General features: G+C 41.4%; 7 protein-coding genes, 1 long non-coding RNA gene and 1 pseudogene across 8 annotated transcripts in view; 4 read left to right on the top strand and 5 right to left on the bottom strand.

Moving 5' to 3' along the window:
* LOC137048249 (golgin subfamily A member 6-like protein 25) overlaps nt 1-2,102 on the bottom strand; it is a 4,557-nt gene extending 2,455 nt beyond the window's left edge. The window contains exons 1-3 of the mRNA XM_067426330.1: nt 1,989-2,102; nt 924-1,613; nt 1-349 (exon numbers count right to left, since the gene is read on the bottom strand). The exon at nt 1-349 is cut by the window's left edge and continues 2,455 nt beyond it. Coding sequence (XP_067282431.1) covers nt 1-349; nt 924-1,596 — 1,022 coding nt within the window. The 5' untranslated portion in view covers nt 1,597-1,613; nt 1,989-2,102. The remainder of the gene's footprint in view (nt 350-923; nt 1,614-1,988) is intronic.
* Nucleotides 2,103-24,613: 22,511 nt separating this feature from the next.
* On the top strand, nt 24,614-39,656 carry LOC137048244 (GTPase IMAP family member 7-like). Its single transcript, XM_067426317.1, has 4 exons — nt 24,614-24,630; nt 24,956-25,021; nt 37,387-37,428; nt 39,058-39,656. The coding sequence occupies exons 2-4, from the start codon at nt 24,994-24,996 to the stop codon at nt 39,654-39,656; spliced, it is 669 nt and encodes a 222-aa protein (XP_067282418.1). The 5' UTR covers nt 24,614-24,630; nt 24,956-24,993.
* Nucleotides 39,657-40,282: 626 nt separating this feature from the next.
* On the top strand, nt 40,283-72,352 carry LOC137048235 (GTPase IMAP family member 8-like). Its single transcript, XM_067426306.1, has 4 exons — nt 40,283-40,319; nt 43,476-44,150; nt 59,989-60,660; nt 70,134-72,352. The coding sequence occupies exons 1-4, from the start codon at nt 40,283-40,285 to the stop codon at nt 72,350-72,352; spliced, it is 3,603 nt and encodes a 1,200-aa protein (XP_067282407.1).
* Nucleotides 72,353-79,199: 6,847 nt separating this feature from the next.
* LOC137048230 (uncharacterized) lies at nt 79,200-83,010 on the top strand. The gene is made up of 4 exons (XM_067426293.1): nt 79,200-79,320; nt 79,601-79,639; nt 79,759-80,007; nt 80,088-83,010. Exons 1-4 carry the CDS (start codon nt 79,200-79,202, stop codon nt 80,690-80,692), a joined length of 1,014 nt encoding a protein of 337 aa, XP_067282394.1. The 3' UTR covers nt 80,693-83,010.
* Nucleotides 83,011-87,496: 4,486 nt separating this feature from the next.
* Nucleotides 87,497-88,804, bottom strand: LOC137048219 (uncharacterized protein F54H12.2-like). Its single transcript, XM_067426282.1, has one exon. The coding sequence runs from the start codon at nt 88,802-88,804 to the stop codon at nt 87,497-87,499; it is 1,308 nt and encodes a 435-aa protein (XP_067282383.1).
* A 7,123-nt stretch (nt 88,805-95,927) lies between these two features.
* On the bottom strand, nt 95,928-100,303 carry LOC137048214 (E3 SUMO-protein ligase KIAA1586-like; annotated as a pseudogene).
* An 18,807-nt stretch (nt 100,304-119,110) lies between these two features.
* On the top strand, nt 119,111-121,475 carry LOC137049885 (uncharacterized). The gene is made up of 5 exons (XR_010899743.1): nt 119,111-119,253; nt 119,527-119,671; nt 119,948-120,001; nt 120,116-120,169; nt 120,946-121,475. It is a non-coding gene; the product is annotated as an uncharacterized lncRNA (long non-coding RNA).
* Nucleotides 121,476-129,200: 7,725 nt separating this feature from the next.
* LOC137048206 (GTPase IMAP family member 8-like) lies at nt 129,201-129,885 on the bottom strand. Its single transcript, XM_067426258.1, has 2 exons — nt 129,309-129,885; nt 129,201-129,211 (listed from the first exon to the last, which is right to left on the bottom strand). The coding sequence occupies exons 1-2, from the start codon at nt 129,883-129,885 to the stop codon at nt 129,201-129,203; spliced, it is 588 nt and encodes a 195-aa protein (XP_067282359.1).
* Nucleotides 129,886-136,828: 6,943 nt separating this feature from the next.
* On the bottom strand, nt 136,829-142,021 carry LOC137048199 (GTPase IMAP family member 2-like). Its single transcript, XM_067426247.1, has 3 exons — nt 142,000-142,021; nt 137,600-137,656; nt 136,829-137,418 (listed from the first exon to the last, which is right to left on the bottom strand). Exons 1-3 carry the CDS (start codon nt 142,019-142,021, stop codon nt 136,829-136,831), a joined length of 669 nt encoding a protein of 222 aa, XP_067282348.1.
* Nucleotides 142,022-144,179: the final 2,158 nt, after the last annotated feature.

Below are 144,179 nucleotides of genomic sequence, written 5' to 3'. Positions count from 1 at the left end.
AGATCTACAGTGTCTGTTTCTTCTCTGGTGAATCTTCCCAAACTCAACACAATAATGAACACATGAGGTCCAGGTGCTGACATTGAAACACATTTCACAATTTCTTCCACCACTTGATCATTTGACAGTGTCGTGTCAAAGAGTCCTGGAGTATCAACAACAGCTACTGATCGACCATCAGCTTCACCAACTGCCTTCTGACACACAGTCGTCACTGAATCTGTGTTTAATTGGCTATGAAACTCTTTTCTTCCCAGAATAGTGTTTCCTGTGGCACTCTTTCCATTTCCTGTCCTGCCGATCAGCACAATCCTCAGACCCTCCTGATCATCTGCTTCACCTTCAGCACCTGAAAATCATGTGAGAATCAGTGCATTAGTCAGTTTTTTTTCTTCAAAATGTTTTCGTAAAGTTCACTTTAACTTTTAACATCCCACAATTATGTTATCATGTGTAAATGGTTTGTCTACATCAGCAAAAGCACATAAATGTTTGGCTCTTTTTAGCAATTCTTGACCTTACACTGGTGTGGTTAAACAGCAGCAAAACAGCAATGTTTAATAAAATATCTTTGTCCGAAATATCCCCTATACCCTTGAATAGGTTACTATTTGAGGGGACAGCCATTTGTAGTGGTGTCTGAAACCATAGTGGACATTAGATCCTTCAATCCCAAAATGCACCAGACATTAAAATTAGCATGAGGTCCAATCCAAGTCCATCATGGCTACAGGAATAATGGAATTCATGTTCTTATTCATGTTCTCAACTGTATTTTAGTTGTTCAAACAAGTTGTTTAGTTCTACTTAATTTTTACTGGTTACACCATACGTTAAAGTTTTTTTTTATGATTTAGTGTAACTAAATTAGAGAAATGCATTTTCTGAAGATGCACAGAACAAAAAAAAAACAATCCACTCACCATCTGACAGAATCTTCTGCTCCAACTCTTTGATTTTGTTCTCCATTTCACTCAGTTGTTTCTTATGTTGTTCCTCAAGCTCCTGTGTCGCTCTGTTCTCTTGAGCTTTCACATACATCTGAGGTGAATATGGTTCAGTCTTCAACTTCTCTATATACTCCAGCAGTTCTGGGATCTGTGTTGAGTTTTCAGGTTCCTTTAACCCCATCACTCTGTACTGACCTCCACAGTGACTGATTAAACTCTGAGATTCTGGGCTGGATTTGACCAAATCTGTTGCAAATCCGCCAGCAGTGAGCTTGGAAGTGAACAGCAGTACGAAGTGCTCTTTGGAGTCAAATATCTTCTGGATCTTCTCAATTTCTGATCTTTCTCCAGCAGTCAGTGGACCAACAGGAACAATGATGAGGAAAGCATGAACTCCAGGATCACAGAGAGACACACAGCGGAGAGTCTGACGCTTCACTTCCTCTTCTGAGAGCTGACTGAGAGCTGGAAGAACCACCAGACTGACCAGACGACCATGAAGCTCCACGTCTCTCCTCCCACACACTGATGTGGACACTTCAGCTGATATAGGTGTGTGTTTCCCCAGTAAAAGCTTTGACATGGAGGCTTTCATTTCCTCATTACATCCACACACTGCCAAGATCAGCTTTTGTTTTTTAGACATGCTAAAAGCACCTGGTGCTGAAAAACAAAAATAGTCAGACATATAAATTAGCTTTTTGTGCTGGACATAATTTGTCATTATTATCATTATTATTATTATTATTTTTACCATCCATTTTTTGTTTTTTCTTTTAGCAAAAATGACAGAGGATACTTAAAACAAGAAATGCACCTGAGAAGCAAGACTCTATTGGCTATAAATATATAATAAATTTATTATTTTAACCCCAGTGAATAATTTTTACTTTTAAATATCAACCAAAACAATGCTAAGTGCTTCTCATTTTCAGGTGCTGCCAGGTCAGCAAATAAGGCAAAGATTTTTTTTAATGCTTCATTGTAAATTAAGTTGGTCTATGTAAACTCTACTGACAGCAACTATAAAATACTTACAGTACACTTGAGCCAATGCTGAGCTCTGTTGTGTCCCCTTAATACCACTATGAGTGATTATTTCATCCACTTTCTTCAGTATTTGAGAGCGTTGTGTGTTTTGAAGTTGAAGGCGTCCTCCTCCACATTCTCTAGATATTTGTTGAATATATTCATATCCAGGTTTCTTTTTATCTGTGGTCAGAATCATTGTGCGCTTCATTGCATGCTCACCAAAGCAGTTCAACACTGAAGGTATTAGCTCTCTTCTCTTCTGACTATAGTCACTATGCTGCAGCACCAGAATAATCACATGAGGTTCTGGAGAAGACACCGCTGACACTTTCTGTGTAATTTTTTGTAGTGAGAGCTGGGGGTTAAGCAGATGTGTTGTGCTGATGACTGTGATGTTTCTCTCCTTCACTTTTCTTTTGTGCTCCACTACCTCAGGTGTGTATGTTTTCTTGACAAACACTTGTTTATCTAAGATTAAATTTACCACTCTGTTGTTTTCTGATGTGTTCTTCCCCAGCAGAACAATCCTCAGATCCCTCACTGAAACACACAAATACACAATGTAGTCAAATGCAGAGGTGGACAGTAGTGAAGTATTTTACTTTGATAGAGTACAGACACTTGAAAGATGCACTTGAGTAGAGTGTTCTACTTTGGGAAAACCTTTAATTCACTACATTCCAAAGCATAATATTGTACTTATTTATTGTATTTTTTTACTTATTGTATGTTTCATATTGAATATAATTTAATACTTAATTATACTTTAAAAAGAGATGTGTTAAAAAACAGTGTTGATGGTATTTTGACACGTGTAGAATCAACGCACAATGTGTGTTCAAATGTAACTGTTAGTCCAGCACTGGGTGGAGGACAGTTTGTGTTTACGAAAAACAATTATAGGTAGGGCTGGGCGATATGGCCAAAATTTCATATCCCGATATAGCTCATTTGATATCCGGCTAACGATATACACAACGATATAGCAATTTTTCTGTTAATTCAGTTTATGAATAGTCTATACAAAATTGCAATGTGGAAATGCAGTTTGAAATGATATACAAAACAAATAAAGGTAGTATGGACTAAATTTTTATTTTATTTAGAACCTTTTTTAAGCAAGACTGTTGGTAAAGTTAACACCTGCCTAGGGATGTTAACAGATGATCGTTTGACCGATGGTTGACCGTATCAACGTTAACCGATCAAAGTTGTCGGTAAAAACTCTCTCTTTACTAGCACTTTAGACATAGTTGCTCCCCGGCGCTTAAAGAAGATTAAAGCAAATAATCCAACGCCGTGGTACAACGAGCACACTCGGGCCCTTAAAACAGCAGCCAGAAAAATGGAGCGCAGCTGGAAGAAAACAAAACTTGAGGTTTTTCGCAATTTGTGGAAAGAGAGCATGATTGCATACAGAAAGGCCATAAAAAATGCTAGATCTGCTTATTTCTCAACTCTTTAGAAGAAGAAGAAAACAAACACAACCCTAAGTATTTATTCGATACAGTGGCAAAATTATCAAAAAATAAAGCTTCAGCTTCTGATGTTTGTAAACAACACAGCAGTAATGACTTTAAGAAATTCTTTACTAGTAAGATTGATAATATTAGGAATAAAATTATAACCATGCAGCCGTCTATTACAGTATCACTTCAGACAGAGCGCTGTAGTGTCACTGAGGAAAAATTACACTCATTCACTACTATAGGAGGAGAAGAATTGGCTAAACTTGTAAAATCATCAAAATCAACAACATGTATGCTTGACCCTATACCGACTAGGCTATTAAAAGAGATACTTCCAGAGGTCATAGATCCTCTGCTTAATATCATTAATTCATCTTTGACATTAGGATATGTACCGAAAACTTTTAAGTAATTAAGTAAGTAATTAATTTTAAGTAATTTAAGTAATTGGCTATAATTAAACCACTTATTAAAAAACCGCAACTTTATCCTAAAGAATTAGTCAATTACAGGCCAATCTCGAATCTACCGTTTCTATCAAAAATACTAGAAAAGGCTGTGTCTTCACAATTATGTTCCTTTTTAGAAAGAAATGGTATATGTGAGGATTTCCAGTCAGGATTTAGACCGTATCATAGCACTGAGACTGCTCTAATTAGAGTTACAAATAATTTACTCTTATCATCTGATCGTGGTTGTATCTCTCTATTAGTGTTACTCGATCTTAGCACTGCATTTGATACTATCGATCACAATATTCTTCTGAATAGAATCGAAAATTATGTTGGCGTTAGTGGAACTGCTTTGGCATGGTTTAAATCGTACTTATCTGACCGTTATCAGTTTGTAGCAGTAAATGAAGAGATGTCACACCAATCACAAGTTCAGTATGGGGTACCGCAAGGCTCAGTGTTAGGACCGTTGCTTTTCACCCTGTATATGCTACCATTGGGAGATATCATTAGGAAACATGGCGTTAGTTTTCATTGTTATGCTGACGATACTCAGCTCTATATTTCCTCACGCCCTGACGAAACCTACCAATTCACAAGATTAACGGAATGCATAGCTGATATAAAAAATTGGATGAATAGTAATTTCCTGCAACTTAATTCAGATAAAACTGAATTTTTAATTATTGGACAGAAAAGTTCCACAAGTAGTAACCGAGAATACTGTCTAACACTTGATGACTGCTCTGTCAAGCCCTCGTCGTCAGTGAGGAACCTGGGTGTGCTCTTTGATACCAATCTTTCATTTGAAAGCCACGTTTCTGGCATCTGTAAAACCGCATTCTATCATCTTAAAAATATATCTAAATTACGGCACATGCTTTCAATGCAAAATGCTGAACAGTTAGTACATGCGTTCATGAGCTCAAGGCTAGATTATTGTAATGCTCTACTGGGTGGTTGCCCTGCTCGCTTAATAAACAAACTCCAGCTGGTCCAAAATGCAGCAGCTAGAGTTCTTACTAGAACCAGGAAGTATTATCATATTAGTCCAGTTCTGTCAACATTGCACTGGCTCCCTATTAAACATCGCATACATTTTAAAATCTTGCTTATTACTTACAAAGCACTAAATAGTTTAGCTCCCCGGTACTTAAGCGAGCTCTTAACACATTATACTCCATCACGTCTATTGCGGTCTCAAAACTCTGGCCAGTTGATAATACCTAGAATATCTAAAACAACTGCAGGCGGTCGATCCTTTTCCTATTTAGCTCCTAAACTGTGGAATAGTCTTCCTAGCATTGTTCGGGAAGCAGACACACTCTGTCAGTTTAAATCTAGACTAAAAACACATCTCTTTACTATGGCATACACATAGAACATTTTTAACTTTCATTATTCAGATCAATTGACTGATTGTTAGGCTGCATTAACTAGGTCAGCCGGAACCGGGAACACTTCCCATAACACCTGATGTACTAGTTACATCATAAAAAGAGTGGCATCTACGCTAATGTTAGTCTCTCTGTTTATCCCGAGGTTTATCCCGGATCTGGGCCCTGTCCGGATCGGATGGTGGACCTGCCTGGACATGACCAGCTCATCCTGGAGTGTCTGCTGAGCCGTGTCAAATGGTGTCTCCTCCGAATTTGCCTCACTGGCACGACATGCTCAAAACCCGTCTCCGGCGCAATAATTCCGATCTTTCATGTATTCATACTCTTGTGTAATTGACGCGCCATCCCATCATTTATTTCCAAATAAATCTGTTTCTTCCGTGATACCCTGAAATTTTGAATATTCCAATCTAATATGATTTCTGACCTGTAAGGTTGCCAGAATAATAATCTTACACGGTGTGTTAATAGGCCAGAGGAGAACTGGCACCCCGACTGAGTCTGGTTTCTCCCAAGGTTTATTTTTCTCCATCACGCCCTGTGGAGTTTTGGTTCCTTGCCACTGTCGCCTTTGGCTTGGCTTGCTCAGTTGGGGACACTAAAAATATGATTAAAGTTATTCAACTTATTATACAAATAAAATGTATGAATTAGGTCTTATTTAATTCTATAAACTTAAATACTGATCTGCCAACATTGTTGCTATATGATAAATTAAACTAAGCTGATAACATCACTGTTTTCTCCAGTACGACTGTACAGCCAAATCTAATTTTGTCGCAATATTATCCTGTTTGACACTGTGAAGCTGCTTTGACACAATCGTGATTGTAAAAACGCTATATAAATAAAGTTGATTGATTGATTGATTGAAAAAAAAGTGATCTCTAAATTAGGCTATTATACAGTGGACTAAATGCTACTACATTTGGCCGTCTCATTCCAAAATCTTTTTGTGTGATTGAAGATTCGGCTGTACTGCCTCCCTCTGGGAGAGTGGCAACGGTCGAGTCGGACCCCGAGTTGACGGCTATGCTTTCCCGGGCCACCGAAGAGGTCGGGCTTGAGTGGAACCCTCCACCACGTCCCGAACCTTCTAGGTTGGACGATTGGTTTCTGGGGGCGGGTCGCACTGGTTCTCAGCGTCCCGCCCCGGTGCCTTTCTTCCCAGATGTGCATGAGGCGCTTACTAGATCGTGGAAAACACCGCTTAGTGCCCGAGGGAGACCTGGTGGCTCCTCCCTCCTCACTACCCTTGATGGCGGGCAAGCCAGGGGGTATGAAGGTCTCCCGCCAGTGGAACGGGCCGTCGCGATGCAACTGTCTCTGGCAACCGCTTCCAACTGGCATGGGGACCCGAAGCTCCCGTCCAAGGCCTGTAGATTCTCTTCCGGTCTGACCGTGAAGGCCTACAGGTCTTGTGGCCAGGCTGCAGTCGCCTTCCATGCCATGCCGACCTTTTTACAATTGGTTCCTTCATTCATTTTCTCTGACCAGGTATTTATCTGATTGCGAAATGACCAGGAGTAGTCCCGAGACGTAGCCTATTTAATTCTGATCACTAAACAAACCAATTCAGAAGGATGAAAGCATTTCAGATGAAACCGGACAAATGTAAATGTAGCCTATCTGGTTGTTTAAACCACATGTATAAATTTTACTCCTGGCAAACGGTTAAAAAATAAATGTGTGAGAGCGTGTTATGGGCTATATGTTGTAGTCAGATAGATATGATGCACGCATCGCCGCAAATGAGTAAAGCAAGCCAAAGCAAATGGCTGTGAATGAAACTTAAAATAAGCTCAGAGATGCTCTTAGATGCTCAAAAACACAATCATCTTCAATAAAAATGAATGAGACTAAATGATCTTACCAGTGCGCTTAGGTCGCTCTCTCTTATATTGTGGTCTTTGAATTTGAAATGAGCTGCTGAATAAAATGCATCTTCAATCGTTTGCTTTCGTTGCTGTAAACTCTATAATTAAAGGGGTACTTCAGCGCTGGTAAGATGAATCTGTATTTAAACTGGGTCATCAATGCAGTAGAAATGTGAAATTATTTTTTAATTTGGTGCCTTCTAGACTGAGAAAAGACAGATAATGTATTTTTGTCCCATGGGGATAAAAGACTACAATTCCCAGAATGCTTCGCTGCCCTGTGAGGCCATTCCCAACACCACCAACTTGATTACTGTGACTGAGTTAGAGACAATTAAAAACTGAACGTGTCTGTTCAATATAATGAGTGAGTCACCGCGCGAGTCTCACAGCACTGAGCACTAACTGCAGGAGTGATGAGAGCTGAGGTAATCGCGACTACATTCGCGGCATACATTCACAACGCGAGTTCAGTCTGGCGCGTTTCAGTTTATGCCTTTGCAAGCTTAACTTTCATAGAAATAAATTTGAGAAGCACCATAGCTCTGTTTAAATGAGTGCCTGCAGCTGACAGCTGAGCTCTCTCTGTGAGCTGAGTGTAATCTCCCATCCCCCATGCGCGGATTCAAAACATGCGGAAATGGCTCCCTCTACTGGCTGTAGTCTTTAGCCTTTGGGCAAACATTCCTCCTATGATGCAAATATCGTCAATTTGCATCATAGGAGGAATTTTTCCAGAAATAAAATGCATAAATCTCTTGTCTCAGGGGGATATGAGGGGGGAAAGCACAATCATTTGAATATACTCTAGGGTTTCTACTGATACAAAGCCATATGCTAATCGCTGAAGTAACCCTTTAAATGAGCATATACCAATTAAATTAGTTAAATGAGCATATACCATAGGAATTGAAGATCAGATTTATATTTATTTTGAGTAAGTGTAAGGTATAAGACAACCTGCATGTTCTTTTTTATTTATTTATTTAGATTGTTTAGCTCCGTTTGCAAGAGCCGTGAGCAGAATCAGCCTGCCTCAGCTCGTCAAAAATGCCTTTTACTGTGGTGGTAGGATAGTAGTCGAAATTAACTAACATTGTGATGTTTGAAGTGTTTTATATCTGTGGATTTTATTATAGGCAAGACAACTTGATTTGAGAGGCTAAATCGATTAAACGTGGCTAACTCCCTGGTGGCTGCTGGCCGCTTGATTGTCACTTAAAAAAATTAAAACTTTAGAGGGCCGGGGGTTTTTCTTGTGTATAACATCTGTTCGGCCACTGGTACCCAAAACTTCACAAAAAGAGCAGTTTCCAAAATCTTTGGGTGCCAAGAGATTTTGCGCTACACTGCTTGGCGATGTAGGTGTTTTTCCTACATATGTCCGGTAAACCTCAAATTAAAAAAGAGTTTACCATGCCCGGATATTGCCGTATTCCAGTGTTTTCATGCAGTGCCAACTGTAGATGAAGCTATCAAGTTAATCAAAGAAGCAAGAGACCTTTGTAGCACAGGAAAGCTTCGTTTGCATAAATTTGGGAAGAAAGGAAGAAAGATCATTAATTGATCGACTTCACAAGTTTTCAGATTGGACGAGAGCGATAAAGGCTATTACAAGACTTCAGCAATGTACTAAGAAAGTCAACGGTCTAAGTCTAAGGTTCAATGAAGCCACCAGCATTGAAGAAAGAAAGGATGCAGAGCTTATCATTATCAAAATGGTTCAGCAATCAGCCTTTTGTGATGAAATCCAGAGAATCCAGCAACAGAAGGAGATTGAGTCCAACAACAGCAGCAACAAACTGTGTCTTTTTGATCGCCTGAATCCCATCTTAGACGAGCATGGTATATTTAGGGTGGGAGGTCTCTTAGTACATGCTGCATTACATCCACATGTGAAACACCCAGCAATTCTCCCACAACATAGTCATATATCAGCATTGCCCATCAAATATTATCATGAGCAAGTGTATCACCAAGGGAGAGGAATGACTGTAAATGAACTGCGATCAAACGGTTTCTGGATTTTGGGATGTAGCAAAGCAGTGTCTTCATATATCTAAAAAGGCACTAAGTGCAGGAAATTCAGAAGATGCATCGAAGAGCAAAGGATGGCGAATCTTCCTCAGGAACGAATGGAGGCAACCCCTCCGTTCACATACTGTGGAATGGACTGTTTCGGTCCTTTCTACGTCAAAGAAGGAAGAAAGTAGTTGAAGCATTATGTGCTGCTATTTACATGTTTGTGTTCAAGGGCTGTACATATAGAAATTCTGGTTGATTTATCCACTGACGCATTTATTAATGCTTTGCATGCTTTCATTGCCATACGTGGACCTGTGCATCAACTTAGATCTGACCAGGGTACCAACTTCGTTGGTGCTAGAAGAGAATTTGCCGAAGCACTAAAGGAAATTAATCAAGAGCGCCTAAAGGAGTTTGGATGGGAGTTCATCATGAACACCCCATCAGCCAGTCACATGGGTGGCATTTGGGAGAGGCAAATTCGGACAATAAGAAGTATCTTGACATCCATTCTGGATCAATCAACCCAAAGACTTGATGGTGCCTCTTTAAGAACATTTTTCTATGAAGTCATGGCTATTGTCAATAGCAGAACCTCAACTACTGAGTATCTGAATGATCCATCTGGTCCGCAGCCTCTTACACCTAACCATATCCTGACGATGAAGTCTTCAATTATTTTACCACCACCTGGAGAGTTTGTCAATGAAGACCTTTATCTACGTAAGAGATGATGTAAGGTGCAGTATTTAGCGAATGTGTTCTGGTAACGTTGATGAAAAGAATATCTTCTAAACCTGCAACACCGGCAGAAATGGCACAAACATCGTAGAAATGCAAAGGTCAATGACATTGTCATTCTGAAAGATGACACTGTTCGACGCAGTCGGTGGAAGTTAGCAAAGGTAACAGAAGTGCACAGTATTATAGAGGACTGTGTGAGAACAGTGAAGTTGTTGATCAGTGATTCAACACTGGATAAAAAGGGGCAAATGTGTAACTAAACCGACTTCCCTAGAAAGGCCTAACCAGAAAATAGTTACCCTGATTGAAGCTGATTCAGAGCTAACCTTTTGTCTGCCATTCATTGGGTTAGTCCATAATACTTTGATTAAAGGTTATATCACTAAGTTTAAAATCCAAAGATTGTGTTTTGGTGGGAGTGTAACTGACAGAAATATCAGTTCATATTTCATGCTTATTTAATTATTGTATTAAAGACTTTTAATTTGAAACTGTTAAAGAACTGTGGGAGACATTTATTATGAAAAGGAAGCACAGAGTAATCGAAGAAGAGAGAGATTTGCACCGCATGGAAAGTTGAATAGTATTCCACATTAACGTTATATTCTACTCATCTGAAGCTAAAAAGGGACATCAGATTCAAGATTTAGTTCACGTTTGGTAATAAGCACCCAATGAAGTAAGTTTTTAATTTGCATTGTATGTGATTAATGTGGATTGTGTTGCTATGTGTGGAAAGTGTATAAATATGTGTAAAATATGTGTACAAAAAATGTTAAAGTGAACTTCACTCTGTTGAAAGATTTACAAATACAACATTTATTTATTTTTGTGTCCATTTATATTCTTTATTTTTGTGTATTTAGTTCTCACGGCATCTTGAATTGGATGGTTATCTTCATGGTGAACCAGTCAATAAATTGCCAGTCATTAGAGAAATCCTTGTGCTCGTGAAATTACTGGGGGGAGCAACATCTTGTGTGAGTTTGTCCATTTAAGTGCAAGACTTTAAAGAGAACTCAATATTTGCGCGCTGTGAGACGTTTGCACACTTTCGGATGAGTGCACAGAGATAAATCTTCTCACAGCAAGCGCAAGTTCTCATTCGCGTCTTCTGGCTCTACACAGTGATGACGACGGAGAAAACGACTGCTCATATTCAAACATATTAGCAGCACTCGCATGCATTAAAAAAAAAGTTTACAAAGAGAGAGTTTTGCCCACGTTTTTCTTGTATTAGTGCTGTTGTTGTAATGTATCACTGAGGAGGCAGTATTTTTATCCATCGACAGAAACATAAACAAAGCATTATTTTTTTAAGTTAAAACCCATATTATAGCTGCGTAGACTGCAGACATGTTGCTACTTTTTTACGGTCTATGGTTTAAATAAGCAAGTGCAGGTCGCGGTTTCTGTTCGTGTCACCACAACATTTCGGCCGTATTGTTTCGGTGATAAAAGTCTTTCGGACTAAATTTTTTGGTGGACGAATATTCGGTACATCCCTACATTTACTCCAAACCTGTATGAGTTTATTTCTTCTGCTGAACACAAAAGAAGATATTTCCCTACTATGGTAGTCAATGGTTGCTCTATCTGCTTGCTGAAATTAGTCTTTATTTATTTTTTGCATTCATTATTTGTTTATTTATGTATTTCAGTTATTTCCAGAAGTCAACAGAAATGTTAGGCCTATGTTTTCAGGCACTGTTCACTTTGCAAGCCAGGTTCATCTCAGTGGTGGTCAGTTTTTGAAACAGACATCACAATGTCTTGAATAAATAAAAAAAATTGCCTTTGACACATAGTTCTACACCAGGGTATCGTAGATCAAATTGTGGCAATGAATAGAGATTTCAGAATCACTGTATCATGATACCATCGATATGATGGACAATATTGTATTGCAGTTACGAGTAGACTACACCATGTCCTATGCAATTATTATTGCCTTACTAAAGGCCACAAAGTGTTCTCCTTTTTGGTGTTATGGAAATGACCATGCTAGTTCTTTAGCATGAGATTAGCATTTAGCAATTAGCTTAAAATGCGTCATTAAAGACATAATGGCCCTCATTTATCAAAAGTGCGTACACCAAATTTCCAGTGTACACCTTGCGTACACCCAAACCCACAGTGACTTTGAGATTTATCAATATGGACGTTGGCGTACGGCACGCTCAAATCCTACGCCAGCTCAGGAGGTGGTGTACGCACGTATGAGTTAGTGTGAAAATGCGCAGAAAAGCAATTCCTAACACCACAAAACGCACTGACAAGATATGCTATATTATGATCCACTGTTAAAAACCACAACAACAACATTCAGTGTTTATTTTTGTGCAACATGAACGTCAATGTTTAATTTGTGTGACTTTACCAAAGCGTTTGATTTGTAGGCATATGTGTTCCTCCAGTCGCGAGCCTGTGCGCTTTATCTGACGTTTCAGGCCCGCCTGGCCCGGCAGCTGCGCACGGACTGGGACTAAAATAATTCAGACTGACAAAATAATAAAAATGACCTTCTTTTAAATAATAATAAAATCAATAAAAACGACATTCTTCTTCTAAATAACAAGCGTCATTAAGAATAATAATCATAATAATAATAATAAGAATCTTACAAATCGTCATGTAATTATTAATGTGAATGAATCTTACTCCACATCACATCATCATCACTGTCGTACACCCCAATACATGTACCGTGATACGAAATTAAATGCTAATTGTTTCAAAACGTGCTGTAAAATAATGCAGTGATGGTAATTTATCATCCAAACAGCTATTTAAACTGCTGGAGTGCGCTTCTCAACCTCCTAAGAGTACTCGTAATTTGGGTCCATATTTTGTTTTTGTAGGTGCCTTTAATTCCACTCTTTAAACTCCCAAATAAAACAATTTCGTTTTTTTTTTTCCACTTCCCTGGTGATGATCTCGATGCGCCATCTCAATCATCTCACTAGTCCACTAGTCAGGGCACTGATCAGGGAGTCAGCCCATTGACTTATGTCCTAATCAGTGCCCTGACTAGTGGACTAGTGAGATGATTGAGCGCGCCCGATCTCCACGTCGGAGAAGTTTCGCTTCTTTGCCGTCTTCTGTGTGTCCATGGCGTAAAATGAGGGCGTGGGAGAGGCGGAGACTTGAATATATAGGGGCGTGTTATTCTAATGACGATCGTTTTCAGCCGCCGCATTTATCAAGGGCAAGTATTGCGTACACCTGGATTGCAGAGGTGCGCACAGCTTCATAAATCAGGCGGTGAGAGGAGTGTAAGCATAATCTTACGCCAACATATACACCAGTTTCTACGCAAGATTGATAAATGAGGGCCAATGTGTTTAAATCCCTACATTAAAATTATATTTTAAAAAACACACAAAAAAAGGCTATAAGAAACGTCTTAATTTTATATTCAATTACACTGTCGTCCCTCTGCTCCCCCCCTCTAGAAGGCTATATTTATGTTTATTAATATATTAAAGGCCCGCTGAATTGCTTTGAAACGCGCCGCATTATTCAATGTGTTGACGTAATTTCCCCTGAAACGGCTCAAGCTGTTAGCAGCTCCTCCCCTTTTTTGAAACCGCCAATAGCGTTTCGTCAATATACCGTTTGACTAGAGCGCGATAGCGGACCTTTCTCTGTTTGGTAAAGCCAGGGCCGGCCCGTGGCATAGGCGGAATGGGCAAATGCTAGGGGCGCCACTCGTCCATAGGGGCGCCAAAATTATTTTTCCGGTTTTATTACTGCTACTTTTTAGCCTAGAAATCTAGACGCACCCTAGCGGCAGCAAATTTAATCTGCCCGCAAGTGCCGTCTAGGAACTCTCAATACACTTCTGAGCTGTAAACGCCAAACTCTTGCCGGGCCAATCACATATATAGAGCCAATCACACACATTTCTGCTCCACATCGTGTATAGAGTCGGTGGGCGGGGCCATAATGACGACGGCCGAGGTGCGTTTGCGTGCTTCTAGTAAACACAGAAACTGGCGAACGGCGGCGGTCTTTCGAATCAGCTTTGACCGCGACTCTGGAAGACTTGGAGTTAAGCTTTTCTCTGAGAAAAGAACAAAGAACGGCACTGAAGTCATTCTTAAAAAGGGAAGATGTGTTCTGAGTTTAGCCGACCGGATACGGCGAATGTTTAATCTGTCAGCGAGCTCTGCTTCACCTTCGTTGCTCTGGTTGGTTGTAGCGCTATCCTATCGCGTGCAGAGGGAGTTTGAAAGACAACCGTTTATCCACCCCTCGGATTGAGCCGTCAATGGAGAGTTTCCAGACCAAACATCTTGATGTGGGTCCGGCTTGTCAGGCTAGACTATACTATGCTTGCTACAAAAATAGAAATAAATAAATATCTCGCAAAAACAGTCATGCTAGCTACATTTTATATTAATTTGAATTATTACCAAAAAAAAACGAAAAAACCCTTAAACAAATCCCCAGACTCTTCCCAGACCACTGCATCAATCTCGTCCTGCCCACCGAGTGCTTTAGCGTGTCCGATATTGAACGCGCGATCAGTTTAACGTTGGGAATTTGTTGTTGTGTCGCCTCTCGCGCATCTAACACAGGATTGCTTTCGCTTTTAATCTGCTTGTTCGCTCACGCCAGACGGTGAAAGTTGCCTGATTATTTATGACGGATGGCCAATGTGTCAAAAAGACTGAAGCCCTCTGATACAGGAATATAAAGGAATAAGGGGATAAAGACAGAGGTAAAGTGATGAAATGAACAGTTTATCTAAATGCATTATCTAAATATGAATGTTTGCTAATTAATTCCAGTTATTTTTATCTTAAACTTTATGTAAGCAACTGTTCTAGGTGATCAGAATCTGTAAAAAATCATGTCAATTGTTTATAAACATATATTTTTAATAGCCTATAATGTTTTTACCCAGTTGTGCAACTGTAAGGGGATATATGGCGTTTGTAAAATGTATTTTCTGAAATTAGTAATGATATTTATATACAGGTTTATCTAAAATAGCTAAAAAAATAAAATAAACACTTAATATAAACATTTCTTAAAAAGTTTAATTCATGGTGAAAACATGAGCATGCATAGTTTTAGTGGAGGATATACGTACACACATTTTTGTATATATATATATATATATGTGTGTGTCTTTGTTTATATTACATTGTGGGGACCAAATGTCCCCATAAGGATAGTAATAGCTGATAGTAGTCACTTTTCAACAGGACAGGATACGTTTTTTTGAGAAAGTAAAAATGCAGAATGTTTCCTGTGATGGGTAGGTTTAGGGGCAGTTAGGGGGATAGAAAATACGGGCTGTACAGTATAAAAACCATTACGCCATTAAACCATTAAAGATAGTGAACCAGACGTGTTTGTGTGTGTGTGCGTGTGTGTGTGTGTGTGTTTATTTTAAAAAATTATAAAAACACAACCAACATATAAAAACCTTGATACAAGGGGCACCAAGTAAAATCTTGCCTAGGGCAGCAAATTGGTCAGGGCCGACCCTGGGTAAAGCTCCTCTAACACTGTTTACCATCATCATCTCCTCCATATCGCTAAAGAAATGCAGCATCCTGTGCAGAATTAAAATGGGTCCGATATGTTTTGTTGTCTGCGCCGACTCGCGCATAAGATCCGAGCTGTGCTCTCGTGTCTGTAGTCTAAATTTAGACCAGAGCCGTTGGGGTGTGTGAAACTAACATGAAACCAGACTTTATTCGCCTCAAATGAAAGCATACATTGAATCGTTTCCTATCACATATATAGTGTGCTATGTGCCTTATGTAGAAATTAGTAGATGTGTGTTAACAACTCATGACCGATCATATAGGCTAATTTAGATAGAGACACAACTTAGAGATATAGATTATAAAGATATACATTGGTGATATATAGATAGATATGAATGGAATAGATACAAATGGAGAATGGTGAAATGGTGAAAAATACCTCAAAGATGTGTTTTATGCCCAGAATGCATGATCCATTAATTTACTGTTAAGCGGGAGCTGTAATTTTCCCTCATTTGTATGTACTTGCTAAAAAATATTTGTTTCGAAGCTTCAGCACAATATGGCACATTTGTTTCAACTGTTTCAGTGCTTCACAAAACCTCAGTCTGCCCATCGCTACTATAAACAAGAGAGAAATACTACATTCAGAGATCAGTGAGTCAGGCCATGAGATGATGATGGAATTATTATCAATAAAGAACCAAATTCAGTTTTTGTTGTAACATAAGGGTATAATCCATTAGGGTGACTTCATTACTATTTTCAATAAAACATCAGCACCTTCTCATTAAGAAGTTTTGTATGAAGGAAATACAGTCAGACTGTTTTTAATAAGTACAGATGCTAACTCTGTTAGTGTTTATTGTTCTGTTTCTGTTTCTTTTGTCTGAGTTTTGTGTGTCACCGTTGAGTTAAAGAGAAGTTCAAGTGCTTCAGTCGAGCAGAAGATCAGAAGCACTGATGAGAGGCTGCATGTTGATTTATGATTTATTGAGTAATAAGAAAAGGAACATTAAGCGTATGTACAGTAGGCCTGCAGGATAAATCGTTATAAAATTGCGATCTCGATTCACCCTGATCACAATTTAATTTTTAAATGACTTTGATTAAAAAAGAATAATAAAATATTTATTAAATATTTATTAAAAAAAATTTTGTTTTCTGACCTAAAGCAGCAGCTATCAAACATGAATATTTAGTTTAGCTGCTTACATTTCTCTAACTTGACGTCGAGTTGCTGCTAAAATTTGCGCTCAGCCTCAGCGGTTTCTGTGTGAACAAAGGCCGCTTTCTCTGATTTAAATGGTTTTCTCAAATATTTTGGCATTGACGAGCGGTAACAGGCCAATGAGGCTCAGATTTACGCACGCACACACACACACACACACACACACACACACACACACACACACACACACACACACACACACACACACACCTCTGCTTCTGACGTGCACTCTGCTCGGCGCCGCTGATTGAAGAACACACACAGACACTAAAAGACGAGCCGAAGCTTCCCGCCACTTTCATATTTTTTAGGGGGGCTGAGGCATAAGTTGAAGCTGCAGCACCCCTAAAAAGGGCCTGGCGACGGCCCATGGTTCATATTGTGTTATTAATACTAATACTATATATTAGCCTACTTGTTTTTTTTTTGTGTGTTTTTTTGCCTCGGTTGGACTGGCGTTCTGGACTTTTCCAAAACGCACAGATTGCCAATCCGTCCCTGTACGAACATGATCCCCGATGTAAGCCATTAATGTCATACTGTACGATAGTGAAGGCGCGCTAAAAACGGACGCACAAGAAAACTCATCCGTAGAGAGTTTTATCAATGAATGAATGACGCATTCGGTGACAGTGAGAGCTGCATTACACGCGGGACTGAAATGGACAAAGAAAATACAAAAGAAGAAAGAAAGCAAAGAAATCTCTAGCTCTCGTTTTGGTCATAGTTTTTCTTAAAAAACCGAGATATTTGACTGTCGTCGAGGAGAAGTCACACTGCAGGATTCTGTGCAAAATCTTCTGACACTGCCAGAATTTTCTCTGAGGTAAAATTTGATCGCAGCGCTCATTATTCCGCTGCCGGTGAACATCAAACTAACGACCAAAGACAGATTTTAGCCTAGGATCTGAGGAATCTTTTAGGATGTGCTAAATTTGTCTCAGACGGTCAAATCGTTGCCAAATCGCACAGTGTGCACCCGGCTTAAACGAAGGCAATTTTTTATAGCACATGTCTTTGAATAAAACATTTCTAATTTGAATAAAACATTTCTAATTTGATACTTACCTCGTGTGTCACCACGTGTCGTTGCCATCTTTGCCTCCACCTCTCAAAATCAAAGAGAAAACTTGACTGAAGAAAAAAGCGAAGGAGAGAAAACCATGAGGTTGCAGGAAGCTAACGGGCATCTAAAATAAAACACGCTTAAACATCCTCAAATATCTGTGTTTGATTCAGCTCATAAAATCTCACTATAACCAATTCAACAAAGTTGACAATCCAAAAAAAAAATTAGGCTACTATTAAATTATTTCAAAATAATAATAAAAAATGAACTAATAAATAATTAACATTAAAACAATTACACTTTTTATCCTTACAAAACATTGGTTTGAGTTTGAATCGTACCCGAGATGTGCCCCATTTAATCACCAACTTACGCCTCGTTTTCTAATCGAAAGTGTGAGTGTGTGATGTTGAAACGAGTGTGCAGAAACCTGCCTAGTTCCACAAGCACGCGCAGCATGACCATATTTGGGTTTCCTTTATCTGCAGCTACAGTTCAGCACACAGAGTTCCACATGCTCAGACCCCTCGGTTTTTAGATCCAAATGCCATTTAAAACAATAAGATGCAGTATTACGGTCTCGTTAAATTTAAAGTTGAACAAATAAATGTACACAAAATAACGATTGCAAACAAAGCATGGCCAAAAAATCGAATTGTGTTCTCAGACTAACAAATTAGTTTTAGGTCAAATTAAAGATTGAACTATCTTCTGAAAAATATTGTGTGATATTATATTGCTACAATGTTTTTTGAATACCAATTCCAATTTTTCTTTCAGTTCGACACTGAATATTATATATATATATATATTTTTTTTTTTTTTTTTTTGCACAAATTAAAAATAAATAAATGAGTGAATGAATAAGTAAATAAATGAATAAACAAAAAAATATACACATATGTAAATTAATAAACGCATACATAGATAAATAAATGTGATAATAGGAAAATAAATAACAGAATAAACAACTTGATTAAATAAATATGATTCATTTTTAATCAAATAAAATCTTATATTATCTTTCCCTTAATTTATTATTTTCTGCTTTTATAAAAATATATATTTTTAACATCATCATTTCAAAGACTAAAACACTAATATCAACTCTGTTCTTCACATGAAGATATCGTATGACTTCAGAAGACTTGGAATGCAACTTGACTAAATACTTTTATACTGTTTTTGATCCGTTTTTGCAATAAATACATGTGACTGTACATTTATTTGCCTGTTACGTGTTTTATATTGTTGAGAGTGGGTAGGTTTAGGCTAGGAGTGGAGTTAGTTGCTCCAAAATATAGAATTAGGCTATAAATATTAATTCTGTGAGATCAGGTTGGCGGAATCACAAGGTGCAGGCATACACGCGGAGATGATGATTCGTTTAGGCGTAGACATACACGCTGAATCACACGGTGTAGACATACACGCAGATAGCTTAAAATGCGTACAGATAACACGCCACTTGCCTTTAGAAAGTGGCGTGTATGTTTACGCAAAGTCATGATGTCATGTTGGACCATGGTATTACTGTGCTCAATTGGCCTGCCAACTCTCCTGAGCTGAACCCCATAGAGAATCTGTGGGATATTGTGAAGAGAAAGTTGAGAGACGCAAGACCCAACACTCTGGATGAGCTTAAGGCCGCTCTCGAAGCATCCTGGGCCTCCAGAACACCTCAGCAGAGCCACAGGCTGATCGCCTCCATGCCACGACGCATTGAAGCAGTCATTTCTGCAAAAGGATTCCCCACCAAGTATTGAGTGCATAACTGAGCATAATTATTTGAAGGTTGACTTTTTTTTGTATTAAAAACACTTTTCATTTATTGCTCGGACGAAATATGCCATTTTTTTTGGGATAGGAATTTTGGGTTTTCATGAGCTGTATGCCAAAATCATCAGTATTAAAACAATAAAAGGGCCCGTATTCATCAAGCTTCTCATAGTGCTATTTTAGTCTTAAGTGCTGAAAACTAATGAAATTTACTCCTACTTTCTTAAAGCTAAGAATCCCTTTCCTCTCCCAGTTCTTTAAGACAGCTTGAGAGGTCTCTCGGTGGTTAGGAGTGTCCAGTAGGGGCTTGAGATGGCGCACAAATCTTTCAATAGAGGGAGAATGTGTTCGAAATGTTTGATGACAAATAGTTAATCAAACAGTATCTTTTCGACAGAGCAGACATCATCTTTTTCAGCGCTGGTTACTGTTTTTTTTTTTAAACACTGTTTGAGTAATTCAGCAAGCAGTAGCAATCGGTTCTTCCTCCTGCCATGTCGGTTTTCTTTTGGAATCCATGGTGGTTGATTATATATAAAAAATCTAGGCTATAAAGTCCCTGACAAAAGTCTTGTCGCTTATCTATTTTCTAGAAATACCTGATATTAACCTGACTTTTAATTAATTCATTGGTGTTAGAAATAACTCATATGAAAAGCTAAAACCCTCCCAAATTATGTTTAATGCACTGAAATAAATAATTTTCACAGAAAAAAATATTTATCATTTAATAAAGACAGAAAGGTCAAATTTTGGCAAGACAAAAGTTTTGTCGCCTATACAGAAATGGAACAAATTTACTGCAAATACAAAAATATGCCAGCAAATTAAGTTGTGGTGCTGTGAGATTCAAATGTAATATCTTGTATGACTTCCATGAGCTTGAAGGACTGCATCCATGCGGTTTGGCAAGGATTCATACAATTTATTGATGAAGTCATCAGGAATAGCTAAGAAAGCAGTCTTGCATGCCTCCCAGAGTTCATCAATATTCTTTGGTTTCGTCTTCCATGCGTCCTCTTTCATCCTACCCCACATATGCTCAATGATGTTCATGTCTGGTGACTGGGCTGGCCAATCCTGGAGCATCTTGATCTTCTTCACCTTGAGGAACTTTGATGTGGAGATGGAAGTATGCTATGGAGCACCGTCCTGCTGCAGAATTTGGCCTCTTTTATGGTTAAGAATATAAGAGGTAGCTAAGATTTCTTGGTATTTTAGACTATTGATGTTGATTCCACCCTGCAGATCTCTCGCACACCCCCATACTGGATGTAACCCCAGACCATGATTTTTGTCATCTGTTTTCTGGGTGAATCTCGGATCCATTCAGGCACCAGTAGGTCTCCTGCAATACTTGTGGCGACTGTGGTGTAATTCAACTGAAGATTCATCTGAAAATCCACCTTCTGCCACTTTTCCAGCGTCCATCCTTTTAGCAGGCTGTGGGCCTTGGCAAATGCCACAGGGTTTTTCAATTGTATTTTGTTTAGTGCTGGCTTCTGGGCACTGATTCGACCATGGAGGTCATTTCGAGACAGAATCCGACAAACTGTTCTGGTTGACACAGGGACTTCAGGTGACCAGGTCTTGTGGAGCTCTGTTGAAGTGGAAAATGGGCTGGCCTTGGATTTTCGAGCCAACAAACGGTCCTCTCGAGCAATTGTCTTGCGGGGTCTGTCTGACCTGGGCTTGTCAAAAACGTCTCCAGTCTCTTCAAATCTTTTTTTTATCCTCTGTACTTGACGCTGAGACACATTGAAGGTGTCTGCCACATCAGCAGTGGATCTGGTCTTCAGCCTCTTTATAATCAATACTTTAGTCTCTGGGTGAATCTTAGGCATGTTTGCAGAAGTCTAGTTGCAGTTGATGTGAAGGTCTAGTGTACTGGGGTTCTTTTTATACACACTTGAGACCTAATTGATGCAATATTAGTCACAGGGGAAGCTCATATGACAAGATGACAACACTTACGTCTTTGCAAAAATTGACATTGACAATGTAATATTGCGAGATATGTATCAGAGTCGCCAAGGAAGCGGAAAAGAGAATTAAGACGGCAAAGCAACAGGCAAATCAACAAGACAAAAGTAAATATTGGAGTGGCCTTTCCAAGATGGAAAGAGCTCATGAGGAGCAACGATTTTAAAAAGGATGCTGACGTTGCCCGCTTTCTTCTCGACAGGTAATATTAATTCAGCCTATTTGTGTATATTGGAAGTTTTATTGTTGCTTGGCTAATTATATCATGGTGTGTTGTGCATAACACTAGAACGACGTCTAGGATAGTTTTCCTCGCGTCAATGATGAAAAAGTATTGTTTACCTTATAACATAAATCCGTGTTCTATGACGGATAACATGAGATTAATATTTTAATTGCATTATAGTTTGTTTGCCTTACGCTAGTGATGTCGTACAATATACAGAATAACGATAGCACTGATAAAAGTTACTTTACTAAGATTAGCTTGCATTCGTCTGGGAACCTGATAGCTGATGTTAGCAATGAAATGGTAAAAAATTACGAAAACGTAAAACTATTATTCGTTTTACATAGATTAATTTGATCATAGATCATTTGGCAAATTAAATAACTGCAAATTATAATAGTTTTCAAAAATTACCTCATCACTTGAAGCAACACTCACCGAAGAGGTCAAACTGGAAGCCATGACTAAATCGGCCACCGTAGGAGTTAAAACGAAATCGAAATTGAGAGGAACAGAAACTATTATTCACTTGATGGTCATATACCGTTTCACCACTAGATGGGGGAAAATATCACACAGTGTAGCTTTAAATAAGGACTATTCAGTGATTGGTTCATGCCTATGACATCATCCAAAATTTAATTTGTGGCACAGCAGTGTCGTAAATCCACTCGAAGTCTAGCACTTAAGATTTAGTCCTACACTTTACTTAAAGTATGATTGGGACGCTTGATAACTAACTTTTAAACGCAGCTTTGAGCCAATCATTTTTTTACTCTGGGGGTGAAACACTCAGTTTCAGTCAATCTCATGTCAATCTTGAGTAGAGTAGTATTGCATCCTTCATATCTTCGAAAAGTCTTTAGTTTTATCATATTTATAAAAGAAATATAGGCTGTACCGAGTCTTTCCGGAAAAAAAACGAGCGCCTGGAGGCGTATCGTGTGGGCGGAGCTAAAGAATGACGAGCACGCAAAGCGGTGACGTCCTCAAGCGTGGAGAAACCCATCTATCTCAGCTAATACAGATAATGATCCAGAATCATTCGGAGGCTGAAATAAATTGAACAGGAGAAACGGCAACAGCAGGACGTCCGTCTCTGTGGTATGGACTGTATTTAGTGGACTGTCAACATTTGTGTGTTTTTACTCGCAGTTTATGAGGACATGATTCGGTTTATGGACTATTGTATGCGACTAAACCTTAGCAGTAGCAAGCAGAACGGTTTTGCACGTCAGACTAGTGTAACGTTATACATAGAACAACAATGGAGTCCGTTAGCGCATTTGAATGACGAAGCACGCGATCGTGTCGTTTACTGATGTTTACTCACGCGACGATAGCCAACTGCACAGACATTTGAAGCAGTTTTACTCACCGGCTGCTTCCAAAGCAGGACCGAACCTTTATCGCTGGGAACGCTCCGTCAAAAACACACTTCTTTGGTATGATTTGGTGAAGTCATGACAGCAGTGACTGTGGAGATCCACTTTTGCGACGCGACTGAAGTGATGTTGTAAAGCTTCCCGTCATTTCTGCGTTCAAATCGGTTCAAATGCAGCGCTGCCTTCCTGATAACGATGACTGGATCTGCAGCTGAGAGTGTTTATGGGCGTGCATTTCCTCTCTCGCTCTAGTCACGCACGCGCGCACCCTACCGGGAGAAGAGCCCGTACGGCCCATACAAGGACCTTCCGCTCTATTAACGTCAAGTCGACCCATACTCGAAAAAAACTCGCCGAAACTTGTGAGAAACCGGAAGGAGTATTTTTGACACAGAAATACTCCATCAAACGTCCAACATTAGTTTTTGAAACTTTGTCTATGTTTAGGATGGGAATCCAAGTCTTTAACAGTGTAAAAAGCTCAGTATGCATGAAACAGCATTTCACCCCCCCTTTAAAGGTTCAAAACTGCTAGAAACATCGATACATTTGTTTTGTGAAAGAACTATGCGGCCGTCATTTACTGACAACTCTCCTCAGCTGGTCTGATTCTGATTGACATAAATATAAAAATAAATGTAAAAATAAATATAAAAATTAATGTTAAAATTAATTAACAAATAAAAAAAGCAGAAAATAATAAATTAAGGGAAAGATAATACAAGATTTTATTTGATTAAAAATGAATCATATTTATTTAATCAAGTTGTTTATTCTGTTATTTATTTTCCTATTATCACATTTATTTATCTATGTATGCGTTTATTAATTTACATATGTGTATATTTTTTTATTTATTCATTTATTTAATTCATTTAATTTTTAGTATTCATTCACTCATTTATTTATTTTTAATTTGTGCAGGGTTGGTCCTCTATACACATGACAATAAAGTTTGAATTGAGTTGAATGAATTGAACGTTGCTATAGAAACAATATTTTGTTTATGTGGATATTCAATTAAAACAAAATTATATATATATAATATTCAGTGTCGAACTGAAAGAAAAATTGGAATTGGTATTGTAAAAACATTGTAGCAATATAATATCACACAATATTTTTCAGAAGATAGTTCAATCTTTAATTTGACCTAAAACTAATTTGTTAGTCTGAGAACACAATTCGATTTTTTGGCCATGCTTTGTTTGCAATCGTTATTTTGTGTACATTTATTTGTTCAACTTTAAATTTAACGAGACCGTAATACTGCATCTTATTGTTTTAAATGGCATTTGGATCCTAAAACCGAGGGGTCTGAGCATGTGGAACTCTGTGTGCTGAACTGTAGCTGCAGATAAAGGAAACCCAAATATGGTCATGCTGCGCGTGCTTGTGGAACTAGGCAGGTTTCTGCACACTCGTTTCAACATCACACACTCACACTTTCGATTAGAAAACGAGGCGTAAGTTGGTGATTAAATGGGGCACATCTCGGGTACGATTCAAACTCAAACCAAAGTTTTGTAAGGATAAAAAGTGTAATTGTTTTAATGTTTTGCTGTTTTATACGGAATTCTTTTTTTAATGTACCTTTCCTGTCTGCAGTTGTTTATGGCCATTTTTTATTTTGAAATAATTTAATAGTAGCCTAATTTGTTTTTTTTTGTTTTTTTATTGTCAACTTTGTTGAATTGGTTATAGTGAGATTTTATGAGCTGAATCAAACACAGATATTTGAGGATGTTTAAGCGTGTTTTATTTTAGATGCCCATTAGCTTCCTGCAACCTCATGGTTTTCTCTCCTTCGCTTTTTTCTTCAGTCAAGTTTTCTCTTTGATTTTGAGAGGTGGAGGCAAAGATGGCAACGACACGTGGTGACACACGAGGTAAGTATCAAATTAGAAATGTTTTATTCAAATTAGAAATGTTTTATTCAAAGACATGTGCTATAAAAAATTGCCTTCGTTTAAGCCGGGTGCACACTGTGCGATTTGGCAACGATTTGTCCGTCTGAGACAAATTTAGCACATCCTAAAAGATTCCTCAGATCCTAGGCTAAAATCTGTCTTTGGTCGTTAGTTTGATGTTCACCGGCAGCGGAATAATGAGCGCTGCGATCAAATTTTACCTCAGAGAAAATTCTGGCAGTGTCAGGAGATTTTGCACAGAATCCTGCAGTGTGACTTCTCCTCGACGACAGTCAAATATCTCGGTTTTTTAAGAAAAACTATGACCAAAACGAGAGCTAGAGATTTCTTTGCTTTCTTTCTTCTTTTGTATTTTTTTTTGTCCATTTCAGTCCCGCGTGTAATGCAGCTCACTGTGACCGAATGCGTCATTCATTCATTGATAAAACTCCGGATGAGTTTTCTTGTGCGTCCGTTTTTAGCGCGCCTTCTCTATCGTACAGTATGACATTAATGGCTTACATCGGGGATCATGTTCGTACAGGGACGGATTGGCAATCTGTGCGTTTTGGAAAAGTCCAGAACGCCAGTCCAACCGAGGGCCGTCGACAAAAAAAAAAAAAAAAAAGTATATATTAATAACACAATATGAACCATGGGCCGTCGCCAGGCCCTTTTTAAAAAATATGAAAGTGGCGGGAAGCTTCGGCTCGTCTTTAGTCTGTCTGTGTGTGTTCTTCAATCAGCGGCGCCGAGCAGAGTGCACGTCAGAAGCAGAGGTGTGTGTGTGTGTGTGTGTGTGTGTGTGCGTAAATCTGAGCCTCATTGGCCTGTTACAGCTCGTCAATGCCAAAAATATTTGAGAAAACCAATCAAATCAGAGAAAGCGGCCTTTGTTCACACAGAAACCGCTGAGGCTGAGCGCAAATTTTAGCAGCAACTCGACGTCGAGAGAAATGTAAGCAGCTAAACTAAATATTCATGTTTGATAGCTGCTGCTTTAGGTCAGAAAACAAAAAGTAAAACAAAAGACAAAAATATTCAGGCAAATTTCTAAACCTTTGTCTAATTTCATCATTTTGAGTTGAAAATGTGTGATTCATGTAGCCTTGGCCCAATTACAGTAAATGAACATTTACTACTAAGAACATTATTCATAAAACATATAAATATCAGTATGTTAATATGTAAACCATATGTTTACTTTCTTCAATGACGAAAATGGAAAAGCTACACCAGTCTAAGCTCAGCGTTATGAAGAGGCAGGATAAAAACAGAGGAAAAGAGAGATGTGCAGATGAGAAAGGCAAATAATCGACTGCCCAGTGACATGGATTTCAAGCTATTGTTATCTAATTTTTTGGCCTTCGGAACATCTTAAAATGCACATATGTATAGAAATAAAAAATGTCTCAGGGACCACCCTAACATTTGGGATATCAGATTATAAACCTGCCAACATTATTGGGTATGATTAATGCATGTAGGCTACAATATGGCCATGCAATGAGGTAATAATATTAGCTTTATACGTAACAGCCAATATCCCATGCACTGTAAAAAAATGATATGTTCATTAAGTTATAACAACATATGTTTTTACATTGTTTTAACTTAACTAAAATAAGTTAAGAAATGTTAAACTTTTTTTTATTAGTTAAACAAGATGTAACTCATTTTTTAAAGTCAGTTTAACATAATTTAAGTTGAAATAACTTAAACATCCAAGTCGATTGTACTGCAAAAGTGCAAAGTTTGCCTTTTTTTACAGTGTGGGTATGAATGTTAGTAAGCTACTAGTTAATAGCGCAATCTGGACCCTAAACTAAAGTGTGAAAAAAAAAAATTCTATAGGCTACCCTCACTGGGTGCTAACCCCCTAAAATGAAAATTGTCCATTCAAAGTAAATATTTTATTATTCTTTTTTAATCAAAGTCATTTAAAAATTAAATTGTGATCAGGGTGAATCGAGATCGCAATTTTATAACGATTTATCCTGCAGGCCTACTGTACATACGCTTAATGTTCCTTTTCTTATTACTCAATAAATCATAAATCAACATGCAGCCTCTCATCAGTGCTTCTGATCTTCTGCTGGACTGAAGCACTTGAACTTCTCTTTAACTCAACGGTGACACACAAAACTCAGACAAAAGAAACAGAAACAGAACAATAAACACTAACAGAGTTAGCATCTGTACTTATTAAAAACAGTCTGACTGTATTTCCTTCATACAAAACTTCTTAATGAGAAGGTGCTGATGTTTTATTGAAAATAGTAATGAAGTCATCCTAATGGATTATACCCTTATGTTACAACAAAAACTGAATTTGGTTCTTTATTGATAATAATTCCATCATCATCTCATGGCCTGACTCACTGATCTCTGAATGTAGTATTTCTCTCTTGTTTATAGTAGCGATGGGCAGACTGAGGTTTTGTGAAGCACTGAAACAGTTGAAACAAATGTGCCATATTGTGCTGAAGCTTCGAAACAAATATTTTTTAGCAAGTACATACAAATGAGGGAAAATTACAGCTCCCGCTTAACAGTAAATTAATGGATCATGCATTCTGGGCATAAAACACATCTTTGAGGTATTTTTCACCATTTCACTATTCTCCATTTGTATCTATTCCATTCATATCTATCTATATATCACCAATGTATATCTTTATAATCTATATCTCTAAGTTATGTCACTATCTAAATTAGCCTATATGAATGTGTCACTATATCTATCCTAACTTTCTGTCACTGTCTCCTATTAGTCAATATAGCTCATTTAAATCTAGCCTAAATATAACTAACAAAAGCGCACTATAAATCTCACATACAGGTGCTGGTCATATAATTAGAATATCATCAAAAAACGTATTTCACTAATTCCGTTCAAAAAGTTAACTTTTTGAACTAATTTGTCTAATTGGCCTCTTTGCATTGGATTTCTCTATTTTAACCTATATCTCAGGGCTAATACAAGAGCATAACAATGTTGCATCTCCGTCACTCTCCATTTTAAAATGAGATTGATGTAATAATCAATGCACACTATGCTGTACTGTTTACCAAAAATTGCTGCAAATAACTGGATAGTGAAGCTGTTGTCTATTCCAGTGTTTCCCAACCTTTTTTCAGTCATGGCACCCTTTGAAAATTTTCACAATATTGTGGCACCCCCTCGCATAAGTTACACTAGAGGTGTAATGGTACAGATTGCTCACGGTTTGTATCACGGTTTTAGGTTCACGTTTCAGCACAGTTCAGTATTTGATATGTTCAGGGGAAAAAGGACTACTGTCAAATGAAAATAAAGAAAATAAGAACAAATAACTTAAATACAACCAGCAGCACAAATAAATACTATTGAGCAAAGATAAGAATAAAATAAACAATGCTTTTCAGGTTTTTCAGGTAGGTCTAACATTAGTTCCCTTTCGAGAGGTTCCTCGTATTGCGTATGGGGAAAAACTCATTTTCTCAAAAGCAAAACTAAAGCAAAACTTTATTAATAAAGGTATCTATGTAAAGCGCAGTGCAGCTGCACGGCAATAGCCCGGCGCGAGGAGCGCTCTGATTGGCCAGGCCGCAGCAACTGCAGAAACCTATGGTGAGGTGGCTGAGAGGAGCGAACTAATGGGGGCGCTCCAGAGAGACAGTCGAAAAAGGGGCTTATATTGGCATACAGGAGGCTATATAAGACCCTGATTCACCATAGGTGTCAGATTTTATCTCCTTCAGTGACACCGTCGCTGACCTCCGGAATCAAGCAAACCGCCGTCAAAAAGCAACCAGCGGAACATTCCTGCAGCCCTGAGGAAGCCGAATTCCCTCTGGGTCTCCGCCTTCAGCCACCTGCGTTCCAGCTGCACCATCCGGCATTAAATATCCTTTATTTTGTGTGTCTATGTTGAGTGTGTGTGTGCGTGTGTTGCCGCTGCAATGCCACTTCTAAGAGCTTACAGACTTGTTCTATGCGAGGACTTTCTCCTTCCGTCGCGCTGAATAATGGCCGAACTCTCTCGGACTCTGTTGGCGGAATTTCGTCAGGGAAGGCTGGGAGGAGCATCCTTGCCTCGCCAGCGATCACATTCTGAAGGGGGCCGGGCAGCAGAACGCCGTCCCGGGCGACGAGATCTGGGTAAATTCCAGTGGGATGAACAGGGGCGACCTATTTGCAATAACTGTGGGGAAGCGGGCCATATGAGTTGCCAGTGTGGGCCACGCCATGGTTCGCAAGGGGGTTTTTAGATTTACCGGCCACTGTGGGTCAAGTGGTCGGGACCCCTTTCAACAACCCACATCTCGTCTGCCCCCCGGGACCAGTTAGTGGGACGATGTCCCGTTGTCGAAGTCCAAGTCAATGACAAGACGCTTCAGTGTTTGGTTGATACAGGCTCCCAGGTGACGTTAATGACAGAGGGTTTGTCTAGAGAAATTTTCAAGCGACAGCGAGAGCAGGAAATGGATGGCCCGTGGCAGACCCTTCGAGGAGCTAATGAACTGGATATCCCCTATGTTGGGTATGTGATAGCAGACTTTCTTATTCATGGGATACATGTTCCACAGAAGGGAGTTGTCATCGTCAGAGACCAGTGTTTGGGAGCCCACCGAGCCCTGTTGGGTATGAACATCATCTCCGAGTGTTGGGAAGAGCTGTTTCAGAGTCGGACCGCCCTAAGGCCCCCCTCGACTGAGAGGCAGAAGTGGGAACATGTATTAGCAGACTGCCGAAGAATTCATATAGCTCAAGTTCAAGGGGAACGGGAGGTTGTCAGCCGAGTGGCTTGTCGGTATGCCTTGACTATCCCAGCACGGAGTGAGGCCATTGTATGGGCTCGAGTGCCAGCTCGTCCAGTTCGACCAGATGATTGGGTCCTTTTAGAGCCCCATAAGGACTGTCAGACCATTGAGGTTGCCCGAGGATTGGCTGCGGTGTGAAGAGGATGGGTAGCCGTAAGAATAAGGAACACCAGTGCCTGTTCAGTCATCCTCCGTCGCCACCAGAGACTAGCAAGGGTCACGTCCGTAGAACCCCAGCAGATAAGAGAGAACCGGGATGTACGACTTAGTCAAGTGGATGTGACAGTGGTTGAAGTTGACATTGTCCAAGAAGGCCAGCAGGTTGGCTCAAGTGGAAGTGGGGTACCAGAACACTTGGCGGGGGAGTTGCTGTGAGGAGAAGAACTGGGGAAAGAGCAGCAGGATCAGCTTCAAGATTTGCTGAGTCGGTGGCAGCATGTGTTCTCGACGTACGAAGAGGATTATGGCTGCACTGGAGTGGTGAAGCACCAGATCCCAACGGGTGATGCAGCCCCAAGCCGAGAGCGGTATCGCCCGGTTCCCCCAACATTATACTCAGAGATTCGTACACTGTTGCGGGGAATGTTGGAAGGAGGAGTCGTTCAGGAGAGTAGTAGTCCTTGGGCGGCCCCTATTGTCTTGGTTCAGAAAAAAGTCTGGAGCTTTAAAATTCTGCATTGATTATGGGAAGTTGAACAGTGTGACCAAGAAAGATGCTTTCCCCCTGCCACGGATTGAAGACTCACTCACTAGCTTGACTCAGGCTGCCTGGTACTCCACGTTGGATCTGGCTAGCGGTTATTGGCAGGTGCAAGTGGCATGTCACAGGCAGGGGGGAGCAACGCTATTCGCTGACCCACCTCCTTCCTTTTACGTCCCACCTGAGGAGCTAACCCACAATTCGAGAAAGAAAGGAGAGACAGACACAGAAATTCAAAAGGATCTCGAGTTTTATTCAATGTTAAAAGAGAGTCAATAGGGATAAAAAGCCTTCCACGTTTCCTCTCGAACGCAGGTCACTCTGTCCCTCCCACTTTGCAGCCTCCAAAGCTGTCGGGTCCTGGCCCAAGGACTGGGCAACACGTGCCGTCCGAAGTTCTAACGAGCCGGTGCTAGCTCAACCGACTCATTGCCGGTGGATGAGACAGGTAAGTCACTCAATCTTAGCGTTATGCCGTATGCAGGCAGAACATGGAGAGAATAAGTATGTAACTCACAACATCAGCAGTACTTCTCAGCTGTAGTGGTCCTTTAGCACAACCAGCTCATTGCAGGGGGATGAGACAGGTAAGTCACTCAATCTTAGCGTTATGCCGTATGCAGGCAGAACATGGAGAGAATAAGTATGTAACTCTCAACATCAGCAGTACTTCTCAGCTGTAGTGGTCCTTTAGCACAACCAGCTCGTTGCAGGAGGATGAGACAGGAGAGTCACTCAACCTTAGCATTATACCGTATGCAGGCAGAACATGGAGAGAATAAGTATGTAACTCACGACATCAGCAGTACTTCTCAGCTGTAGTGGTTCTTTAGCACAACCAGCTTGTTGCCGGTGGATGAGACAGGTAAGTCACTCAATCTTAGCGTTATGCAGTATGCAGGCAGAACATGGAGAGTTAGAACTTGATACTAGCAATACTATAGTAACCTCCAGCTCTTCACACTTCACAATGATCCCAGAGCTTAATCAAAATATAAACTGGTGACTTACAGTTGTTTAGTGATGTTGCACTGAAAATCTTGGAGTTTTCACAGAAATCTTGGAGTAATCTTTGATGACCAGCTGTCCTTCAAAGACCACATCTCGAAGACGGCTCGGTCATGCAGGTTTGCATTGCACAACATCAGGAAAATCAGACCGTTCCTTACGGAGCATGCAACACAGCTTCTTGTCCAAGCCCTGGTCATTTCTAGACTTGACTATTGCAATGCACTTCTGGCTGGACTTCCATCTTGTGCAATCAAACCGCTGCAAATGATCCAGAACGCTGCAGCACGTCTCGTATTCAATGAGCCCAAAAGGGCTCATGTCACACCTCTATTCATCTCTCTGCATTGGCTACCACTCGCTGCCCCGATCAAATTCAATGCCCTGACTCTTGCTCATGGATCTTCCACAAGCGCAGCACCCGCATACTTCGACTCACTGCTACGAGTCTACACACCCACCAACTAATGAGCGAAGGCTTGTGGTACCATCACAGAGGGGCATGAAATCCCTCTCTAGAACTTTTTCTTTCATTGTTCTTGGTTGGTGGAACGATCTTACGTCCTCCATAAGCACAACAGAATCACTCGCTTCATTCAAAAGACAGGTAAAAACTCATCTCTTCCGTGAGCACTTAATCTTACATAAAAAATAAAAAATAAAAATAAAAACTTTCCCCCTCTATTTCTCCTTTCTTCTTTCCTTTTCTGGTCTTTGCTACTCGGAGCAGTGTACAAATCTTGGTATTTAGGGCACTTTTTGTGTTTCGTTGCCTCTTCTTGATGGATCGCTTCCTGTTCTCCTGAGTTGTAAGTCGCTTTGGATAAATGCATAAATGTAAATGTAAAATGGTTAGCCAGATGGAGCACCATTACATAGAGATCGTTCCGTCGGCCGCCGCCGATTCCACTAGGTTTCACCCCACTCGTGTATCTACGGCAAACACTTCCACAGCACATGTGAACAATGATAAACAGCACTGCAAACCTCAAACAATCCCTCTTAATTCAGGCGGCGGTCTCAGTGGTCGGAATCTCTAACAGTTTACATAAACAAGCAATACTTATCTTCTTAAGCCTGTGTTGTTCTTCACTGGAGGCCCTTTTTTTACTGTTCTCTTCTAAACTTCCACTGTATCCAGCAGACTCCCGTTATCCTTTCACTTCCACGCTCTCTCTCTTTCTCTTTCTCTCTCTCTCTCTCTCTCTCTCTCTCTCTCTCTCTCTCTCTCTCTCTCTCTCTCTCTCTCTCTCTCTCTCTCTCTCTCTCTCTCTCTCTCCTTGTGTTGTGCCCGTCTCTCCCTGCTGACTCCCCTGCATGCTCATTCTGACAAACACTTTATATGTCCTTATCCAAATCGCCCATTCCCAATTATTCCCGCCGCGTAGCTGAATCTAATCAGAATCATCTGATCAGTATTCTCGCGTCGTTTCTCTCCGTTGCTTCTGCTTCTTCCTCCCGGAAGTGGCTTGGTGTTACCTCCTGAACCGTCCCCTCCTGCCTCATCTTCCAACTAAAGTTCTGCCCCTCCTGTCACCCCGTGACATTAACATTATTAGAATTTTTCAAGAGTTAGAGGAACAGGAACCACTTTTTTCATAAATTTGTCATTTAAACCTCTGTCACTATTTATATATTTTCTTGCCTCACCGGTTTTGCAGTCATTGTCTTTAATTTTACCTCATAATTTTAATTCATTTTCATAGATCTTTCCTTCAAAAATAATTCCTTAAGACGTTAAATTCACATTTCATTATTTTCTTAGGCAGAGTGTAAGCCAATTCTTTGTTACTTTCTTACTTTGTTTCATCTACAAAATTTAGTCGGATTGGCTGATTTGCCACCATTTCTACACCTTATCGGTTTGAAGTTACAGTTACATACAAAATGGCCATGCTGACCACAATTAAAACTCTGTCATTCAGCAACAGGCATGTTTCAGTCTGTAAGTCGGAGCCTAATGCGGCAAACGCTCGGACAGTCAAAGAAGAGTGCGCGAGAGGAGGCAGATAAGACAGGCTGCTCACACATCTTGGTTTTTTCGCTTTTTTCAAAAACAATCTCAAGCCCCTTTTTCAGACTACACCTTAATTCCAGTAATTTCAGACAATGAATTACATTTGGCAATCAGACTATACCATCCCTCAGTAACTTATGGGATTTTCCTTTCAGGGGTTAAAAACACCCCACCCATTTTACAAATTCATTAATAAGCACTCTTTGTTTGTAGCCAGACCAGTTGCTGTTTAACTTTTCAATCAGAATTAAAACCTTGCTGCTGCCATTTTTTGTTACTGCAAATTTATTTTAAGTGAATACATGCACTCCTGACATGTTAGGGGTGTGTGATGCCTCAAAAATCGAAACACACGACCTTGTTGCGTTAAGTGACACATCACACATCTCTAGGCCAGACCCTCAGTCACTTTAAATAATCATTATAATAATATAGGATAAATATTGATTAAAGGGGGGGGGGGGGGGGTGAAACACTCAGTTTCAGTCAATCTCATGTCAATCTTGAGTACCTATAGAGTAGTATTGCATCCTTCATATTTCTGAAAAGTCTTTAGTTTTATTATATTTATAAAAGAAATATGGACTGTACCGAGTCTTTCCGGAAAAAAACGAGCGCCTGGAGGAGTATCGTGTGGGCGGAGCTAAAGAATGACGAGCGCGCACAAAGCAGTGACGTCTTCAAGCGTGGAGAAACCCATGGCTATCTCAGCTAATACAGATAATGATCCAGAATCAAATCTGAGGCAGAAATAAATTGAACAGGAAAAACAGCAACATCAGGACGTCCGTCTCTGTGGTATGTACTGTATTTAGTGTATTTTACTGTCAACATTTTTGTGTCTTTACTCGCAGTTTATGAGGACATGATTCGGTTTATGGACTATTGTATGCGACTAGACCTTAGAGGTAGCAAGCAAAATGGTTTTGCACGTCAGACTAGTGTAATGTTATAAAACAGAGAACAGCAATGGAGTAACCGTTAGCGCATTTGAATGACGAAGCACGCGATTGTGTCGTTTACTGATGTTTGCTCACGCGACGAGCCAACAGCACAGACATTTGAAGCAGTTTAACTCACCGGCTGCTTCCAAAGCAGGACCGAACCTTTATCGCTGGGACCACTCTGTCAAAAACACACTTCTTTGGTATGATTTGGTGAAGTCCTGACAGCAGTGGCGTGTAAATCCACTTTTGCGTCGCGACTGAAACGATGTTGAGAAGCTTCCCGTCATTTCTGCGTTCAAATCGGTTCAAATGCAGCGCTGCCTTCCCGGAATGCTGTGCTGAAGCGTTGAAGTCGCTCGACGTCACCCATACGAATAAAGTGGAGCGCGGCGCGCAACATAAGTTTTCACGGACGACTGGATCTGCACCTGAGAGTGTGTTTACAGGCACGCGCACCCTACCGGGAGAAGAGCCCGTACGGCCCATACAAGGACCTTCCGTTCTATTAATGTCAAGTCGACCCATACTCGAAAAAAACTCTCCGAAACTTGTGAGAAACCGGAAGGAGTATTTTTGACACAGAAATACTCCATCAAACGTCCAACATTAGTTTTTGAAACTTTGACTATGTTTAGGATGGGAATCCAAGTCTTTAACAGTGTAAAAAGCTCAGTATGCATGAAACAGCATTTCACCCCCCCTTTAAGGTTTTCATTATGAAGTTAATTAGGATATAAATATACACAAGTATATTGAAGCGGCAGTGGATTTCAGAATCCCCTTTCACAATAATCACAGATTGTGCTGATTCTGACATTGGGTTTAGGGGAACCAATGCTCACCGCTGTGAAGGGAAGGAAGTTGCGCAAGACGGAACGCAGCATTTTAAATAGTTTTACCTCAAAGCTATTTTTAATTCCTGGCAACTAAAATCGAAAATACAATTAGGTTAATATCACAGGCCTGAAGTGTAACCAGACTAAACTTTTGTTGGCCATCATCGTTTTTAGTTATTTCGTTTTTTCGTCAACAAGCAAAATGGGTAGCAATATAGAATTCACAATATTACGTCTATAAAGAAATTATAAATAGTAAGTGTATTTTCTTCATTGCTCCAGTACTGACAGCAGAACTGATTGCGTCGGAGCTAATCGATAGCCTACTGCTTTCAGCCTAAAACAATTCTTTCTGCATATTCCATCATCCAAAAATTGAATCAAATAAAACATTCTAAATTTATTAATTTGTATTTGTGTCAAAATGACATAAATCAGCTTTTTTCTTTGTCTACTACCGGTAACAGTTGTCATCCACATTATAGAGACACTCGTGCTCCTGCCACAGCTGAATAAGTTTTTCTTCTGTGGTGGAGTTCCACTTTGTGATCCTGCTGGTCTCCATTTCTTGTTTGTTGATTTTCGTTGACTTGTAGTCAGTGATTTCCGTTTTCAGTAGCGATGCGTCATGTGTACTAAAATCGGCTCAAAATATCAAACATGTTTGATATCCTCTGACTGGATGGAATCAAAATCTGAAGCTAAAAAATCGGAGTCTATGATATGCCATGATATACTACGCAATTTTTCATGGAATCTGTCGGCTCAAATCTGCGGACTGCTCTGACTTTTGTCAACTAGCATCAACTTGTTCAGATTCTAAATCGGGGGAAAATCGGGGCAAAAATCGGGAAGTGTATTCCAGCCTTAACTCTAAAGGGGTTAAAGAGCTTGTTTATATTGGTTTCTACAATGAGCATAGTTAAGTAACAGGTGGCACAGTATAGGATGATGGGTTCAATGATATGTTCAATGATCTTCAGTACAGGAGAAGAGTTTACATATGACAAATAGACTTTGTTGGCAGCGTCTATGAATGTCTGAACGTCTGCAATGTCCTCTTTGTAATGTTGTGTCCATAAAATGACCGAAATGGAACACCCTCATAAAGTCATATCAGGAACCTTGAACTGCAGCACTTTCATTACCAAAAGAGGACCATCCCTAATGTTCTGTAAAGGTTCAGGATTTTGTTGGACCTTTTTCCCCAAAGTCCTCCCCAAGTTCAATGGTCAGCCAGGAGTCGAGTTATCAATCAAACATATACATTTATTAAAGTAACAGTGAATAAAAAAGGTTTCTGAGCTCAGGATTCAGAACAACAAAGACCAGCATCAGGGCAGTCCTGAATGCTTCACTACTGCTGTCCAGAATGACTTCACAACTTTATCATGCATATTTTATATTCTTGTTCTTCTTCCCCTTATCCTTCTGTACCGTCTCCTCCAATTGGGGTGTGCAGTGTCATCAGTCTCCTGGCAGTATTTCTATGAACATAGGTTAAACACACACACAAAGAAAGTACAGCTCTGGTATTTTTCCATCTTAGAGATCCCCTACCTCCTCTGTCTCACCCTTGCTTGACCTCGTACCACCTATCCCCTTTGCAATCTTCTGTACATTTGCAAGTTCAATCATCATAAGTATAACAATTCAATTCATAATGAACATCACACTCAATCAATAATACTTCATGGTGAAAAACACAATTAATACTGTATACTTAATACTTTATACTGTGAATCATAATATGCAACATGATTAATACTTCAAATCATAATAAGCAACTACATGAAAATAATGAACATATCCTTGAAATAAATGAAAATATCCTTCAATTTACATCCTCTTTAGAGAACTTTTAGGGAACGTTGTGCAAGGACGCCCCCTCCCATGTAGGTTTTGAGTACAAATGCATCTTGTTTTGAATTTGTACATTTTAAATTACAGATACAAAATAACTAATCTGTGAGAACAAGAATCATCATGCAGATATAACCTACTTAATTAGATTTTTTTTTTTTTTGCAGAATGCAAGAGAGATCGTAGTACAAGTTGTGATCGCCCCAACAGTAAGTCCAAAAAAAGATAACATACTGGTATTTATCAGACGTGTTTCTGTGCAGCGTCCTCATAGAGATTTGCTCGCGACAGAAAGCAGAACTCTTTACAGCATATCTAGCAGAAACAGAGACGACACAGAGCTTTTGTGCTGTAAACTACACTGACTGCCAAAAATAAATGACATACTGAAATACTGATCTGATCCAAGATCTCAGTACTACGTGTTTGAGTGTATGGATGGTGTGCATTCATTTAATTTATGAGCTGTTAGTTATAACGGTCTCGTGAAACTGCATCATGATATCCAGCAGAGCTGAATGAGTTCTTAAATATATAAATTAAATTCAGAAAGTTTTGATCTGCAGCAGAAACTCATCAAACACACACATCTATAATCAGCTCCGGAATCTCAACAATGGTGACAAACCAAAAGATTCATGCTGCAATGCATGCTGGGAGTCATTGAGTTGTGTAATATGATGACTCCCAGCATGCATTGTGCCATGAAGCTTTTAGTTTGTCACCATTGTTGAGATTCAGGAGCTGATTCTAGATGTGTGTGTGTCTGTGTACCATACTGTAGGATCTCTAGACTGTAAGGCCCTTTAAACTGGTGTGTGATGGGCGTTCTGGCACAATATGGCTGCCATCGCATCATCCAGGTGATGCTGCATGATTAATCGAAATCGAACCGCAATCGCAATTTGCCTTATGTGCGATTATGAAAGCGTAAAGGCTGCGATTTTAATTAAATAAATTGTTACGATCCCCTTATTCTCTAGGGGTTGGTCAGGGGAAGTAACAAAGAAAATTTAAATTATTGATAATAAAATAAATAAAAAGGTAACACACTTCAGTCTCCTGTCCCAGAGTGAAGGAATTCACATGAGTTTGCTAAATTGCAGGAAAAGTAGGAATTTATTTACAAAAAGAAACAGAAAATTTAACAGAGGGATCTTTGGAAACACTGGCTCAGGGGAGAGCAAGGCCTAAAATAACAAACAAAACGATCAACTAACTAATTTTTGGGGCAGCTAACTTACCTAAATTACTCAAAAGAAATGTAAAAACAAACAACATAAAACTTAAAGGAACACTCCACTTTTTTTGAAAATAGGCTAATTTTCCAAGTCCCTCAGAGTTAAACTGTTGAGTTGTACCCTTTTTGAATCCATTCAGCCGATCTCTGTATCTGGCGGTAGAACTTTTAGCATAGCTTAGCATACACCATTGAATCATATAGGTCCATTAGCATTGCTCTCAAAAATTACACCGGTAGACTCAAACAAGAAACTGCGTGTTTGCTCAAAGCATTTGGGACCAGATGACTAACGTTAATTGGTAAACATGGACAGTGTTACCACAGTACGGCATTCAAAGGATATAGCCAGACAGGGCGAAGTGTATCATATCTAGGTGCAGTCATGTTTATTTAATTAAGTGTAATTAAGTATTAAATTATATTTAATATGAAGCGTAGTGCAGTAAAAAGTACAATATTCTTTAGAATGTAGTGAATTAAAAGTTTTCCCAAAGAAGAAATCTACTTAAATGTTGTGTCTGTACTTTATCAAAGTAAAGTACTTCACTACTGTCCACCTCTGCATTTGACAACATTGTGTATTTGTGTGTTTCAGTGAGTGATCTGAGGATTGTTCTGCTGGGGAAGAACGCATCAGAAAACAACAGAGTGGGAAATATAATCTTAGATAAACAAGTGTTTGGAAAGCATTTGACATCCCCTGATGTAGAAGAGCACAGTAGACAAGTGATGGGGAGAAACATCACAGTCATCAGCACAACACACCTGCTCCACTCACAACACAGTCTAGAGAAAATAGCACCGACAGTGTCAGAGTTTTCTCCTCCAGAACCTCATGTGATCATTCTGGTGCTGCAGCATAATGATTTTAGTCAGAAGAGAAGAGAGCTAATACCTTCAGTGTTGAACTGCTTTGGTGAGCAGGCGATGAAGCGCACAATGATTCTGACTACAGATGATGAGAAGCGCAGCGCTAAACAGAAACCTGGAAATGAATATATTCAACAAATAACTGAAGAATGTGGAGGAGGACGCCTACAACTTCAAAACACACAACGCTCTCAAATACTGAAGAAAGTGGATGAAATAGTCACTCATCGTGGTATTAAGGGGACACAACAGAGCTCAGCATTGGTTCAAGTGGACCGTAAGTATTTAGTTGCTTGCAGTACCCAGATAGCAGACAAACAGTGAATCAGCTTTTAATCAGTGTTAATGCATCAACTAAAATATCATTGAATCAATATTGAGATTTAACATTGATTTTTCATCAGGTTTGCACCCTGAAATAATGTTATTTCAACAGTGAAAAATAGATCAAGATGGGCTTAAAATCAATAGTTTTTCAACAAAAATTAAATCACTTATTTAACAGTGAATCAATGGGTGCGGATACTGCTTTTGCTCCCTAAATTTACATAATACAAATGACACAATGATCATTATAATAACAATGTTACATCGCAATTATAAAAAAGGAACATTTATTGTACTAAGAAAAGCAATGTTTAACAAATAGTAAAAACCGGTGAGAACAAGTAAAAAAAAAACTGTTCAGTGCTGAAAATAAATTCTGAAAATAAATATTTAAACATACATAAAATAATTACACTATTGCACACAGTAGCAACAAGCAAGCAGCAGAATAATGTGCACACTGACTGTACTATACTTAATCTTAAATCTATTTAAAACCTAGTCATTTAATGCTTACGTGCACTTAACTTAATCTCTTGTAGAGCAACAACACCAGCAGTAATTCAGGAAAAAATCTCCCTATGCTCCATGTGAAACCTCGGTTTTCCGACCTTTTGATTAATATGCGTGAGGGAGGGAGAGCAAGACAGTTTGAAGGCGGTGAGTGCACGCGCAGCCGGAGGAGGGGCTCTCTCTCTGCTCGTTCTCCCAGCAAATTCAACCTGACAAAAGCGCAGCAGTCAGTCTCTATATCACTTACCGATCAAATAAGGCTTCAGCGGGATCAAAATTTGCTTTGGGGGCCGCCAAAAAATCTTAATATAGAATGTCGTCTTTGGTAAGAAAGTGTTGTTGGTGAATATAATCTATTAATATAACAAATAGTTACTTTTGGTCAGTGATACAATTTGAGAATTATTCTACTTTATGATCACATGATTATCTGTATTTCTGGCTTTCTTTTAAGCAAAAATTGTGTTTGGAAAACACTGTTACAATGACCGCATAAAAGCCAAGGGCTTTTAACAGGTTGTTAAAGCTGACCTGTTAAGCTGACTTCCAAATTTTGAAAAAATCCTAAGAAATGTATACTCAGACTAAAACAAATACAGTTTGTGAATCCTTTGCACTAAAAGCATAATTATGGTCTCATTTAAAAGCAGACACCTGGCAGTTTACTGTAAATATTTCAGATCTGAAGATGATCAGTCTAAAACTCTGAATTTGATTAAACGTTTTACAAGATCGTTTCATGTGATTTTATTTTGAGATATCGCTGAAATATCAACTGATGTTTATTGCCACGTCTTCTCAGCTTCCATTCGCTATTTTGCCTCTATTGTTTAGAGGTGCAAACTGCCCCATTTAGTTTGTCTCCCCGGCACACATTCACACTTCTGCGGACTGGTTATGGCTCTAATTATTATTCTTTTGTCTGCATTATAATTACTAAAGATTCTCTATTCAAACTGTTCTATTCAAACCTCATTTCTAAATCAAACCTCTCACTTTACCCTCACTGAGACTCTATTGAATGCATTTCGTCCAAATAAGCATTTCAGTAGTTTTACATTTAGAAAATATTCATAAAAATAAGTATTTACTCAGTGGCAGGTGCATCTCTAGGACACGCTAGCATGTTAGCTTAGCACACCAGCAAAACAACAATTTATACAATTAAAATCATGTTTTATTCAAAACTTGCTTCATATCACTTTATAATTTATATGTAGAGTATTTTATATAACAATATGTGATCTCATGTAGCTTCGGGTCAAAAAATCTGACAGAAAATATACAATGCTAAAAGCTATGTGGAATAGCATTGCATTATAAATATCATCTATTATGAAACCACCCAACATGGCATAAAGAACACAGACCAACCATATATTGCCGCGATTGTGTGTTTATTGTCTTAAAACGTGTCTATCTGCATAAAATAGCGATCTGACAATCTCAGGAAGCTGTTTTGGAAATGTCAGATACTTCCTGAATGTCACATGGTGTGTCTGTTCTTCATGTGTTCCACATTGGGTGAATTTTCAGTAGTACAGCTTTCCAGCGCCCTCCGGCTGCCAGAATGAATTGAAAACACAGCATATCACAGTCTACTGCGCTCATAATCATACATCCGCGGATTTTGGATAAAGATTGAATAAATAATACTTCTCTGTATAGAAATTTGACTCAAACATGTGAGAATCTATCAATATTTCTCCACATCTGCACACATTTGAAGTAAAAGCCCTGAGGGAAGTTGTTTTGTCGAGTGTATTCATGACGACCACAGAGGAGTTTTTTATGAATGGGAGCAAATGACGCGCATATTACAATCAAAAGGTAGCGACGCCCAAGATCATATTCATAACTCCTGGCACATATTAACACATTACGGTCACTATAAGACTTTGAGAATTAAACAGAGGTAAAAAAAAAAAAAACTTTAGTCTTAGATCTTTTTAATGATGTATAGTTTGTCAAGGTAATTACTTACACCTGATAGTAATTTTGAGCTAATTTAAGCAAAGAGAGCTTCAGCACGTCCTCGTCCTCGTGACGGTTATCAGGGGTTATCTGCCCCTAAAAAACTAAAGGAAACACTGATCACCAAAATGGTGACCAAAAAGTTTCAATAAAACATCAACATCTAAACCTCTGTTAATTCTCAAAAATAATCTTGAGATGTATTGTCATCTTTTAGTTGCAGTTGATTTCATTCTGTGTGGATGTTGAGTCAAAGCAGTAAACATTGAAATTTCCATTGATTTATGGACATTTTGTTTTGATGGTTGCTTTGCTATCTGGGTTGGAATATCATGTCATGGAATGGAATAGCCAACTAATTTATTATTAGGACTTTCAATTATTATGCCTTTAGTCCCAGCAGCAGGGCCACTTTTTTACGCCAAAAACCAAATTCTTCAGTTAAAAAAGAAACCCTATTGATTTAAGTACCTTGAACAACTACAAACGTAAATATATTTTCCTCAAAATATATTCAATATTATATATTTTTAAATTTCTAATTAATTAAATTCTCCATGGTTTCTGGCAGATGTGTGTGTTGCATTTGTTAACTGTTTTCCTGGGGGAAAAAAGTTCATGAGGTCAATGAGCGCTAAGTGAAGTCCACAGCATAAACTTAAAGGGTTACTTCAACGATTAGCATTAAGCTTTGTATCAGTAGAAATCCAGTTGTATATTCAAGTAATCGTGCTTCCCCCCACCCCCCTCATATCCCTCTGAGAAAAGAGATTTATGTATCTTATTTCTGAAAAACTGAAAAACGTCAGTTTATTAACATTCGAACGACTGATTATAGCAGAACCAGAGGTGCAGCGAGGGGAGATTGTATTATTCCTTTTAGGAAAAGTGTATTTGGCAAAACCGCTTTTTTTGTTTGAGCTGCTATTGAGTGGAACCTCACCCCCATATACATTAGAAATGTAACCACATACAGTACATTTAAGATTCAGTTAAAGCAATGGTTAATTGATAATCAGAGCTGTCAACATTAGCCCAATACTAGACCTGTTTTCGCTGCCTCCTTCTTGCTTTTGCTTTGTTTGAATGTGGTCATGTATTTGTTTGATGTTGGTCCGTATTTTTATTGTACATCTTAACTTTTATACTGGTTGTACAATACCAACTTTTATACAATACAAATTGTATTGTAGTTGTTATATTGTTATGTAAAATGTAACTAAATAAATAAATAAATAAATAGTCTACGTCGACTTTAATCACATAAATGTCGACTTTAAAAAATCGTTCAAACCCTAGACTGATGCAGATGTCTCTTGTGTGTTTCAGAGGGTGATCTGAGGATTGTTCTACTTGGGAAGAATGTGTCTGAAAGCAGTCGAGTGAGAAACCTAATCTTAGGGGAAGATGTATTTGAGAGTGAAGCTTCTTCAACTGAGAGGCAGCTCCAGCAGCACAGGCAGAGAGTCAGAGGAAGATCGGAAGACAGACTCGTGAGCATCATCAACTGTCCTCAGCTTCTCCAGACACATCTGTCACTCCATCAGATCACACAGACAGTGAGAGAGTGTGTGAATCTGTCTGTTCCAGGACCTCATGTGTTCATACTCGTACTGCAGCACAAAGACTTCACTGAGGAGGACATGAGAAGAGCCAAACATGTGCTGAATGAATTCAGTGAAGAGGCGATTAAACGCACTATAGTGCTCACGACTGATGAACAGACATACAGTTCAAGGCTTAAATCTATAATGAAAAATAATGCAGTCCGTGAGTTAATAATGCAGTGTGGAGGAAGACATCTGCAGCTTTATGAAAGAAATTCAGAAAGGCGATCTGAGATATTCAAGATGTTTGATAAGACACTCAAGGAAAACCAGGAAGAATATCTCACATGTAACGTATTTCAGGATATTTTAGGAACACCAGTGGATGAAGAGCAGAGCAGATCAGAGGAAGAAAATGACCACAGAGATGATGGAAAATCTGATGAGAGTTATGAAGGTAGTTCAAAGTACATCTTCAAAATGTTTGGGAGCTACTAGGGGTCTAACGATACACTCCTGTTACGATACAATATTATAGCAATGCTAAACTCACAATACAATATTTATTGCGATATTTTAAGGCAAAATAAGAAATGTTTAAAAAAAAAAATAAAATTAACATTTTTATTATTATTTTTTATTATACTATTATCAGGACAAAATATTCCCAGATTGCATTACTATACACTATACTCAACACTATATAAAGTAGTTTAAAGGTCAGTGCTATCTGGTAACCGTTGTTGGTATTTAAAATCACCAAAACAAACACGCCCCTACCCCCAAAAGGGTCTCGCCCTTATTTTGATAGCTCCGCCCCACACATACGTAACCCAGGCAACGGCTATGGCAGCATCTGTGTGTAACTAATCCAGGTCGAATATTCAATGAAAAAGTCATCCCTTCATCACAAAAACACAAACCGTTCTAATGAACAACTCAATAGAACACGAGCCGACAGTCCAGCTAACGACATATTACAATTATGACCAGATTAGAGTTATAGCGATCACAAAACACAAACCGCTCTCATGATCAACTCGATAGAACACGAGCCGACAGTCCAGCCAACGACATATTACAATTATGACCAGATTAGAGTTATAGCGATCACAAAACACAAACCGTTCTCATGAACAACTCGATAGAACACGAGCCGACAGTCAAACTAACGACATATTACAATTATGACCAGATTAGAGTTATAGCGATCACAAAACACAAACCGCTCTCATGAACAACTCAATAGAACACGAGCACGACAGTCCAGCTAACGACATATTACAATTATGACCAGATTAGAGTTATAGCGATCACAAAACACAAACCGTTCTCATGAACAACTCAATAGAACACGAGCACGAGTCCAGCTAACGACATATTACAATTATGACCAGATTAGAGTTATAGCGATCACAAAACACAAACCGTTCTCATGATCAACTCGATAGAACACGAGCCGACAGTCCAGCTAATGACATATTACAATTATGACCAGATTAGAGTTATAGCGATCACAAAACAAACCGTTCTCATAACAACTCGATAGAACACGAGCACGACAGTCCAGCTAACAACATATTACAATTATGACAAGATTAGAGTTATAGCGATCACAAAAACACAAACCGTTCTCATGAACAACTCGATAGTACACGAGCCGACAGTCCAACTAACGACATATTACAATTATGACAAGATTAGAGTTATAGCGATCACAAAACACAAACCGTTCTCATGAACAACTCGATAGAACACGAGCCGACAGTCAAACTAACGACATATTACAATTATGACCAGATTAGAGTTATAGCGATCACAAAACACAAACCGTTCTCATGAATAACTCGATAGAACACGAGCCGACAGTCAAACTAACGACATATTACAATTATGACCAGATTAGAGTTATAGCGATCACAAAACACAAACCGTTCTCATGAACAACTCGATAGAACACGAGCCGACAGTCCAGCTAACGACATATTACAATTATGACCAGATTAGAGTTATAGCGATCACAAAACACAAACCGTTCTCATGAACAACTCGATAGAACACGAGCCGACAGTCCAGCTAACGACATATTACAATTATGACCAGATTAGAGTTATAGCGATCACAAAACACAAACCGTTCTCATGAACAACTCGATAGAACACGAGCCGACAGTCCAGCTAATGACATATTACAATTATGACAAGATTAGAGTTATAGCGATCACAAAACACAAACCGTTCTTATGATCAACTCGATAGAACACGAACCGACAGTCCAGCTAAAGACATATTACAATTATGACAAGATTAGAGTTATAGCGATCACAAAACACAAACCGTTCTCATGAACAACTCGATAGAACACGAGCCGACAGTCCAGCTAACGACATATTACAATTATGACCAGATTAGAGTTATAGCGATCACAAAACACAAACCGTTCTCATGAACAACTCGATAGAACACGAGCACGACAGTCCAACTAACGACATATTACAATTATGACCAGATTAGAGTTATAGCGATCACAAAACACAAACCGTTCTCATGAACAACTCGATAGATCACGAGCCGACAGTCCAGCTAACAACATATTACAATTATGATCAGATTAGAGTTATAGCGATCACAAAACACAAACCGCTCTCATGATCAACTCGATAGAACACGAGCCGACAGTCCAGCTAACAACATATTACAATTATGACCAGATTAGAGTTATAGCGATCACAAAACACAAACCGTTCTCATGAACAACTCGATAGAACACGAGCCGACAGTCCAGCTAACGACATATTACAATTATGACCAGATTAGAGTTATAGCGATCACAAAACACAAACCGTTCTCATGATCAACTCGATAGAACACGAGCCGACAGTCCAGCTAACGACATATTACAATTATGACCAGATTAGAGTTATAGCGATCACAAAACACAAACCGTTCTCATGAACAACTCGATAGAACACGAGCCGACAGTCCAGCTAACGACATATTACAATTATGACCAGATTAGAGTCATAGCGATCACAAAAACACAAACCGTTCTCATGAACAACTCGATAGAACACGAACCGACAGTCCAGCTAACGACATATTACAATTATGACCAGATTAGAGTTATAGCGATCACAAAACACAAACCGTTCTCATGAACAACTCGATAGAAGACGAGAACTACAGTCCAGCTAACGACATATTACAATTATGACCAGATTAGAGTTATAGCGATCACAAAAACACAAACCGTTCTCATGAACAACTCGATAGAACACGAGCCGACAGTCCAGCTAACGACATATTACAATTATGACCAGATTAGAGTTATAGCGATCACAAAAACACAAACCGTTCTCATAACAACTCGATAGAACACGAGCACGACAGTCCAGCTAACAACATATTACAATTATGATCAGATTAGAGTTATAGCGATCACAAAACACAAACCGTTCTCATGAACAACTCGATAGAACACGAGAACTACAGTCCAGCTAACGACATATTACAATTATGACCAGATTAGAGTTATAGCGATCACAAAAACACAAACCGTTCGCATGATCAACTCGATAGAACACGAGCCGACAGTCAAACTAACGACATATTACAATTATGACCAGATTAGAGTTATAGCGATCACAAAACACAAACCGTTCTCATGAACAACTTGATAGAACACGAGCCGACAGTCCAGCTAACGACATATTACAATTATGACCAGATTAGAGTTATAGCGATCACAAAACACAAACCGTTCTCATGATCAACTCGATAGATCACGAGCCGACAGTCCAGCTAACGACATATTACAATTATGACCAGATTAGAGTTATAGCGATCACAAAACACAAACCGTTCTCATGATCAACTCGATAGAACACGAGCTGACAGTCCAGCTAACGACATATTACAATTATGACCAGATTAGAGTTATAGCGATCACAAAAACACAAACCGTTCTCATGAACAACTTGATAGAACACGAGCTGACAGTCCAGCTAACGACATATTACAATTATGACCAGATTAGAGTTATAGCGATCACAAAAACACAAACCGTTCGCATGATCAACTCGATAGAACACGAGCCGACAGTCAAACTAACGACATATTACAATTATGACCAGATTAGAGTTATAGCGATCACAAAACACAAACCGTTCTCATGATCAACTCGATAGAACACGAGCACTACAGTCCAGCTAACTACATATTACAATTATGACCAAATTAGAGTTATAGCGATCACAAAACACAAACCGTTCTCATGAACAACTCGATAGAACACGAGCCGACAGTCCAGCTAAATACATATTACAATTATGACCAGATTAGAGTTATAGCGATCACAAAACACAAACCGTTCTCATGAACAACTCGATAGATCACGAGCCGACAGTCCAGCTAACGACATATTACAATTATGACCAGATTAGAGTTACAGCGATCACAAAACACAAACCGTTCTCATGAACAACTCGATAGATCATGAGCCGACAGTCCAGCTAACGACATATTACAATTATGACCAGATTAGAGTTATAGCGATCACAAAACACAAACCGTTCTCATGAACAACTCGATAGAACACGAGCTGACAGTCCAGCTAACGACATATTACAATTATGACAAGATTAGAGTTATAGCGATCACAAAACACAAACCGTTCTCATGAACAACTCGATAGAACACGAGCACGAGTCCAGCTAACGACATATTACAATTATGACCAGATTAGAGTTATAGCGATCACAAAACACAAACCTTTCTCATGAACAACTCGATAGAACACGAGCCGACAGTCCAGCTAACGACATATTACAATTATGACCAGATTAGAGTTATAGCGATCACAAAACACAAACCGTTCTCATGAACAACTCGATAGAACACGAGCACGACAGTCCAGCTAACGACATATTACAATTATGACCAGATTAAAGTTATAGCGATCACAAAAGCACAAACCGTTCTCATGAACAACTCGATAGAACACGAGCAGACAGTCCAGCTAACAACATATTACAATTATGACCAGATTAGAGTTATAGCGATCACAAAACACAAACCTTTCTCATGAACACTTCGATAGAACACGAGCTGACAGTCCAGCCAACGACATATTACAATTATGACCAGATTAGAGTTATAGCGATCACAAAAACACAAACCGCTCTCATGATCAACTCGATAGAACACGAGCCGACAGTCCAGCTAACGACATATTACAATTATGAACAGATTAGAGTTATAGCGATCACAAAACACAAACCGTTCTCATGAACAACTCGATAGATCACGAGCCGACAGTCCAGCTAACAACATATTACAATTATGACCAGATTAGAGTTATAGCGATCACAAAACACAAACCGTTCTCATGAACAACTCGATAGATCACGAGCCGACAGTCCAGCTAACGACATATTACAATTATGACCAGATTAGAGTTATAGCGATCACAAAAACACAAACCGTTCTCATGAACAACTCGATAGATCACGAGCCGACAGTCCAGCTAACGACATATTACAATTATGACCAGATTAGAGTTATAGCGATCACAAAACACAAACCGTTCTCATGAACAACTCGATAGATCACGAGCCGACAGTCCAGCTAACGACATATTACAATTATGACCAGATTAGAGTTATAGCGATCACAAAAACACAAACCGTTCTCATGATCAACTCGATAGAACACGAGCACTACAGTCCAGCTAACTACATATTACAATTATGACCAGATTAGAGTTATAGCGATCACAAAACACAAACCGTTCTCATGAACAACTCGATAGAACACGAGCCGACAGTCCAGCTAACGACATATTACAATTATGACCAGATTAGAGTTATAGCGATCACAAAAACACAAACCGTTCTCATGAACAACTCGATAGATCACGAGCCGACAGTCCAGCCAACGACATATTACAATTATGACCAGATTAGAGTTATAGCGATCACAAAACACAAACCGTTCTCATGAACAACTCGATAGAACACGAGCCGACAGTCCAGCTAACGACATATTACAATTATGACCAGATTAGAGTTATAGCGATCACAAAACACAAACCGTTCTCATGAACAACTCGATAGATCACGAGCCGACAGTCCAGCCAACGACATATTACAATTATGACCAGATTAGAGTTATAGCGATCACAAAACACAAACCGTTCTCATGAACAACTCGATAGTACACGAGCCGACAGTCCAACTAACGACATATTACAATTATGACCAGATTAGAGTTATAGCGATCACAAAACACAAACCGTTCTCATGAACAACTCGATAGAAAACGAGCACGACAGTCCAACTAACGACATATTACAATTATGACCAGATTAGAGTTATAGCGATCACAAAACACAAACCGTTCTCATGATCAACTCGATAGAACACGAGCCGACAGTCCAACTAACGACATATTACAATTATGACCAGATTAGAGTTATAGCGATCACAAAACACAAACCGTTCTCATGAACAACTCGATAGAACACGAACCGACAGTCCAACTAACGACATATTACAATTATGACCAGATTAGAGTTATAGCGATCACAAAAAACACAAACCGTTCTCATGATCAACTCGATAGAACACGAGCCGACAGTCCAGCTAACGACATATTACAATTATGACCAGATTAGAGTTATAGCGATCACAAAACACAAACCGTTCTCATGAACAACTCGATAGAACACGAGCCGACAGTCCAGCTAACGACATATTACAATTATGACCAGATTAGAGTTACAGCGATCACAAAACACAAACCGTTCTCATGAACAACTCGATAGAACACGAGCCGACAGTCCAGCTAACGACATATTACAATTATGACCAGATTAGAGTTATAGCGATCACAAAATACAAACCGTTCTCATGAACAACTCGATAGATCATGAGCCGACAGTCCAGCTAACGACATATTACAATTATGACCAGATTAGAGTTATAGCGATCACAAAACACAAACCGTTCTCATGAACAACTCGATAGATCACGAGCCGACAGTCCAGCTAACGACATATTACAATTATGACCAGATTAGAGTTATAGCGATCACAAAAACACAAACCGTTCTCATGAACAACTCGATAGAACACGAGCTGACAGTCCAGCTAACGACATATTACAATTATGACAAGATTGGAGTTATAGCGATCACAAAACACAAACCGTTCTCATGAACAACTCGATAGAACACGAGCCGACAGTCCAGCTAACAACATATTACAATTATGACCAGATTAGAGTTATAGCGATCACAAAACACAAACCTTTCTCATGAACAACTCGATAGAACACGAGCTGACAGTCCAGCCAACGACATATTACAATTATGACCAGATTAAAGTTATAGCGATCACAAAAGCACAAACCGTTCTCATGAACAACTCGATAGAACACGAGCTGACAGTCCAGCTAACGACATATTACAATTATGACCAGATTAAAGTTATAGCGATCACAAAAGCACAAACCGTTCTCATGAACAACTCGATAGAACACGAGCACGACAGTCCAGCTAACGACATGTTACAATTATGACAAGATTAGAGTTATAGCGATCACAAAAACACAAACCGTTCTCATGAACAACTCGATAGAACACGAGCCGACAGTCCAGCTAACGACATATTACAATTATGACCAGATTAAAGTTATAGCGATCACAAAAACACAAACCGTTCTCATGAACAACTCGATAGAACACGAGCTGACAGTCCAGCTAACGACATATTACAATTATGACAAGATTAGAGTTATAGCGTTCACAAAACACAAACCGTTCTCATGAACAACTCGATAGAACACGAGCTGACAGTCCAGCTAACGACATATTACAATTATGACCAGATTAGAGTTATAGCGATCACAAAACACAAACCGTTCTCATGAACAACTCGATAGAACACGAGCCGACAGTCCAGCTAACGACATATTACAATTATGACCAGATTAGAGTTATAGCGATCACAAAACACAAACCGTTCTCATGAACACTTCGATAGAACACGAGCTGACAGTCCAGCCAACGACATATTACAATTATGACCAGATTAAAGTTATAGCGATCACAAAAACACAAACCGTTCTCATGAACAACTCGATAGAACACGAGCACGACAGTCCAGCTAACGACATATTACAATTATGACCAGATTAGAGTCATAGCGATCACAAAAACACAAACCGTTCTCATGAACAACTCGATAGAACACGAACCGACAGTCCAGCTAACGACATATTACAATTATGACCAGATTAGAGTTATAGCGATCACAAAACACAAACCGTTCTCATGAACAACTCGATAGAAGACGAGAACTACAGTCCAGCTAACGACATATTACAATTATGACCAGATTAGAGTTATAGCGATCACAAAAACACAAACCGTTCTCATGAACAACTCGATAGAACACGAGCCGACAGTCCAGCTAACGACATATTACAATTATGACCAGATTAGAGTTATAGCGATCACAAAAACACAAACCGTTCTCATAACAACTCGATAGAACACGAGCACGACAGTCCAGCTAACAACATATTACAATTATGATCAGATTAGAGTTATAGCGATCACAAAACACAAACCGTTCTCATGAACAACTCGATAGAACACGAGAACTACAGTCCAGCTAACGACATATTACAATTATGACCAGATTAGAGTTATAGCGATCACAAAAACACAAACCGTTCGCATGATCAACTCGATAGAACACGAGCCGACAGTCAAACTAACGACATATTACAATTATGACCAGATTAGAGTTATAGCGATCACAAAACACAAACCGTTCTCATGAACAACTTGATAGAACACGAGCCGACAGTCCAGCTAACGACATATTACAATTATGACCAGATTAGAGTTATAGCGATCACAAAACACAAACCGTTCTCATGATCAACTCGATAGATCACGAGCCGACAGTCCAGCTAACGACATATTACAATTATGACCAGATTAGAGTTATAGCGATCACAAAACACAAACCGTTCTCATGATCAACTCGATAGAACACGAGCTGACAGTCCAGCTAACGACATATTACAATTATGACCAGATTAGAGTTATAGCGATCACAAAACAAACCGTTCTCATAACAACTCGATAGAACACGAGCACGACAGTCCAGCTAACAACATATTACAATTATGACCAGATTAGAGTTATAGCGATCACAAAAACACAAACCGTTCTCATGAACAACTTGATAGAACACGAGCTGACAGTCCAGCTAACGACATATTACAATTATGACCAGATTAGAGTTATAGCGATCACAAAAACACAAACCGTTCGCATGATCAACTCGATAGAACACGAGCCGACAGTCAAACTAACGACATATTACAATTATGACCAGATTAGAGTTATAGCGATCACAAAACACAAACCGTTCTCATGAACAACTCGATAGAACACGAGCCGACAGTCCAGCTAAATACATATTACAATTATGACCAGATTAGAGTTATAGCGATCACAAAACACAAACCGTTCTCATGAACAACTCGATAGATCACGAGCCGACAGTCCAGCTAACGACATATTACAATTATGACCAGATTAGAGTTACAGCGATCACAAAACACAAACCGTTCTCATGAACAACTCGATAGATCATGAGCCGACAGTCCAGCTAACGACATATTACAATTATGACCAGATTAGAGTTATAGCGATCACAAAACACAAACCGTTCTCATGAACAACTCGATAGAACACGAGCTGACAGTCCAGCTAACGACATATTACAATTATGACAAGATTAGAGTTATAGCGATCACAAAACACAAACCGTTCTCATGAACAACTCGATAGAACACGAGCACGAGTCCAGCTAACGACATATTACAATTATGACCAGATTAGAGTTATAGCGATCACAAAACACAAACCTTTCTCATGAACAACTCGATAGAACACGAGCCGACAGTCCAGCTAACGACATATTACAATTATGACCAGATTAGAGTTATAGCGATCACAAAACACAAACCGTTCTCATGAACAACTCGATAGAACACGAGCACGACAGTCCAGCTAACGACATATTACAATTATGACCAGATTAAAGTTATAGCGATCACAAAAGCACAAACCGTTCTCATGAACAACTCGATAGAACACGAGCAGACAGTCCAGCTAACAACATATTACAATTATGACCAGATTAGAGTTATAGCGATCACAAAACACAAACCTTTCTCATGAACACTTCGATAGAACACGAGCTGACAGTCCAGCCAACGACATATTACAATTATGACCAGATTAGAGTTATAGCGATCACAAAAACACAAACCGCTCTCATGATCAACTCGATAGAACACGAGCCGACAGTCCAGCTAACGACATATTACAATTATGAACAGATTAGAGTTATAGCGATCACAAAACACAAACCGTTCTCATGAACAACTCGATAGATCACGAGCCGACAGTCCAGCTAACAACATATTACAATTATGACCAGATTAGAGTTATAGCGATCACAAAAACACAAACCGTTCTCATGAACAACTCGATAGATCACGAGCCGACAGTCCAGCTAACGACATATTACAATTATGACCAGATTAGAGTTATAGCGATCACAAAAACACAAACCGTTCTCATGATCAACTCGATAGAACACGAGCACTACAGTCCAGCTAACTACATATTACAATTATGACCAGATTAGAGTTATAGCGATCACAAAACACAAACCGTTCTCATGAACAACTCGATAGAACACGAGCCGACAGTCCAGCTAACGACATATTACAATTATGACCAGATTAGAGTTATAGCGATCACAAAAACACAAACCGTTCTCATGAACAACTCGATAGATCACGAGCCGACAGTCCAGCCAACGACATATTACAATTATGACCAGATTAGAGTTATAGCGATCACAAAACACAAACCGTTCTCATGAACAACTCGATAGAACACGAGCCGACAGTCCAGCTAACGACATATTACAATTATGACCAGATTAGAGTTATAGCGATCACAAAACACAAACCGTTCTCATGAACAACTCGATAGATCACGAGCCGACAGTCCAGCCAACGACATATTACAATTATGACCAGATTAGAGTTATAGCGATCACAAAACACAAACCGTTCTCATGAACAACTCGATAGTACACGAGCCGACAGTCCAACTAACGACATATTACAATTATGACCAGATTAGAGTTATAGCGATCACAAAACACAAACCGTTCTCATGAACAACTCGATAGAAAACGAGCACGACAGTCCAACTAACGACATATTACAATTATGACCAGATTAGAGTTATAGCGATCACAAAACACAAACCGTTCTCATGATCAACTCGATAGAACACGAGCCGACAGTCCAACTAACGACATATTACAATTATGACCAGATTAGAGTTATAGCGATCACAAAACACAAACCGTTCTCATGAACAACTCGATAGAACACGAACCGACAGTCCAACTAACGACATATTACAATTATGACCAGATTAGAGTTATAGCGATCACAAAAAACACAAACCGTTCTCATGATCAACTCGATAGAACACGAGCCGACAGTCCAGCTAACGACATATTACAATTATGACCAGATTAGAGTTATAGCGATCACAAAACACAAACCGTTCTCATGAACAACTCGATAGAACACGAGCCGACAGTCCAGCTAACGACATATTACAATTATGACCAGATTAGAGTTACAGCGATCACAAAACACAAACCGTTCTCATGAACAACTCGATAGAACACGAGCCGACAGTCCAGCTAACGACATATTACAATTATGACCAGATTAGAGTTATAGCGATCACAAAATACAAACCGTTCTCATGAACAACTCGATAGATCATGAGCCGACAGTCCAGCTAACGACATATTACAATTATGACCAGATTAGAGTTATAGCGATCACAAAAACACAAACCGTTCTCATGAACAACTCGATAGAACACGAGCTGACAGTCCAGCTAACGACATATTACAATTATGACAAGATTGGAGTTATAGCGATCACAAAACACAAACCGTTCTCATGAACAACTCGATAGAACACGAGCCGACAGTCCAGCTAACAACATATTACAATTATGACCAGATTAGAGTTATAGCGATCACAAAACACAAACCTTTCTCATGAACAACTCGATAGAACACGAGCTGACAGTCCAGCCAACGACATATTACAATTATGACCAGATTAAAGTTATAGCGATCACAAAAGCACAAACCGTTCTCATGAACAACTCGATAGAACACGAGCTGACAGTCCAGCTAACGACATATTACAATTATGACCAGATTAAAGTTATAGCGATCACAAAAGCACAAACCGTTCTCATGAACAACTCGATAGAACACGAGCACGACAGTCCAGCTAACGACATGTTACAATTATGACAAGATTAGAGTTATAGCGATCACAAAAACACAAACCGTTCTCATGAACAACTCGATAGAACACGAGCCGACAGTCCAGCTAACGACATATTACAATTATGACCAGATTAAAGTTATAGCGATCACAAAAACACAAACCGTTCTCATGAACAACTCGATAGAACACGAGCTGACAGTCCAGCTAACGACATATTACAATTATGACAAGATTAGAGTTATAGCGTTCACAAAACACAAACCGTTCTCATGAACAACTCGATAGAACACGAGCTGACAGTCCAGCTAACGACATATTACAATTATGACCAGATTAGAGTTATAGCGATCACAAAACACAAACCGTTCTCATGAACAACTCGATAGAACACGAGCCGACAGTCCAGCTAACGACATATTACAATTATGACCAGATTAGAGTTATAGCGATCACAAAACACAAACCGTTCTCATGAACACTTCGATAGAACACGAGCTGACAGTCCAGCCAACGACATATTACAATTATGACCAGATTAAAGTTATAGCGATCACAAAAACACAAACCGTTCTCATGAACAACTCGATAGAACACGAGCACGACAGTCCAGCTAACGACATATTACAATTATGACCAGATTAGAGTTATAGCGATCACAAAACACAAACCGTTCTCATGAACAACTCGATAGAACACGAGCACGAGTCCAACTAACGACATATTACAAATATGACCAGATTAGAGTTATAGTGATCACAAAACACAAACCGTTCTCATGATCAACTCGATAGAACACGAGCCGACAGTCCAGCTAACGACATATTACAGTTATGACCAGATTAGAGTTATAGCGATCACAAAACACAAACCGTTCTCATGAACAACTCGATAGATCACGAGCCGACAGTCCAGCTAACAACATATTACAATTATGACCAGATTAGAGTTATAGCGATCACAAAAACACAAACCGTTCTCATGATCAACTTGATAGAACACGAGCTGACAGTCCAGCTAACGACATATTACAATTATGACCAGATTAGAGTTATAGCGATCACAAAACACAAACCGTTCTCATGATCAACTTGATAGAACACGAGCTGACAGTCCAGCTAACGACATATTACAATTATGACCAGATTAGAGTTATAGCGATCACAAAACACAAACCGTTCTCATGAACAACTCGATAGATCACGAGCCGACAGTCCAGCTAACGACATATTACAATTATGACAAGATTAGAGTTATAGCGATCACAAAACACAAACCGTTCTCATGATCAACTCGATAGTACACGAGCCGACAGTCCAGCTAACGACATATTACAATTATGACCAGATTAGAGTTATAGCGATCACAAAACACAAACCGTTCTCATGAACAACTCGATAGAACACGAGCTGACAGTCCAGCTAACGACATATTACAATTATGACCAGATTAGAGTTATAGCGATCACAAAACACAAACCGTTCTCATGAACAACTCGATAGAACACGAGCCGACAGTCCAGCTAATGACATATTACAATTATGACCAGATTAGAGTTATAGCGATCACAAAACACAAACCGTTCTCATGAACAACTCGATAGAACACGAGCTGACAGTCCAGCTAACGACATATTACAATTATGACCAGATTAGAGTTATAGCGATCACAAAACACAAACCGTTCTCATGAACAACTCGATAGAACACGAGCCGACAGTCCAGCTAACGACATATTACAATTATGACCAGATTAGAGTTATAGCGATCACAAAACACAAACCGTTCTCATGAACAACTCGATAGAACACGAGCACTACAGTCCAGCTAACGACATATTACAATTATGACCAGATTAGAGTTATAGCGATCACAAAACACAAACCGTTCTCATGAACAACTCGATAGAACACGAGCCGACAGTCCAGCTAACGACATATTACAATTATGACCAGATTAGAGTTATAGCGATCACAAAACACAAACCGTTCTCATGATCAACTCGATAGAACACGAGCCGACAGTCCAGCTAACGACATATTACAATTATGACCAGATTAGAGTTATAGCGATCACAAAACACAAACCGTTCTCATGAACAACTCGATAGAACACGAGCCGACAGTCCAGCTAATGACATATTACAATTATGACCAGATTAGAGTTATAGCGATCACAAAACACAAACCGTTCTCATGAACAACTCGATAGAACACGAGCCGACAGTCCAGCTAACGACATATTACAATTATGACCAGATTAGAGTTATAGCGATCACAAAACACAAACCGTTCTCATGAACAACTCGATAGAACACGAGCACTACAGTCCAGCTAACGACATATTACAATTATGACCAGATTAGAGTTATAGCGATCACAAAACACAAACCGTTCTCATGAACAACTCGATAGAACACGAGCTGACAGTCCAACTATCAACATATTACAATTATGACCAGATTAGAGTTATAGCGATCACAAAACACAAACCGTTCTCATGAACAACTCGATAGTACACGAACCGACAGTCCAACTAACGACATATTACAATTATGACCAGATTAGAGTTATAGCGATCACAAAAACACAAACCGTTCTCATGAACAACTCGATAGATCACGAGCCGACAGTCCAGCTAACGACATATTACAATTATGACCAAATTAGAGTTATAGCGATCACAAAACACAAACCGTTCTCATGAACAACTCGATAGATCACGAGCCGACAGTCCAGCTAACGACATATTACAATTATGACCAGATTAGAGTTATAGCGATCACAAAACACAAACCGTTCTCATGAACAACTCGATAGATCACGAGCCGACAGTCCAGCTAACGACATATTACAATTATGACCATATTAGAGTTATAGCGATCACAAAACACAAACCGTTCTCATGAACAACTCGATAGAACACGAGCCGACAGTCCAGCTAACGACATATTACAATTATGACCAGATTAGAGTTATAGCGATCACAAAACACAAACCGTTCTCATGAACAACTCGATAGAACACGAGCCGACAGTCCAGCTAATGACATATTACAATTATGACCAGATTAGAGTTACAGCGATCACAAAACACAAACCGTTCTCATGAACACTTCGATAGAACACGAGCTGACAGTCCAGCCAACGACATATTACAATTATGACCAGATTAGAGTTATAGCGATCACAAAACACAAACCTTTCTCATGATCAACTCGATAGAACACGAGCACGAGTCCAGCTAACAACATATTAAAATTATGACCAGATTAGAGTTATAGCGATCACAAAAACACAAACCGTTCTCATGAACAACTCGATAGATCACGAGCCGACAGTCCAGCTAACGACATATTACAATTATGACCAGATTAGAGTTATAGCGATCACAAAACACAAACCGTTCTCATGAACAACTCGATAGAACACGAGCCGACAGTCCAGCTAACGACATATTACAATTATGACCAGATTAGAGTTACAGCGATCACAAAACACAAACCTCTCATGAACAACTCGCTATTTTCCTTACAAATGCTCTATAAAGGCATCATTTATGTCATTGGGAATGCAGTGGACTTGTATATTAAAAAATTAAACTCACTGACAGTAGCTGCTTTACACATCAAATGCTCACGTGTGCTTGGTGCATAGCGCTCACGCATGTGGCTGTTTAAATTTCTGTTTAAATTCCGTAATCACTGGGCCAAAACACAAACGGAAAAATGCAACAAAGCATTAAGAAACACCAGACACATGATTCTAGTCACTGAAAAAGACCCCAACCATTATTTGAAAACACAGACAGATTAAAAATTTAAGGAAAGGACACAGCATGAGTGTAAACCTTCTATTGTCTCAATATGTTTTTCAGGGTCACTGAATGTTCCTGGAAAACAGAAGCTGAACCTGGTGCTGTGTGGAAGTGATACAACACTTAAGGTCTCTGTGGCCAATTTTTTCAGAGATAAAAAGATAAAACCGTTACAAGAGGGAGAATGTGTGAAGAAAGTGGAGCTTCATGGTCGTCTGGTCAGTCTGGTGGATCTTCCAGCTCTCAGTCAGCTCTCAGAGGAAGAAGTGAAGCGTCAGACTCTCCGCTGTGTGTCTCTATGTGATCCTGGAGTGTGTGCTTTCCTCTTCATTGTTCCTGTTGGTCTACTGACTGATGAACATAAAGCAGAAATAGAGAAGATCCAGAAGATATTTTATTCCAAAGGGCACTTCATACTGCTGTTCACAACGGAGCTCACTGCTGATGGATTTGCTTTAGATTTTGTCAAATCCAGCCCAGACTCTCAGAGTTTAATCAGTCTCTGTGGAGGTCAGTACAGAGTGATGGGTTTAAAGGAACCTGAAAACTCAACACAGATCCCAGAACTGCTGGATTATATAGAGAAGTTGAAGACTGAACCATATTCACTCCAGATTTATGTGACAGCTCAAGAGAACAGAGTGACACAGGAGCTTGAGGAACAACATAAGAAACAACTGAGTGAAATGGAGAACAAAATCAAAGAGTTGGAGCAGAAGATTCTGTCAGATGGTGAGTGGATTATTATGTTTTGTTTTGAGCATCTTCAAAAAATATTTTCTCTCATTTAGTTGGATTAAATTGTACAAAACAATTAACTTATGTTGAACCAGTGAAATTGTGTAAGACAATTTAGTTTAGAAAGGTCATATTAATAATCATTTGAAACATAGCAAACTGGCAGCTCCAGTAGTAATGAAAAGATTAATCTTGATCTCTAAACTCAGGGAAACCAGCATGTAAAAACCCTAATTAAACAATTTAATAATGAATAAAATTAAGTTATACCTGTATGATATTATACAGTGATATGGTATGATATGATGTAATACTTTATTGTCAGACAAGTCTGATTTTTTTCTTGCACAACCTTATCTATGTTTATAACAGCCCACAGACATTAAACATCACACACTTAATCCATCTTGTCAATAATGTGAATTTCTACTAGTGATTTATTCAACTCTAAGGTAGCCTGATACACAAAAGAGTGTTTCAGCCTCACTTTGTTGAATCTTGGAACTCTGACTGTCCCCTCAAATACGGCCCTATTTAAGGATATAGGGGCGATTTCGGACACAGATGTACAAGGTCAAGAATTGCTAAAAAGAGCAATGTTCATTTGAACATGATAACAAAATTATGGGATGTTAAAAGCTAAAAGTGATTTTTTTAACCCCTTAGCTGTCACCGTTTCCTTGCCAGCACAGCCATGTAGGCTCCACATGGGTTAGCCAAGATTAAATGAACACTGAATCAGTTTATGTTAATGAGATAATTAAGTGATTAATTAAGTGATGATTGAGCATTATTGAAGACTCCTACTACTAACAAAATAAACTGAAGATAAAAGAAGCCATTTAGGCCCCATCCACACGAAGCCAGAGCTTTCCCAATCTGATCTTTTTTTCCCTCGTTTCAAGAAATATCTGCGTCCACGAGATCACCGAAACCAACTCAAAGCGATGTAGTATAGATTCCAGGCCAGTGTGTGGCGCTGTAAATCTGCCACAGAAATACACTTAAGACGGAAAAGAAGAGTTGTGGCTAGAAGGGGTATTGTAGTGGTAGGAGGTGAGGCAAAATCTCACGATAAAATAACGATAAATACGTGTTTTATTAACATCTACACCTACACTTACCCCAACCCTAAACCTACCCTTACAATAGTTCAAATGCGGTAATTAAATGACTCAATATTGATGTGCGCATGCCCAGTGCCCGAAGCTTTATCCATTAAGTCGTTCACTGTGCCGGACTTACTGTGATGACATCACCGTTTCAGAAAATATACGGATTGGCTACACACGAAAACGTAAGAGAGTGATACAGATTCATCCACTCTGGGACCCGGTTTCAGAAAATATTGGATTCATGCTTCCAAAATGCGGGTCTGTGTGGACGACATGCTGATACGGTACAAAATGTATACGTACACAGCTTAAACGCTTTTTATTCATTGTTTTTAAAACATTCATATTAAGCATTAATTTATGTAAATGCGCATGTTGGTATGGGGTAAAGGGGCAAGGGGTCTCTCTTGGACCCCTGGCGTGGGTGGACCTGGAAATAGGACTCTCTCCGTGTGGACGGGGCTTAAATCTCTGAAGATCTCATCAGAGGAGGATTAAACAACTCCACAAACAGCATTACCAGCTTCATACATCACTGACCAGTAGTGTTAATTTTGACCATCATTTTTTATTTAGTCTTTGTCTAATTGAAAATGCTTATTAGTCTTAATCAAATTGTCATTTTGTCTTTCATAGTTTTTGTCAATGAAATGTCATTGAATTTTTTTTTTAAAGTTACTTTTAGTCAAACTGCCATTACCGACATACATTTTGATAGATTTTAGTCTTTAGACAAAATAATATATATTTTTTTCTCTATTTAGACCAATTCAATTAAGTTTGTGCAAATATTGGCTGTATTGACATGGCACTCTTAGCGTGCTTTCACGCTTGGTTTGATTACCTGGACCGAACCAGAGTTCGATTGCTCCCCCCTCCCCCACTGGATTGTGTTCATATTTTATTTTTTTGGGTCCGAACCGGGGTTTGTTTGCGTCATCAGAGCAGCAGCTGTTTACCTGGTTGCTTAGTAACGACAGTGCGCGTGAAGACGGCTAAATGCATACCTTTGGTCCCGTCACTTTTATATTTTTGTTTTTGAATCATTAGTTTTGTTATCAAAGCTTCTGTACGTAATGGCACTTGCCTCTATCTGCCGCGAATGCACTGCAAATGCTCTAAAGAACTCTGAAGATGAGCAGAAATTAGATCTACAGCTCTCTGCTTGCAGTATGTCAGTGACGCTCGTCAGGTAAATGAGTGAAACGCACAAAACACACATTTTTATCAACTCATATGTCATTAATAGCAGTTCACTTCCACGATTTAGTATCAGCACCGAACCGTATCGGAGTTCACATGAAACAAACCCCAGACCACCTTTTTAAGCGGACTCTGGTATGGTTCGCGGGTGCATACCCGAGTTCGGAAAACCGCATTCATCGTTCTCTGCGATGTGTTGAAAATCGAATGTAAAGAGTTTTATATCTAAAAACAGATTAGCTTATAACGCTTGTCTATAGGGCACAGAGTACGTCAAATTAAATCGCTAGTTAATATCACTTAGGCTCAAGGCTCAAACTAGCCCCACACTAACACGGCAGCATAATGAGGGTCCCAACATGCAAACCGAAGCATTGAGAACTTTGTAAGTGTACAAACAGTTTAATAAGAAGATACTTTATAAACATAGTGCATTACGCGTTCACGGACAGGCACCATCTTGGAAAACAGTCGAGCCACAAACGCTGTGCTAAGTGATAAACTGTGACTTGGAATATCATATGGTCCGTTGTTTCCGGAAGAAAACACTGAACGCAAAAGATAAAAGAAATAATTAAAAATAAAATAAATAAATAAATAATTAGATTTCACAAATTTAATTCCTATCAACCAGCTCACTTAGAACAGCGCTCGTGGATCGACTCGTCGAGACTGTTTTCCAAGATGGCTCCTGTCTGTGAACACGTAATGCACTGTTTATAAAGTATCTTCTTATTAAACTTTTTGTACTCTTACAAAGTTCTCAATGCTTCGGTTTGCATGTAGGGACCCTCATTATGCTGCCGTGTTAGTGTGAGGCTATTTTGAGCCTTGTTAGTGGTATTAACTAGCGATTTAATTTGACGTACTCTGTGCCCCATAGACAAGCGTTATAAGCTAATCTGTTTTAGAGATAAAACTCTTTACATTTGATTTCCATGAAAACACATCCCAGAGAATGATCTACTCGGTAACCATGTGTTAACTACCCCAGGTTCATTTTTCACCAGAGTGGCAATTCAACCTGTTGTTGTCTTGGGCCCCTAGGCTAGCTTGCGGCCCCAAGAAATTGCTTGGTTTGCTTGCCTTGTTGCAATGGGCCTGCCCATGCCATAAGCTAATATATAGGCTAGAGTTTGTTCAAACATAAAAAGCAATATACATCCATCAAGTTTATAATCAAACTAACCTAAAATCGGTGGGGACAATGATGCTGTGTTTTTACCTGCTTCATGTGCCCATCAACTTTCTGTTCCACAACTTACACTCCATCAACAGCTTTAGTGAAATTACCTGTTGACTGGCGATTTTACTGACTAACTCGATCTCTGCTCTGTCTTTTAAGCTTTTTCTTTTTTGGCATTTATACCTATCAAAAATCGTTCTTTGCTTGAGCATTTTCAGATTAGTCTACACTAGAATGCTGCATTGCAGTGAGCTCGCTAGTTCCGAGTTTTGGTAGCCTAGACTACTAGATTGTCAGAGAGAGATTAGAATATGCCGACGCCTTTATTGACAGACGCACATTTTTGAAAGCCATCATAGGAAGAGACCATGTATTTTTAATGTCCGATATTCCTCAAATAACATTCTAGTCCCGTCTCGTCTTGTTAACAAAGAAACGGCATACGGCATTAAAGATATTAATTTGTTGTAATACGTTCGATAAGATAAGGAAGGAAGAGGACACGGGGGTCGGCTGCACTGTTGATGCTTCTCTTTATTTCTTTTAGCAAAGTCAATATCACACTCAGGCGTGTGTTTTCAGTCAAACTCATAAGCAACAATAACTTCCGGTTCACGGCACTTCCGGCTTCCGGGTAAAACTCAGTCTCTCCGTGTTGCGCACCAACAGTCCGACTCTCTCTCTCTCTCGTCTGCGGTTCCACCGATGTTTTATACCCTCTCCGCGCCCATTACTGGAACAAGAGACAGGTGTTATTAACCCCCCCCCCCCCATTTCTGGAGAGGAAATCGGCCACAGCCATCTGAGCACCCGGCCTGTGGACCACCTGGAACTTAAACGGCTGAAGAGCTAGATACCAACGGGTGATCCGCGCGTTGGTATCCTTCATGCGGTGGAGCCACTGGAGAGGCGCGTGGTCCGAACAGAGGGTGAACTCCCGCCCCAGGAGGTAATAGCGGAGGGTGAGAACGGCCCACCTGATGGCCAGGCACTCTTTTTCTATGGTACTGTACTTAGCCTCTCTCTTTGAGAGCTTACGGCTAATGTACAGCACCGGCCGCTCTCCCCCCTCCACCTCCTGGGCCAGGACTGCGCCCAGCCCCCTGTCCGACGCGTCAGTCTGCAACAGAAAAGGGAGAGAAAAGTCAGGGGAGTGTAAAAGCGGCCCGCCACATAGAGCAGCCTTAACTCGGGTGAAGGCCTGCTGGCATGGCTCCGTCCACTGGACCGTATCTGGTAGCCCCTTTCTAGTAAGGTCAGTCAAAGGGCTGGTGAGGTCCGAATAATTTGGTATAAACCGTCTATAATATCCCGCCAGCCCCAAGAACTGCCTTACCTCCTTTTTGGTCTTGGGTCTCGGACAGGTTGCAATCGCGGCGGTCTTATCAATTTGGGGACGCACCTGTCCATGGCCCAAGTGGAAGCCCGGATATCTTACTTCCACCCGCCCAATTGCACACTTCTTCGGATTGGCCGTGAGCCCCGCCCCCCTCAGCGACCTCAGGACCGCCCTGACATGCTGCATATGCCGCTGCCAATCGTGACTGTAGATCACGATATCATCCAGATAGGCAGCAGCATACGCGGCATGGGGACGCAAGATCCTATCCATGAGGCGCTGAAAGGTAGCGGGCGCCCCGAACAAACCGAAAGGAAGCGTGACAAATTGGTGCAATCCAAACGGCGTGGTGAAAGCTGTCTTTTCTTTGGACAATGGAGACAAGGGGATCTGCCAATAGCCCTTTGTTAAGTCCAATGTTGAATAAAATCGAGCCGTGCCCAGCCGATCAAGCAACTCGTCAACCCGCGGCATTGGATAAGCTTCGAATTTCGACACTGCATTCACCTTGCGATAGTCCACACAGAACCTGACCGAGCCGTCAGTCTTAGGGACTAAAACTATCGGGCTCGCCCAGTCACTGTTGGACTCCTCTATTACTCCCATATCGAGCATTGCCCCTAATTCGTCCTGAACCACCTTTTTTTGTGCTCAGGCAAGCGATATGGCCGGTTGCGAACTAGCAAGCCCGGCTCGGTCTCGATATGGTGCTGAATTAAATTGGTACGTCCCGGTAGGGGTGAGAACACGTCGGCGAACTCCGCCTGTAATTTTGACAAATCAGTGAGTTGGAGCGGTGAGAGATGGTCTCCCCCCGGGGCCAGCGCGACTGATTGTGCTTTGATGCTCGCCTCTGGCCCGAGATCATCTTCTGCCCCAATCACCGTGGCCAACAACACTGATTCCACCTCATTCCATTTTTTTAGGAGGTTGAGGTGGTCTATTTGACGTGCCCCATTCCTATCGGATCGTATCACTTCATAATCGAGGTCTCCAATTTGTCGTGCAACCTCAAACGGCCCCTGCCACTTTGACATTAATTTAGAGCTCGAGGTAGGGAGTAACACGAGCACTTTCTCTCCCGGTGTGAATTTGCGTAGCTTCGTACCCCTGTTATATGACCGGCTCTGGCGGTCCTGGGCTTGCAACAAATTCTCCCTAGATAGCCGCCCCAAGGTGTGGAGTTTTGTTCGCAAGTCCAGCACATACTGAATTTCATTTTTCGCCAAAGAAGGCCCCTCCTCCCAAGTCTCTCGCAGGACGTCCAGCACCCCCCGTGGCTGGCGCCCGTAGAGAAGCTCGAAGGGGGAAAACCCCGTGGAGGCTTGGGGGACCTCCCGCACGGCAAATAAGAGGGGTTCTAACCACCTATCCCAATTCTTGGCGTCCTCCTGTACGAACTTACGGATCATGGATTTAAGGGTGCGATTAAACCGTTCGACCAAGCCGTCCGCTTGTGGGTGATAGACGCTTGTTCGAATGGATTTAATGCCCAATAACCCGTATAGTTCGCTTAATGTACATGACATAAACGCCGTGCCTTGATCAGTGAGGATTTCTTTCGGAATTCCCACCCGGGAGATTAGACGAAACAGTGCGTCCGCAACACTCTTCGCGGACATGTTGTGGAGGGCCACTGCTTCCGGATATAGTGTTGCGTAGTCCACGATAACTAGCGCAAAACGATGTCCGCGTGCGGATCGCTCTAATGGCCCGATGAGGTCCATCGCAATTCTTTCGAAGGGGACCTGCATTAATGGAAGTGGGCGCAAGGGTGCTTTTGGGGCGGCCAGTGGGTTAACCAACTGACATTCAGGGCAAGACGCGCACCACCTACGCACATTGTCATGAATGCCTGGCCAAAAAAATTGGGTCATTAAGCGATTCAGTGTGGCCGCCTGTCCCAGGTGGCCCGCCATCGGCTTAGTGTGAGCCGCCTGGAAAAGCATTTCCCGGCGGCTCTTTGGTACTAATAACTGAGTTGTATCTATTTTTGTCTGAGCGTCTTGGGTCACTCGATACAACCGATCCTTAATTATGGCAAAATAAGGATATGTGACGGGCAAGGCTGGTTGGAGAGACTGACCGTCGATAGAGCGGATCTGCTGAAAGGCATGTTTTAGGGTCTCATCTTGAGACTGCTCCAGAGGGAAGTCATCGCGGTCCGAGAGAATCAGTCTCTCGACCCCGCTCAGTTCCTCTGGAGCCGTTTCCAAGGGTCCCGTGTCAGTCTCGCCAAGCTGCACTCGCGCCGCCCCGCTCCTAGCCTTGTTTTCCCAAGCGGCATCCGCGCATAACGACCCCAATAAAGCCGAGAAAGCGGGCCAATTCGTCCCCAGAATTAGCGGATGTCGGAGGTGGGGACTAACCGCCACCTCAATCCTATGCTTTTCCCCCCTAAACTGAATCGTGACTGGGACCAGCGGATACTCCACCACATCCCCGTGCACACACCGCACCTTAACCGCGCGGCCAGTATCCAATGCCCCAGGCTGCATCAGGCTTTGATGGATCGAGGTTTGGTTACATCCTGAATCCACCAAGGCCTGATATGTACCCCCCTTGATACTCACAGGAATTTGGTACTCTCCTGCTTGATCGGGGGTGGGCCGCTGGAAGTCCGGGACCCGGATCATTGTCCCGACGTCCATCATCGGACATCGGTCCACAAAATGATCTGGGTCGCCGCACCGCCAGCAGGCCAGCCCAGGCCTACCCGCCGCCCCTGCGGCGGGGAGTGGGTTGGAAAATGAGCGCGGAGAGGGGGTGGAACCGGATCCATTATCTCCGCCCGACCTCGAATTGCCCCGGGCCCATTCCACCCCGGCCTCTGGGGGGAATGCGAGGGGGCCCCGGAGGGCGGGACCTAGGGAGAGGGACAGGGCGAGAGGGAGAGACAGAGGGGGGAGAGAGAGAGGGAGAGGTTAATAGGGGCTCGCTGACCCCCGGGCACGCCACCAGGTGGTCCTCCGCCAGATTGATGGCCGTCGTCAGCGACGTGGGCCGGTGGCACTGGACCCACTCGGCAGTCTTCTTCGGTAGCCGAGCGATGAATTGCTCCAGTACCACCAGATCGACGATGTGGTCCACGTCGCTTCCGCCGGCCAGTAGCCATTTACGGCAGGAGTCCCGGAGCTGTTGGGCCATCGCGAAGGGTCGGCCGGCCTCGCCCCACTCCAGCGAGCGGAATCTCTGGTGATGTTGTTCGGGGGTCCAACCGACCCGCTGGATGATGGCCCGCTTGAGGTCTTAATAGTCCAGGAGGTTCGCCACCGGCAGTTGTTGGGCGGCCGCCTGGGCTTCCTCGGTGAGCAGTGGAATCAGGCGCACCGGCCACTGTGCCCGGGGCCACCCCCAGGCCTCCGCGGCTTTTTGAAACAGGTCGATAAAGGCCTCCGGATCATCCTGTGGCCCCATTTTATGCAGGGGCACATGGACCGGTGCGCTGGTCAGCCCGGCGGCTTCGGTACGAACCTCCCGGTCGATCCAGCTCCGGAACCTCTCGCGGTCCTCTTGCTGGCCTTGGACAATGGCCGCGAAGCGGCGCTCCTGGTCTGCCCGAAGGTCCAGCATGGCTTGATGTTGCTCCTGGTGGAGGGCCGCGAGGGAGGTGATAATATCCGCAAACGGCGAGGTGGAGGGCGTTTGCATGGCGGCGGCGCTGTCCTACTTCCTTCCCGGGTTTCGGCACCAGTGTAATACGTTCGATAAGATAAGGAAGGAAGAGGACACGGGGGTCGGCTGGACTGTTGATGCTTCTCTTTATTTCTTTTAGCAAAGTCAATATCACACTCAGGCGTGTGTTTTCAGTCAAACTCATAAGCAACAATAACTTCCGGTTCACGGCACTTCCGGCTTCCGGGTCAAACTCAGTCTCTCCGTGTTGCGCACCAACAGTCCGACTCTCTCTCTCTCTCGTCTGCGGTTCCACCGATGTTTTATACCCTCTCCGCGCCCATTATTAGTGGAACAAGAGACAGGTGTTATTAATCTGCTTCCAACCCACTCACTTACCGCTCGTCCCGCGGCTCTCTCTCCCGCTGCAGACCTCGCTGAACCACGCCCCCCTCTCCACATTTGTCAATGTCTTATTTTAGTCACAGGAAAAGTGGGCATTGACGAATATTTATGGTCTTCGTTAATGAAATTAACATTGCTAACCAGACTGACTTTATTTCTGTCAGACGTCTACAGAAGCTCTTATTGAGAATCAATAGAAGTTTAGATGTTGACGATTTGTTGAAAATAATAGTCACCATTATGGTGTTCAGTTGGTGTTTTAGTTGGGCTCTTGACCCATGAATTTATAATATCATTTTTACTCTGATTGTTGTAACTGTTTGTTTTGGTGAGAATAGCAAGAGAACATTGATGATGTTGACTTGTTGTTGTTGGTGATGCAGTTATCATCATATAGTGACCTTATTTGATATCCTGAGAGTTATTGATTATAGTAGCCTTGTGACTCTACAGCAGGAGATCCAGCAATGTTTTTATCAGATAAACTGAACAATTTTTAAAATGTCTACATATATTGTTCTTCAGTTTAATAACACATCACACATTAAAGATTTGAATTGGAAGAAAAAACTGACTAATGCACTGATTCTCACATGATTTTCAGGTGCTGATGGTAAAGCAGATGATCAGGAGAATCTAAGGATTGTGCTGATCGGCAGGACAGGAAATGGAAAGAGTGCAACAGGAAACACTATTCTGGGAAGAAAAGAGTTTCACAGCCAATTAAACACAGATTCAGTGACGACTGTGTGTCAGAAGGCAGTTGGTGAAGCTGATGGTCGATCAGTAGCTGTTGTTGATACTCCAGGACTCTTTGACACATCACTGTCAAATGATCAAGTGGTGGAAGAAATAATGAAGTGTGTTTCAATGTCAGCACCTGGACCTCATGTGTTCATCATTGTGTTGAGTTTGGGAAGATTCACAAAGGAAGAATCAGACACTGTAGATCTGATAAAGAAGATCTTTGGTCATAAATCTGCTCAGTTCAGCATCGTTCTGTTCACTAGAGGAGACGATCTTGATGAAGATTCAATAGAGAATTATGTGGAGAGAAGTAACAATCAAGAACTGAAGAAACTGATCAGGGATTGTGGAAACCGATTCCTGGCTTTCAATAACAGAGAAAAACAAGACAAAACTCAAGTGATTCAACTGTTAAAGATGATAGAAGAGGTGAAGAATAGTAATCAGGGTCGATACTTCACTAACAGCATGTTTGAGGAGGCAGAGATGTCCATTAAAAAGAGGATGGAGGAAATACTGCAAGAGAGAGAAAGAGAAATTCAGACTCAACATGAGACATTGAGAGTCAAATATGAGACAGAAATGGAAGAGCTCAAGAAGACACTGGAGGAAGAGAGAAGGAAAGCAGACGAGGAAAGAAAACAAAGAGAGAATGAGTTCAGACAAAAAGAGGAAAAACTGATAAAAGATTTTGAAGAAAAACACAAAATAGAAGAGAAGAAACGAGAGATTGAGAAAAAGAAACGATTAGAAGAAGAAAAACAGCAAAGAGCTGAATATGATGGAAAAATTGTGGAGATGAAGAAAGAGATTGAAAATCAGAGATCACAGTATGAAAAAGAGCAAAAAGAAAGAGAAGAAGAAGATAGAAAGAGAGAAGAGAAATACAGACAAGACCAAGAAAAGATGAAAAATGAACAAAAGCGCATTATAGAAAAGTTACGAATGAAACAAGAAGAGGAAATGAAAAATAAATATTTGGAGGAAAGAAAGAGGATTGAACAAGAAGAGAAGGAAAGACAGGAATGGGAAAGAAGAATAAAAGAGGCTGAAAATGACAGAAAAGAGACTCAAGAGGAAATTAAACGACAGCTGAGAGAATGGGAGGATGAAAAGAAACGACAGACAAGAGAACGAGAGAAAGAAGAAAGAAGGAGAAAAGAGAAACAAGAGGAACAGCTGAGAGAAAAACAAGAAGAACTGGATAAAATGAGAAAGAGATTTGAAAGAGAGAGAGAAGAAGAAAAACAGAAGACAGAGGATGAAAGACAGAAACAGAGAAGAGAGAGAGAAGAAAAAGAGAGAGAATATGAAGACAAGAGACTTGAAATGAAAAGACATTATGAGGAACTGGAGAGAGAGAGAAAAGAGGAGTGGGAGAGAAGAAAACGAGAAGATGATAAGAGACGAGAAGAAGAGAGAAAGACATGGAAGAAAAAGATGAAAAATCTGAAACAAGAGCAAGAAGAAGAGAAAAGGAAAAGAGGAGAAGAAGAGAAGAAGAGAAAAGAAATAGAAAAGAAAGAGAGAGATGAAATGAAACAGAAACATGAAGAGGAAATAAAAGTCATGAAGAAGAAACATGAAGATGAAGCCAGAAAACAAGCAGAAGAACTGAATGATTTCAGAGAGAGAAAGGAGCAGTACGTTCAGGAGCTCAAAGATAAGCTGGAAGAACGTCAAAAACAAGAGAAATTACTGGAAGAACTCTATAAACGCCTGCAAGACCAGAAAGAAAGGGAAATTAAAGAGCTGCAAAAAGAAGTTAAAAATCTCTGTCAAAGCCTACAAGACCAAAAAGAGAAAGAAATAAATGAGTTACAAGAAAAAGCTGAAGCTCTCAATGACCACCTGAAAGACCAGAAAGGAGAACAAATAGAGGCACTACAAGAAGAAGTTAAAAATCTCTGTCAAAGCCTGCAGGACCAGAAAGGAGACAAAATACAAAAGTTAAAAGAAGAAGCTGAAAAACTCCATCAAAGCCTGGAAGACAAGAAACAGGAACATTTAAACGAGCTAGAAAAAGATGCTGAAGAGAGGAAGAAAAAATCTGTCTCATCATGTGTCATTCAGTGATTTTTTTTTTAGTTTAGTTTAGTTTAGTTTTACATCATCTCATCTCTAAAAAATATCTTGGTTCAGTGATAGAGCAGTCCAAACTCAGTCAAGTCGATTCAGGCTGTTTTTGCAAGCGTGTTTGACCCAGTCATAATTTAGAACATCATTAAGCGTCAACATGTGTGCACTGGGAAGTACAGATGAATAGTTACATTTTTTTAACCTAATGCTGTGAACCCAACTAGCAGGGAACGTTCTCAAAACTTTGGCTAACATTCCCTACAAGTAGGGTTAATGTTCTGAAGAAAATATTTGAATGTAATGTTTATTTAAGAATGTTTTCTCATTTAAAAAATATTCCTATAGCGTTAAATGCAAACCAATATATAACATTTTAACTGCAACATTCAACGGATGTTTTAGTAATGTTTCTGAGGAAACAATTTGTACAATGATCTTAAAAAAAACATTCTTCCAGTCTTTCATAACAAATAAAGGAAGAACATTCCCTCCACCACGTTAGGAAACTGTTTTGAGGATATCATTGAGCGATGAGATGTCGAATGTTCTTTATAAATGTTCTTCTAATGTGACGAGTTAACAAAATTAGAACAATTTGCTTGCAACATTTTGAGTATATTTTGGGAATGTTCTTAAATTGAACGTGTTTATAATGATCTTTATAAAACATTGTTACAATGTTTCAATCCGAATCATACTTTAAGTAAAGTGTAGTACTAAATCTTAAGTGTCGGTCTTAAGGTCCTTTCACACCGGACGCGTAACGAAAAAGCATAACGAATAAGCGAATATTTCACGTCAAAACCATTCACAGCAGCCGCGACAAGAATATGCGACATTTCCACTGCATGAAAAGTGGGATTTTCGTCCCCGTAAACGGCCGGAAATCTCCCTGATTTTCGACAATTAACGTCAGTTTACAGCCTGTGAACGTCGCGTTCGTCTGTGCCACATATTGACGGAAACGAACCATGACGTATGTGGAGCTTGCGGAGGCATGCTGGGTAATAAATCGGTAATAAATTAATAAATTTAAACCCCCAAATTATAATAATTTTACACACACACACACATATATTTATATATGTAAAATTATGATTTGCATATAATTTTTTAATTGTATATATTCATATTCATGTGATATGCTATTATGTTTTATATTCATGTCATTGTTATCCTATGGACTACGCTATAACCATCAAGGACATTCATTTATTGAGGAAAGGAAAATATGCCAGGGACTTGCAGTTTATTCAAAGAAAGAGCTTTATTAGAACAAACACAAACACACAACCAAATGCAAAACGTTTGAGATCTGCCCACACAACAATAGGAAGCTCACGAGAAGCCCAAAATCCTACAGCACCATGAAGTCTCTGTTTTCCGCTTCAGAGCTGTAGGTAACTAGCGCCATTCTGTCTGTTTTCAGTCCATTTTTCAGACGTCTGTCGTGCGTTGCCCTGTTCTTTGGAATCGCCTCTAATCTCGATTGCAGCGTGGCACAGAGCTCGGCGAGCTCCTGGCTGGTCAAACAGTCCATCCAGACACCGCGCGAACGATGCCGTCTTCCTCATCAGACATCAGGTCTATGGTAGCGCACTTCCAAAGGCCCACCTCATCCTCAGCTAACACACTCTTTCTTGCTTGTAGCAGCTGTAAAAACAAACAATAAAGACAATCAGTATTGCGCGATGTACTGCGTAAAATGCACCTGAAAAATAGTCACACTGACCAAAAACGGATCTAATCTAATAAATCTGACCCTCTTTCTTCTCAATCGACTCCGAGCTGAACTCTTCACAGCCTCTGCTTGCGATGCAAGAACTGGATGTTTGTACCTGAAGCTCCTGCGTACTGTCTAACAATTAAATGAGTGTTATGACGAAGTTGTGAAGACGGCGTACTGCTTCCTGTAAAATGACCAGAAAAAGAAAACACTTTTATAAAGCAACTTACATTTGTTCTTTTACAAGGCTAATTTCAGCTTGTGCTACTTAAAAAGCTTTGCTTTAGGTTACTTTAGCTTAGATAACAGTCTTACCGCAATCTTAGGACTGGTCTTCTCTTAGGCACTCGTCTTCTCTTCTTAAAGTTAGTATCTTCCACACAGTTTTTCGACTCCAAAGCAAGCAACCTATCGTCTATGGACAGCAACCTGGAGATTACTAAAGTTAACTGCTCATTAAAATCGGCAGCCCAATGATAGCATTCAGCTGTTTCTTCCCGCCGGTCTGCTGACTGGCTGAAAGGGGTTGATCGCGTCCATGCAGAGGAGTTGAAGGGGAAACGCCGTCCAGCCATTGTAGATCACAAAACCGCAAAGTAGGAAAAACACAGGGAATGGAGGAAAAGGTTTGAGTACAGGAGTGAATACGTCTGTTTATGCTCGTCTTGCAACTACTGCTGTATCAGTCGTCATGTCCATTCCCTTGCACGTGATTGGACGGGGGCTAGAAAGCTCGTCGGGCTCCTCCAATCACATGTGAGGTCATGGGCATGATGGAAGAACTCAGAGCTCGCATGTTTATGAAATAAAGCACAGTGTGCCTATAAAACTAGTTTTAAAATATTTTCATACTTAAATAGCCATAATAATGATGGTCTTTTCACTCTAAAATGGACATATTCATGCGCTAAGTATGGCCGTTTGAGGTGATGAGTATGGGCATTGCGTGAGTTTTAAATGTGTACTTAACATTTCCATAGGATGAGTATGTGACTGAAGAGGAGGAAAGCCTTGCTAAGAAGCAGAGTGAAGCAATAACAATTAGTTAATGAACTAATAAAATAATAAAACAAAGATTAAATTAAGATGTTAACAATATATATATATATTCATCAAAATTTCCATCGCATGAAGACAGTTGGTTATGGCTTAAGTGTACATACACAGGTACATACACAGGTGGGTAATAACTGGATATGTGTCACAAATATTACATCCATGCATTCAGCAGCCCAATTAAATACCTGTCTGTCATTAATATTAATAAAACCACTACAGATGTTAAATAAATGTATACATATAAAATAAATATGTATTAGTATCTGAATTTTTATTTTATTTTTAATAACTATTGTTTTTGTAATTTGCTTAGGGTATTTTTTAAATTATATATATATATATATATATATATATATATATATATATATATATATATATATGTAGTGCCGTTAAAATTAATTCGTGTTAACACGTTAATTTTGACAGGCAATGATATATGATATATAAAGTTTGCTGATGTATGACGCCGCTTATTAGCAGGAGACCGCAATGATTGGTCAAAGTTGCGGTGATTGGTCAAAATTGGTCATAAATTAATTTATTAACACACAATAAATAATCTAGAATACTTTCATCAAATATATAAATTCAAGCTTAAGTTTAAGATTTTACAATTAAGCTATACTGAGCCTGATCTATCTAAGAGATTTTCTTAGAAGGAAGTTAATACCTTTTAGAAAAATGTCACATGGGTTAAAACTCCTGCTACCCTGATTTGCATTTGTATAGCTCACAGCATGTTCATTTACATGTTAAAGCCTCCCCTGGAGTTAAGGGAAGGGGGGTCTTGGGGGGGACAACTGCCAAGCAAGGCCCACGTCAATTTCTGACAATTCACGGCAGTTTTCGGTGTCGCCTGCAAACTGCCGTGTACAGTCGTAAACCTGATCTTCCACGACAATCTACAGTGCCGCTTACTGACGAAAATCCCACTTTTCATGCAGTGTTCAGAGCTCCAACATACCAAAACATTCGCTGCGACAGCTGAGAAAACACGGACACTTCATCATTCAGTGAAGACGAGCTTTTCATTTTATTTAAAGGACCTCATTTATTTCGGCTGAATCGTACTAGAGTTCAGTTCTTCTTTGGGGTGGTTCGTCTGGTCAGGTGTGAAAGCAGCAATTGGACTAGGGTGGGCACCAAAAGCGGACCAAACAAGACCAACTGCAAAAGTATTGATCATTTTGGACTAAACCAGCTGCCATAGTCAGCTGCGCTGACATTGTGTGCATGGCATTATTACCTGATAAATAATTGGCAATATTTTCAGAAGATGAGCATGTTAGATTTAAGAATAATTAATGCAGGCCTCCGCTTGGAGTGACGAGTGATGCACACTCGCCGTTTACAGTGCATTAGAGCGTTGTTTTCAAGTTAAAGCCGCGCTTCATTATAGACATTTATTAGTAGTAATAGGATTCACCTTATGACAAAAAGATTTATGGCTTTGACCTTTTGACCTTTTGCCCGATTGAACTTCCAGGGGTCACGGTCATGGGGGGGTTTCCGGTATGATTTATGACGTGACCTTTTGACCTTCCGGGGGTTATGGGGATTACGGGTATAATTTATGACGTGCCCTTTGCCCTTCCGGGGTTGATGGGGATTACCGGTGTAATATATAATGTTTTTGACAGATGTTTTTATCCTTTGAAGTGGGTATGATAAAGTTTTTATCCTTTGAAGAGGGTATAATATATGATGTTTTGAAGTCGTTAATAATATATGAAGTCGTTAATAATGATAATATATGTTGTTTTTTATCCTTTGAAGAGGATATGATATATATTTGTGACGGAAAGTTTTATCCTTTGAAGTTCGGGCTATCAGGACCCTCCTCCTCCTCCTCATACCGTATTATCATGCTGTACTGTGAAGTGTATCTCACACAAGCCTTCTCTGTTAAGTCTTATATGTTTTTTAAAATAATATAAACGAAAATCTACCCCGCAAAAGTTGAATGTTTATAAAATAGTTTAATAAAAAACAATAATGAACCAACCATTTTAGTTTTAAATAAAATGGAGTAAATTAGCAAATTGTATCAAAAGTGTTTATAGATTCAAAGTAAAAAAAAAAAAAAAAAAAAAAACACTACTTATAAAGCAATACAATGTATGAAACGGTTCACACAAAATCATTTAGAGATATTATTTAGCAATATTTAGTGAACCTGCATCTAACATTCCACATCTTTTAAAAACAAACTTCCCTTACCATGTAGGCATCCTATTTCCTGAATGTCTCCCGAAGCAGCCTCTCTTACCCATGGGTCGGGTGTGTGCGTTTGCAATCCTGACAGCTTGTTGTTTTTAATATCTATACCGCTTCAGATCTCACCTAAAATACGGACTCGTTCTACCCTTTTGAAACGTAGCTCATCCATGGTTGTCGGGGGTGTGTGACAGTATGCCGTGAAATATGCTACACTGTATCACAGGTCACAACACGCTAGTGACCTGTGAGGCAAAAATTCATGGGGCAATGATGCCATCTATTGGACACAGAGGCGTATTTTTCCTACAATATATGCCGGCTTCTATATAAATAGAACTGTCTGCGTGTCTGGGAAAACCATAGATATTTTGGAGATACCATCAAAATCATTTAGAGATATTTAGACAGTCTGCATCTAACATGGCACATCTTTTTTAAAAAACATAGTTTCTTAACACGCATCCGAATGTCTCCGAAGCGGCCTCTCTCACCCGTGGGATGTGGTGTGTGCGTGTGTATTGCGACAGTTGCTAGCCGTAAATATCTGCACCGCTTCAGATCCCTGGTAATATACGAGCCAATTATCCCATTTTGAAACGTAGCTCATCCACGGGTGTTGGGGGTGTCTGACAGCAAGCCGTGTAAGGCCCCACAGGTCGTGACCTGTGAGACGAAAATTCATAGTGCAATGACGCCATCTATTGGACGCGGCGGTGTATTTTTTCCTACAAAACACCTTGTCTACCATATAAATAAAGCTGTCTGGCTGTCCGGGAAAACCATTGATATTATTTTGGAGATACCATCACGGCTCGTCATCCCTCTCAGCAAAAATGCAAAACGGTATGTATTTTTTTTCTTTATATTTAATGCTATAATGCTTTGAACATACAATTTGGTTATTAACATGTTTTATCTGTTATAAGTATAATCAGCCTTATTGCTTTAACCGTCGTTCTACTGCTATAATGGTTTATTTGTGGATTTCAAGCATGCATTGATGGTCTGATGTTTTTTTCTGCGACATACTCGCTTTAAATCCATATCAGTTTAATATAAATGTTGTGTGGATTGTTCTACTGCTATAACGGTTTATTTGTGGATTTCAAGCATGCATTGATGGTCTGTAACATACTCTCTTTAAATCCATATCAGTTTAATAAAAATGTACTACCGCTATGACGTTTTAAAACATATTTTGTGACAGCCGCAACTTATTAATGTAGATTGTAAATCTGATTGTAATTAGATTTCATTTTAAAAAATATATCAAAAAGACATATTCTGGCCACACTATTTGTTTTTTTAAATCCGTACGTGGTGCGACCGTTCGGTTAGGTTGTTCTATCCGCTTAAATCTTATATCAAATTAGTTTTTTACCAGTACGTGATTATAATGGACTTTTATTATGAAAACGTCGGTCTAACAGGAAGCGGCCGATAGCCGCTTAGCAGCTATGCTGCGATTATCTATTCTATTTATGTTTTTTTAATTCTGCTTACGCTAAATCGTTATTCACCGTCGCGTTATCTTTGTTTTTTATTAAGGCGGCATAGCGTTACTGTTTACCCTCGTGGTTATGAAGCACGGCCCCTGTTAGGAAAAAACTTGGTTTAGCTTAGCGGCGCGTGCTACATTGCTAACAGCTCTTAAACCTTATGATATCCTCTAGCAAAAGTAGTTTTGATGTTTATCCGGTTCACAAGGGTGATCGATCTGTTTTTTGATATATCTACGGTATATTTTAAAAAACATAAAATCATGTTTTAGTCGCCGTCTTAAACGCCTACGGCTCTCCGGCGCCACCGGCCGTCCCGGAGTTAAAACTATATCCGGTAATGGTGAAATTGCGCACCCTACCGTGCCGGAGTGATATAACACACCACATCGCTGATACGGGCGACAGCCGGCTCTCCAGCGCCACCCACTCCCCCGGAGTTAAAACTATATCCGGTTATGGTGAAATTGCTCACCCTAGTGCGTCGGAGTGATATAACATTCTGAAAATAATGTTTTATTTCAGGATTCAGCCATTATACGTCATCTATCTGTAGGCGGGTCGTCAAACAGGCGTATAAAACGACTCACAATTGTTTTCCATTCATAACAGAGGTTTTTCCCGGCAGGTTTGGATATTGAAACCTAGCAGCGATCTTTTTTCTATTCATTCATAAATTATAAAACGATCTTATTTAAATTTTCTTGCTCTCTTTAATTATTTATTTATTTTTATTTACAGCGACCGCTCAGACGATCAACGCGGACAGCACTGCGGACGGTAAAATAAAACCGTAGCAGCTATATTTTTATGTATATATTTATCTCTCAATGTTCTATGAGAAAACAACCGTATTTATTTATTTATTTTAGATTTCATTTATTTTCTAACTCAACCAGACTTCCCGCTGGTCGACCTCACTGGAGAAGACGATGAAGAGGAGACCGTCAGCGTAACAGATAGCCAAGACGGACCAGACCCTGCACCGCCGCAGCACACTGAGAATCAAGTAGTCCCTACCACATCGAGTTTAGACCAGACCTCTGAACCTAGCGACGAGCCTTTGAGAAAGAAGGTCAGAGAATCGCTTTGCCCTCCTCCCCCGCAGAACAGTCCGGCGCTGAGTTGTGTCAGTCTATTTCCCGACGGTGAGATTAGCTACATTATTTTATTTAAACTCAATTTCTACTATTCCATTAAGTTTTTTTGTTATATTTCTACATGGCAGGGCCTGGTGGAAGTACCGACGACGCGGCTAACTGGAATACGCCTCAACGTGCCGCTTGGGTCAGTAGTTCTTGGACGAGCTCAAACGCCGGTCATACCCCATATCCTTTTCAGTCGCCATCGGAACAAGACATCGAAGTCCAAGAGGCGTCGCCTGTGCCTAGCCCCGCTGACACCCCACACACTGATACACCTTCTATAGAGACATTAGGTCAACAGTTTAGCAGCAGCCATGAGGCTATAAACAGGAGATTGATTGAGCTGAGTAGCGAGTCACGCGACACAAACAGGAGATTGATTGAGCAGAGTAGTGAGTTGCGTGACGCAAACAGGAGATTGATTGAGCTGAGTAGTGAGTTGCGCGACACTCGACGTAGATTAGATGCATGCGGGAGTGAGGTTCGAGCCTCACGTCTCGAGACGCGCCGCCATGATGATTTCATTCGAAATATGTACTGCGAAATATTTCGCTGTATCCATACCATGAAATCAATCCTGGATGTGGAATCCGATAGAAGGGGTCGACAGTTAGCCCAATACCACCGTGAATTGGTACTTATGTTTCATCATCTTATTCACGTCCTCATAGATACAATGGATGAGTAAACTTTTACATGTAATCCATTAAACTTTTATACCTTAGTTGTTTTTCTTTAGCCAACATGTATTGATTTTATATACCATCTATTTTTCTACATATATACTCTATGATATTTCATATATGCTTTTTTATATTTTCTACATATATACTCTATGATATTCCATGTATGCTTTTTTATATTCTATGATATTTCATGTATGCTTTTTATATTTTTTCTACCTATACCCTATAATATTGTTATATTTCATGTATGTTTTTCATATTTTTCTACATATGGTCTATGATATTTCATGTATGCATTCCACATATACTCTATGATTGTGAGATATTTCATGTTTTAGTCTGAAATCTAAAATGGATGGATCAAAAAGCTTTTGCGCAGACGACGCAGAACTGTCACCAGACGAGATTGATATGCTAAGTATACTACCGGATGATCTTTTAACACCTACAGATTCTTTAGAACAGTATTTGTTTAATCTAGATTTCCCATCAACCTCGACCGATTTGGATCTTTTTGAATTAGCCGTAAATTCAAACGTGAATTTGTACGATCATGCCCTAAGCATAGACAATAATCCTGTTGTACAATACGGGGCTGTTTTAAATAATCAACTACCAACGCGTACTGACGACGACATTACAGAACAGCCTGTCGCCGATGATAATTCACAATCGTCGACCGGGGGAGTGAGACCAGCTTCAGGTAATGTCAATGCTCTACTTGTGACTGACCCTGCCGTACAGACTCGATTAAGCAGTACGGACGTTGATACGCTGATTCGAGAAGGAGGGTTCGTTAACGGTTATCATGTTTTACCACGACCTCGTTTCAATAGCGTGTCGTTGAGAAGAAGCATGAATCTGAGAGAGATTAACTCTACAGATTTGGCCTCTTATCACACCCGCTTACACGACTTGCTGAGCGAGATCGTCGGCTTTGCTAGAGAAATCGGTAGCGACGCTCCCGTGATCAATATGACCATGTCCGCACCCGCTCTACAAACACCCGTCAGCGGTGTTTTAACATCGGGTAATGATTACAACGTGGATTTACTAATGGAACAATTTGAAAAAGTTTTACAGAGCAACGATCGGTTATTATCGGACGACGTCGTCGAGATCGACGCCACCGTAGCCATGAATAGACAAGGAGGGGGTCGTCGTAAACTTACAGATTTAGCCGTCCATCAGGTCATCAAAAAGAAAAAGAGCGCCTTATTTTGCCCCATAAATTTATCAAATAATTTATGCTTTTCTATTTGTCTCGCTCGTTTTCTTAACCCTCAACTACCCGAGAACGAGTTAGAAAAACTGGCTACATCCATCCAAAACGCCGTTGGCTTCTCAATCCACAACCCAATCGCTCTTAGTGACATAGCTGTGTTTGAACGAGCGCTAGGCATTAAAATTGTCGTATTTCACAGATCGAACGCCATGATCTTAGAAACGTACAAAACCTGTGATGAACCACACCCCAAAACGGTGTTCCTGTATCTGGATAACAATCATTACTACATGATATTGAGTCTGGCCAGTTTCTTAGGGTCGCAATACGTCTGTCAATTTTGTTACAAAAGTTACACCAGCCCCAGAACCCATCGATGTAAACACGCCTGTAATATCTGTTTTGACGTTGATTGTCATAGGTTTCCTAAAAGAACCATACATTGTCCCGATTGCTCGCGTTACTGTAAATCGAGCTATTGCTTCGAAATGCATAAAAAAAACTCACCTCCCGGTCAGGAATACCCCGCCTGCGATATCATAAAATACTGTAAACTATGCTGCAAACGTTACGACGTTAAACAGGGGGACAAGGCTACAAACCACAAATGTAGCCCTGACAAATGCGTCCATTGTCGAGAGGAACTGGCGGATGGTGGGGTGCATCAATGTTTCATACAACCCCTAGTGCCTAAGGAAAAATGCGAGAAATACATTTTCTACGATTTTGAAACGCGTTACGAAAACGGTAGACACGTGGCAAATTTTGTTTGCGCGATCACATTCAAAGGCCAGAAATTTACGGCTGAGGGTACCGACTGCATCGCTAAGCTAATCGACCGCTTCAGACAACCCCGATATAACGGGTACTGCTTCATAGCTCATTACGCATCCAGATTCGACGCCTTTCTAATTCTCGAGTATTTTTGCAATGCCGGGATCGGGATTGAGATCATAATGCAAGGCTGTAAAATTATTTTCATGTACGACGAGTCCTTTGCCCAGCGGTATATCGATAGCTATGCATTTTTTCCAATGGCGTTAGCAAAAATGCCCGCGGCGCTAGACTTAGAAACGATGACTGGAAAAACATACTTTCCGCACATGTTTAACATCGCTGAAAACGCTAACTACGTCGGACCTTACCCCGACAAAAAGTTCTACAACTACGATAACATGTCGGATAAAGACCGCGAAAAGTTCGACGCGTGGTACAGCACAGTTCAGGGCGAACGGTTTGACTTTAGGCAAGAACTGTACACGTACGGCGTTAACGACGTCGTCTTATTACGCGAAGGCTGTATGAAATACCGCGAGGCGTTCATAGAATGCGCCAAACTCGACCCTTTTGCATTCACGACGATCGCCAGTTGTTCAATGGGGGTCTTCAAAACGCATTATCTCGACAGAAACACGCTCGCTCTCACGCATAACAAAGCGTACATCCGTCAGAATAAGTGCTACTCAAACGGAACGATCGAATGGCTCGAGTACGTTAAGAAAATTCGAAAAGCAGACGTTCACCACGCTGTAAACCACGGCGAAGTTTCGATCGGTAAGTACTTTTTAGACGGCTACTATGAGCAGGACGGTGTGAGGCACGGGTTAGAATACGCGGGGTGCGTCTTCCACGGGCACTGCTGTCGCTTTGAACCTCATCCGACACACCCCTTGTCGGGAGTACCCTACGGGGTTCTCAGGAGACAGTTTGACGATAAGGTTGAAATTCTGCAGAATGCGTACGGTTTGCAAATCGAGGTTCTTTGGGAATGCGAATGGAACGCCATGAAAAAGACCGACCCCTCTGTGATAGAATTTATGGCTAATTATTCTGCCCCAGAGAGACTGAGACCTCGAGAGGCGTTGTTTGGTGGGCGCACTAACGCTTATAAGCTCTATCACAAAGCGAGCGGGGACGAGAAAATACGGTACCTTGATTTCACTTCGTTATATCCTTACTGTCAGGCTACGAAAAGCTACCCGATCGAACACCCGCAGATCATTTTTAATGATTTTGAACCGATTGAAAATTATTACGGGCTTATCAAAGCAACCGTGTGCCCTCCCCGCAAATTACTGCACCCGGTCCTCCCTTACAGATGTCAGGGAAAACTGATGTTTCCGTTGTGCAGAACCTGCGCTCACGATCAAAACCAGACCACAAGCTGTACCCACACGAATGAGGAAAGAGCGCTGTCGGGTTGTTGGGTATCTATAGAGCTTTTAAAAGCCGTCGAGAAGGGCTATGTGATAGCCAAGATCGACGAGGTTTGGCATTTTCCGCAGCGGTCAGACACGTTGTTTGACGGATATGTAAAAACGTTTCTACGTTTGAAACAACAAGCGTCGGGCTACCCGTCGAACGTTGTCACGGACGCTGAGAAAGAGACCTACATACGTGAGTATTTTGAAAAAGAGGGGATTCGACTCGACCCCGAAAAGATCAAGTACAACGCTGCCCAGAGGGCTATCACTAAATTAATTCTGAATAGTTTGTGGGGACGATTCTCTTTAAGACCGAACTTACCTCAAACGACTCTGGTGAGCGACCCCGAAGTTTTCACCAGAATCGTTTTCGGTAATACCGACACGTTGTCCTATTTCTCATTCGTCTCAGACGACGTGGCGCTCGTCCAGCATAAGCCGCTCAAAGACGATGTTTGTAAGGCTCGCGATGTTAACGTGTTTATAGGCGCGTTCACTACCGCGCACGCGCAACTGGAATTGTACGCATTGATGGACCGACTCGGCGACCGTCTACTATACTCGGACACAGACAGCGTCATATTCGTGTCTAGGCCCGGCGACTGGGAGCCGCCTCTCGGGGATCATTTGGGCGAACTGACTAGCGAAATCGAATATGACGATTTTATCACCGAGTTTTGTTCCAGCGGTCCGAAATCTTATGGCTTTCGCACGTGCAAAGGTACGGTGTGTATGAAAGCGAAGGGTATAACGCTGAATGCTAAAAATTCCCAAACCATCCGTCTGGAATCCCTGATCGGTCTGGTTGACAGTTATGTGACGTCGCCTAATAGTGGCGAATACATCCTAGCTCAAACGGAAAACATTGTGAGGAATAAAAAGACTCTCACATTGCACAACAAATCAGTCGTTAAAAGGTTTAAGGTGGTGTATAATAAACGCAGGCTTTTGCCCGATTACACCACACTTCCTTATGGCTACTGATCAGATGACGCACGGACGACCGCAGGATGTTTCCGATTATTTTGATTTCAGACTACAACATCCATTCAGTTCTGTTTTAAGTGGACCGTCAAATTCTGGAAAATCTTATTTTGTAAAACTTTTGTTGGAAAAAGGCTTGAATGTAATTTCCAAGAAAATTGAAAACATTGTATGGTTGTATGATTGTTGGCAACCTTTGTATGATGATGTACTGAAATTGTATGACATTAAATTTGTGCACGGAATACCGGAGAGTCTGAATGATGATGATTTGCTACCTGTCACTAAAACAAATCTTCTCATCGTGGATGATTTGATGGAGCAGGCCAGTGGTAACTCCGAGCTTCAAAGGGTATTTGTGAATTTCGTTCATCATCGAAATTTAAGTTGTGTTTACATAGTGCAAAATGCGTTTGTACAGGGTAAATTCAGCCGAACCATTAGTTTAAACACCAATTATATGATTCTGTTTAAAAACCCTCGGGATGTCAACCAAGTAGCGCTGCTAGCGCGTCAAATGTACCCCGGAAACACAAAATACTTCATGGAGTGCTATCACGACGCGGTCAACCGACCTTTTGGCTACTTAATGATAGACTATAAAGCAAAAACTCCCGAGCAGTACCGTCTCAGAACAGGATTGCTTTCCGACCGTCAAGTGGTTTATATCCCGAAAAAAAGAAGAACGTGATCAACATGTCAGCCAGACTTTGTAAACATCTCCCTGTGTTAAAGCTACTACATAAAGCTTCTCCAAAACAACGACGACTTATTTTACAATCGGCGTCCGACGAGTTCATTTTATCCCTGTGTGAAGTGGCTCTTAACATTCTCTACGGAACGATTCCGGTCAATCGTCAACAGTACAGAAAACTGAAAAAGAGAAAAGCCGAAATTAAATTTGTCGCCGATAAAAAAATAGGCATAGAGGCCAAGAAACGAGTCATCAACCAGAAGGGCGGATTCCTTTTGCCGCTCCTGAGCGTCGCCATACCATTTCTTTCGAGCTTGATAGCAAATAGATAGGATGGAGTATGCGGAGAAGATGTATTTAGTCCCGCAACATCAATTGGATAGGATGAAAACTGAAAACCCCCGCGAGAGTATTCAACAGACGGTGGAAAACGAATTGGACGGATCCATGAGAAATATTTTACTCCGCACTGATTTGAGCCCTTACGAAAAAGCAAAGCTTTACGCCAATACCCTAAGCAGGTTTTTGAACGTCGTTAAACAAGGCGATCGTGAGGCCGGTGTTTTAACGCTCACCCTACCGGACCCCCCTAATAAAGACGAGCTACCGACTACCACAGCCGTTGAAGATGACGGTGCCGATGTGCACGTGATGGATGAAGTTCTGAAGAATGTGCCTTCGAGAAGTGTGAAAAACAGCAGATACATATTAGACAAGATGTCTAAAGCTAAAGAACTAAGTGCGTGGAACGAATCGGGTGAGTTTGTGTTCAGGGGTAAAGCCGTGAAAGGCTCGCACATGCTCGATTTATTAAAAAACATTACAGCTCCGCAAAAGGTTCGGGATAACAGGAGACCTATAGGATGGTCGGAGTTTCTACGCGCCTTTGCAGAATTAAACATTCCTTTTTCTACGGTGCCGAATCAACAGGTGAGGGGTGCAATTCAGTCTCTAAAGAGTAAACCCGACTCCCCCACACAAACCCTTGCCAGACCTTCTAAAAGAGGACGAAAATATTCACGCTCTGTGTTTCCAGAGCCCGAAGACTCCGTGTTTAAATCCCCAACTATCGATCGAAGACAATGGTTGGAATTTTAACGAACCGTTCTATTTTGTATCCATTGTATGATTCAATAAAAAAGACTATCAAATATAATAGTTTTAAGATTTTTATTTATATGCCAAACATGTCTGCACACAGTGAAGGCAGGAAAACATTTCATTATTACAAACATACGGTCTTAATCTCCTCACAAAAAGGGACACCATTTTATCATTTTTTATGTAATCATCGGTGTATAGTTTCATCACATGGTTATAGTCACATCCTCTGGCTAAATGATATAGAAAAAACACACAGTGCTGACCGCAGGTATCCGATGAATAATCCTGGACGCGTCTGTCGGAATATAATACCGCGGAGTCATTGGCTGTTAGAAAGTTATTGATGGTGATTGGAAACCTCTGGCTTTTGGGCGGGTTGCCGAAGCTGTCGAAAAAACATGTGGGTCCTTCCTCGCTTAAATAAACCGCGATCCAATGCTCGCCCGGTAACCAGGAAGGGTGGGTGTTAATGATCGCCATTGACGGTAAGATCCTTAGGGTTTTTTTGGGTAGTTGATCGCTCGGTAGAACCCCGAGAAAATGAGTCCCGCATGTGATTTTATCCATGACGGCCGTGAGTTGCAGCGTGTTCATCTCAATAGTAGTCTATCAGCACTTGACGTCTGTTAGATACTTCAATGATGGAGTCGAATACCGCGTAAATGATTAAATTAATGGTATTCGGCAGCGGTTGTCTGAAACGAGCTTCGACTCTGATATTCCCGGACTTGATTAGCGAAACGTGCTGACCGCACTCTTCGTCGGGTGTGAGGTTAAATGCGTAAAGCGTGTATCCGTTCAGGAAATCATTCCTGCCGATAGCGAGCGGTTGATCTTTAAGATGTCTCCCGGTCGCCATCACCAGCTGATAATATTCCCGTACCGCCATTCCATCGCTGAAATTGGGCTGAAGAGGCTTCGTGGGGACCTGCTGTCCGTCAAGGTACACCGCTAAAAATTCTAAGTTATAATGATGAAAGGCGAATGGATTTTTCGTGTAGGAACCGGTGAAGGCGTCGTTGTCGACCATACCTATGACGATAGACTTGGGTAGCGTTCCTAAAAACAGATTTTCTTGATTCGAAACACGAGCCCCTGCGGGTATGGAGAATGATTTTAGACTGACCCTATCGACGGGGTACTTTGCCGTTGTCGAGAGTAGTGTCTGGGCGTGTGCCAGTCTCACCGGCGGTGATACAGAAACTTTCTTGACAAATAGGGATGCAGCCACTATATTTAATTTGTAAGCCACGTCGTCGGACCTCATCAGACAGAATTCATCTTTTGCTCTAATAAATCTTATCTTAATGTCAACCCCGTTTATCAAAAGTTTCTCCTGGAAGAATATATCGCTGTGTATGGGCACAAGGAGTTCCACCTCCTTGCTTTCGCTGGTGTAGCTCGATCTCTTTGTCAGCCCCTCGTTATTGCCTGCGGGGTCGTGGACATTCATCTGACCCGCGGTGTCCTTGTAAAACAAGCCGGAGGCGAAAATAGATTCCAGAGTATCTTTGCCGTAGTTGATCAGACTTTCTATGATGCAGCGATAAGGATAGGTGCTCGAACTTTGAGATATCAGACGATCGCCCAGGGTTACGTCGACTTGTGAAAATATGGTGGCTCCGGGGTAGTTGATCAGCCCTACCTTCGCCGGGTGTGCAATCACATCACCGTTAGGTTTCGTGATTTTCACCCGTAGATAGAGCATGGTGTTGTTGAGATCCAAATAATCATCGCCGTTGCCCGCGATAAAAAATTCCAACGGAGCGGAGTCGGATATGGCCGATAAAGGGGCCACTTCTAAATAGCCATTTTTCTCAATAACGGTCTGCGTCATCGGGACCGTAAATAAGTCCAGCTCCGACTTGATGCATTCTCCCGACATGCGATGCAGTAACGCCATGTTAGAATATAGATTTTGAGGCTCTCTTGATCGATACGTTTCGACTAACAGACTTCTTGCGCTTTCTGCGTGCGAGTGAGAGCCTGTTTGATCCGCTCGCCGCTTTCTTCTTCTTCTTTTGTGCTAGCCATTGACCACGCCTCCTCACACCGGGCGGCTTAGACATTCTCTTACGGGCCATGACCATTAGCCCGGACCCGTCTTGAGCTTTATCGTTATGGGACCGCGTCAATACGTTTGAGACGACGTCGGATACTATATTTCTAGCCGCCGATTTTAGGTGAGGTTTCGCGATGCTAAATCCTCTTTTTAACAGAGGTATGGCCATCCTGAAAAGGCCTCTAAATAAACCGCCTAGCCCCGCCCCATACATAACCCCGCCCCCTGCATACCCAGGTAAGCCGCTGCCGGCTTGATTTTGGTAATAGCTTACATAGTCCGAGGTATTGGTCTCTCTAGGTGTATAATAAACCATTTTTAAAGAATCGGGATACGTTTTGGTTTAAAGTGAAGTTTTACTATGACTTTCCCGTAAGAAAATGCTACCTCGTTGTTTTGATCGTCCTTCAACTCTATGATGATGCTGTCGATGTGATCCTTGTTGACCGATGCGTAATGGGGGTTGTCGTATCTGGCAATGACCGCGTCGTTGCTTTTACCCGTTATATGTACGCATCTCAAGAGGGGTACGTGCGAATCGCCGACCGATTGATATTGGATGACGTCTGTGTAAACGTACATCGTGTAGAACCCCGCGTTGATATCAGCTTGATGAGGCGCGTACGAGATGACGGTCTTAGTAAAATCGGGTTCTTTATGATAGCTTAAACCTCCGAGAGGTTTTTGCGTCATTCCTAAAATGATGGCCAGTTTCCCTCGGAAACTCATCGAAATGTTGGGTTTCGCTACCAGATAGACCTTGTTTTTTAATTCGTTGTGATGCAATACGGCCGAGGGCGTGAGATGTTGGTTTATAGCACGGAGGATCGCTCGAATGTTTACGTAGTAACCGCCGTTTATGTTCAATTTTGAAATGATAGAAATACCAATATGTGTGGAGGTGCCATCGGGGGGTTCCGGGGCCTTATGTAGAATGAAATGTCCATCTTCGTCATTAAAGATGTACCAACTTCTAGGATATTCGATTTCGGCGAGTCCGACTTCCCATTCTCCTTTCAAGTTTATGGGCTTAGCCAACCTGGTTGTATAGCAGGCTATACGATTTTCAGGATAAACCGACGCCGACGCATTGCACGGCAAGGTGACGTAGAACCCGTGATCATCCATGACGATCCTTCGTCCCGTATGGGTCGGCCTCGTTAACGACGCATCGTTTTAAGGAGATTGCAAGTCCAGCAGAGTTTTTTTATCTATATAACTATTAAATTTTGAAGGCCATCCGAGCCATTTCACTAGAACAAGCGTAGATTTCCCTTGTTTTTTCTGACCTAAAATCTTTTCCACTTTAAAAGATTTGTTTTTACTAACAATTATTTTTTGCAGTTCTTTTTCATAAAAAACCCCGTCGATGACTTCACCGTCATAATCGGTGAGTCTGTAGACCGGGGGTTGTCGCGGGATACGAGAGGCCACGGTGAAAAATTCTTCCGTGTAGTTCTGCTCGTAACCTTTGGCGAACGGACCTCTGACTTTAGAAATCCTAACGACGTCGCCGACTTTGAAATTAAATAGGGGTTTAACCCCGGTCTTCTTTATATCGCCGTACAAGTTTTGAAACACTTGATCCTCATTTACTTTGTCCACGTCCACGGGTCTCATTCTGATACTTCGATGATAACTCGTGTTGTACCCCTGAATAATGTCTTGTAAAACATCTACGTATCTGCGCGAATTTGTAGCCGTTAAAAATCTCCACATGCGACTTTTTAACGTTCTATTAAACCGTTCCACAACGCTGGCTTTCAAATCCGTGGCGGTAGCAAAGTGATTGATGTCGTGCTTTTTCATCATATCTTGAAAATGCTTGTTAAAAAACTCCGTTCCCTGATCCGTCTGCAGTTTCTGAGGTATACGCCCCTCGTCGAGTATAGACTTGAAAGCTTTAGTAACCTCAATGCCGCTCTTATTTTTCAACACTCGAACCCACGAGTACTTGCTAAATACGTCTATACAGGTCAGCAGAAATTTATTACCGTCATTATCCTTGGCGTAGGCGGTCATATCGACAAGATCGGCCTGGAACTGCGTATCGACCCCGTACACAACCACTCTATTTCGTTTGTATTTTATAGGAGCTGTTTTGTGTAAGCATCCTCACCGGCCAGCCATTCTGAAACCTCTTTATCGCTTAGACGAACCCCGCTATCTTTTAAGACGGCGTCTTTTAATCGCTTTTTACCCCCTAAAGAACCAGGGTTGGATGGTGTATAATAAGTCTTTTTCATGAGCTCCGACATGATGTCGTTTCAGCCGTTGCAAAAAGAATAATGCGTACAATGATTTTGAATCAATCTTTTATTAAAAAAGTTACAGAATACAAAAGTAAAATGGATACAATGAAATAACAGATCATGTAATCCAAGTACATAAAAAACAGATATAATGATGTTAATATAGCAACATCTAAGTAATAACTTACGGGATACAAAGTAAGTTAAAAATGAATATAATATTGTTACAGGATATAATGGCTAGTAAAAAATTATGATGGTAATAATCACATCAATGAAAGTCTAACCAGAAAAGAAAATCTCTGCAGGCCATCATGTTTTGGGCTAGGATGTAATCGATAAACATTGTGACAATTTTCTCAACAATGTTTTCCATTTCGTCAATTTTGGTTAATTCATTTTCATCATTTTCATCATACCCGCGTGTACTCAATATCAGTGTAGAACATACGTCCGCCACATAGGTACAGGAACACAACAGGTCTGTGATTCCAATCTCAGACTGTGATTGAAACAGCATATCTAGAACCTCTTTCATCATGACATCGGGTGGTTTGGTACCGTCTGCGCATTTGTCCGTCAAATCATCCCATGAATTAGGTATTCCTCTAATTAACACCATATTTTTCTTGAGATTCGCTTCACGCCTCGTGTCGGTGTCAATTGGAAAACCAGGGTTGGATGCATCCGCAATAATCTTATGCAACAGATTGCTCATCTGGTTTCTGTAATGATCTTTAAACATGAATTCCACACAACTCTTTAGGCTGCAGTTCGCACCCATGCTGGAGGGATCTTGATCGCTAGCCATTCACAATCGAAAGACCTTCCCAGAGATCAACCACGTCGTAGACTATATCCTTGCAGGGTGCGTCCAGAAGTCTCCCCCTGATTTCTTCTAGCTTGGCCGCTATGAACGGCTCGTCTTTCAATTCGTGCAGGATAGTACCGACTGTTCCTTGAATACGATGAGGGTTAGATTTTAACCCGCAGCGGTTCAGGAGAATAGTGATGATGCCGTGAAAGAAGGGTTTAAACAACTTGCCTGATAGCTCGTCAAAGTGTGTGTCCAAAAAGAAGTTGGGTGGGTCAAACAGGCAGGAATGCTGCAGCTGGCTAGGATGGTTAATCGCACAACCCTGGCATTCGTCCTTGAGCTTGTCGGAGATGAGATGTTCCAGCAGCAGCACGGTCGCGGCTTTTATGATTTTGAATCCGACGTCGCTGAAACATCCGTCTGTAGCGTCGTAACAGCCTTTATCAGCGGAGAGGTAAGTCAGGTTGTGTGATCCGATGTCCGAAGCGAATTTATCCAGCCAGTCCTTGTGGAGATCCGGCGGTTCGGGGGAGAAAGTTAGACTATGGTCGCACGCGTTGTCATCAGGAGGGTCGAGAATGCTGCCGAAAGAGATACCGCAGCTACAGACATGAGCGGGGTCTGATGATGCTTCTTCAGTCATGACTTATAAATGACGCATGGGTGGGTCTCTGCGGCGAGGTTTTTGATGCGCGTAGTGAATGGGCGTGGACGCTATAGCTTCAGTGCTGCTGCGCACGCATTTGTCGGGGTGGAACAGCTGCACTTTAACTTTGCTGTATCCGTCATGCATGTCACACCATTTGAACATTTTGTTTATGTTCGGGAAAATATCTTTCAGCAGATCCATATCGCCCCAGTTGAACAATAATTGCATTTCAAACAGATTGTTATGCTCGGTAGGTATGACAGCCCTCGCTCGAACGTCGCTGAGTTTCGTGTTCTCTTTACAGCAGAATATGTAAACAGATTCCTTCACCATCTTTTTAGTGTGATCACCCACCACACGGTACCGGACATTCGGGGTTACACCGTCCCACTCTGCAACGTACAAAGGTTCTTCACCGCAGTCTTTCAGATCCCTCCAGACAAAATTGTAAAAAAGATTCCAGTCTTTTTCAGGAAATACAACGCAGGCGTCTTCCACGGCCTGAAACTCTCCATGGTTGTCGGTAGTGTAGAGCGTAACAGTACGAGTCGGTTTATGAAATCTGTACCCGAATACGCGTCCGCTGCTCATGTTAAATTCAGCTGTTTTCCATTCGGTAACTTCGTGGAGAAAATCTGTCAGACGGATGTGACCGTACGGTTTTCTCGGTGCCCTAGGCAGTCTTTCCGGCGAATTAGGGGGGGATAAACCATCCATCCTCATGTAGCTCATGATTCTCTTTTGTAGAACAGACTACACATCGATCAGTTTATATACGTTGCTACGGAATGAGGAGGAGGAGGAGGGTCCTGATAGCCCGAACTTCAAAGGATAAAACTTTCCGTCACAAATATATATCATATCCTCTTCAAAGGATAAAAAACAACATATATTATCATTATTAACGACTTCATATATTATTAACGACTTCAAAACATCATATATTATACCCTCTTCAAAGGATAAAAACTTTATCATACCCACTTCAAAGGATAAAAACATCTGTCAAAAACATTATATATTACACCGGTAATCCCCATCAACCCCGGAAGGGCAAAGGGCACGTCATAAATTATACCCGTAATCCCCATAACCCCCGGAAGGTCAAAAGGTCACGTCATAAATCATACCGGAAACCCCCCCATGACCGTGACCCCTGGAAGTTCAATCGGGCAAAAGGTCAAAAGGTCAAAGCCATAAATCTTTTTGTCATAAGGTGAATCCTATTACTACTTTTATTGTTTGCATAAGTAGATCTAATTTCTGCTGGTCTTCATAGTTTACCTTTAAATTGTTCTGCTGTTTTGTTTCTAAGTTTATTTTGCTTTGAACTTGACCTTTATTAACGCATACAAATGAAACATAGTGCAGACAACAACTTCTCTGATTCTGTTCTGTGAATTTAAAGAATTAAATAAGCATACAAAAATGTATTGTTTTTGTTCAATTGAAAGATAATTAATGCACTATAAATATGTTACTGTTATTTGTTGACAACTACAGTATAATTTGCAAAAAGTACTGTTTTTCCATGAACTGTAATCTGATTGTTTTTTTTCCTCTGACATTAAAAGGTGATGTGTGTATAAAAAAGGATTTGAATTTGAGAGTTAAAATACATTATTTAAGAGATTTTTAAGTGTTACATAATATGAGTAGCTCTCAGCCACGTTCATTTTTAAAAAGTAGCTCTCAAATGAAATAAGGTTGGAGACCCCTGCTTTAGAGCATTTGCAGTGCATTCGCAGCAGATAGATGCGTGTGCCAATTTGTACTGAAGCTTTGGTAACAAAACCAGCGGTTCAAAAACAGACATATAAAAGTGACAGGAGCGACGCTATACATTTCGCCGCTCTGTGTTATTACTAAGCACCCGGGTAAACAGCTGCTGCTTTGATGATACAAATGAACCCCGGTTCGTTCCCAAATAATATAATATGAACACAGTCCAGCGGGGGCAGGAAAAGCAATCGAACTCGGGTTCGGTCCAGGCAATCGAACCAAGTGTGAAAGCCCCCTAAAAGTGCCATTTTTATTAAGTGCTGAGAATTCCTGAAATTTACCCCTACTTTCAAACTTACTTATAAAAAATAAGTCATCAAATTTCTTAAAGCTAAGAATACCACTGTGGCAACCAGCGAGGCGAGGGCCGTGAGAGCGGGCCGGTGGCGAGTGATAATGAGTGGCAGCTGTGTGAGACAACGGTCTCATCTCACGGAGGAGTGACGGGAGTATAAAAGGAGGAGCAAAGACAGTGGAAGACAAGAGAGGACCAGGCCTGGACTTTACGGTGAGTTTTGTTTATGGTTTGTTATGTGTGAGCGGGCAGTCATCCATGAGGGGCTGCCCACGTTACTTTCGTTTAGTTTATTTATTTTTAATTAAAGTTGTTGAACGTTTGCCGGTTCCTGCCTCGTTCCTTCCCATATCTACGGACTTTATTACAACCGCTTACTCTCCCAGTTATTTAAGACAGCTCGGGAGGTCTCTCAAGTGGTTGGGAGTTGCCAGTAGGGGCTTGTGATGGTACTGAGGAGACAGATGCGTTTTAGAAGAGGAAGAATGTTTTTTAAATGTTTGACAAACGATAATCAAACATATCGTTTGGACAGAGCAGGCATCATCTTTGTCAGTGCTGCTGGACTGAACTTGCCTTTTATAACATTCTGCAATCGCTTCTTCCTCCCTCCAGTTTGGTTTTCTTTTGGAATCCATGGATTATATCATGAAATCTAGGCTGTATACGGGTCAGTTAACAGCACACCAGTTTAAAACTTTGAATTAAGACATGGTGGAAAACGTGATTATCTTTCATTTCTAGTGTGTATATTATAATGTATTGTCTTGAAAATCTATATTGTCAAATGTGTATTGAATGTAAACTATACCATGGCCTTTGGGGGAGCCCTTTTTTTTTGGGGGGGGGGGGGGGGGTGTTGTTAGAGGGCGTGCCGTGCCCTTATTTATTCGTTCCTTGTGCGTGCCTCAAAAGAGGACTTACAAAGATGCAACAGCTTATGCACATACTTGCTTTATGCAATCACAATACAATAAATCACTATTTTCAATAATACTTTATTGACACAAATTGATAGGTCAAACAGCAAACAGTCACCCACTAATAGTCTGTAAACAAACAGGCTGTCTTTGAGTTCACATGAACAGCGTTTAAGTTACTTGTCACGCAGACCTATAATAACAACAACACAGCCGCAAAAACATAACTGGGAAATAACGCCGCCTAACTTAACACAAAATCGACCACAGAGGCCTGGGTTCAGCTTCCTTGGCTGTTCGTCCAGAAATCCAAGAAGTGGATGGGCGATGACCTGCCTTCATCCAAGATGTGATGAAGGGCATTGGATCGAAAATCTTCAATGGGGGTCCATTAATGTCCACAAAAAGGAGCGATGAGAGGCTGTTTTCACGCAACCTATTGCGGGTCTTGCTGTCAGTATCATTGACGGCAGAAAATCCCCGCTCACATTCAGCTGAAGTAGGAAGGTATGTTCTGCTCGCTGTACAAATCTTTTCCAGCATTCTGCCTGGTGCTCTGTCTTGTAATTTCCAGTCGCGAAACTCCTCGATCACCTGTCTGGCTGGTTCTCCGAGCATTTTTGCGAGTGCGCGAACTTCGTTTTCTCCATACAGGATTAAAGCATTCCGATCCTGTGGCCAAAAGCGCTTGTCCAGGGGTTTTAGCATTTGAAGGAGATCTGATTCTGGCATTCGCCTTGTGAGATTGTCAATCACAGATTGATACAGCTGATTTCGATTAATCTTGCCTGTGCCCTCAACTAGTTGAACGTCTTTAAACAGCCCCAGGGACGCGCGCTGTTCAGCCTTCTGTGTGGATTTCCCTCCACTCGCTTTCATTGCTTTCAGTATATCAATAGACTGCAGAATGTGGCAACCTGCATCAACTAGAGTGATATCTCTTTGCTGACATTTCAGTGACAGGCCCTGCAGCTCACGGAGTATGTCTTTCATGCAAGCCAAGTCAAGTAAAAACCCTGAGTTTGTGAGATGTTTGTACAGCGCCAGGAATTTCTTCCTCTCTGTATCACTGCGAGATGCATCTTCACTTGCAATTTTGAAGTGGCGCGCTAAAGCAGGGTAGTTATTCCAGACCGCCTTTACAGTCCTAAAACTACTTGCCACCCATCTGATGGTGAATATCTGTCCAATTCTCAAAATCTGCATATTAAGATCTGCAGCTGCTTCTTCAAGCAATCTCACATTCTTTGCAGACTGGTGGTACAGAGAATACAGCTTGGCAATGAAAAACTCGAAATGATTACACCCAGCAACCACTTTCAAAGAATCATGGACAGCCAATTCAAGGCGATGGGCCAAGCAATGTATGGACTGGATGTTTGGAAAGTCACGCTTAAGCCTTGCAATGACTCCAGTCGTTTTGCCAGTGAGAACTGCAGCCCCATCTGTGGTGATGCTGATGAGGTGTTTCTTCAAAAACTCATCCTCTAATCCCGCCGTGTGAAGGCACTGTCTTAACTTGCTGTGAATGGACTCTGCATCTGTGCCCTGTGTCAGCTCTACAATGTCTAAAAAAACATTTTCTATATCTCCTTTGCCACTCACATCACATCTCACGTATATGATGAGATAGGCACGACCATGTACTGTGCTTTCGTCAATGGTGATGCTAATTTTTGAATTGAGCTCGCGAATATTGGAAACAAACTTCTTCCGCATTTGCTGTGCAATATGACCTATAATTTCAGCGCAGGAGTGATCTGATTTATGCACACTTCCCACCTTTGCGCCATTAAGCTCCTGAAGCTTCATTAAAGGGGTGAGCTTTCTGTAAGACAGCCTTTCCTTAGCCACCATATAAGCGGACCTGAATGATGTTGCGGTCTCCTCTATTAATTTGGAATTCACCTCAATTACTTTATTTGGCAGAATCGCCTTTTGCTTAGTCAATGCGACTTCAGTGGCCCTCTTGTGTGTGTAACCAGGTTGAAATTATATCTTTACTTTTACGGTTGAAATGTCACCAAATCCTGATGAACATTGTTTTCTATATGTTTTCTGTATGTTCTATTGTCAATATTTATGGCTGGATGTTGTATTCAGACCATAATGTTAATACCTGTACTGTTACTTTAAGAGTGTCGCAGGCTTTGTGGCGTCATTCACGCGCTTCTTTCAGTTTGCGCCAGACTAGCTGAGAGAAGGTAATGTTTCATTTTGCTCGTCAGTTTTAAACATTTATTTCGGTTTTTGTGAGATGCAAACCTTGTTTTATGCATGTATAAATGTAAGCTTTGAGGTTGTGAACATGCAGTTAGTGTCAATTGAACGTAAACCTTGTAAACAGACTTTTTGCAAGCTTTAAAGTAGACATTTTTCCACGTGCTAGACTACAGGATTTTCTGTGTGTTTATCTGCTAACAGGAGCTTGAAACCTGTGTGGAGGAGGCTGCATGTGACTTATGTATTTTTTTGTTGATTTGTACAGGTATGTGTATAATGTTCATTATAATTCATTTGGTATAGTGGTAACATTGGTTGTTTTAAGCATGTAAAAGAAATTCATGTTGTCAATTACATTGAGCATTTTATAATTTATTCAGTTCATTTTCATATTTTTATTTACAAGTATTTTTGCTGATAATACTGAAAGTTTTATCAGTATGTATATGCAGTTTGCGCCAGACTAGCTGAGAGAAGGAGCTTGAAACCTGTGTGGAGGAGGCTGCATGTGACTTATGTATTTTTTTGTTGATTTGTACAGTCTGCACCAGGTTCGCTGAGAGGAACCAAATTTGCTGTTTCACCTTCATTAAAAGAGAAACCAGCAGTTGATCGTGGTCTGCGTCTTTCCTTCATTCAACCCAACAAGAACACAACGCAGAATATACAAAGGTTAATGGGCGTGCATCCAACCTAACGACTTGTTAAAGACACAGCGCGCCCGTTACATGTGCAATGCTGTCCCTATGTTTATATATCTTTTTCCGCAACTTGTTCTGAGCAGTGCTGCTTACTTCCCCATTAATCCACTCGTCAGACAAGTGCGTGCCAGGTACCTTTTCAGACAGAAGAAGGGTTTTTGCGTCCCTACAAGCGATGCACCCCAAGCTTCCATCCTTAACAAACAGCCATGTATATCGGCTCTTCCAGTCTCTCCACTGTTGGCTGTTCCGAGGATCGTGACCGGCCTCTGACGAGCTGTTATCATCATCTTCTGCCAGAGAGGATTTTTTTTCTTCAGCTTCTTCTTGCGCTGTCACCCTGGGCCCGCCTGGGGGTGTGCTAACACTTGCACCAGGTGAATCGGTCGTGCTATTTTATTTTATTATCCATTGTTCACTTGCTTCTGGCTATGTACCCTCCTATTTCAAATCTGCTATTATTACTCCAATCCTTAAGAAACCAGGGGCGGATCCATCTAACCTAGATAATTACCGTCCGATTTCTAATTTGCCATTCATCTCTAAAATTCTGGAAAAATGTGTTGCAACACAGGTAAATGATCATCTGTCCAAAAATAACCTGTTTGAGCAGTTTCAATCTGGCTTTCGTCCGCACCACAGTACAGAGACAGCTCTTGTCAAAATCACTAATGACTTGTTGTTGGCAGCTGACTCTGGTTTATTAACCATTCTTGTCCTTCTCGACCTGAGTGCGGCCTTCGACACCATCTCGCACAAAATACTCCTTGACAGGTTAGTTTCTATTGGGATCACTGGCATACCCCTGTCCTGGTTTATATCATATCTCTCTGGCCGTACTCAGTTTGTCCAATTAAAGCACTTCCGATCAAGATCATCGACAGTCACTACTGGTGTTCCTCAGGGCTCTGTTTTGGGTCCACTTTTATTCATTATCTATCTACTTCCACTTGGTCATATTTTCAGGAAATATGGCATTCACTTTCACTGCTATGCCGATGACACCCAGCTATACTTATCTTCCAAAACCTCTGACTTTTTTCCACCACCTCTCTTGTCCCGTTGTTTGGCTGAAATTAAAGACTGGCTCTCAGCTAACTTCCTTAAGCTTAATAGTAGCAAAACCGAGGTCCTACTTGTAGGGACAAAATCCACATTGACAAACTCTGACTATATACCTGTGGATATTGATCAACATCTCATTTATCCCTCTTCACAGGTTAAGAGTTTGGGTGTAATTCTGGATAGCACACTTTCATTTGAAGCCCATATTAATAATATTACACGTACCGCTTATTTTCATCTGCGTAATATTAATCGCCTTCGTCTATCCCTTTCAATGAACAACACTGCAATTCTCATTAATGCACTAGTTACCTCACGTATTGATTACTGCAACGCTCTTCTTACTGGTCTTCCTTCCAAACTTCTCCATAAACTTCAGTTGGTTCAGAACTCTGCGGCTCGTGTTCTTACTAGAACTCCTTCTACCATGCACATTTCACCAACTCTCCAGCAACTTCACTGGCTTCCAGTGAAATATAGAATTGACTTCAAAATCCTGCTTCTCACATTCAAGGCACTTCACAGTCTAGCTCCTCCCTATCTTACTGATCTTCTTCATATTTACACTCCTTCACGCACTTTACGATCCTCACTATCACTCTCTCTTGTCTTACCACGTATACGCTTAAAGACCATGGGAGCTAGAACTTTTAGCCATGCGGCCCCTCGCTTGTGGAACTCTCTCCCTCTCGATATCCGTAATATTGACAGTCTGCATACTTTTAAATCTCGTCTTAAGACCTACCTTTTTACACAGGCTTTTTTTATGATTTACTACTTATTTTTCTGTCTCTATGATGCATGTGTGTTTTAAGTGTGTTGATTTATGTATTTATATTGTTATTGCTGTTTTTCCCTGTAAAGTGACCTTGGGTGTTTTGAAAGGCGCTGTTAAATAAAATGCATTGTTATTATTATTATTATTATTTACATCATCTTCACTACACAATTTCTTCGTAAAACCAAAATTAATTAAACTGCCTTGTTTTCTTTTTGCCATAGCTATTACATGAATTTCCGAATGGATTTCAAGGACGCTGCGTGCAGATCAATGGCAGCGTACGTTATATTTTTTCTACGAATATTTGAGTTAAATATGCACTAATCATGAGTGGAATTTACACCGCAGCGCCCCCACACCTTGAGGCTCATGACAAGAATAGCATGTATAGTTATTTTTATTGAAGGGAATTAGGTTTAAATCGCCGTCATGCATGAATGAATTGTATTTTTGCAGTTTTACACATAATAATCCAAGATGATCACATTGCACAAAACTGAAAATATTGAACATTGTCAATATTTTTTGAGACCCAAAAATTTACAAATCACGTTTTTAGGGGAGCCCTTGTCTTAATTAGGGGAGCCGAGCTCCCCCTAGCTCCCCCGTAGTTCGCACCCTGGTGTTAGGACGGTTTTGGGAAATTCAGCCCTGGTCTGTTCAGGAAGCTGTGGTTGGCATAGGCTAATGGCTACAGATGAAGTCAGCTTCCTGAACAGATCAGATGTGCTCCAACAGTAGCCACATTCAAATCCAGACTCAACACACATCTGTTTAGCTGATAGTGTTAAAACAAAAACAAAAAGAACACAGGACACAGGACAACCAATTTAATCCACCTCTTATCAGGGGCTGGTTGCATAACCCAGATAGCATTATGACATTGAATCAATGTTGAAATTCCATCAGAATCATCATTTTGGTTGAGGTTGAAATTTCAATGCTAAGTAATATTGGATCAATGTTGAAAATTCACTGCTAAATAATTTTGGATCAATGTTGATAATACATGCTTTTCAGTGTTGAAAAGACAAACATTGAATCAATGCTGATGTTTGTTCATCTTATTTCTCCACCCGAGTCAGTCCCTGAGCACGCCAGTCAAGCCCAGGAGGGCGCTCCCGAGTCAGTCCCTGAGCACGCCAGTCAAGCCCAGGAGGGCGCTCCCGAGTCAGTCCCTGAGCCCGCCAGTCAAGCACAGGAGGGCGCTCCCGAGTCAGTCCCTGAGCCCGCCAGTCAAGCACAGGAGGGCGCTCCCGAGTCAGTCCCTGAGCAGGCCAGTGCAGCCCAGGAGGAGGCCCCAGAGTCAAGTCCAGTACCTATCCCTGTAGTCATGTCCAGTCAGAGGTCCCCACCATTGAAGAGGCCTCATGCATTTGGTCGTGTGCCTAATACCCCTCCCATCCCACCCTCCCTGTTTCCTGGTCCTTGTGGGTTCCCTAGGTCGGCACCCCCCAGTTCAGCCCCTAACCACTCCCCTAGATTATTTTCCTCCCCAGTTCTGCCTCCCATTTTTCCTGTCTGCCCTGGAACTCCTAGTTTTGTTCCCCGCCCACCCTCCCAAGTGTTACCGCCTTTGTTTCCCTTGCCTAGTTTGGACGCCAGGGGGCGTCCATTGGGGGGAGGGTACTGTCAGGGTTCTGCCCTGGCAGCTCTGTCTGTTTTTTCTTTGTTTAATGTTTCTATGTTTGTGTTGTGTCTTAGTGCTTGGATCTGTCTCTCTCTGTGTTTGTCATGTGTTCCTCTTGTCCTGCCTCCTTGTTTGCTGTTACCACGCCCCCTTGTTTAGTCTGGTCTAGTCCTCGTTTCACTAATTGTGCTCACCTGTTCCTCATGTGCTCTGCTCCCTTTATATTGTGCTACCTTCCCTCATGTCTTTGCTGGTTCGTTGTGTATGTTTGTGAGCGTTTGCTTGTGCGTACATGTCTCTAGCTCCTTGTCTAGCCTAGTCTAGCCTTTTCTAGTTTTATTGTCTCCTGTTTTTCTAGCTTTGAAGTTATTTTCAGTTTTTTCTTTGTTCCTGAGTTTTTGAGTCTAGTGTAGTTTCTGTCTTTATTTTGCTCGTTTTCTCCAGGTTTTATTTTGTCTTTTCTCTCTAGCCTTATTGTTTAGTTTACTTGGTTTTGATAGCTTACCTTTTTATTTGATTTTTCCTGTTTTCCACTTATTTTTAGTTCAGTCTTTTTATAGAGATTGATTTTGTTTTATTTTTCCTTGTTTTCTAGCTCTAGTTAATATTTAAGTTTTTGTTTAATTTAGTCATAGTTCGTAGTGTGTCTGTTGTTTCTTGTTGTCTTGTCTAGAGTCTTGTTGTGTGTGTGTGTGTCCTGTGTTGTTTTCTGTCCTAAGTTTTTCCCTGGCCGCTGTCTCCACTGCCTGTCAGCCAAGACGGGAGCTGCTTCTGTGAGAACATCAAGCCTCAGGTTCCTGCCTGGATTGGTCCACCATCGCCCTGCCTGGTGTTGCCTCCCAAGCTGTCGTGAAGTTCATTGGCTGCCTGGACTGGTCTCAGTGGTCATCCTCCCCTGCCCGTCATCGTCGTGTCTTTCCCCTGCCCTGGTGTTTGGACTGTCACTCATCCACTACCCCATTGTGTCTGTTGATCTGTCTTGTTAATAAATCGTCATTGTTGTTCACTCTGCATCTGGGTCCTCCACTTCCTGATCCCTGACAAATATACTACGGCACGTGTCAAAATTTGATTGATTGATGGGGACCTTTGACCTACCACGCCCACTTCCTGAATAGACCACCCACATCGTTCCCCTCCCCCACAGACCCCCCCACAGGGGGGGGGGGGGGGGGGGATATGACCTTTGAGGTTGACCTATGTTTGAAATACCGCTGATGAACTATGATCTGCGGTTGTTTTCGCAAGTGATCAAATGAAAGAATGATGGTTTTGAACTTTGACTCGGCTATTTGAGCTGCGATTTCAGGGAGGTACATCTGTAGACCATGTGAGGGACTTCTGCATTCTATAGCAGACCCAAAAATAAGATTGTATCATCATCATTAGGCCAATTTTAGGGCTGTGAATCTTTGTGTAGGCAGCGAATCGTTTTGATTCATGATTCATAGGTTTTCAATTCGATTCAAAAACGTTTTTTGCCAATTCAGAATGATTCAATTCGATTAACATTAAAATTCTATACAATTCAATTAATTTGATTCAATTATGCATTTTCTTATATGCATTCATAGGATTATTAAAATGCTTCCCCTAATGTGTCTTAGTCAGGCTGTGAATAACACAGAAGTCTTCAGAGGTCAGAGAGTGGGCAACAAACCCAGTAACACTTTACAATAAGGTTCATTAGTTAACATGAACTAATAATGAACTGCACTTATAAAGCATTTATTTATCTTTGTTAATTTTAATTTGACCATTTACTAATGCATCATTAAAATCTTGGTAACATTATTGTATGCACATATGAACTGATGTGAACAGCTGGATTTATATGAACTAATGTTAACAAAGATGAACTAATGCTGAACAGAGGTGTTTTAATGGTTAGTTCATGTTAACTAATGCATTAACTAATGAAACATTCTAAAGTGTTATCCCCCCCCCCCCCCAAAAAAAAAAAAAACAGTTACACTTTACAATAAGGTTTATTAGTTACCATTAGTTAATGTATTGACTAACATGAACTAGCCATGAGCAGTTCATTTGTTTATTTTTGTTAAAGCAGCACTAGGTAACTTTTCAACCTTCATAATATATTTTTTAAGACTCTTGTGGTGATAAATCGACTTACAATAGGTTGAATGACACGTCTGCCATAGCCTGATGGGGTCTGTATCGTTTTTAATCGTACTTTTAAACTTCGGGTTTCGGGTAGTAACCCGAGAAAAAGAAAAGAACTACAAAATTCGACTGCTTTACGGCATATACGTCACTTCCACCAACACCCACACTTCCTTACATTCGGACGTGCGAGCCCAACTTTGTTCGTCGGATAATATAGTCATGTCTGAAGCAGCTGAAACAAATAAGAAAGAAAAGGTTTTGTTGGAGGAAAGCAATAAGAGGAAATGAAAAAGTGATGGGATTAAAGGCAGGACGAGGATCAACATGTGACCAGCGTTAGCTGAAGGAGGCGTGCCCGACCGATGCTGTCCTGCTTGTTACGGTGATTACCGACCACTCAAACATTGAACTGAAGTATCATATAGATTCTGGAAAACGCTAACCAATAGACTACTATAATGATGCTGGCTTGTAAACGTGAGCATCGTGATTATTTGGCGTTTGAAAAAAATAAAACCCATGAAATTATATTCATATGACATGCTGAAACATAAGCCACTGACTGTACCTGGGATGAAGACATTTCACACGCGCCGCCAGAAGAACTCCTCTTGCAGTGTTCAGGGGAACTGTTAGTGCTGCACCGACCCGCGGGACGCTTTTATGAAGTTATTTGGCCCGCACCGCACCACTGTATATATTTTTACAACCCGCCGCGCACCCGCGACCATTAAATAGACATACGGGGTCCGCGGGTTATGAGACGACCCACGCATCACTAGTTCAGGGCTATCAGGGTTGTCATGTCAACAAATGCACGGGCGATGGCGTCCCCTGATGTAGGAGGACAGATCTTACGACAGTAGTTGAGGACATTATTTTTTCCCAACTTTAGGGGGACCCCGAGAGCAAAAGTAGCCAAGTGGGGCTTTAACATCAGTTTATGTAAATCCAGCTGTTCATGGTTTGTTCGCATCAGTTCACGGTGCATTAACTAATGTTAACAAGATTTTAATAATGCATTAGTAAATGTTGAAATTTACATTAACAAAGATAAATAAATGCTTTATAAGTGCAGTTCATTATTAGTTTGTTTCCTAATGAACCTTTCTGTTAAGTATTACCAAAAAAAAAAAAACTTTTGTCCATTGTTAATGTTAGTTTCATATTATTACTTTGTTTTATTATTATTATAAACTTTAATAGCCTATCTAAAATTGCATTAGTGTCATATGCCTGTCCTGTCTTGTGTGCCCATGTGTGTTTTGTCATTTTGAGCATGTGCTTCTGTCATTGTCTGATCCCTCCCCCTTGTTATCTGATTAGTGTTTGATTTCTTCCATCTGTCTCATCTTGATTTCTTCCCTTTATAAGCTCCTTTTGTTTGTCAGTCTATGTTGGATCCTTGTACTGTCTGCGTGTCCCGGTCCCCCGTGACTTCTTTTGGTATGTTTTGAATTTGGTTTATGTTCTATTATGTGTTTAGTAGTGATGGCCAAATGAGGCTTCCTGAACCACTGAGGCTTTCCAGCCCATTGGTTCACCAAAAGATTAATTTACCTGAAGCCTCATGAAACAGTGTGCTCCCTAGTGACACCTGCTGTGTAAAGCAATGCATCGCACACACATCCTGAGCAACCAAATTGTCATAGTGTGGGCACACCCTTTTTCTATTGCCTCTGTATTAATAAAGTATTTTACTCTGCTTGTATTAACCTATGCACACTCAACTCACAAAAACACACAACTTTGTGTTCAACTATTCAGTAGTTCTTTGGGTTCGTGATGACAGTGAATGCCCAGAATGATTGTAAATAAATTATTGTGAGTGCAGTGCTTATGGGACTGGAATTGTGGAACAGCAAACTGCAACAGGGATGGGAAAAGCTTTCCCTAATACAGTCTAGTCTTATAATAATATTAATAATAATAATAATAATAATAATAATAATAATAGCAATAATATATAATAATAACACTACTACTAATATAGGCTATATATATATATATATATATATATATATATATATATAAAATTACCTAGTATAGGTATTACAACTAGATATAGGCTAATTTACTCTAATAATATACTAAACTAAGTATAATGTAATAGAATATATAATACAAGCTATGATATATAATGATATCGCTACTACATACAACCAACACCAATGCAAATGCCTGCAAACCCCACAAGAGGCGCAAGGTTTCGAACCACTTTTGTCCGAAATAGGGTTGCCACCTGTCCCGGTTTTACCGGGATTGTCCTTCTTTTTAATAACCTGTCCCGGGAAAATTATCCACTCTCCCGGGACACTGAATGTCCCGGTTTTCAAAAGGCTACGTGATTATGTATGTTCAATGTACTATTTTCTCACTTGAAATAGCCTATGCATTATGCACAGAGTAATCGGTGTCTCTCATAGGGTGTCTCTTGTGTGTAGAATGCGCTATAATTGGCTCGGGAACGGGTCGTGTGTTGGTTGACGTGACGTAGGCTACGTCATCTAGCGCATCTGTCTTGGCAGCTAGCCAGTTACTACAGGCGGCAAATTGAAGCAGTGAAGAAGATTGTACGTCGTGAACATCGTTTGTTGTTAATGTCATCCCTCTACTTATTTCTTTAACAAAGAGGAAGCAAAAGCAAGCACAAGCACCAGTATCTAGCAATCAGGTAAGCTATAAGTTAAAGGGTTACTTCAGCGATTAGCATATGGCTTTGTATCAGTAGAAACCCTGGAGTATATTCAAATTATTGTGCTTTCCCCCCTCATATCTCCCTGAGATAAGAGATTTATGCATTTTATTTCTGGAAAAATTCCTCCTATGATGCAAAATGACGATTTTTGCATCATAGGAGGAATGTTTGCCCAGAGGCTAAAGACTACAGCCAGCAGAGGGAGCCATTTCCGCATGTTTTGAATCCGCCATTGGGGGATGGGAGATAACACTCAGCTTGCAGGGACAGCTCAGCTTGCAGCTACAGGATCATTTAAACGGAGCTATAGTGAGCAATGTAAGTCTTTTAACTTCTCAAATTCATTTCTATGAAAGTTAAGCTTGCAAAGGCATGAACTGAAACGCGCCAGATTGAACTCGAGTTGTGAATGTATGCCGCGAGTGTAGTCGCGATTACCTCAGCTCTCATCACTCGTGCAGTTAGTGCTCAGTGCTGTGAGACTCGCCCGGTGACTCATTATATTGAACACACACGTTCAGTTTTTAATTGTAGTGTCTTCTCTAACTCAGTCACTGTAATGAAGTTGGTGGCATTGGGAATGGCCTCACAGGGCAGCAAAGCATTCTGGGAATTGTAGTCTTTCATCCCCATGGGACAAAAATAAATTTTCTGTCTTTTCTCAGTCTAGAAGGCACCAAATTCAAAAATAATTTCACATTTCTACTGCATTGATGACCCAGTTTAAATACAGATTCATCTTCCCAGCGCTGAAGTACCCCTTTAAGTAAGATACTTGAGATGTTTAAAATATTCATGAGTCATGACTATGCTATCTTACTGCACAAAGGCCAATTTTGTCTTATGGGTCTAATGTCTAATGGACATTTTCACTTGTGAGCAAAGCGGTCGGTCAGGTCATTCGATATGTCCAGGTTTTTTGTCAGAGACAGGTGGCAACCCTAGTCCGAAAGCGATACTCAGAATGAAGCAATGACGTATTCAACAGAAAACGAGGCCTTGTTTGTCATCATCACGTGATTTTCACGGAAAGGATACAAGCCTCAAATCGAGGCTTCATCTGGAATGCCCCTTTTTACTCGACACAAGCTCCAGAGCCTCGCTTCAAATGTCCCATAACTAGTCTTTAGCCCCCTTGTGGGTGTTTGTTTTGTATGTTTTATTTTGTGAATAAATTATAATTTCCTGCACTTGAGTCCTCGCACCAGTTTTCCTTTGTTTGTGACGTGACAATTTGTAGAAATTGAAATAAGCCAACATTTAAAAAGGCTTTAAAAGTATTGTTAGTTAATGCTGACTATTGTGTATGATAGCGTTAATGGCTACACAACCTTACTAAAGTGTTCCAGGCATTAAACATACAATGCTTTCATGTAGAGGAAATATCAGGCACGTTTCCAGCTAATGCTAAACTAACTTTTCTTCACGGAATAGAAAGAAAAGCCTTCTTTGTTCTCTTTATACGGAACACTTTCCTTATGACTTTCCTTCTGATGATTCTGAAGTAAACGCGCCGGTGTCTACTGTTGCTAGTATCGGACGCTACTTTAATGCGCCTCTGATTGAGAGATAAGCCGCACAATCTTATTTCAATGTTGGTAATGTTGTAGTTACTTTAGCAGTTTGCTTTGTATATTCAGTTAAACAACATTACATTACATTTAATGTATCATTCATCAGAACTGTGCATATGCATTTTAGATCCATGCAATAAATGTGCGTCTTGAATAAGCAGGGTTTTACTTCAATAGCTCAGAAATGACCCATTTCTGTAAAGCTTCAGTATTTTATTTTATAAATGAGCTACGGACGGAGTGCAAGTGCAATCCAGTGAAGGCAGTAAAGAGTGCATGCATGTCTGTGAAGGAGAGCTGAGGGCGCGGATGACAGTGTCTGTTAATTCACTCATGTAGTAGATATAATCCAATGTTAAAGCACTGAATCTCACACACACACACACACACACACACACACACACACACACACACACACACACACACACACACACACACACTACCCCTAAACCTACCCATTATAGGAAACATTCTGCATTTTTACTTTCTCAAAAAAACTCATCCTGTATGATTTATAAGCCTATATTTTAAATGTGACGGCTATAAACAAAATATATGTTTATATTGCTAAAATGTCCTGAAACAGGCTGAATTAAATATTGTTTCAGATTACATATAATACAGAATACATTTTTCAGAGAGCAGAGAAAAGTGGTCCTTCTACATTCATGTACATATACATCGGATGTTCAACAAAAGAAAAATACAGTTTTAAAAGTTGAAAAACCTTCTCTCTCATTGACTCTCCAAGAGACCAGCTCTCAAACCCAGGAGTGAAATGTGACACAGGCAGGGGTATAGCAATGGGACACAGTTGGGGGGACAGCCCGGCGGGGGTGGAAGCATTGGAGGAAGGCAAGGTATCCTCGGACCAGGAAATGGGACTCATGAAAAGCTTACTGGGTAGGATGGGTTCGGTGTGCTCGGGGTGCTCCTTCTCGGCTTTGAGGTAGAGCTGGAACTCCCTCAGGCATTGCAGGACCTCCGCAACGTGACGGTGATGTTTGGCCAGGTTCCGGGGGTAGATTAAGGGCGTTTTCACACCTGAAAGTCCGCACTAAGGTCCGAACCAAAGTTCGTGTTTGGACATTTGGTTCGTTTTGGTTTGCTTTCACATTGCAGTTATGTCAGCGCACCAAAGAACTTTACATGACGCACTGGCGTCCTGTCGTCATCATCTATGTGGGCTGCATCTTAACATTGATTGGTTTGTTAGCGGACGTGCGTCTGACGTCAGTGTGTTGTCAATTCAGCGGCTAACTTTTGACAAGAATGAACAGCAGACGCATCGTTGCCAATACTGTTAATATTATGGCATTACTATCTGCAGCACCAACTATACTCGAGGCAAATTCACCAAATGAACGTCCTCGTTGAGCAAACATTTTATCGGCGCCGACAGGAAAGGAGGAGCTCCTAAAAGATAGGCTTTTTAGCCAAACAATGTATTTTATTTTATAGTTATGTTTAAATATTATAATGTTATTTTTAAATTTCATCTAGGCTAAATTGATTATGAAACGTGCACAGATGTGCAATATATGTCAAAGACATTAAGATTTGTTTTGTAGAAAGCTTTATTTTGTATCTTAATTTTAATAAATGTTTCATCGTTTGCCTGAATTTAATAAATAAGCTTAAATAAATAATATAGCAGACATCCCGTGACGGAGTGATCATTTGCGTTGCACATGAACTGGAGTGGTCTCATAAATAAACCGAAACTCATATAGTCAAGCAGAGCACGCTGTTCACGCGAGCTGACATAAGTACACAAGCGGTTCTGGTTAAAATGCTGCGCGCTCCATCACTTCTGCTCACATGTGCAGTGAGTTTAATCTGTGTTTTTTCACTAATCCTACACCAGAACTTCCTGTAAATGGTCTGAAAGTCCGAACTATACAGAAAATGCTTTCACACAAGAAACGAACCGAACCTTTGTTCTGAACCGAACCGAACCATGGTCCGGGGGAGGTTTCACACCTGTAATTTTGGTTCGTACCAAACTGAAAAGTCCGAAAATCCGGACCAAACAAGGTAGGTGTGAAAGCACCCTAAGATGTTGTCGATGTAAACCAAGACTAAGAGTGGTGGAGGAACTCCCGGAGCACCTCATGGATGAAATCCTGGAATACGGAGGGGGCGTTTGCCAGGCCAAAGGGCATCACCAGATATTCGTAGTGGCCAGTAAGGGTCACAAAGGCGGTCTTCCACTCGTCCTCCTCACATATCCGGATGAGGTTGTACGCACTGTGCAGGTCCAACTTGGTGAAGACAGTGGCACCACTGAGATGTTCTAGCGCGGATGGGACGAGAGGAAGGGGATATCTGAACTTAACTGTTATTTTATTCAGGGCTCGGTAATCGATGCAGGGCCGTAAGCCTCTGTCCTTCTTGGCCACGAAGAAAAAGCTGGAAGCAGCAGAGGACGTGAATGGTCGAATGTAGCCCTGGTCGAATGCTTCCTTGATGTAATTCTCCATGGCCTTCTCCTCCGGTAGGGAAAGGGGATAAATCTTTCCCCTGGGCACTGGCTTGGCTGGAAGCAGGTCGATGGCGCAGTCCCATGGCCGGTGGGGAGGCAGCTTGGAAGCCCGGTGAGGACAGAAGACGTCTTGGAAGTCTGAATAACAGTCGGGAATGTGAACAGATCCACGGGGCTTTCTACAGAGGTGGCACAGACAGTGATATTTCTGGAATGAGACGTAATGGAGACAGGCAGAGCAGAAAGACATCCATTAAAACAACTCCCAATTTGAGGACCTCACCAGACCTCAACGAGATGACAGGACTGTGCTGCTCCAACCACGGACGCCCTAGTACCATGTCAGCGGTGGATTCCTCCAGAACCAGTAACTGAGTCTCCTCCATGTGTAAAAGCCCAACCTGAAGCTTCAATGGACCGGCCAGGAGGCTGAAATACTGTCTGCTTAACGGCTTGCCGGTGATCGACTCAATTTGAAAGTTTGTCGGAGTATGGGTCATTGGGAGGCGGAGCTGACGACAGAGGGTGCCGGAGATGAAGTTCCCAGCGGAACCGGAATCGAGGAGGGCTGAGACTGACAGGGAAACTACGGCAGTAATGAGGTTGACAACAGTGGTCAATGGTCGGCTCTTATATGTAGCTGGACAGATCACACTCACCAAAGGCCTGGATGGACGTGTAGGACACTTGGAGATGTAATGGTCGGCAGCTCCACAGTATAAGCACAGGCCGTTGGTCAACCCTCTTCTCCGTTCTGCTGGGGTTAATCGGTGATGGTCCAGTTGCATGGGTTCGTGGACTGGTTCTGAAGGGCTGACGGGCTCTGGTCGACGGAGGGACGGCAGGCTCTGACATTGGTCTTGGTGCTCTTCAAGGCACGCTTGCATACGGGTGGCGAACCGGATGGAGAGTTGGATGAAGCGCTCAAGCCCGATGAAATCCTCATATGCCACGAGATGCAACCGCACGCGGGGATCTAATCCTTGCTGATAGGTGGTCAAAAGGGATCGTTCATTCCATCCACTGGCGGCTGCCAATGTGCGAAACTGCAAGGCATACTCATGTACAGACATGTTATTTTGTTTTAATTGATAGAGTTGCTCACCAACCGAAGAATACCATGCTGGGCTTCCGAACAATTCCTTGAAGTGAGCCGTAAAACTGGAAAGGGAATCGAGACTCTCATTTTCTTGAGCACACAAGGTTTCCACCCATCGTATTGTCTTGCCGCTCAGCTGGGAGACGATGAAAGCCACTCGTGATCGCTCAGTGGGGAATAGGTGCGATTGCATCTCCAGGACCAGCGAGCACTGCAGGAGAAAACCGTTGCCGTCCTCCGCCGATCCAGAGAAGGGCGCTGGTTTGGCCATGGGACTGGCGATCAGCTGTGCTGAGGCAGGTGTGCTGGCGATGCGGAAGCGGGTGCCGGTGGAGATGAGCGCAGCGAGCGGTGCACCGCATCCACCAGCTCCTGGAAGGGATCCAGGGAACTCATCCGGTGCTCATGGTGTCGGTCCGGTCTTCTGTCACGGGTACAAAGACTGCTGGAGACAAAGTTGTTAGTTAACTGAGTTTATTGAGCACCAGAGAGTGAAACTGAAGTGAAGTGCAGGTGGGCAGGTGACTGTGAGTCTTCGTGAGGGTGGTGGGAATTGCTGTAGAGATCGCTGGAGATAATCAATGGAGACTTTGCTGGAGAAATCACTGGAGAGTTCGCTTGAGAGTTCGCTGGAGACACACACACTGGACAGGGTAACACTAGGAGATTCTGACAAGAGACGTAGAAGATCACTGGGATACTTCGAGGGAGTAATGAGGTAAAGTAGAGAGCGTTAGTACCTTCTCATAGACGAGACCGGACAGTGACTGATGGGGTGTGTGTGTCTTTTGTGCTGTGGTAGATTGGGGTGGTGATGAGGAGCAGGTGTGCGTGATTAGAATTCGGGAGAGGGTGTGCGTTGTGAGTGCGTGATGTTGGAGACTGGCGTGTCTGTGACATATATGAACCAAACAGGTTTTTTCTATATGGTACGCTGGCAGGTAGAATTAATTCACACAATAAATCGCTCTTTCACTAATGTGTTCATATGTAATCTTTATTGTGCTGCTTTATCTGTGTCTGATTCGGACGGGCAGAAATCTGTGAGAAATATAATGACTCAAAGACAAAAGAACTGATAAAAGCTGTCATGTAGGAGCATTAACCTTATGAGCAGCGCTGTCATAAGCCATAGCTGTCCTGTGAACAAGAAAACCTGTGTTCATGCCTCAGCTCCAGGTTCAGGCTCATTTGTTCATTAATGACGCCAACTTTCCTGACATAAATGTCGACTTTAAAAAATCTGAAGTCGTTCAACCTCTAATTGTAATAAGCGAAGATGTGGAGATCTTGAGAGATCTGTTAGTGTTTAATGTTCTGCTGCCGCCAGTCATTTGAGTTCATTCAGGAAATACCTGTAAAATAACAGCGTTTATAGTTTTCATTCAATTAGGATATTTTACTTTAATTTTAATTTTTTTTTTTTTTTGGTTGTCAGTCATTCAATCATTTTATCATTTAACTGTTTAAACAGATTTAGAACACTTTCTCTTGCTTGGCTTCATCCTCCTCATGTTCCGCTTCTTTTTCTTCCTTGCCACAGATGAATCTTAAGAAGGATCCCACATGTCTCTAGCTAGTATTCTGTAACGGTTACCCCCAAAATACAGTTTGCCCAGAAATGTCCTCACCGTTTACTAGTATTTTACCCTCATGCCATCCAAGATGTATATGACTCTATTTCCTCAGATGAACACAGATAAATAAATAATCTCTGCTAATTAAAACTTTTTGGGGTTTCTAAGAGTTAAGGCATCAAACAGCACATACAGCAATAACTACAGTAATCCATACGATCCTAATGGATGAATCAATGTCTTCTGAAGTTAAACGCAGTGTTGGGCAAGCTACTTGGAAAATGTAGTGAGCTAAGCTACCAGTTACTCTACATTAAATTAAGCTTCACTACACTGAAGCTAACCCCCTGGGAAATGTAGCAAGCTAAGCTAAAGCAACTTGACAAAAGTAGTTTACTACATCTAAGCTACTTTTATTTAATTAATTTTATATTAAACCAACTTCATTCATATTAATGCTATCTCAGTGATCAATAAAAGTCAAGCATATAGACATGCATAATTTTTCAGTTATTCAAAAACTGTCCGAAATCAATTTGGCAACAAAAACATGTGATCCATATTATTAACAAAACCAGGTGTTGAGAGTGTGTGTGTCTATGTTCATCTGTATGAAATGCATATGCACCTGTGTGTTTACATTTATGCTCAATTTAGACTTGGGGGCACTTTTGCAGGACAAACTGTAAGTTAATTTACAACTCAACTTGTGCCAAAGGAGTACTTTGAAAGGCTCGTGCGTGCATCTGTGCGCGTCTGCGCGAGGCAGAAAGGAACGTAGAAAGTGAAGTATATCTGCGACTTATCAGTTGTGTTTCCAATTTGAGCTTGATCCTCAGAAATGCTTGGGGAAATGTAACGTTAGCTTGTGTGGACGCTACCGCACTACTTGATCAACAGAAGAGCTTCGCTACTGAAAAGCTATTTCAATGAGAAAACAGCAACGCTACCACCACGCTACTGAAAAATTTAGTTAAGCTAGTAGCGTCACTACTTGTAGCGACGCTACTGCCCAACACTGGTTAAACTGTGTTTGTAAGAAAAATAACAATATATTGCATCCGACCAGCAGTTATCTGCGTGTGCATGCGAGGGTTGATTTCAGGCTTCACGTAACTTGAAGCGTGAAGTTCGCGCTGAAAAACTCTGGTCATGTGGATGTCTGATGCTGTTTTTTTTTTTTTTATGCTCACAACAGTATACAAACAATAACATAATGTATGATAATAGCAATTAGAAACAAACAAGAATAAAAAAGAATTTCAGATGAAACGTGCTGGTAACAGCTGGTCGGATATGAAACAATTACTAAATTATGACAGCATTTCTTGGTGTACTACTTGATCCTACTTGGCGTACTAGAAAGAGAAAGGGACGAAACGTGTCTCTTTCTGTCAGGACGTTATCATTTGAAATGAAAGGTTTATTTAAAAAATATATATTTTGAATTAAGTTGTTTTTCAAATAAATATTTCAGAATGATATCAGATTGTGTATGTGTTTTTTATAGTACTTTATTGTACTAACTACATGAAAGAAGAGCGGAACAAGAGCCACTTTAATTTACAGCCCGCACATTCATACTTACCCCATAACTACACGGATAATTACACCTTAATTAAAAAATACTTACAGTATAATTACCCCTTAATTAAAATACTTAGAGTATAATTACCCCTTAATTAAAATACTTACAGTATAATTACTCCTTAATTAAAAATACTTACAGTATAATTACCCCTTAATTAAAAATACTTACAGTATAATTACCCCTTAATTAAAATACTTAGAGTATAATTACCCCTTAATTAAAATACTTACAGTATAATTACTCCTTAATTAAAAATACTTACAGTATAATTACCCCTTAATTAAAAATACTTACAGTATAAGTACCCCTTCATTAAAAAATACTTACAGTATAATTACCCCTTAATTAAAAAATACTTACAGTATAAATAATTTGTTAATTTTCCTGATAGTTACCCCTTTATTCCCCCAATATTACATATTGTTCTCTTATACCTACACATACTTACTTTATAGTTACACTATAATTACCGAAAGTTATGCTGTAAATTTGCTTTAATTATGCAGTACTTTCCGGGCCGTAATCTAAAGCGTTACCGAATATGAATATGATTTATTACCAGCTATGCATTACTTGTCATACTGTACATTCAACCAGTAATCACAAAATAAACCCAGACAGAAGAATCAAAATGTGAATGTTAATACTGACTGTATATTAATTTTCTTGATAAATTCATTATTACCTAATAGTTTAATATGTTAATGAAATACTGATTTGGGTTTAAAACATCATTGTTTATTATCTTACAAAATATCACAAATATTGCATTATAATGTACAAACCACCTGGACAAACAAGACCAATACTGAAATACTACAGAACTCATTTACACATTACAATAATAATTACAATAATAATAATATACAAGTTACTTTAGTGTCCTCCTCCATTCTGCTCTATCATTGAGTCAATCTTCTGCAGTAGATCATTCACCTGCTCTCTGTTATTCTGAGCTTTATTGTTGAAGACGTGAAATCTGCCTCCACACTGATCAACTAGATCTCTTACTCTACAGTTCTCCTGAATGAGCTCCTCTACTGTCTGTCCTTCTAGCAGATCTCCATGAGTGAAGAGAATGATGGAGTATTTTAACACTCCCTCTCCAAACATCATCTCAATGATCTGAGGAATCTGCTGCTCACGATCAGTGAATCTGCCCAGAGCAAACACAATGAGAAAAGCGTGCGGTCCAGAACTGGATATATAAACACTTTTCATGATCTCTGTCACTAACTCCTCAAGGTTCATCTGTGTGTCAAAGAATGGAGGAGTATCAACTACAGACACAGATCTGCGTAAACGTGGCGTGAGCAACTTCACATTCACTGGTGACTGAATACATTCAAATTTCTCTGTCTCAGGATTGTGTTTCTAGATGCACTCTTCCCAACACCACTTTTGCCCATCCGTCTGGATGAGAGACTGGAGACTGGAGCAGCAGGTTCATCATTTTTTCGTATTTTCCTCATCAGTGGATTCTGCTTCAGCGTCTCTGCGTCTTCCACTGCATAATAAAGAAACAAAATAAAAAGCCATACCATTACATTTATTACCACATACCACAATATTAACACACTGCGATAAATGTTTATGAACTCTTCCCACAAGAGTTGTCAGCCACCTCCTTTTATGCTTCTTACAAAATGTTCATGGCCCTGATAGTGCATATGGCAATATAGCGGGGAAATCACAACTTAGATTTTTTTTCTAGTACAGAAATGTAATTTAATTTTTACATTGTTGTGATTGTTCTCTTTCTTACATACAGAAACCAATTAACTAATAATATTTTAGTAAATAAAATGAATTAATTTGGATTTATACATGGATATAAATAGTATGATACACTATATGTGGATTTTTCTCAAGGAAACTAAATCTCTCAAATAATGTTATTATACAGGAAACCTCTGTGCGGAGTCATTTCTTTCTCACTAATTGAAGTTTTATTAACTAATTTCGGGAGAAGCACATTCAGACAATTAAATCTTATTAAACACAGGTGGAGAAGGCTCAGATAATTAAACCTAATTGAACACAAGAGGAGCACATTAAACTAATCAGTTCAATGATAGGAGGTGTATATAGACAGCTGATTTACCTTCCTGTCATTGACAGTTTCTCAGCATCGCCTTTGATTCAATACTTCTCAACTCGAGGCTCACGTAAGCTTATATACACAGGGCTCGTCTCAGTGAGTACTACCATCTTGCTAGCATTTTCAACTCAGGGCATTTTCACAACTGAAAGTCTGCCCCAACGTCGGAACCGAAGTTCATGTTTGATTTGATACATTCAGTAAGGTTTTTTGGGTTTCACATTGCAATCATGCGAGCCGCTAGGCTAGCGGACTAAAACATTTTATGTGGATACTTGGGTCCTGTCGTCATTCTTCTACTTGGGCTACATCTTGACATCGATTGGCTTAACTGACATTTATCTGATGTCAGCGTGTTGTCAATTCGGCATGTAACTTTGACAAGACTGAATGTACAAACACATATTGGTACCACTAATGAACGTGGCACATTGCATCCCCATTAAATTTCTTATTGTTTAAATTAGAAGCGGACATTTTAAGCTTCTAAACAATTTCTCATGTTGTGAGCCTGCTGAATCTCGGTTTATTCATGAGACATACTAAGAGCAATGTAAACATGAACATACCATTGACATATACAGGAACTGCCTGTAAATGGTCTGAAAGTCTGAGGGATATCACCTACATTCATTCTTGAACTAATCTTCTAGGTTAATGAATCACTCATTCATGTGGTCTATTTTGTTCACTGAAAATCCTCTCTCCACAAACAGAGTGGACATCTCTGTGGACATTTTCATTCTGTCAAAGAATGACAAACCATGAGCGAATAGCGTTCAAGTATGAGAAGTTCCGGATCATGTAATTTGTTGAATCAGTGAACAAATACGCCCTTTACTGACCGAGATGCTTTGAGTCTGACTCTGATCGGGAGATCTTGTTAGTGAACGAATTGAACAAACTGGTGCATGCTGTTCGTGAAATGAGTGACGTAAACGAAGTGAACCAGTCGTTGAACATACCGATAGCGAACAGGTGGAGCTCGGCTCGTGTAGGTGGCATATTGCAGCAAAGAGAGAAATATACACTTTGCCATTGTAATGAAAACAGTCTAACAACACAAACTGATGGTTAAATGATCACCTCGATATATTTAACGTCTTCATTACATTTGAGTCATGTCATGCTCTTCTCGAAAGTCAGAAATCCGGACCAAACTGTAAAATGTATTTTATAGAACCCGTTTTAAAATATAACATCAATACCTTAAAGTAAGTTATACTGGTTCAAGCCATCTCATATTCTGGAGAGAAAAAACGTATATCATGATTCTGTAAACCTCAAAGGCTGTGATTTCACTAAATAAAAGTGAGCTTCACTTTTCAGAGCATTCTACAGCCTACACACTACAATGCTTAAAGGAAGTGTATGTAAGATTGTGGCCAAAACGGGTACTACAGGTGTATCTCCTATTAATAGCGTGCATTATAATGCCAAGCAAATTGTGCAAAAATCTTATGATCAATGTGTAACGCTTTGACCCAGATAACTCTCATTGTATAATGAAAATAAAGAGCATGAAGGCGAAAATTCTGTATTTCACACGTTTAATGGTAGGTAGGCCTACACAGACACGCGCTGCCTCATGAGGGAATCACTCTTTCATAGCGTCACATATAAAAGTAATCAAATATTATCACAAGAAGGTAGAGAAAGATGTATCATCTACCGTTGCTGCAATCCCACTGAAGATACCGCTATTCTACATCACCAACATGTAGTACGTAAGTCAAGTGATCAGTCAAGTGATCACCAACATAAGTCAAGTGATCAGTCCAATAATAACCAACTGCAGAACCGCAGAACCCATATACGTCACTCACAACGGTCTGAGGACAACAGCGCCATGCCACAGTCTCATGCCGGAAGTGGGCGGAGTTCACGAAAACAACAATCGGCACGGCGGAAGAAGAGAGCACGGTAAACAGCTGTTTTGTGTTGTGGTTTTAATCTATCAAGTTTATTTGTGTTGTGTATTTGATCCATCATTGTTGTATTAACACTTTATAGAACGTGGCTCTATTTTTTTCTAATGTGCTCTGCTTTACGATGTCTATCGCGTCTGTTGATATGGTCTTGGTTTAAGTAACATAATTGTTTGTGGTTTTATTTTGTTGCTGGCGCCGTATTTTTTATTTGCTTTTATCTGATACTGACCAGTGTTTTATGTGTTTTTGCCACTAATTTATTGAGGCATTACGATTTGGAGAGGATCAGCATTACTTCATGTACATCAATGCAAGACATTCTGCAACAGTTTCTATTGCCCAGTGTTTTAAACTGACCAGATGGCACAGTACACCTTCAAATTCACTTCAAAAAGCAGCTGTCCATGGAGGTATGAAGGTTTTGAGTTATTTGTTTATACACAGTAGCAAGAAATAGTATTTATTTGTTGTCCCTTTTGAATTAGTTGGTTATAAAGTTTCAAGTGTATATATATATATATATATATATATATATATATATATATATATATATATATATATATATATATATATAGTGCTTAAGCTAACAAAATGCAAACACTATTTCATGTGTTTGAATGTGTCCCATTAAAATTAAATTAAGTACACAACCAAGCATTATATATATCTGTTTGATTTTGTTGCAGTAAATTGACAATCAGAATGTCATCCCAGGATAATGGAAGCTGATCAAAAACAAGGTTAGTTTTAAAAAGGCTCTAATAAAGACATAAGCTACTTATACAGATAGTGTGTTGTTATATGTCACATTTTCCAGGAATGTTCTTCTTTTCTATAATGTTCGATTGTTTTAGACTGTTCCACAACAGTTGGATGGCTCTATTGACAGTATGATCTTCATGTTAATGGTAAGAAAAAGAAGGAAAAGGTTTTTTTTTTTTTAAATACAAGCTTCCCTTCATTAGGATAAAAAACATGAGGGCTTTTCACACTTGAAATAGTAAACTCCGGGTATACAGAATCTTGGGTTATCTTGCTTCATGTTTCACACTGATCATCATTTACCTGAGATGAATAATTAATCCTGGGTATTCATACACTGCCGTTCCACACTGTACTTTAATAAACCATGGGATAACATATGTGCAGTATCAGGGTCACTGACAGACACTGCACTGCACACAATATGTTTTCATAAATGCTCAAGCTTTGCATGTCCTTGTATTACAAGTTTATCCTGAATGGACATTTCAGACTATACAATAATTTAAATGGTCTCTTCTTCGCTGCAATTGCGTTTTCTGTTTGCATTTGATGTTTTTCCTCTTCAATGCTGACTTTATTATTTATATAGAGTGCACAGTGTTTCAGTGACTGTCCAAAGCACGTAAATATAAAAGTGTGAAATGTTACTTTACCCGAGGTTAAAAGTGTGTTTAGAATGACGATAAGCTCAGTGTGAGAAGCCCTATGAAGTGCTTGCCTTTAATTTCTGTATACACTTTGAACTGAAAATGGTTAATTAATTTGATTGTGACAGGGTATCATTTATGTCAGAAATTTAGACATGAGAAACTGAATTTCACAACTTTATTATACATGCTACATCCTGACTTCAACACACGATATTGTTAAAACACTTCCAACATTTCATCCTATTTTTTTGTACCCTTGTCTCATGAAGGAGCCACGGATCACAGAAGACCTCTGCACTGCAGTGTAAAGACTGTGGAACAACCAAAAGTTTTCAACAGTTTAGTGGAAGAGCCCTGATTTCTGAAATTTGAAAGTGGAAGACTAGGAAAAAGCTCTTCAACTTTCACAGGCTGAATGGTTGACCGACAACTGGCCAAAGAGACAGTTGTCAATGTTTATAGAGGTTACATTTATTTTAGATTTAATTTGTCATGTACCTGCTGTGCAATAACTTTCAACTTAGTTCAATTTATTCCCCTTGGTCTGATTGTGTATTTTTTTAAAGCAAACCCAAGCTAGTATATGATGCCTTTGCTACTTAAGGGGATTTTTAAGGAACATTTTATAAAATTAAACAATTTCTGTGTGTTTTGGGGTTTGTTTGATTAATCTGAATCATGCATAACAGTGTAGAATTGTGTAATATATATTATGTACTATGAAAAAAAGGTTTATTCTGAGATGCTTGAGTAAAAAACAAATATATTGTGTCATAAAAATAAATGTTCAAATGCTCAATCTTTGTTTTCATTTTTTGTGTGTTAAGATTTGTGTTCAATTTATCTAATATAATATTTAAGACATAATATAAATAAATAAAAAATAATAGCAACTTTTTACTTTAAAAACGTTACAATGTTTTTTATAAATACATTTTTTAACGTAAATTATTTGATTTTGTATTAATATTCAGTATTGTTAATTTTAATACATATTTATATGATTTAACTATGAGTGAGTATATCTATCTAGCCTATCTATCATCTCTCTATCTATCTTCAATTAGAACTTATTAATTAAATACTTTACATTATTAACATCGTTTAAACTTTGGGCTTGAAACGCTCCAAATAGAGCAATGTATGCGAAGATAAATCAGCTCCGCCCACTTCCGGCATGAGACTGTGGCGTGGCGCTGTTGTCGCCCTCAGACTGTTGTGAGTGACGTATATGGGTTCTGCGGTTCTGCAGTTAGACCTGTCTCGATCAGTCTCTTAAAGGGGCCTCTGCATAATAATGTGATGTATGCAAAAACATAGGTTTTGGCTGTTACAAATGACAGTGTTTCGTTTTTTGCTGTGAATGTCATAATTTGTTGCACACAGTTGTAAGACAGCATATAGTCCCTGGGTCCCAATTCGTATACTATCCATACTAAATAATATAAAAAAATAAATTGAATCAGTATGTCCCAAATCGTAGTATGCTGAAATGGTATTCCAAAGATACCCAGATGGGTTACTATTTCTGGTCAGAATTCGAAGTGCATCGACGCACACTACCGGCTAATATTGCCCACATCACATTGTGAATTGGACGAGAATTCGATTAGAACTACAAACGTCGATAAAAGTGTTTAAAAAAAAACTACAAACATGTTGGATGTGCGAGTCCAACGGTTAAGTAGAGAGGTTTAGATAAGGTTTGAGTGATCAATTATCAGTATTTAACCCGACGAAAGATATTTATTCAGTGCTATCCACATTATATTTCACCTGCAGCAGCATTGTAAACTTTTGTAATGACACGTTTGGCCATTAGCTTTTAAATGCGTCATAATATTTAATCTCCCTCATATGAATTTGAAGGAGCATCCTGCAATAATCAAGCAGACATTTCAAAATAAGAGTCCCAGTTGGATACACAATTTGTTTCTCCATTTGTTCATCTAACCTTTTCTCCTCTATTGCAGGAGTGTCATTCCTTCCGTTCCGGCAGGAGCTGAATTTCTCTGGCTAATTTCTCCACTGCCGCAGCAGTGCTGTTCCCTCTGCTCCCGCTGGCGCTTAGCCTCTCTGGCTAATTTCTCCACTGCCACAGCAGTGCTGTTCCCTTCTCGAGGGAACTCCCACTGCATCGTAAAATGACTATTTTGGGGAACGACCACAGCGTGACGCATCTGAACCATGAATGAAACTAAGAACGATCCTGATTGGTGCTACGTTATGATGTAGTAAGTGACGGCATACCCAGAAGTATAAAGGGACGCCGCATCACAATAGCGCTAGCCTTTCGCTCTTCAGCAAATGCTCTGTGTGTGTGTGTGTGTGAGACGAGAGACTGTGTTTGACTTAAATCTTTTGAATGAGTAGAATGACGAGTGAACAGTTCAGGAAGTGTGTGTACCCCTGCCCTCGTTATCTCACGGGTGGGGACACGCACTCAATGTGTGTGAACTGTTTGGGAGCGCAGCGCGCTCGGTCAGCTCTCGAGGAAACTGACTGCGAGCACTGTGAAGCACTCCCCATCAGAGTGCTGCGCTCCTGCCTGGCCGTGTTTGACAAGGCCAGCCAGGCTTGCGCTCCCTGCGGTTCGGGTCCCGCGTCCACAAAGGCGGTGCGGTGGCTTAGATCGTGGGGATCGCAACGGGAACTGGCTGGTGAGATTGGGACTGCTGAGGCACTTTCCCAATCATCATCAGACAGTTCTGATGCCCTTCCTCCCCGTGCAGAAGCCCGCGAGGCGGCTTCTTCTGCACGAGGAGAGGGTCCGATGCTTGAGCTGTCTGCATCTGAGGATGTGGATGTGCTCAGCATCGAGGCGGGTGAAGTTGAGGCTCACTCGTCACCTCACGTGCCCGCTTATGAGGAGCTTGTTGAGGTTGTGACTCGTGCGGTGGCCAGATTAAACACCAGCTGGCCATCAGAAAGGCAGGAAGCGATAGTAGTTAAAAGTAAACTTGATGAGCGCTTCCTGCAGCACAGAGCACAACCTCAACACCGGGGTTTGCCATTTTTTCCAGACTTACAGAACAGACCACACTCCTCTCGCCTCTCTAATCCAACAGTGTTGGATTATAGTAATATCATGGGGGCGGGAGAGAATGGCAATGGGAGGATGCCGCGGGGGGAGGAGGATTTGGCCAGTTATCTTTCTCCCGATGCGGCATCTTCTCAAAAACCCCAGTGCTGCCCACCAAGCCGTGTAGAGATACATCGGTGATGGTGGGCAGGGCATATATGGCGGCAGGTCGGGCTAGTGCATGTCTGCATACCATGGCATTGTTGCAGGCATACCACGCCAACCTGTTAATAGACTTGGATGAGAGTGAGGGACCTACAACTGAGGATGTGGCTGAGCGCCGCAGAACGACAGATTTGTCTCTCCGGGTCACCAAGGAGACGGCCCACGCTGTGCTCCATGTCAGCTATGGTGTCTACGGAGAGGCATTTATGGCTGAATCTGTCGGGCATCAAGGAGAAGGATAAGGTTTTCCTCCTTGATGCTCCTCTTTCGCCTTCTGGCCTGTTCGGCGATGCTGTCAACACGGTTGTCGACAGGTATCAGGAGGCGAAGAGGCAATCTGCTGTGTTCCAACCGTTTATCCCTCGCCGCTCCAAGTCTAAAGGGGCTGGTCCTAAAACCGACCAGCCCCAGCCGTCATCGAGCTCCTCGTACCGGCAGGTACAAAAGGAGAGCGCCGCCTCTAGAGCCCCTCCCCAGGGAGCTTGGCAATAGAGGCGGCGTTCTCGCCAGAAGCCGGCTAAGCATAAGGGCAACCTGAGGGCCGTCCTTCAGGTTAAGAAGGCTTCGGGAAAGAGGTCCTAGCCATGGTAGGACCTCTGAGGGCTGTCCCCTCCGAGGAGAAGGGGTTGAGGCCGTTTTCTCTGCGAAGCCCTCTGGACATCGATGTGGTAATCCCGCCGTCAATGACGCTTCGGGCCACATCGCTTTCCAGCGTACGCGGGCTACCTCGTCCGCCCCGAGGGGTTTCGGGCAGGCAGCAATGGCGTTCGCACACCGAAAATCGTCCATGACCTCTCCCTGCTGGGCAGCCACTTCAGGGGGTCGAGAACGGTATTCAAAAAACACCCGAGGTCAGCCTAGAGAGGCTGATTCCCTTGATAGATTTTTTCCAGGAGTGGCTGCGCCTGTCGAATGTGTCGCCATGGGTCCTGCTGTAGAAAGTCCTGCTGTGTCGCCATGGGTCCTGCCGGTCTCTGAGGAGGTTCAGGTTCAAGATGCTAACAATACCTACTATCGTGAATCAGATTCGGTCCGAGGACTGGTTTGTCACGATAGATCTGAAAGATGCGCACTTACACATTTCCATCAGTCCTTCCCACAGGAAGTTCCTGAGGTTCGCTTTCGGGGGCGAAGCATTCCAATATCGGGTTCTTCCATTCGGCCTAGCTCTCTCCCCTCGCACGTTCACCAAGTGCATGGATACAGTTCTGGCTCCACTAAGACTCCAGGGCATCCGTGTACTGAACTATATCGAACGACTGGCTCATTTTGGCCCAGTCTCGAGAGATGGCAGTTCGGCATCGAGATGTCGTCCTTGGCCATATACAGAGCTTGGGGTTGAGACTCAACACGAAGAAGAGCGTGTTGACGCCCTCCCAGAGGACCACGTTCCTGGGAGTGGTATGGGACTCGACGACGATGCGGGCACATACGTCTCCCGCGATATTCCCATACGGGCGATGGTCTACAACATAAAGCTAGGCCGCAACATCACTGTAAAGCAGTTTCAAACACTGCTGGGCTCATGGCAGCAGCATCCAACGTAATACCCTTTGGCCTGCTGTACATGAGGCCCCTGCAGTGGTGGCTGAAAGCCAAGGGGTTTTCCCCGAAGGGGAATCCATTCAGTATGATCAGGGTTATGCGCAGATGCCTTCGTTTCCTATCAATATGGAAGAAACCTTGGTTTCTTTCCCAAGGGCCAGTGTTGGGAGTGTCATGTCGCCGGCAATGTGCCAGGACCATCATCTTTTATGGCATACAAATTGCCTGGAGATGTTGGCTGTGTTCAGGGCTCTGAGGAGCTTCCTGACAGATCTCAGGGGTTATCACGTTCTGGTGCGCTCCGACAATATGTCATTGGTCGCATACCTGAACCATCAGGGGGGTCTGAGGTCTCGCCCTCTGTGCAGATTGGCGCATCAGATCCTCCTATGGTCCCAGGGGAAACTATCGTCTATCAGAGCGATGTATATTCCCGGAGACCGGAATCATGGAGCGGACATCCTGTCGAGGCAGGGGCTGAGGCCCGGGGAATCGAGACTTCACCCAGAGGTGGTGAGGTCTATATGCGAGAGGTTCGGCCCAGTGGAAGTGGATCTGTTCGCGTCTCGAGAGACGTCCCACTGCCCACTGTGGTTTTCCCTCACGCATCCAGCCCCCCTGGGGTTGGATGCCACGGTACAGACATGGCCGAGGCTGCGTCTGTATGCATTTCCCCCGATAGCTCTGCTCCCGGGAGTTCTGGAGAGGGTCCAGCAGGACGGAATCAGTCTACTCCTAGTAGCCCCGTACTGGCCGGCCCGAGTATGGTTCTCAGACATCATAGCACTGCTGGCAGGTCCTCCTTGGCAGATCCCTTTGAGAGGGACCTGCTGTCTCAGGCAGGGGGCACAATTTTTGGGGAAGCTTTGGGTCTGGCCCCTGAGGGGGCTCAGTACTTAGAGGCTGGCCTGTTGGCAGGTGTAGTGGAGACCATACTCAGTTACAGGGCTCCTTCCACGAGAAGGTTGTACGGCTTGAAGTGAAATGTATTTTCCACTAGGTGCAGGGAGCATGAGGTGGACCCGGTTAACTGCCCAGTGGCTTCAGTGCTGGAGTTCCTCCAAGATCACTTCACTGCGGGGCTTACCCCATCCACACTTAAGGTGTACGTGGCTGGCATTCCGGCTTTCCACGCTCCTGTAAGTGATGGGCCTCTGTGGAGGCACCCGGCTGGGCTACCCCACACACTTTCATTAGGTTTTATAGTCTGCATCTCCCTGCGACGCCAGGCGCTAGGGTGCTCTCATCCTAAGTGTGCCTGGGTTCCAGTTTTCACATTAGGGCAGGCATGGGTTGTTGTGGCATAGTGGGTACTCGTTCCCCAAAAGAGTCGTTTTATGCAGTGGACTTACACAGCCTTACACAGTCTTACACAGTTACATAGTCTTCAGTGATCATGATCCTTCAGAAATCATTCTCATATGAGGATTCTTTATGAGTGTTGGAAACAGTTCTGCTGCCTAATATATTTGATGAATAAAAGGTTCAAAATAATTATTCAAAATAAAAACATATTTTCAAATAATATAAATCTCCTTTACTGTCACTTTTTATCAATTTAACACATCTTTGCTGAATAAAATTATTGATTTATTTCAAAAAAAGAAAGAAAAAAATGACTGGCCCCAAATTACTGACCAGTAGTGTATATTGTTGATACAAAAGTGTTCTATTTTTAAAACATTTGCTTCTTTTCTTTTTTTTCTTTTTCTTTTTTACTTTTTATTCATCAAAGTATTATAAAAAGTATCACAGGTTATGAAAAAATATATAGCAGCAGAACTGTTTCCAACTTTAATAATGAATCATCATTATTATAATGATTTTTTTCAGGATAATGTGACTGAAGACTGGAGGAATGATACTAAAAATTCAGCTTTGCATCACAGAAATAAATGATAATTTAAAGTATAATTAATTGGACTCGAACCCGGGACTCGAGCCTCAACTCGGACTCGAACTCAGGTAATGGTGACTCGACTCGGACTCGACTCGGACTCTTCTTTGGTGACTCGGACTTGGACTCGGACTCGGAACACTGGGACTCGAGACTCGACTCGGACTCGACAGTTGGTGACTCGACTACAACACTGCTCGATACAATGTTTATCATAGCTTTTTCAGCTTCCTAACATGCTCAGAAATCACGATCACCTCCAAATTTCACCATAAAGTCCACCTCACTATCTCAGACCTATCAGTACGCAATGATGAAACCATATCATACTTAATAAAAACATTTTAAAAAACAACAACCCTATCTCTTCTCTTTTTTTTCCATCTAGCTAGGCTCATCCATCCAATACCGCGAGTCTTGATCTCCCATCAGATGTCGGCGAGAGCTTCCTGGCCGGGTATTCCACATCTCCTCCACTGTACTGTTGGCCGATAGGACCCGCTCACATGACTCCTCTACTCCTGGCAGAGGCTGGGTTGGCCCCCTTGGTCAGTCGTTTCTTTTAATTGCGTTGCCCCGTCTATCAGTCGGTAAGACTCACCTACCTGAAACCACAAGTCTTGATCTCCTCTCAGATGCAGCTGAGCCTTCCCGATCGGCCGTTCCAAACAGCGCGTCCCTTGTCCCCGCGTCCCTTGTTGAGTTGGGCGGACTAAATTGTGTGCTACCCTTTCTTTCGACCGGTAGGGTTTTTTTCCGTCTGAGCCTTGGCTTCCCATTGGATGTTGCAAAAGCCTTCCCAATTTGTCACCCTAAATTCTGACCGCTCCACACTTATCAGCCAGTAGGGTCCGTTTCGCCAGGTGCTGTGAGCTCCCGTCAGAGGCAACACGGGTCCTCCTGGCCTGGTAGTTCCAAATCATCCTGCTTCTTAGTTATCGGCCGGTAGGGTTTTTCCATCTGATACATTGAGCCATGGCCTCCCATCGGATGTTGCAAGAGCCTTCCCGACCAGTTGTTCTAAACTAAGCCTGCTTCCATTCTTTAGCCAGTAGGGCTCATCCGTCCGATGCCGTAAGCTGCTCCCATCAAAGGCAACATGGGCCCTCCTGGCCAGGTAAACAGGCAGCCCACCATTTCTATGCATATTTGGGGGGTCTCTGGTAGCTGTCCTCGTCTCTTTGCTTTTTGGGGGGATACTCTGGGTTCGGGCAAAATTTAGAGCCCGGAGCCCTCCCCGGACAGCACGCCTAATACGCATAATCTTTATAAAACCTAATAATAAAACCTACAGAAGTTGAAATCTGAGATTGTTTTCATATCACTGTCTGATCTGTGCACTTCTTTTCCCTGCAAAGTTTTTCAATGCGTGAGTAAACAGACATTTGGCGTGAGAGCAGGAAAATTGTGTAAATTGATTTCAGTAAGTTGTTCTATATCTTTCAACATTTCTTCTGATTTTCATTCATGTCTATGTCATGCTCTAACTAACCAATAGAGAGGAAGATATGGTAGGTTCACATGCCGCTTGGGCTGAGGCACTACAGATCTGTCACCATACATTAAAGAGCCTCAAAACCCAATTTATTTTTTACATTTTATGATAAAACTTACAGAAGTTGAAATTGGTTTCATATCACAAGTAACCTGCACTGTCTCATCTGTGCCTGTGATATTTTTCAATGCGTGAGAAATGGCCTATAATGCATATTGGATGAAATCGCAATGACACACCGTGTTTATGAACAAAAAAAATGCTTCTTTCAGTGAGATGTAACAAAAAATTTAATTGCCAAAAGAAAATTACATTTTGGGGCAGCACTCGGGCTGGCCAATCAGATGTTGGCTGTTGAGATCACAGATAGCCAGAAAATTCTGTGAATGGCTGGGAAAGAGTTAAAAAGTTCAGAATATTTCAAATGTAGTTGGTATAAAAGACTCACCCTGTATGTCAATGTATGTCTTAAGTCTTTTTCTAAGCAGCATTGTAACTTGATCACTGGGTCCTTTCTTCTTGTTGTTGAAAACGTGATATCTCTGCTCATATTTCTGAACGAGTCTCTTCAGTGGTTCAGTGTCATCAATGAACTCTTTTGTAGTCTTGTTTTCATCCTCCAGTTCGTCTCCTCTGGTGAAGAGAATCCAGGTTTTCTTCAGCCGTTCTTCTCCCAGCAGCTTCTCAATCTTTTCCACAGTTTCTCTCTCTTCTTCAGTGAATCTGTCAGCTCTGATGACCAGCAGAAACACACAGGGACGAGATTCAGATCTCTGAAGAACCTCATCATATTTCTGCCGAATCTCATCTTCCCTCAGCTTTGTGTGCCAGAATCCTGGTGTGTCAAAAACAGTGACTGGAACCCCATTAACAGTTGCAGATCCAACAGCAACGTCTCGTATGCCAGATCTGAGGCTTCTCCTTGTTATGAAAGCATGTCGTCCCAGGATTGTGTTTCCTGATGAACTCTTCCCAGCTCCTCTTCTTCCCAGTAGGACCATATTTAAATGCTGATTGGGAATCATGTTTGCTCCCTCCATTTTTATTCCACAGCCTAGATAGAAATAACACAGTCAAGTTAAGTACAGTAACACATGGAACAGTTTCCCATAGTAACTATTTGCTATTACAGTAAAATATGACATTACATATCAAATCCTTTTAATAAAGGTTCGTTCCCAATCAGGGAACTCGTGCTGCGTCGAAAACGCTGTGAGAACGCCTCTGCGTTATTGCGTCATGAAGCGTGTGTCCAATCAGTCCAATCGGAAGAAGGAACGTCATAGATGGGTGACGTCATAGACCGGAAACTATAAACCACCAGCAAACACAAACAGAAACCAGCTTCTGGGCCTTCAGCAAGCGATCTGTGTGAATCTGTCTTTCTATTTGGTGTTTTTGTCTGTCCTAGTAGAGAGAATTTCACCTTTGTTAAATATATATATATATATATATATATATATATATATATATATATATTAACATAAAGAGAAAAAAGGAAGATATGGCGAGTGAACAGCAATTCACTAGATGTGTTCATCCCTGCCCTCGTTACATCACGGGTGGGGATACACATTCTATGTGTGTTGTTTGTTTGGGGTCGCAGCATGCCCAGGCAGCTCTCGAGGGGGCTGCTTGCGAGCATTGTGAGCGGCTTCCACTAAGACCGCTGCACTCTTCGAGGAGGGTGCCTTGGCTCGTGTTCCCCACGGCTCGGGTCCCGCTGTTGCTGAGGCAGAGCGGCGGCTTCAGTCGTGGGGTTCACAGATGGATCTCACAGAGAGGTTTGAGATGGGACCAGCCTTATCTCAGCCCTCACCTGTGAGATCCAGTGCCTCGTCTCGGGGTTTGGAAGCCCGCCCTGCGGTTTCTTCCTCCCCATGCGGGGCACCGGTGCTCCAACTATCCAGCTCTGAGGAGATCACCCGCTGGTGAGGAGCTTTTTGAGGTGCTCATGAGGGCGGTAGCAAGGTTAAATATCGACTGGCCAGTAGAAAGATCTGAGACTCATCACAGGAAAAGCAAAGTGGATGAGCGATTTTTACCGTCCTGTGCGGCAGAGCCTCAACATCGGGGCTTGCCGTTCTTCCCCGACCTTCACACCGAGGTGTCTAGGTCGTGGAGGAAACCGGCATCATATAGAGTTTTCAGCCCAAAAACATTCCCCTTATAGCAATATATTAGGGCGGAAGCAATATGGTTATGGGGCGATGCCAAAGGTTTGCCTTCAGGGGAGAGGCATACCAATATCGAGTACTTCCCTTCGGTCTAGCACTGTCACCCCGCACCTTAACGAAGTGTGTGGATGCAGCTCTGCTGCCTTTGCGCCTGCAGGACATCCGCTTACATCCGCATACTCAATTACATCGACGATTGGTTGATTTTGGCTCAATCAGAGCAGATGGTGGTTCAGCATCGAGATGTTGTCCTCGCACATATGACGAGGTTGGGATTGAGGTTAAACACAAAGAAAAGTGTGCTTTTTCCACCCCGAGGTGGTGGAGCTCCTGTGGCTAAAATATGGGAAAGCAGAAATAGATCTGTTCGCTTCGGCAGAGAATACTCACTCACCTCAGCCCTGCTGGGGCTGGATGCCATGGTACCGGAGTGGCCGAGGCTGTCCCTGTAAAATTTTCCCCCGATTGCTCTGCTTCAGGGGAGTTCTGGAGAGGGTGCGCCGGGACGGGGTCTGTTTGCTATTAGTGGCTCCGTACTGGCTGACCAGAGTTTGGTTCTCGGACCTAATATCCCTCCTCGAAGGCTCTCCGATGGAAATTCCGACCAGGAGGGACCTTCTCTCTCAAGCGTGCGGGGTGTTCCTTTACCCCCGCCCGGAGTTATGGAAACTGTGGGCTTGGCCTCTGAGGGGGCCCAGCTTGTAGAGGCGGGTCTCTCGGCTGAGGTCGTTGAGACCATCCTTCACTCCAGAGCTCCATCCACAAGGAAATTATATGCACTAAAGTGGAGATTGTTCTCCATATGGTGCAGAGATCGCCAGTGGGACCCAGTTAACTGCCCGGTTGGTACAGTGCTGGAGTTCCTGCAGGAAAGGTTCTTGGCAGGGTTGACCCCCTCCACAAAGGTGTACGTGACGGCTTAAGCTGCTTTGAACACTCGTTTGGGTGGAGTTTCTTTGGGGAGACATCCGTTAGTTACTCGTTTCCTTCGTGGTACTTTGAGGTTGAGGCTGGTAGTTCATTCGAGGGTCCCGACCTGGGATCTGGCCACTGTGCTCCAGGGCTCATCCTTGGCCCCTTTTGAGCCTATAGAAGAGGTGTCGGACAAGTTCTTGACACTGAAAACTATCTTCCTTTTGGCCATTTCATCTCTCAAAAGAATCAGAGACATTCAGTCCCTCTCGGTAGGGCCTTCATGTTTAGAAGGCCAGACCGGATTACATCCCTAAGGTCCCAACCTGCCCTAGGGGTCATATCACTCTTCAGGCCTTCTGTCCTCCTCCCTTTGTGACGTCAGACCAAGAGAAACTAAATCTGCTCTGCCCAGTTAGGACATTAGATGCCTACGTCCACAGAGCTGCCCTGTGGAGAAAGACCGACCAGTTGTTTGTCTGTTTTGGAGCCCCGAAGAGGGGTGCTCCAGTATCTAAGCAGAGAATGAGCAAGTGGGTGGTCGAGGCCATCTCGCTTGCTTATGAGGCGTCCGGACAGCCTTCTCCTTTGGCTGTCTGGGCTCATTCTACTAGGGGTATGGCTGCTTCCAAAGCATTGTTGTCGGGGGCTTTCCTCCAAGATGTGTGTTACGTGGCAGGCTTGTCCTCGCCGCTTACCTTTGTCAGATTCCACGAGCTTGATGTAGCATCTACAGTTGGGGTGCAGGTGTTGTCGTAGAGGGAACGAGACGCTGTGTCACCCTGCCATACTCCCGGCATGCCCGTGATCACTTACTTCAGGCTTTTCCGAAGCAAGTTTCTGTTTGCGTTCGCGAGGTTCTTTATAGTTTCCGGTCTATGACGTCACCCACCTATGACGTTCCTTCTTCCAATTGGACTGATTCGACACGCGCTTCATCACGCAATCAGGCAGAAGCGTTCTCACAGCGTTTCGACGCAGCGTCTCGTTCCCTCTTCAGGGAACTAAGGTTACATACGTAACCGAGACGTTTTGAAAAGGTTGCAATTGTTTTGATTAGTCCCTGATTTCAGATTTTTCCCTGATCTAACTCTGATGATGTGTATATATATATATATATATATATATATATATATATATATATATATATATATATATATATATATATATATATATATATATATATAATGGTTGCCTATGTGTGCATGCATATACACACTTGTATGCATGACTCGTGCTTTCCTGCGTAAAATGATTGTAATTATAATTTTGCTTGTTGACCAAAAAACTAAATAAATAAAAATGTTCACAGACTGTCTGAGACGGAAACTGAACTCTGAGCTTCACTAAAGTCAGAATCTATAGCAGAATTATTTCATCACCACTGAGCATAAATAATGAGATATGACCAAGTTTAATAATTGAGTTATGAGTTATTTCCTCTTACTCTTTGTGCGATCACCAACTGGACTTTGCCGTTTCTTCTGAAGCTCAGATTTCTGTGTTTGTGGTTCTTTTGTCTTCTTCTCTTCTTCTCTTTTCTGTCCTTTGTCTTGTTTCTGTGTTTCCCACTGCACTCGTTTCGTCTCATATTCAGCTTTAAGTTTCTCTTTCTCTCTTGTTATTTTCTCTATTTGATGTTGAAATGAATTAAACTCTTCTTCTCTTTTCTTCCTCTCTTCATCATGACTCTGTCGTTCTTCCTCCATCAGGATCTTCATCTTGTTTTCTTCTTCTTCATGTTTAGACTGAAGATCTTCTTTCTCTCTTTCCATTCTCTCTCTCTCTTCATCTAGTTTCGGTTTCTCCCATTCCTCTTGTTCTCTCTTCATCTCCTCACACATATTTTCCTTCTCTCTCTTGTCTTTTATTAGTGTTTTATATTGTTCTTCTCTCCTATTAAACTCTTCTTCTCTTCTCTTTCTTTCTGTTTCATGATTCTGTCGTTCATTCTCTATTCTGTTCAACAGTCTGTCTGTTTCTCTGTCATATCTGATCTGCAGGTTTTCTTTTTCTTTCTTTACAGTCTCTTTTTCTCGTCTCATTTCCTCCATGTCTTGTTTAAATGTCTCTCGTTGTCGTCTCATTTCATCTCGAATCTCTCTCATCTGCTCCTCCTGCTCCTTAATTTCTCTCTTATATCGTTCTTCTCTCTCTCTCAGTTCTTCTTCTCTTCTCTTTCTCTCTGTATCATGACTCTGTCGTTCTTCCTCCATCATCTTCTTCATTCTCTCTCTCTCTTCTTTCAGTTTCTGACTAAATTTATCACAATTTCTCTGTTCTTTCTCTGTTCTTTCCTTACTCTCTTCTTCTCTTCTGATCTTTTCCTCGAGTTTCTGTTTATCCCATTGCTCTCGTTCTCTCTTCATCTCCTTACACATCTTTTCCTCTCTCTCTTCTTTTTTTTTAATTTCTCTTTTATATCGTTCTTCTCTCTCATTAAACTCTTCTTCTCTTTTCTTCCTCTCGTTCTCTATTCTGTTCTTCAGTCTCTCTGTTTCGGTGTCATATTTGATCTGAAGTTTTTCTTTTTCTTGCTTCAGTTGTTCAGTTATATTTTTAAATGTCTCTTGTTCTTGTCTCATCTCTTCTTCTGTTTCTCTGAGTCTGTCCATCAGGATCTTCATCTGTTGTTCTTGTTTCTCTCTCTCCATCTGTCTGAACATCTTACATGAGTAGAAACTCCCTCCGTTGGCCTTCACCATGTTGTCTATCTTCTCCAGTAGATCAGACACCTGTGTTCGGTCTCCAGTCTCATTATTATTGAACACATGGAATCTGTTTCCACACGCTTCGATCAGATTCATCAAAGGAGATCCAGGTTTTCCCAAACACTGATAAATGGTTTTGTTCTTTAGATCGTCTCCTCTGGTGAAGAGCACCATGGTGAACATTAAAGATTTCTCACCAAACGTCTCTTGGATGATCTTCACTGATGTTTCCTCCTGTACAGTGAATCGTCCCAGTGGAATCAGTAGGAGAAACACGTGCGGTCCAGGCAGGATCATGGAGATGCAGTTGCTGATTTCTCTCTGGATCTCATCATTAGTATGTTCAGTATCAAACAGTCCTGGAGTGTCGATCACAGTAACGTGTCGGCCGTTGATTTCAGATGTTTCTCTCTGACTCTCTTTAGTCACTGACTCTTGAGATGTTTCTGCTGTAAATGCATCTCTTCCTAAGATTGTGTTTCCTGTTGCACTCTTCCCAACTCCAGTTTTTCCCAGCAGCACAATCCTCACTTTGTCTGTCTTTTCTCTTGAACCTGAACATTTAAAAATATTAAAAAAAAACATTAATAACAGAACAATTCATTCATAGAGATAAGTTGTGCTGCTTTTCATGCTTTAATTATTTTGATGAGTAATTGTTTTTATCTATGCCAATTCAAACTCTGAAGTGCTGTGTCACTTTCCTTTAGCATAGCCAAAATAGCTTAGTCTGTTGTGAATTAATTTGAGTAGTAATATAATGTTTAATTAATTGTCTTCAATGATAACAGAAAAAGTTTGAATTGCTGTTTATTAGGTTGTTCAGCTTTAAGAAAAGTCTACCCATAAAGCTTAGGGGGGTAGAGCGCGCGCACACAGTAGAGAAAAGAAATGAGACTGAGAGTGTGTGCTGTAACAATGTGTAATCCTGTTCCCAAACTTAAGTAAACAGTTTGTTTATTTAAATTCAAGTCATCAGTGGTCATTATTGCTTTGCTAAGAGAAAAAGACACGTCATAGTCAGCTGTTGGAACAACTTGACTGGTAAAGATTAAAAATTAGTTTAGCCAGATATCAAATACATTATTTAAAAATTTCAGACATTTACTTTTTTTAGTAAAGTAAAAAAAATAATATTAATTAATCTTAACTGGAAACCAATGTATGCTGATGTTTCTGGTTCTCTGTAAGATTAAAATTACAGTAAAACTTTAAGCTACACTGTTGCAGAGAGTTTTAGTTGATTGACCAAAATTATTAGTTTGAATATTCTAATAATCTACATTTCTTGTAAAACAGGAATCTTGTTTCTGTACAGTCTGTATGTTTAAGTTTTACATTTTTAAACTTTAGATTGTTGCAGTTCTAAATTGTCACCTTTAGCTGTTTAAAAACACAAATGTATAAACAATTCTACAGAATAAAGCTCCTCTGCATTCATTACATTTAAAAGCAATATGTTTTCTGCAATTTTCTAGCCCCATTAAGACTTAAACTGATTTGCTGGTCATTACCTTGTGGCAGTAAATGCTTCTCCATTGAGTCGATTTTCTTCTTCATCTCTTCATATTTCAGCAGTTTTTCCATCTGCGCCTCCAGAAACGTCTCTGTGGAGAAAAACTCTTCTCTGTTTTCTTCCAGCATCTTCTCAATGTTCTCCATCAATGTGGACACTTGTGTGGTGGGACTGAAGACATGATTTCGTCCTCCAAAGCTTTCAATGATGGCCTGAGTTTCTTCACTGAGTTCTGCTGTCTGACGCTCTGAGTTCTGCATTATGAGGATCATCATGTGTTTGTTGATTCTGGAGCTGAAGATCCTCTGGATCGCCTCCATTTCTGCTTTGTCTTCGTTATTGAGTGGAGCGTCAGCAATAATGAGGAGAAAAACATGAACTCCAGGATGACAGAGATACACACAATGGAGAGTCTGACGCATCACTTCCTCCTCTGAGAGCCGAATTAGAACTGGAAGATCCATCAGACTGATCAGACGTCCATGAAGCTCCACGTCTGATCTTCTGTCTGTCTGCTGCAGGATCCGCTTTGATATGGAGGATTTTAATGTCCCATCATTCCCACACAAAACAAGATTCAGCTTCATACCCTCTGAAATTGACAGTAGAAGATGAAGAATGTTTTAAACCTGTTCATTTATCACTAGAAACATCACATATAATCACACTCACGTCTTTTTGTAGTCTGTTGCTTCAAAGTGAAATACTGTGAAGCGTCAGCATAATCCAGGTGCCGTCCATCATTGTTTTGCATGATGTCCTCAAACACCTGCAGAAGATCATCAGGAGAGCTGTTTCTCTGAAGACTGAAGTGTCTGTTTGAGCATTTCTGAATGATTTTCTGTAGGATGTCACTGGTTTCATTGGGCTCTCGTGTGGTGAGCACCATGGTGTGTTGATAAACCCGCTCAGAGAAAGAGTCCAGGACCTTCTGCATACACTCTTGATCTTCTGCTGAACCCTGATCATGTTTGAGGAGCAGGACAATCACATGAGGTCCTGGGGCAGACAGATACACACACTCTCTCACTGTCTGTGTGATCTGATGGTCTGATATGCATGTCTGGAGCAGCTGAGGACAGTTGATGACCATCACGTGTCTGTCCTTCAATCTTCCTCCGACTCTCTCTACAACATCTGGAGAAGCTTCACTGTCAAATGCTGCTCGCCCCAACAGGACGTTTCCCACTCGGCTGTTTTCTGACACGCTCTTCCCCAGCAGAACAATCCTCAGAACACTCACTGAAACAAATACATCAGTAACATGTTATGACAGCAAGATGTTTAAGTCTGAATCATCAGTAACATGTAAGCACATATTATTTTTTTTAAAACAACAACAACAGGAGCAGTAAGTAGTGACATTTTTATTGACTTAATTGTTCATTAAAGTTAATCAATATTCATCTATGTAAAGACTTACTGTTGGGTGGTCTCTCTTTGCTCCATTTTCTCCTGCGAACAGAACTGCGAACAACAGCTGCAGGAACAAATATATTAGATTTGACTTTTGGATTTGATATAAGATTTGCACATTTCAATTATTTTCAACAACAACAAAAAAATGTGTTACTGCTAATCTTCCACATAGTGAACTAAAAAAGTCTAATGGGTTTTGTTTTCAGTTGCTTCAGATGATCTATTTTTATAATCTTATGTACTGTATAAAGTAAAAAAATACACAAATACACAGCAGCTCTGCTGAAGGCATTAGTGTCGTTATTTAGCTCAGAATAATTCTGTTCTCATTCTTAACAGTTTGTATATATATATATATATATATATATATATATATATATATATATATATATATATATATATATATGACAGTATATTTGTTATTATCTGTGTGATGCAGAACGTCTCGGTTACGTATGTAACCCTCGTTCCCTTTCAGTCAGTAACTATGAGTTACGTCAGTACTGACGAAATGGGGGTTTCGCTTAGAAAGCCAGCTGCCTTCAATCTCAATCAAAACGATCCAATGTCACGGAAATGTCATGGATCTGCGAAATTTGCCTAATGCAAGCCCGCCCCACAGCATGGGTATAAACGGCATTGCATAGCAGTCACGCATTTATGTTACCTGCTGAAGAGCCAAGGCCGACCGCCCCGGCCATACCATTGGTACAGCGGATGTGGCATGGGGACGTAACATCTCTGTTCCCTTCCTTCAGGGAACGAGAGTTACATAAGTAACCGAGATGTTCCCTTTCAGTCAGTACACTACAAGTTACGTCAGTACTGATGAAATGGGGATCCAGTCTAATTCCGTCACAGCGCTGTCTTCCAGCATCCTGGGCTGACCTGTGCACCCTGTCTCGGAGTTTATGACGACGAGGGGCCGGCTCAGCTACCAAGGTACACTGGGAATCATATCCCACTCGGAGAAATGCAATCACAGCGCCTACCCGTAGGGAGGACTTAGGAATACACGTATGACCCATGTATGGGCTGCATACGGAGGAACTAGGAGTATCCAGCCACAGGTGGAAAAGTTTTTCAACCCCAGGGGTGGCAAGGGTCTTGCCAAGGGAAGACACGCGCTCAAGGAGACTTACCGTGGAGAGTACACATGTGACGGCTGGCCTGCGGTGAAACCGTGCACACGGGGCACTTAGCCAGACAGCCTCTGCTTGGAGAGAGCCTTCCCTTTCTGCTTCCCTCCGTAACAGACAAAGAGCTAGTCTGAGGTCCTGAAGCACCGCGTCCTGTATACGTAAGCACAAAGGGCGAGTACTGGACAGAGCAGTGCCGGGGCTGGGTCTGCCTGCTCCAAGGGAAGCGCTTGCAGGTTCACCACCTGGTCCCTGAAGGGAGTGGGCACATATCCAGGCCGGTGTCTCAGGATAACGTGAGATTTAGCCGGCCCGAATTCCAGGCACGCTTCGTCAACTGAAAATGCCTGCAGGTCCCCTACCCTCCCAGACCCGGGAGGCATGGAAGCGCTATATAAATAAAATGAATTATTATTAAATTATTAAATTGATCGAAGCCAGAGCAACGAGGAGCGCTGTCTTCAAAGACAGAAACTTAAGCTCCACTGTCTGCAGAGGTTCCACGGGTCGGGACGTGGGTGCCATACGGTGCCCCCTCTCTGAGAAAGGAGGTCCTTCCTCAGAGGAATAGGCCAGGGAGGTGCTGTCACAAGGAGTATGAGTTCGGAGAACCAGGTCCGGCCGGGCCAGTACGGGGTGACCATGAGGACCTGCTCCTTGTCCTCCCTGATTTTGCACCAGAGGTGTGAGAGAAGGTTCACTGGGGGAAACGCATATTTGCATAGGCCCCGCGGCAAGCTGTGCACTAGTGCATCCGTGCCGAGGGTCCCCTCAGTCAGGGAATAGTACCAGTGGCAATGGGAGGAGTCGTGGGAGGCAAACATATCTATCTGTGCGTCGCCGAACTGGTCCCATATCAGCTGAACCACTTGAAGATGGAAGCTGGACTCCCCCAGCAGAGGCTGAAACCACGACAGCTTGTCAGCTGCACGGTTTAGTTCTCCTGGGACATAAATGGCATGAAGCGACCTCAGATGCTTCTGACTCCATAACAAGAGGTGGGCGGGCGAGTTGTGACATCCGGCGGGAGCATAGACCACCTTGGCGGTTGATGTACGCTACTGTCACCATGTTTTCTGGCCGGACCAGTACGTGCCTGTCCTTGAGCAGGGCTCGGAAGCGGTGTAGGGCAAGATGTGTGGCCAGCAACTCAAGGCAATTGATATTCCACACACGCTGGGGTTCTTTCCAGGCCCCAGCGGCAGCATGAGCATTGCACATGGCACCCCAGTCCATGGCAGAGACATCCGTGGATACCACAACATGCCTGGAAACTCGTTCTAAGAGAATTTCCACCTGTAGAAACTGGAGGTTGCAGATGCCATATGCCCCAGGAGCCTCTGAAAAATTTCAGTGGGACGACATTCCTGCGTTTGATCTGGTGAAGGCAGGACAGCAGAGACTGCGTGCGCTCGCTCGTAAGCTGCGTGGACATGGCGACTGAGTTGCTCCATACCGAGAAAAGAGATCCTCTGCACTGGGCAGAGTTTGCTATTTTCCCAGTTGACCCAAAGATGGTGGAGAACCAAGTCCCTGTGTTTGGAAACCTGCTGTCGCGAGTAGCTGAGGATCAGCCAGTCATCGAGATAATTCAGGATGCAAACCCTGAGTTGCCTGAGTGACACTAGGGCTGCCTCAACGACCTTTGTAAAGACGCGAGGAGACAGGACCAGACCGATTGAGAGTACGGCGTACTGGTATGCTCTTCCCTCAAAGGCAGTCCAATGAAACGGTCTGTGTCGCGGAAGTATGAAGACATGAAAGTACGCATCCTTCAGGTCGATCGCTGCAAACCAATTGCATAGATGAACGCATTCGAAAATGTGTTTGGCTGTCAACATCTTGAAGGGAAACCTGTATAGGGTTTGGTTCAAGATGCGCAGGTCCAGGATTGGTCGTAAACCAACGCCTTTCTTGGGTACAATGAAGAAAGGGCTGTAGAAGCTTGACTTCATCTCGGTCGGAGGGGCGATTTTGATGGCATCCTTTGCCAGTAGGGTGTCGATTTCCACACGCATGACAGGGGCATTGCCACCCACCAACTTATAGCGGGCTCCCCGGAAGTGGGGAGGAGATCGTGCAAACTGAATCACATAGCCGAGCCTGATGGTGCGGGTGAGCCAGTTGGACAGCTTGGGGAGCGCTAGCCAGGCCCCCAAAAACTGAACCATGGGGACCATGCGAGCCACAGGCGTATCTGCCGTGGGGCAGCAAAGCGGAACGACTGGCCCAGACCCGGGAGGCATGGAAGCGGCCTGGATAGTGTCGAGTTCCGCACCCTGCCAGTGGAGACCAGGGGAGGCGGAGTGTCCCGCGGGGGTCTCAACTGGGAGGAGGCTGGTGACAGAGGGGACCGAGAGTGGTGAGGCACTGAGGCAGCACACACTGCCAATCGTGCCCTCTTGGGGCTCGGTGGTGAATGATTCGGTTCTTTCTTTAACCTACAAAAGGGTGACGCTGGCCCTTTTTTGGGGGCCAGCAGCGGGTTGGGTTTGGGAAAACAAAAGATTCTCCCCCGGCCCTCCTTTCGGGGGAAGGAGCGGTCCTGTCACTGTCTCCTTGGAGAGAACCGTGTTCGCCTCCGAATGGCCTGTCTCAGGACCGCCGCTTAGCCTGCCTTTTTGTCGGCTTCGGAGCTAAGACTTCCTACAGGCACCTCTGTGCTTCGGCCTTGGTGAAGGCTGCTCCTGGGTGAGCGGCCGAGAACTGTTGGGCAAAGTCCTCGACGGCCCCGCCGAATAGCCCAGCCTGGGAGATGGGGGCGTTCAGTGTTGCGATAAGACAATGAAGCAATGACTTCGACACCCCTTCATGCACCTCAGGAAAGAAAGGCACTGGAGCACGGGCGAGACATCTTTAAAAAGACGTGCCACGGGCAGCTATTTTTGCGAGGAGTTTTTACGGCCAGGGAGGACACACAGATCTGCACAGACCACTGCACAGATCGACAAGAATGCGGAACCCGCTGGAATGCGCCATCACACCAACACTCTGGGGAGATACTCGTCTTGAAGAGAAAGAACACAAAGGTAGGCAAGTTGAACTCGTCTCCGAAGCAGAAACATAAATACGTGACTGCTATGCAATGCCGTTTGTACCCACGCTGTGGGGCGGGCTTGCATTAGGCAAATTCCGCAGACCCATGACATTTTCATGTCATTGGATCGTTTTGATTGAGATTGAAGGCAGCTGGCTTTCTAAACGAAACCCCCATTTCGTCAGTACTGACATAACTCGTAGTTACTGACTGAAAGGGAACCCTTACCTTTGCTTTTTCTGCTGGACATGTTGAATTTTCCTTAGTCTGTTCAGTTCAATCTCTGTTTCCCATCTGTAAAAGATTATGGTGATGTTTCTTTATTAGCAATCAGTAATACGATTAGATGTTAAAATTTAACATGCCTATATATTTTTAAATTGTTTATTTACAGTTGTTTTTTCTTTCAATCGCACACACACACACACACACACACACACACACACACACACACACACACACACACACACATAATAAATTGCAATGCTAATAAAATCTGAAGGTTACACTTTAGTTCAATGCAGGAGTACTACTGGGATGCAACCACATTAGGTGAGTTATAGGGTTATTTCATTATTAATTTACTTGAAAGGTTTAACCAAGCATGATGGACACTAAAGCTGTGTCCCAGTTCAAGGGCTGCATCCTTTGAAGGCCGTGTCCTTGTTTACAGTGGAAGGTATGGCGGATTGCGTCACCGCGGCGTGACGAAGGCTGTCCCAAATCAAAGGTCCTTAGAAGGCTCCTTCATAATACGGCCAGCAAATGCGTCCTTCTTTTCCCATGAAACGAAGGATACTCGGATGGATGCTTCGCAGCCTTGCCTACCCCAGAATTCATTGCGCACCACGACGCCAGATTTTTTAAGTGAAAGCCAGATTACACTTTTAAATGTAAGCATTGGGGTTCAATTTACTCCAGTAATCTAATGATAAAAATATAAATAAAACTGCAATACATTTTTAAATGTTGACTTATATGTCACCAACATGCAATTTTATATAGTTAACTCTTTATTATGTACATAAATGGACAGAAGTGAACATCTTTAGTAGTTTTGTTGTTAGGCAGTTAACTTAAGTCCAGTATAAATTTTACTGCTACTCTTCAACGGCAGCTGTCACAGTTGCTAAACATTACAAATGCTGTTAATCTGTATTTGAGTTTAAATGTGATTAGATTTTTATTCTACTTCATCTCAGAGGAAAATATTGACTTTTTATACATGGATATTAGATTTTGATATTGTTTAAAAAATATGAACATTATAGAATCTAAAAATAAAATACACTAAAATATGTCTCAAGATCCAGGATAGGCACCGTTGGCGCCGAAATCGTACTGACAGGGGTGAAAATCAACCCGCAGAAATATATTTCACCTGTGGCAACAACTTCAAAGTATCCCAATTCGGCGTGAAAACCGCGGACTTGGCAACACTGACGGCAGGCCGCATTTGAAGGTTCCTTCAAAATGGGACAGCCTTGTCGCGCTGCAGTGACGCAATCGGCCTTCAAATGCGGCCTTTGGAGGATGCAGCCCCTGAATTGGGACACAGCTTAAGGATGTCACGATAACAAAAATCTACCAATTTGTCGTACTAATACCACCAAAAGTTCACAATATTCCATATCAAAGTCGTTACCACAAAAAAAAAAACCTACAAATATACATTATAAAATAAATAAATATATATATTGTTTTTTTTAAAGAAATTACAATTATCTTACCAGCACAACAACATGCTATAGTGCATAAATGTTTGGTACCATCTGTACTTTATGGTACTGTACAAACCAGGTACCGTCAGGACCTTTAAATATTGATACCAACTTGTATCGGTTCTCATGGCATCCTGGACACATTTGGTTATTACTTGGAAATTATTCATTTTAATTTCAGTCAAAGGTTTTTTTTCAATCCATGATCAATTCTCTCTTCATCCTGTTGGTTTTAAATTGCCCCTCAAATGTAGATAGAAATTGTTATTAGAACAACACATGAAACATGATCATACTAATAATTGCTGTCTTGTCTTGTCGTCTTTTTTCTCTTTTTTTTTTTTTTTGGCTGTTGAAAGCCAGCTTGTTGATTGTTCAAAATCATGATGTCAAGTGTCTGAAATTTTTTTGAGAATAATTTCTCTTATATATTTGCATTCAATAAATACTTATGTCAAAAAAATACTTTTTCAACAAGTGTGTTAAAATGCTATTTCATATTCACAGTGCTATTGATGGCTTTAGCAGCCTGGTCACATTTTTGGAAGCAGCACTGTGATAGAGAAGTTTGTTGAGGCTGTCAACCAGTATGGTGTGCCATCAAGAGTGGAGAGAACAATGCTGTTTGCCTTTTCATGGAGGTTTTTGAGGTTCTGCCTGGGGAAGAGCTTTAAGGGGAAGGAGGAT

Source organism: Pseudorasbora parva, chromosome 2 (assembly GCF_024679245.1).
Source record: "Pseudorasbora parva isolate DD20220531a chromosome 2, ASM2467924v1, whole genome shotgun sequence".
Classification (NCBI taxonomy): Eukaryota; Metazoa; Chordata; class Actinopteri; order Cypriniformes; family Gobionidae; genus Pseudorasbora; species Pseudorasbora parva.
The sequence above is the reverse complement of the archived record's forward strand: the minus strand, read 5'-3'. Positions and strand labels throughout refer to the sequence as shown.

Bases quoted from the DNA above. Each gene is read 5' to 3' on its own strand.
- LOC137048244 (XM_067426317.1), top strand. From the start codon at position 24,994: ATGGCAACGACACGTGGTGACACACGAG. The intron at 25,022-37,386 runs GTAAGTATCAAA...TTTTTTTTGCAG, and splicing joins GACACGTGGTGACACACGAG to AATGCAAGAGAGATCGTAGT. The intron at 37,429-39,057 runs GTAAGTCCAAAA...TGTGTGTTTCAG, and splicing joins AAGTTGTGATCGCCCCAACA to TGAGTGATCTGAGGATTGTT.
- LOC137048235 (XM_067426306.1), top strand. From the start codon at position 40,283: ATGCGTGAGGGAGGGAGAGCAAGACAGTTTGAAGGCG. The intron at 44,151-59,988 runs GTAGTTCAAAGT...TATGTTTTTCAG, and splicing joins ATCTGATGAGAGTTATGAAG to GGTCACTGAATGTTCCTGGA. The intron at 60,661-70,133 runs GTGAGTGGATTA...CATGATTTTCAG, and splicing joins GCAGAAGATTCTGTCAGATG to GTGCTGATGGTAAAGCAGAT.
- LOC137048230 (XM_067426293.1), top strand. From the start codon at position 79,200: ATGGTGAAATTGCGCACCCTACCGTGCCGGAGTGATATAACACACCAC. The intron at 79,321-79,600 runs GTGAAATTGCTC...TTTTATTTACAG, and splicing joins TAAAACTATATCCGGTTATG to CGACCGCTCAGACGATCAAC. The intron at 79,640-79,758 runs GTAAAATAAAAC...TAACTCAACCAG, and splicing joins CGCGGACAGCACTGCGGACG to ACTTCCCGCTGGTCGACCTC.
- LOC137048219 (XM_067426282.1), bottom strand. From the start codon at position 88,804: ATGGCGTTACTGCATCGCATGTCGGGAGAATGCATCAAGTCGGAGCTG.
- LOC137048206 (XM_067426258.1), bottom strand. From the start codon at position 129,885: ATGATTCCCAATCAGCATTTAAATATGGTCCTACTGGGAAGAAGAGGA.
- LOC137048199 (XM_067426247.1), bottom strand. From the start codon at position 142,021: ATGTCCAGCAGAAAAAGCAAAG. The intron at 137,657-141,999 runs GTAAGGGTTCCC...TTGTTCCTGCAG, and splicing joins GTCCAGCAGAAAAAGCAAAG to CTGTTGTTCGCAGTTCTGTT. The intron at 137,419-137,599 runs GTAAGTCTTTAC...TATTTGTTTCAG, and splicing joins CAAAGAGAGACCACCCAACA to TGAGTGTTCTGAGGATTGTT.